Source organism: Cryptomeria japonica, chromosome 4 (genome assembly GCF_030272615.1).
Source record: "Cryptomeria japonica chromosome 4, Sugi_1.0, whole genome shotgun sequence".
Taxonomy (NCBI): domain Eukaryota; kingdom Viridiplantae; phylum Streptophyta; class Pinopsida; order Cupressales; family Cupressaceae; genus Cryptomeria; species Cryptomeria japonica.
The window spans coordinates 254,344,877-254,489,055 of record NC_081408.1 but is presented as its reverse complement, the minus strand read 5'-3'; the positions used below and the strand labels follow the sequence as shown (position 1 = coordinate 254,489,055).

General features: G+C 35.0%; 1 protein-coding gene across 1 annotated transcript; it reads left to right on the top strand.

Moving 5' to 3' along the window:
* The first annotated feature begins 23,367 nt into the window (after nucleotides 1-23,367).
* LOC131065424 (putative leucine-rich repeat receptor-like serine/threonine-protein kinase At2g24130) lies at nucleotides 23,368-140,739 on the top strand. The gene is made up of 4 exons (XM_059219085.1): nucleotides 23,368-24,346; nucleotides 24,762-26,009; nucleotides 133,546-133,869; nucleotides 140,291-140,739. The coding sequence occupies exons 1-4, from the start codon at nucleotides 23,368-23,370 to the stop codon at nucleotides 140,737-140,739; spliced, it is 3,000 nt and encodes a 999-aa protein (XP_059075068.1).
* The last annotated feature ends 3,440 nt before the right edge of the window (nucleotides 140,740-144,179 follow it).

The window sequence follows — 144,179 nt, the reverse complement described above, 5'->3', positions numbered from 1 at the left end:
TACTTCTTTTTGTGGAAGAGAGAGCCACGGGCTACCTATTAGGATTTCTATTCCTTTGTTGTAATTGAAAGATAAAATGATGCAAGTTCAATTCCTAACCCCAAAGTGCAAGTATGAACTAGTAATAAGATTGCAGAATTAAGATTAAACAATGAGAAGTTGTAAACTCAAGGACAAAACAAGAATGCAGATGCGTACTCGGAGTCAAAATTTGAGTGAAAATTTTTGGGATGGGGGTGCGGGCGCCACTGTCCTGATACTGTCCTGGAAACTACTCCTGAAACTGTTGTTTTGCACTCCGGAAAGCTGTCGGAAATGTTAAAATTGCTATCTGTCAGGAGGACCAAGGCGCCTAGCGCCTCTGTCCCAGAGATCAGGGTGCCCAGCGCCACTATCCTGGCAGGACCAGGGTGCCCCACGCCCCTATCTTGGTCTTTTTCTCTACAACTTAGTGTGAAGGTCTGTCTCGGTCTGCTTCCGTCGGATCTGCAACTTGCGGCGTCGTCCGAATCCTGAAATCTGCACTAATATCTGAAAAGGTGTGGTGGGCAGCTATATAGGGCTTTGCCTTAGTCAAACCCCCGCTTCGGTGATTTCCACCTCCACGAATAGCCAAGTTGTATTGTAAAAGTACTGTGTGTGTAGACCTTGTGTGTGTGCAAGATCCTAAAATGCAAGTAAGCAAACTAGAGCAACCTAGAAAGTAAACCCTAATTGCTTGTAAATGATAATGTAAATGCTCCAAATCAAGATGAAAATTGATCTAAAGCATGAATAAATGATATATTGAAGCTTATACAAAGACATGAAAACAACATGAAATCATACCCAACCCCAAGGGAGGGGTACAAGCAAATCTTCAGTCAGTGATCCCTTATTGCTCTTTAATGCCTTCAAAGCCCTAAATGGATGAATGCTTGATGGATGGATGTTGAGTGTTGTTGAAGTCTTCAAAGATCTGCTCTTTCGCTGCATATGAGGTCCTAAAATTAAAAATCCGGATCCTTTCAAATGAAGAAAGAGAGCTCTTATATATGAAACCCTAGGTCGTAATTTCAACTTTTGGCCGACCTAGAGATTGAATCTCCCACCAATTTCTTGGGGTTAAGCTTTATTTTATGATTGGATTGTGCTCCCAAAATTTTGGGAAAAATGTCCGGGACCGTGTGCACTCCGGGCGCCACGGTCCCGACAACTTTTCACCAAATTTTTAGGGCCGTCGGATATGATGATTTTAGAGAGAATCTCGAAGTTACAGGTGACTTCAAGATGTTTTGACCCCTGAAATCAAGCCCCCAAGTTCAAAATAGGACTTAATTAGGGTTTTTGATTGGATGATGTATTGGAGGAATAAAATGAAAAGGGCACGCTTTAATGAAAGGGCCCAACTTTATGATGTGGAAGATGATGAAATAGAACCTTAGACCTAATTAATTTAATTAATTAAGTGCTGAAGGGGAAATGCAATGCAAGATGCAAAATGCACCAAAGCGGGTGCTAAACTAGGTGTGAAATTGTACCACTCTAGCAAGTGCGTATGATTTACGACACTACACAAGAATAGATGGAATGATGTGCACCTCATCTTTAGCCTTGGCTTCATTCATCACCACTTGTTTAGAATAGCTCAGTTTTGTCTTATGCCAATGAAACTTGTTAAGCTAACGAGTATTCTCCCACGCAAAAGAAAATTCTAGTAAGAATAAATGTTACGACTCCAAGAATAGACACAAGGATGTGCACCTCATTTATCACAGTTGGGGAAATTGGGAGGAACATCTGGTCTATGACGCCAAGAATAGACACCAGGATGAAAACTCATTTTCACTAGTTATGGGTTTGAGTGCAATTAAAGAGTATTTGATGTAATTATGCCTTAAAAAAATTATGTCATAGGTGTTCTCTTCTTGATTGAACTTGATATTGTAGCTTGACTATAGTTGTATGCCTAGATAGCTACTAGTTTATTCGCATGATGGAAAGAATGTGTTTGAAACATAGATTGTGGAAAGGCTAATTTTATTTTCATAATTATTTATAAGTAGAATATTCTGAAATTAATTATTTCTTCCAAATTTTAAATGAAAAATAAAATGTAGTAATAGTTTCAAACTAGATTGTTTCATGACTTTCCATAGATCACAATTAGTAGAGATATATTTTTCAATTTTTATTTTATTAAAAAATTTCAAATTAAATTAGAAGAATATTTATCGTTGTGACATTAATTATAGTATTCTAGAGGTATTTTTAAATGTTAATGATAATAAATATTAATAAGGAAAGAAATAAAGCAGAAGAACACATCAAGTTGGGTCGAAAGTAGACATCATAAATAAATCTATGGTTATAGATTAGACACATGTAATTTATCCCAAATAAAGCATCAATTTAACACATGATTTTGGGACTTAAAAAGATGGATATGTGTCATTCTCAAAGAATATATTACTTAGATTTAAAATATTTAAAAATGACAATCATTCTTTAATTATAGAACTAAGTACACGTATCCATTGTATTTAATTTTGTATCCTAGTATTGAATTTTGTAATACATTAGGTCTCACTTGATACACTCATTAGATATTAGTCAATATATATTCATTTCAATGCATTGTAATGGTTTATTTGAAATTATAGTTAACAAAATTTTTATTTCCTTTAGATTTTGGTGAACTTGATTCATCCTACAAAAACTAATTTAATTTCTTGGATTTCATGTCACATTAGGGCTTTTAGATCTATAACTTTTTAGTTTCACATTCTATTTTTAGATTTGAATTTGAATCTTTTTCATCCTTTTGTTTCATTAATTCATCCTTATTTTAAGGTTTAGAGTCCATTTTTTGTATCTTATCTTCCACCCACCCATATTACTCTTAGATTAGCTTATGATGATACATATTTTGTAACCTATTATAGGTATTGAAAGATACCTTATTGATGTATGTGCTTGATAAAACTAGATATCTAGAGCCATATGACATGGTACTTGGAATACATGGTATATGTTCTATTACACCAATGGATCCTAATCATAACTACATGGTGAATCTAGTGATGTAGATATATTTGTAACCAATACATATTCTCTAATACCCAAATATCTAATGGTAAATTTGTTGGTTTGGAAGAACTTATTTATTATGATTATCCAAGTGACAATCCTTTAGATGAATATCTATCCTATATCACTAGTGATTTACCTATTCATAATTCACCTCTTAGAGAGGAAACATATGGAACACAACAAAATTTCTATTGTAGTTGACAAACCACGTGAGGAAGATAATTATGACATAAATAAAACTAGTGAATTCCTTTTATCTATATCTTATGTGATGGAATTAGATATCATCTACCTTTTCTTATTTATAATTTATATAATTAGGTGTCCATGACTTTGAATGAAAATTTAAATTCAAGTAATGTGTCCTTCAAAAGTTAAGTAGCACTTAGTGTCTTAGAATTCATAAATACAACATTAGCACTAGTAAGGTGTAAAGTGATATTACTTTAGGTTGAAAGCATGAATAGTAGTTAGTTTTAGAATGCAGGTTTGAGAAGGGTCTTTGGCTAGTGTATGCAGTCATCTTCAAAAGAGGTGCATTTGTCAAAGATTTGGTGCAAATGCAGATGACAAGTTTTCCCGTGATTTTAGCATGGTATTAGAAACTCTCATTCGTAAATCATTTTTTGGAACTGCTTAAAAAATATTGGATGTAAGTGTTGAGGCTTTGAGTGTGACTTTAGTATTTGATGTGATTACGCTAAATAAATTATACCTCGAGTGTTATCCTTTTCCTTGCACTTGTGATATTGCAGCATGAGTATAGTTGTATAGCAATAGAGATACTTATTTTTCACATGAAAGAGAGAATGTGTTAGAGACATGGATTGTCAAAAGGCTATCTACATGAAGTTGTAGTGGCTCAAAATATCTCTCCTTGTACTATTGATAAATTAAATTATAGTACCATGAATGTATTGTAACTAATTTCATTGAATAATAATAATAAATTAATTTCTCTTTGGAGACTATGAATTCTATATAAGGTTTTTCCAAGATATATAAATCATGCCTTCTGTTATTTCTCCATTATTTAGTATTAGATGTGTAACCTTTTACATTATTTCTTGTATAAATTGTGTCTCCTTTCTCTATGATTATATCTTAGTTTTGGCTCTTTAATATTGGTGACATCATGAAAATATTTCCTTAAATTTAGTAAATTTGAGCTTTGTTTCAAGTTTTTATCCTAGTCACACTACTAGAATACTTCAATTAATATGACTTATATTTTTTAATGATTTTTTAATAAAACAAGATCAATTCTATTCCCACTTTTTAGGCCCTTTTAATATAATCACTCTAAACCTAACAATGCACACATGGGGAGTATTGCACATGATCCTAAAACAATCATAAGAACATCTTAGAGTACATAATATCTCATCTACTCTTTACTCCTAAGGGATTAGCCTTGTTATTATGAATAATAATTCAAGATAAAATTTGAAAATCCTCCTCACTAGAAAAATTTCCACATTTGTATGTGATTCATGAGTAAAGGTCATTATATATTATAGTTAGGTACAAACATATTAGAGATTAATTTCTACTAGCATAAAGTAGATTTGGATTAAATAGATCTAACAAGAAGATTCATGGTAACTATTCTAATATTGTAGAATTTTTAATGTAACCAATAAGGGATTTGGTAGGACTACATGGGAGTCCCTTGGTCATGTTACTTTTCCTATCACCTTAAAGGGAAAATATATTATGATATCATTTTGAGGATATTAGGAGATGGTTTAGTGGGCTGATTTCCTTCATTAAGAATGATTATTATGAGTTTGATATTCTTGGTTATGGGAGGCTTACGTCCATGTTAGCATTACATGATACTTGTGTTGGTTTGATCTAAGAGATCGAACAATGGTTTTGGGTGTTGTTATGTCTTTTCATTTGGGGTATTTTGGAGGAGATCATACTTGACACAAAATTGCTTATTTGAGGTGTTGGTAGAAGTACATGTTATGGTTTACAGGTTGTCTCTCTTCATTCTAGGTATTCTCTCTTATTTTGGAGGATGGTGACATATTGTGGGAGAGTATGCAGTAGCTAGATTGCATGTGTGGATCATTGTGATTGTTCTTCGTAAGTTACATGTTTGAATTACTTATCACACCTTGATGTGAGTGGTTATTGGTAGACTTGATATGCTTTGAGCTTCATTTTAGATTTAGTATTACCCATGCGGTGGGAGTTTCAAGATATGTATGTACTTCATTTATAGGTTTTGACTTAGGGAGATTGATTGTGATTTATAGGTTGATATGATATTGGCATGAGTTTACTAGTGTTCTTTATACCTAGGAGATATGGATGGTTGGATGTCTTGGCATGTGTTGTGAATATCATTTCTGATCATCTGGGTTTTTTATTTATCACAACAGCTTGGAGCCTTTGTTATCACATTGGATTTTGTTCTTGTGTTCATGGTTTGGTGCATCTTCACCTTGGCTTGTTCCTTTTCTTCCAAAGGTGACATGTTGGAGGATGAGAGGAGTTCTCGCTTGATATGGTGGTCACTTGTTTTTATTGTAGGTATCTTGATGGAGAACGAGAGCATGTTAGACATTTATGTGGTTACATGTATGGCTATGATGATGTATCTCATTGATTGACCCTTATGCATTGTATACAACAAGTGGGAGAATGTTGGGAAAATAGGTGTTGTTCACCTTGCATGATAATGTAGTAATTGTAATATTTATTTATTATGTGGTTTCCAATAGACATATAATGTATTATTTATTTATTTGATGTTGCACATGGACGTGTAACATGTAGAGATTCCTTTGAAATATCCTCGGGACCAATTGATGAGTTCTATTGTAACATTGGAATATTATATTGTATTTATTTAATATTTGGCAAAGATATTTAAAAAAAGAATACTTTGTACCCAATATTAAATGTGGGATCAATACGTAGGTAAGCACATGCTTAGTGGTTAAGGTAGGCTAGTGGTTTTGGGTTGTCATTGTATTGAGTCCTTTGGAGGTTTGCATTTGTGAAGCATGGCATGGGATGTGTGGGTTTGAACATGCTTGGACACATGAGAATGCATTGCAGGGATTTATGATTTAGAGGTATTCATTGTAACTCTTGTTTCTTTATGGTTGATTAATACAATGGAGTATGGATGCTTTTGGAGGCTGGGATTTTCCCTTATGAGGGTTTTCCCAGGGTATAACTTGTGTTATCTTGTTGATTTTCTATTTTGATCTTTCCATTATGGTGATTCCATAAGCTTGTATGCTTGATTTTCTCTCATGGGTTATGTAAGAAATGAATTATTTGTATGTGGGTTTACAACACTAGAGGTATTCATTGTAACTCTTGTTTCTTTATGGTTGATTAATACAATGGAGTATGGATGCTTTTGGAGGTTGGGATTTTCCCTCATGAGGGTTTTCCTAGGGTATAACTTGTCTTATCTTGTTGATTGTCTATTTTGATCTTTCCATTATGGTGATTCCATAAGCTTGTATGCATGCTTTTCTCTCATGGGTTATGTAGGAAATGAACTATTTGTATGTGGGTTTAAAGCACTATTTCCTAATAGAAGTATCCAAGGAGTGAGACTTAGAGCTAGAATCATAAAAAATCTCGTTAACCACATTATGTTGCATCTCAGACTGGACACCCACATCTTAATCCTTTTTAGTGGTAGTAATGGCCCGAAACTTGGTCATTCTAGCAACGTTTTCCATAGTGGTCAATTTAGAACCAGAGAGGCATAATTTGTTCCCCACAATTAGAGGGGGTAACAATAAGGTCAACAATCAAATTGGGGTCATAGGTAGACCCAACCACAATAGAGTGGACTCCACCAAAGGGGAATGATGGTAGGTGCAAGCTATATAGTTTTTGGATGAGACCCTAGTGGAGTGAGGGTTTACCAATTTCAATGGCTTTGCAAACATATTGAGACAAAGATCAGACATAATCTAAAAAGGGAAATTCATTTTAACTCCATACCAAGGATGATTTAGGATTAAAAAAATATTTGTATGAAACCTTCTTTTCCTATTGTTCAAGATGAAGTGCTAGATTCACATCCTTCCAAGTTTTGAGGAGATCCTCCTTTGAAACTTGGAGAATCCTTCACCTAGTTGAAGAAACCAATCAATGTCATCCTTGTAATTCCCTTTGGGTTTTTTCAAAAAGGACACGCCATCAAGGGCTAGCCTTGTCACCTTCACAATATCCTCTACTGAAACTGTTAAAGTAGCATTGCAAGTATTCACATTTCTAATGTGCCAAGAATTAAAGAAATCAGCAGAGAGCTTAGTGTCATGGCCAATCATCCCTTCAAAATAATTATCTAGGTTCCCCTTAATCACCTTGCCACATAACTCCCCATTATTCTTAAATTCAAAGAAATTGTTGAGTTTAGTTTGAATCAAATTGCGTCCCATAGTCACAAAATAGAAAATTAGGTTGAGAAAGTCACAAGCCTAGGGAGTCCAATGGTAGGAAGTACCATAAATAATTTTTAAATCTCATCGACTTAACCAACAAGGAGAGGACAAGGAAAGAAAGGCAAGTACAAAAAAGGCAACTTTGGGATTATGCATTATTAACTAACAAGTTCTTCAAAATCATGGCATGAGCCTTCATCAGGATTTCATGCAAGTGGACCCAAATTTTGAAACCATTAACATACGCACCCATCCTTGCTATCTTGTCTGCCACACAGTTGCCTACATGTCTCATGTGGCAGAACCTAACATTTCCCAAAAAGGGAAGGAGATTGTGACACTTGGTGATGAGAGGGTTAATTTTCCAATCCGGTTTTGCCACCCTTTTGAGCATTATAATGGTATTTGTTGAGTCGCCTTCAATAATGATACGCTTGAGTCCCTTTCCCCTAGCTGCGATCAACCCTTGATAAACTACTACGACTTTAGCCATGCTTGAAGTTTTTATTCCAAGATTTGCCACATAGGCAAGGATGAGGATATCATGCGAGTCTCTAAGTGTGTTCCCTACCTTGTGCTAAGTTGATAATTAATTGTCCATTTTCATTGTAGTGTCCATTCCCCACTTGTGACAGGATCTTGGTGGCAATGAGGCATAGACTAATGAGAATGTAAAATGAGAGCATATGTTCTACATCTATTGTCTTTGCTTCCTTCAGGCATTGAAATATAAAGACAATTAACCATGTGGTGAGATATCACTCATTCTAAGATTATCATAGGCTTCAAAGGGTTGACCCACCTCAGTGTTATGATAGTTTGAGAACATGCAACATGTGTCAAGTCTATTGATATGATCAAACAAATGCTTCAAATTGATGTTGACTACAATTATAAATGGAGCTTGGGATTTCTCTACTAAGCTAGTTTTCCCCTAAATAAATTTATTACAATTCTAATATAATTTCAAATTGCTATAGTATGTCGCTAGTTAACATATTGCTTACTAATGATAGCTTGAAGACAACCACAATTGGAAAGGGAAGTAGGAATATAAAGAAGTATATGAAAGAGTGGGAAAGCATAAATAAGGAATACAAAGAATTTAAAATAATTCCTCAAACACATGTGTTCTAATGTATCATAATGATTCTAGCATATGTATAGAATTGATTTCTTGTAAAGTCTTTCAAACATTCAAGTTAGTGCAATTGGAAAATGTAAATTAAGGCTTGACAATATTTGCCTATGGAAAAATAGGAATTTTGGTATCTTTGGAAGTGCTTTGTTATAAACACATGAGAAATATGGAAGTGTAGACAAAGTAGGGAATATTATCTTTGCGAAAAATGAGTAATTTTTGTGTTCTATATTAAGGATGAACGAAATGCATTTGTTAGAAAGACTATAAAATTTGAAGTGGCCCCACCCACACACCCTTAAATACAAGATTTAAAAAGATAAAGATTGATTACAAAAATACCCTAAAGGCCCTATAATTTAAATGCACATAAAATAAGACACATTAAATTATTACAAATTTATTTCTCTAATCTAATTTCCCAAACCTTTGAGAAAAAAAAATAGGCTTAAGAAACTTCTAAATATCCTTAAAAAAAAAAGACGACATGATAGACTTTTTGAAATACTATCATATAAATTCTTTTTGTCTAGATAGTATGTATCAAGATGAAGAAATAGAATGAACAAAAATAAAATAATTTAATTGAAATGATTGTTACATAAGTATTAAATATGATAACATTGTGAGGTTGCTAATACATATAGCTTAAATTGTTATTTTGTCCTATAAGTTGTTGAAGTTTAGATTAATATCTTTAAATCAAATAAACATAACCAATTCCATAAGAATGCCACCTTAAAATCTATTTGAGCCATATTCCACTAGACTTTTGCCGATAGACCGAATTGATTTGGACCTAATTAATCTTCTCGTACGCAAAAGGAAACTTTAGTAGTGACAAATATTACAACACCATGAAAGCGAGCAAATGACTTGACTTGATATAATCTTCTCTTTCCAACCGGTATAGCGTGTTTTTCCTGGCAAGCGTCACGGCTAGGCTGGTAAAGCCTGTATGGTGTGCAGCTCAAGCCTTCATTCATCCCCAGTTGTGGAAATTAGCTCAGTTTTGTCTTATTCCAATGAAACTGCTCAAGTTAACGAGTCTTCTCACACGCAAAGAGAAAATTCCAGTAATGACAAATGTTACGACTCCATGAATAGAGAGAATCATGTGCGCCTCATTTATCACTCCTGGAGATAAATGTACTCCAAACAAAAACGTAAGACATTTAAGTTGTTCTGCCAGATTGCTCAGTCTAGTGCTTTGTTATGGATGCATCTATTCTGATTTCAAAACGGTAGTATGGATTGACTAACACGTATGTTAGTCGCGCATTTTAAACCGTCGATTTTGCAATAAACGATTGCGATTGACTAACCTGTCGCTAACACGCTGTACGAAAGGTCTGCTTTGAAACCAGAATAGCTTCAACCTTTTGTTATGCCCCCATCAACGGAATGTCTTTTCTACTTTGAATGTTCGGCAGACTTTCGTTTCTTATTATTGTTAGACCCACAATAATTCCTAACTGAGGCTCTTTCCTTTGATCTCTCTCTTCTTAACGTATACTGTAATTCTATAGCTATTCAATAGTCAAAAGTACTTTGCTCTTATTTTCGGACTGGCATCTCACTAAACTAGTAGGTATTTTCCTACTAAATATTGATTTTGTTCTTTGGTATTGGAGGCTACTAAGACTATTTGGAATTTTCGTTGAAAGCGTGTTTTTATCTACTAATAATATGCCAAGACTTTTTCTTGGTCTAATCTTATTTTGGATACTTCCCTATAAATAAATTTTTTCTTATATTCCATAAATTATTTTTTCTTATATTCTTGATCCTTCAACATGTGGAAGTTGATCGCATTGACATGGAATATCTCTATAAATAATTGTTAAATAAGAAATAGCGATGTTAACATTGTGAGGTTGATAGTGCTACTTGGTATATCTCTAATTTTTTTCAGATTCTGATTGGAATGTAGAGTTAATTTGTTGGTTAACAAAAGAGGGAAAAAAAAATAGTGAGATTCTATTCATTTGATGTGTAGAGAAGAAGCTTGATATCACTTATCTTTCGTACATTAGATTTAGAAACAAATAGGTATTGATTTTTTATATTCAAACATGATAGAACATCTTTGTGTCCTATTAAACATAGTTATAAGAACTTTTCTTGAATGTCATTATAATTCCTTGTTACCCTAATTTTAAGTTGGATCATTTTGGGTTCAAGGACTATTCCAAAGGTTGATGTTATAGAAAGTAGTGAATGATAGAGAACCCTAAAATTTTTACTCAAGGTCTCATGCTTAGTGTATAGGCATAACTAGTCTTTGATCAATTTATTCACCTCTTCTTCTAACCAATATGCTCTTCTTTGCAAGAATTTTGGCTAGAAGGGATTGGTTGAAAAACTAACTATTTGATTAACCCCTTGTGCACTTCTCCTTTTACTATGTTTTTATAATGTTTTGGGATCTTTTCTACCTTACACAAATTGCACAATCCTTTCTATTATGCATTTCAGTATTTCACCCATTTCTCTTTGCTATATATTCAAGTTGCTTATTACATCAAACATTACTTGATCCTTTTCTTCCTCTTCAAACTACACCTCCTTCTATTCACCATTATATTTACCCCAAATTATATAAACCCTTGATCCACATGTTGGAAGGATCAAGGTTATGATACATTTATTCCTTAGTTTAAAGAGAGAAGTTTGGTCATTCCACAAGGACTTTTCGATTTTCATATGTTCTTGATGACTGTTGAATATTTGTTAACATAAGTCTAAATCTAGATTTTCTAGTTAATGTTTCTATTAATAAAAAAATATCTCCAAAGTCACAATTACTTGATATGTATCTTGAAATATTTCGCCATTATTGTTACCTAATATGAGGTCAATCATAAATTATAGATGTAAAAAGTTATTTGTCATGTAAAGTTGAGTTTCTATATAACCACAATAATTAGTGTGGAGGCTATACTAGCATACAACAATATGTCCTTGGTGAGAGGTAATTAGATAGGATCATCGTTTCATGGATAATTGACCTTCCGCCAAAAAAATGTCATGCGATGGAAATCCCTATTTCAAACTTTTGTTAATATTGATAAACATTGTAGGGCATATAAAATTCATTTTATAAGCGAGAATTTATTGAGTATTCTTTAACTCTTCCTAAAGTATTGTCCAATGATTATACACTTATTACAGGTTGCATATTTTAGTAGGCATCTTTAAGAATACATGAATTATATTTGCATACATGTTAAAAGAAGTAATTCCTATTGGTGAAAGGATTAGTAAGTGAATTTTATAATTGATTTACATTGTATACATCACACACTTAGTACAATTAACAAAGAGGATTAATAAGAGACTTTTATCATTGATTGACTTTGTATACATCAAACACTTCTAGTACAACTAACAAAGAAAGATGTATTTCTATCACCTTAACTCTAAACCTAACCCTTACCCAAACAATGATGTAAACCCTAACCATAATCTAATCCTAACCCTAAACCCTAACCCAAACACTCACCCTCACTACGATGTAAGCATTAACATTAGCCATTATCCTAGCCCTAACCCTAACCCTAAATCTAAACCTAACCATGATGTAAACCCTAAACCTATCGATAATTCACCATAACCATAAAAATAAACCCTAACCTTAATCTTAACCCTTACCCTTTCCTTAAACCCTAACCGTAACCATAACTCTAACCCTATACTTGACCACAAACATTATCCTAACCTAAACCTCGATCATGACCCTGACCATAATAACCTTAACCATAATCATATTCCTACCTTATCACTAACCCTAAAAATAATTGTAACTCTAACCCTAATCACAACCATGATGTAAACCTTCAACAATAACCTTAATCATGATTGAAAATCTAACCCTAACCACAATCCTAACCATAACTATAAACACTAAGCTTATCCATAATCCTAACCTAAACCCCAACCATAATAACCTGGTCAATCTAATCCTGGCCAAATGTCATATTAAAGTCTACGTTGGTCACGAAGGTAATGAGTGTTTTCGCACATGAAAGAAAAGGGAGAAAAATGGGAGGAAAGGCTAAAATTTACAACCTTTCTTTGGGCAGTGCAAATTGAGAGCTCAGTTTTGTTTAATGCCTGAATAAACTAGTCACTAACGTTATCATTGTCTTTGTCTAAAGACGCATTTTTGGTCCAAGTATTCTACACCTCTTCTTCTGTTTAACCATTCTTTTCTTTTAAGTGTTTTTTTTATTTAATTTATATAGTGAAATAGGTTATGGACCCAATTCAATTCGTATTTTCATGGATTTGGTCCATTAGATATTGAATATTATTATTATTTTCCAAATTGGGTGTTGGATTTCCTTGGAAGCTTTTTAGAGCCATTTCCTAGCATGCATTGTATCAATAATTTTAGAAGATATTTTTTAGTGTCATTTTTTTCGAGTGAATGACAGAATTATGTGCAATTAAAATTTTTTTTTTTCCCTCCAATTGAGGTGTGAGTTATTTTGGGCACACATTTTGGATCTCATTTTCTATTTATTCTTGGCTAGAGATCTTTTGACAATCTTATCTCATGTATAGGTTGTTTGAGCACTTGTGTTTAGAAATATTTCTTCTCTGGAAGAAAACCTAAAGAGGAATATGAACTCCTAGAAAAATACTCATGACTTTTGAGGATAATGAGATGAAACAACAATGATGCTTAAGGCAGCTTTACTCAAACATCTGAAGGAACTTCATAGTTTGTAATTTTAATCTATTTTGATTTAAGTTTTTGTGTGCTAAATTTGCAAATATGGGAATTATTTTTCTATTATTTTTTTAATTGCAAATTTATATATATATTAAATTACTTTTAAAATTGTAATTATCTTCCTTTGGTCATTTGCATTCATTGGAATAAATGGGAGAAATTTTTCTATCTTTGGATGTTTTTGTTTTAGAAATTTGCCCAATTTACAATTTAATGTTGTGAAAATCATTCCCATATTTTAATGAAGGGTTTAGGATATTTTTAGGATATAATAACAACACTACACATTGCAAATATTAGATAAAAATTTAATAATATCCATTGTGCTCTCTTTTGGGTCAATTTGGTGAAATCAAGTATATTGAAACTAAATGTTTGATATGTAGAACTATGTTATTAAATAAATATGATGCATTTTTTATATAGTACACCCATGGAAAGTCATTCCATTACCAATATTTCCTTTTTATTTTTATATAATTTTGATTTTGAGGATCTTTCATCATTTTGTGGGGAAATTTAATTAATAAAGACTTCCTAGTAGAAAAGAAAAACAAGTGATTGAAGTTAAATAAAGATTTCATTTTCAGAATTACCCATTGCTACAAATATATATTTGTCATATTACATCATCTTTTGTAAGATGTTATCTTAGTAGTCATCTTAAAGATGAGGACAACTCATGAGTTACAAGAGATTAATAGGATAGATGTGGCAAAGACAAGCATCAAGAGCAAGAATGAGGCCCATGCTTGTGTTAGAAAATTAATGCTTGTAGGACTAAAGAATAGTAATAAAGAAGAGAAAATATACTCATAATATAGGATAAGAATGGAAGGAAGACATGCCAAAAAGAGGAAGGGATGGAGGTGTCAATGTGTGCACCTAAGGTTGGTGAGATTCTTAGAGAAGAATTGTGAGACAATTTATATATAAAGGAGTATGGAAGCAAGAATGTCATTAGAAAATAATGATGGAAGGATGAAAATAAAAAAATTATACCTGGAGATGAGATTCGTGATGTTACAAGAAAGTATAGATAATGAGTGGTCTATATGTATGGCTATAAGGATAATGGGGAAGAACGCCAATGAGTTACAATTTGATGCATATATGATGCTACAAGTAATTCTAATCAAAGATAGTATGGAATATATTGTGGAAATTATGTTGCAAGTAATTGTAGTAAAAAAAGGATGCAAGTTGCATGAATTTGTAAGTGGTATTGGAGAACCTTCAAATAGTCTATGAGTAAGAGTAGTGAAGCATAGTAGAATGATGTTGATATTGTAAAAAATAATACAAAGGCGATAAAAATAATTGCAATGAGATTTATAAATTGGGAGTTACAAAAGAGATTTTGCAATTACATGTAGAAAAGAGGACTAACCATACAATTACATATGTTGAGAGTGAAGTCTTTGTAGTGTTACAAGTAAAGGAATAATATACATGGCCATACAAGTGATATGTTACAACTAATGATAACATGTGATGATAATTGAAAAGTACTAAAAGTAGCCCCTATAAATGATTCTAGAAAATAAACTTTTGATGTGAGGAATTTATTGGAAGAAGAGGATATGAGAAGTACCATGTACTAGAGGAAAATACAAATGTTTATATTGAGAAATGGATGTTAAACTAAGAGAATGTTAAAGTGTGTATAATTGTAATAGAGATTTATATTGAAAGAGGGAGTTAATAGACGAGGTTTACAACTTTATAATGCATTCAAAATTGAACCCTAAAAAGTCATTTAAAACAAAGCATCAAGATTTTTCGTTTAGAGTACTAAATAGAGATTTTGGGGAGAAATAGATACAAATTAAAAAGGTGAATGGAAGTAAGGAGAATAAAACAAATTCCTTTGCAATTCACTATGATGCAAATAGTCATGGTAAAATGCTCCAACAATAGTAAAGGGTGAGTTTTTGTATAGTGTTGATAATAGGAGAAACATTTAAAACATAAAAAGTTAGCTGTGAAGTTATAGCAAGATGGGGAAACAATTAAGAGTAGAGAACTTGTTTAGTAGATAAAAGAGAGTTATTTATTAGGACAAAAGTGTGTTGTATAGGGTTGGAAGGAAGAATCAATGAGAAAGATGAGTTAAATATTTTTGCTAAAGGTGGAGCCATTTGTGATGAGTTATTAATCTTGTACACATCATAAAGGAGAATAGTAAACTTTGTAATAATTAATGATGATAGATATATGAAGGAGATTTGATGTTCTATTATGTAGGTTGATCAAGATAAATATGTGGCTTATATTAAAGGCACAAAGGAGAAAGAAAGTATAACGTGTTTAGATACAAGTTTGATTGCAACAACACATATTAGAGATTGTAGTAATTCAATTTTGGTTATGAGTAGGGGCTCATATTTTTTGTAATTCTAAAAGTATGATATAGGAGAATATTATTGAGCTACATCATCATTAATTTCTACCTTGATTTCCAAAGTTTAAATTTTTTTCAATAGTATATAATGTGAATCTTTTGCTAACTATTGAGGGAGAAGGAACTACTCATCTTGTTTCAAATAAGTATTATACACAACCAAGAGAAGTATTCATAAGAGGTCTATATTTTTAAAGTCAAACAAGGATAACCCCATCGTTGGATATGGCAATTTTAGCATTTAAAGACAAGGTTTGAGTGGGGAGGCAAGAGTTAAAAATTGAAAGTGTAGATGATTCAAAATTTTAGGGCCCATTTTAGGACTTACCAAAAAACAAGTTAATTTTTGAAAGAGCTTTGAGGAGGTAGCGGAATATGAAAAAAATAAAATTTAGGGACTAAGGAGGTGTATGGCATGGCAAAGGTTGCATGAGAAGCTACATGTGAGAAAGAGACTCAATTGTGTGATAGAACAATTTGAACATGATTTTGATAAGTTTTGAGGTGATGTTAACATAGAGGATGGAAGAGGTGAGTTACTTGGAAGCCAAGAAGGCTAGTAGTGAGAGAGAATGTGAAGGAGGTTTCTAGTCCATCATATGTGAATATGTTTGTTATGTGCTATAATGTACCCTACAAGTATGGCATGGGAGAAAGAGAAAAGACAAAGCACATGGTAGGAAGGATAAAGGATGAGTGAGTTACAATAAGGAAGAGAATAATATGAGTAAACAAGTCCATCATTATGAAGGGAGAGTGAGTTACAAGATGAAGGAGTGATTGACTGAAGGAACATAAATATACCACTAAGAGGGGGGTTGAATTAGTGGTAATTATAAAGGAAGTTGAACTTCCCAACTGATGTAAGATTTAATAACATAAATCAAGAAACAATTAGCAGAGATACTTAGCACATCCACACACACACACGAGATATTCACATAACACAAGCTCTATGTGGAAAACCTACGGCGGGGAAAAACCTTGGTGTGAAATGCTGCTAGAGTCTATTGCTCTAATCTAGCCTCACAATGGAAATAGTTTTATTACAATGTTTATCGGCACCAACCCAAAGGAGCACCCACTCAGATGATTACAATAAAGAAAAGTTACAACTACAAGTTGAGTACCTTGTTACAAATGATGTTTTGTAACACACCATGTTTTCTACACTTGGGAATGATTCTTCTCTTTTCTGCTCACAAGCTTTGTTCTATGGTCTCTAGTGTCTTCTTACAATCCCTTATATTTGTCTTCTAATCTCTATCTCTAGACCTAACTCTTTGATCTTTGCTCTGTACAATCTTCTTTCTTTGGATTTCTCTATGTGTTAAGGCCTTTTGTGTTTCCTACCTTGACTCTCAACCCTCCGGTCTTTGCTCTCTACTCTCCACCTCTGTACTCTTTTCTCTTTGCTTTCTAGTCTCAAAGTTCTACTTTGAAATCTTTTATGTGTTGTAGGATCCTTGAGTTGCACACCTACTTGCCATTATGTTTTGCACACTTGCTGAAGCTGGTTTTGTGTGCCCTATTTCTTTTTAGTTCTATATTTTATGTGTTTCTTCCCTTCTCTTCTTCTCTGCCCACATGCAACTCATACTCTCACACACATTCTCATCTTTTTCACCTCTTTTCAGCTTCACCCACTCAACACATCCACTAACTACACTCAATGGTTATCTGTGTACTTGTCCAGATTTTCCCTCAAAAATATATTTTTGAAAAAATCTCTCGAGCCCATTAACCTGCATTTTCTCCACTCCATTTCAATCTAGTAGCTCCCAAATTAAATGTCCCCTTTCTTCTTATTAACAACAACCTCTGCAAACACGTATAGTCTCATACACAAACCCCATATTGGAAATCTTTCAAACTGTCCTATGTTAGCATTGATTGCATTTTTATTTGCTACTCAGACTACAAAGATCTTCTTTGACATGTATTCCCTCTCAAATACATAGATCTGTCATCAAATATTTGTCCACCTAGCCCTCATAACTCATTCAATAGTATAGTGGATGATGGGACCCATCAAGATATCCTTGTGCGCACAAACAGTCCACATGTAGGCAACATCCATGGTGGATTCACAGTCGAGGTGCTGAATTGGCAATAATAGTGGTGGTAAACATATTGTGTTATCAACTTCTCACTTTACCGTACTACCATAGGATACATGGTTGTCATTTGACCATTGATTATGGGATTTCAATAGCTATTTCTCCTTTTACCACACTATCGCAGGATACTTGATATTCTATTGATCGTTGATTGTGGGATTGTGGTAGCCTGTCGTATTACCGCTATACCACAAGTGGTTGGGTTGTCAATAACATATTTCTTGTGGTTTTGTGGTAAAATTTTACGACCATATTACAACTGATGAGGCAGTGGTGGGGTCCATGCTAGTGGGACTGCAGTAACACTATGGCGATAACGAAGTGTATTCTGCAATCACTATTACACTTTTTTTGAGTTGAGCCAATATGTCCAGTGCATACTCCATACTTATCCAACTTGCATTTTTCTCACCATTATTTGATAAACTTGTGCCAGCCAAAGACAACACCAATTCTATCATTTTGACCTTCATCTTGAGCATTCATCATCACACATCTTTGTTCAGTGTTGACATGAATTGTTGACAACACGATGTGGTTATTGTACAACAACGTACAACAAATTCCCTTTTTCCTTTACTTCATTTAAGACTCTCATCATCCTACATCTCTATCCAATGGATGACTCTACACGTCTCTACATCTATGCCTAGCACATCCTCTCAACTATTGACATCAATGACAATCTAATGCCAACAATCGAACCCCCCTTTGGCATTGATGTCGACTATGATCATATTATCCCCCTTTGACAATAATGGAAAAGGGTGGGACAACCAACTGCCAACTTCACTCATCTTCTTCTTCTTTGATCTTCTTTACTCAGCTAGAGACACATGTTAGTTTCCTTGTGACAACTATATTGTATCTGTGGTAGATAACACATCACTTTGTACACTAATTTCCCTTCTCCTCCTGTTCCTATACATATACAACATCTAATATCATTTTGTTGACTTATTTTTGAGCAATAGTCTCCCCCTGAGCACCACACCAATAAATTGTAGATGCAGGCTTTCTTTTCTTCTCTTTGGAGTGCAAAATTTCTTTACCTATGCCGCTAGCATTTTGTTTCTCATTATCTCCTTTTTCTTCATATGGACACTTGGCAAAAAAGTGTCTTATCTTGCCACAATTGAAACATTTGAATGGAAGCTTACATTTGTAATTTCCTATTCCTTTCTTTAACTTTCTAACAAAGTTAGCTTCAGTAGTGTCTAAGTCATATTCTTCTACACTTGTTGCTTCTTCTTTCCCTTTCATAGTTGTATTGAAAGCAACCTCTGTCTTTGAAGTTTCACCACCAACTGTCCTCATTTCATAAGCTGACAAGGACCCAAATAATTCATCCACGGTGAAGGTTTTTAAGTCTTTAGCTTCTTCTATAGAAGAGACCTTAGTGTCACACTTAGTGGTTAGAGACCTTAGAAATTTTTTTACTATAGCCTCATCTGGGATGTCTTCTCCAAGACCTCTTACTATATTTATAGTCTCATCTATCCTTTGCAGATAATTTGCAATCTTCTCTTCCTCTTTCATTTTCAAACCTTCAAATTGAGCTCTAAGATTTTTCATCTTAGCTTCCTTTACCTTAACATCACCTTCATATATTCTTTGCATCTTATCCCATGTTTCTTTGGCTAATGTGCAATGCATAACCTTGACAAATTCAGTGTCTAATAATCCACTGAGGATTGCATTCTTGGCTTTTGTGTTGTATTCATATTCCTTTTTGGCGTTAGGGTCAGTAGGAGGTGTGGTTGTGATAGTGTATCCATTCTTGACTGACATCCAAACATCATATCCAAGACATGACAAGTAGGTTTCAATTCATCTACTCTAGAATGCATATTTGGTGCCATCAAACATAGGTAACTTAGCTGAGGAGGATTCCTTTCTGACCATTATGTTCACTAACCAGGACCTACCCAAGCTAGAGAAATATTATCTAGAAGAGAACCTAGGGCTCTAATACCAATTGAAGGAATACAAATGGACCACTGAGAGGGGGGTGAATCGATGGTAATTAAAAATGAACTTGAACTCCCCAACTGATCTAATATGTAATAACATAAATCATGAAACAATTAACAAAGATATTTAGCACATCCAAACACACACAAGATATTCACACAACACAAGTTATATGAGGAAAACCCACAGTGGGGAAAAAAATCGATGAGAAATACTACTAGACTCTACTGCTCTAATCTAGTCTCATAATAGAAATAGTTTGATTACAATGTTTATGGGCTCCAACCCCTGATTTGAGGACCCACTCAAATGATTACAATAAAGAAAATTTGCAGTTGCAAGTTGAGTACCTTGTTACAAATGATGTTTTGTAACATGTCGTGTTTTCTACACTTGGGAATGATTTTTCTCTTTTCTACTCATAGGCTTTGTTCTCTGGTCTCTAGTCTCTTCTTACAGCCCTTGCTCTCTGTCTTCTGCTCTCTTTTTATCTTTGCACCCAACTCTTTGATCTTTGCTTTGTATAGATTTCTTTCTCTACCTTACTCTATGTGTAATACCTTCTGTGTTTCTTGCCTCAACTCTCAACCCTCTGATCTCTGGTCTCTGCTCTCCACCTTTGTACTCTTCTCTCTCTGCTTTCTAGTCTTAGTTATCTACTTTGAGATCTTTTATGTTCTGTAGGATCCTTGAGTTATGTACCTGCTCACCAGTATATTTTGTGCACTTGCTGAAGCTACTTTTGTGTGCCTTGTTTCTTTTTAGTTATGTATTTTTTATGTTTCTTCCCTTCTCAACTTCTTTGCCCACCTGCAACTCACACTTTCTCAATGTTTTTACCTCTTTTCAACTTCACCCACTCAACACATCCACTAATTACATTTAGTGGTTATTAATGTACTCTTTAGATTTTCCTTCCAAAAGATTTTTGAAAAAATCTCTCAAGCCCATAAACCTGCCTTGTCTCCACTCCATTTCAATATGGTAGCTCCCACATTAAATGTCCCCTTTCTTCTTATTCACAACAACCTATGTGGACTTTTATAGTCTCGTACACAAACCCCATATTAGAAATCTTTCAAACTATCCTCTGTCAGCATTGATTGCATTTTTATTTGTTGTTCACATTGGGAAGATTTTCTTTGACATGTATCACCTCAGAGATACATAGATCTATCATCAAATCTTTGTGCACCTATCCCTCATAATTCACTCATTAGTATAGTGGATGGTGGGACCCATCAAGATATCCTCGTGCTCACAAATAGTCCACATTTAGAAAGCATCCACTATGGACTCGTAGGCGAGGTTGCTGAAATGGCAAAAAATGTGGTGGTAAACACATTATCTTATCAACTTCTCACTTTACTGCACTATCGCAAGATACGTGGTAGTCAGTTGATTGTTGACTACGGGATTGCAGTAGCCATTTCTCATTTTGCTGCACTATTGTAGGATACCTGACAGTCTGTTGGCTGTTGACTATCGGATTGTGGTAGCCTGACCTCTTACTGCTATACTGTAGGTGGTCAGGCTGTCAATAACATGCCTCTTGTGGTGTTGTAATAAACTTTTATTGCCATATAATAGGTGATGAGGCTGTGGTGGGGTCCATGCTAGTAGGACTGTGGTGACACTGTGGCAATAACAAAGTGTGTTCTGCAATCACTGTTACACTTTTTCTGAGCCAAGCCAATTCGCCCAGTGCACACTCCATACTTATCCAAATTGCTTGCATTGTTCTCGCCATTCTTTTCTCAACTTGTGCCAACAACATACAACACCAATTCTGCCATTGTGATCTTTTTTGACCTTCATCTGGAGCATTCATCATCACGCATCTTTGTCTAGTGCTCACATCAATTATTGATAACAAAATGTGGTTACTATACAACAACATACAACAAATTTCCTATGTCCTCTACTTCATTTGACACACTCATCATCCTGCCTCTCTATCCAATGGATGATTTTACATGTCTTTGCATCTCTGCCTAGTGCATCTTCTCAACTCACATGCATTACTTCAATTGTTGACATCAATGACAATCAAATGCCAACAATCTCCCCCTTTGGAATTGATGTCAACTATGCTCATATTTGGTCATCTACGTAACCTTAGGATTTTCCCTCCAAAAACATTATTTCAAAAAAAATTCCAACAACTTAATAATAATTTTTGCCTCATATTTTCTGTTTGCAGCTATCCAGATTAAATGCCACCATTTTCTTCTTTCAACAACCTCTACTTTCTTTTGACTACTCTATGTCTCGAGCACATAACCCCCATTTAAAGAATATATTTTTCAACTACTGCTCTGCTTAGAATTTACTCCAATTCATGCTTGTTGTCCATGATGAAAAGAAAAACTTCTTTGATATGTATCACTTTCAGATACAAAGATCAGTCAATTCATTTGATTGTCATTGATGTCAACATTGACCATTAGCAAGAAATCTAAAGAGAGACATCCCAAATAAAGACAATTATATTGACCTTTACAGAGAATGAGAGATGGTAGTTTTAAGTCACTCTTATTTTATATTACTAGTCAATGTAAATAACAAAGGGGCATTCTAGTTTATGTTAATGAAGTAAATGGTAACTTTATTCTACTATGAGCATTGCATAGAGATTCATTTTTGTACCATAGAGATAGGTAGCACAATGAAAATAACATTAGCAAAATATGCAGAAAAGGTAAAAATTAACATCATGAAAATAAAAGACAATCTTATGACATAAAAGTTCACAGAACAACTAAATAAAATCACAAATAAAGATTTAGATTCAAATTTTTTAATTTATTTAAGAGTTTTAATTATTATTTGTGATTTTAATTAGTTGTTCTCGTGAACTTTTATGTCATTAGATTGTCTATTATTTTCATGATATTAATTTTTACCTTTTTCACAACTTTTGCTAATGTTATTTTGATTGTGCCACCTATCTTTATGATACAATTATAACTCTTAAATAAATTAAAAAATTGAATCTAAATCTTTATTTTTTAATATAATTTCTCAAAAAAATATATTTACACCATTTTCTATTATTAATTTATTTATTTTTAAACTCAAATTTTATATATATTAATGAAATAGAAAATTTATAATTTCTGTGTTTTTTGGAATCCCTCCTTTTAAAACTAATCTTGTGTCGTGAGCCTGTGTTGTATCTTTCGATAAGCGTATCTTATTTTTATGAGCACTTCATATACCTGACACGTACAAGGACATACGAGTCAGCCCACGTGACCGGAGGCTAAATCTCCGACGCCTCCCAACCATTCATTGTTCCCCGTGACAGTCGCACCGCCCTACAGAAACTCACGGACTTCTCGTCATATCAAATCCACGCGCTCCGCGTTATGCGCGTATTCACGCACTACATTTTTATGAGAATTTCTTGTAACTAATTTAAAAGTGAACCCAACCATCCTATCAACTATTTCAATTTTTTTTGTTTTTACGTGGGCAAGCTAAGAATGAAGATGATTCCTCTGCTTCTCTTTTTCTGTCTCTCTGCACTGCCTCCTCGTATGGTAAAGCCTTCTAATTATTCTGATCAACAAGCTCTCTTGGCTTTCAAATCTGCTATCTCTCTCGATCCATATAATTCCTTGTCCGATTGGTCTCCCAATCACACCTTCTGTAATTGGACTGGTGTTACCTGCTCTTCTTGTCGACAGCGTGTGATTTCCTTGAATCTCACGGATATGCCAGGATTAGCTGGCCCTATCTCTCCCTTTCTGGGAAATCTTTCCTTCCTTAGAATACTTAATCTACACAATAACAGCTTCCAGGGCCCTATTCCATATCAGCTTGGAAGGCTATTTCGTTTGAGAATGCTTCGCTTGTCTGATAACAATTTGGAAGGTCCTATTCCATCCTCTCTCGGAGGCTGTCGTTCTTTACAATCTCTCCTACTGCCGTCTAACAATTTAAGTGGAAGCATTCCCTCTGAAATTAGTCTTCTTTCAAATTTAGAAAAGATTTCATTAGGAGGAAACAAATTGACAGGTCTTATCCCGCCTTTCCTCGGAAACATGTCCTCTCTAACTGTCATTGACTTAGCCAAAAATAGACTCCAAGGTGGTATTCCTGCTGAGTTGGGAATGCTTATTCAGCTAGAATGGCTTAATCTTTTCGGCGTCAACTTAATAGGGCCAATCCCGGTTCCTCTTTCAAATTGCACTAGTCTCTATATGTTGCAGCTATGTCAGAACCACTTAAACGGCCCAATTCCATGGGAGTTTGGAAGGCTCTCAGAGTTGCAATATGTGTATTGGTGGGGAAACCAACTCAGTGGAGAAATACCCAGCTCAGTGGGTAATTGGACTAACCTCCAAAAACTGGATTTGAGTGAAAACCAACTGACAGGCACAGTACCCCTAGAATTTGGGAAAATGCAGCACCTGACACGGTTCTTTTTAGGGAAAAATCATTTGGTGAGTGGAAGCAGGGGTTTGTCTATTTTAACAGTGTTAACTAATTGCTCTAGCCTAGAAGAACATAATTTGGGACATAATTATTTCACTGGTGTCTTGCCCACTTCAATTGGTCCTCTTTCAATTCTCAAATGAGGTTGGGGGGAACATACCAGCTGAGATGAGTAACCTCACAAACTTGGCGACAGTAGGCTTAGAAGCAAACCGATTCAATGGGACCATTCCCTATGGACTCAGTAAACATCCAAATCTTGAAAGATTAGATTTGGGCGCAAAGAATTTGCAGGGAAGAATTCCAGAAAGTTTTGGCCAATCGAAAAGGCTTGGATTGTTGGCACTAAATGAGAACATGCTTTCAGGGCAAATTCCAGATAGTCTTGGCGACCTTCCACAATTAAGAGACCTTTATCTTTAGCACAATCTACTATCAGGGAAAATACCTGCCAGTTTGGGAAGGTGCAAAACTTTGCAAACGGTGGACTTGGCGCACAACAAACGAACGGGAAACATTCCTCCTGAATTCGTAGGTCTTCAAAATCTCCGGTTCTATTTTAACGTTTCCAGAAATTTGTTGCAAGGTTCTATTTTGGAAGTGAGCAAAATGGTTATGGTTTTAGCTATAGATGTTTCTCAAAACAATTTCTCAGGTGGTATTCCCAGTGCACTGGCAAGCTGTAAGGGCTTGGAATATCTAAATCTTTCTTGGAATGCATTTGAGGGGCCAATCCCAGCATCACTAGCAGATCTGCAAAATCTACAATACATGGATATTTCTTACAATAATTTGTCCGGTACAATACCGGTGGCTTTCAAAAAGATGAAAATGCTCCAACATCTCAACCTCTCTTCAAACAGGCTGACTGGCGAGGTCCCAAAAGGAGGTGCTTTCGCAACACTTGATGCCTCAGAAATAATGGGAAATCTTGGTCTCTGTGGTGGATGGTTAAACTTGCCGCTATGCTCTCATTCCAATCACAAACAACCATTACTCTCCAAAAAGGTGATTATTCCTGCTGTAGTAGGCATTGCAATTTTGATCATGTCTCTTCTATTGGTAGCCTTTTCCTATAGATACAAACATTTTAGTACCCCTGCTCTCAATGTATGGCCTCGAAAAATTTCATATAAAAAACTTGTAGATGCAACTAGTGGGTTCAGTGTTGAAAATCTTTTAGGAATTGGCAGTTTTGGGTCTGTTTATAAAGGGATTCTAAAGAATGGTCAAAATATTGCTGTTAAAGTTCTCAAGTTGAAAGATGAACATGCTCACAAAAGTTTTAGTAGAGAATGCAATGCATTGAAGAGAGTTCGGCATCGTAATGTAATTAAAATCATTTCAGCATGCTCCAACCTTGATTTTAAAGCCTTAATTCTTCCATACATGTCAAATGGAAGTTTAGAGAGGTGGTTGTATCCTCCAGAAGGGGATAGATGCAGATTAAATTTGAGTAATCGAATAAAGATAGCAATGGAGATAGCAGAAGGAATGGCATACCTTCACCATTATTGCTCTGTTCAAGTGATTCACTGTGATCTCAAGCCTAGCAATGTCCTATTAGGAGATGATATGATTTCATATATAGCAGATTTTGGCCTTTCCAATCTTATTTTTAGAAATTCTATAGATTCTTTGACTTCTATAAATGCACTTAAAGGATCTATTGGCTACATTGCACCAGGTACATATTTCTCATTACTTGCAACATGTATTTTACTAGATTTTTTTTTCATCTTATAAACCATCAAATCCTTCAAATGACTTGAGAGTAATTTATCCTTCTTTATTTGTTATTATAGAGTATGGAATAGGTGGACAACTGACTACAAAAGGAGATGTATACAGTTATGGAATTTTAATTTTGGAGTTGTTGACAAAGAAGAGACCAACAAATGATATGTTCATTGATGGAATGAATCTACGAAAATGGATAGAACTACATTTTCTAAATAGAATCTCAGTTGTACTGGATAATTGCCTACTTCTAGATGTTCATGAATCAGACAAATCAATGATAATGGAATGCCTAACTTAATTATTAGAAATTGGGTTGTTTTGTACAAGGGAGTCACCTTCAGAGCGCCCTAATATGATTGAGATAGGTGATAGATTAAATACAATCCAAGGCACATTTCTTGGTACACCTAAAACTACTCAATTGCCAGTAGATATCTCACCTTTTCTTGACAATACAGGATGTATAAATATGGTTGGTTCAAGAAATAGGGGAAGTTCGTCTACATCTACATCCTAAGCCCAAATAAGTTTTCTTGTTTTCTTTCTTCTCCAATCCAAAACATACGATGTCCTGATGTACTATTTGTGATGGTATAGTCTATTGTGAACAAATTAAATAATCTTCATCTTGTGCTACCTATATGGTATAATATTATGACATGACTTAGGTCCTAACATTTTAAAATTGTGAGAAAGCTGCATTGGCCTCTTCCAAGAAAATCCCGATGCTCAGGGATAATATCAAAGATATGCAGGGGATTAGTGGAAAATTGGCTAATGCCCTTAAAAACATTAAGTAATTTGTTTTGGCTGGATGCTGCTGGTTTTGTTGGGCTTTTATGTTGGCTTTTGCCCAGAACTGTGCTGGTTTTTTTGCAAAATGTCTTTTCTTGTTTCTTAATGCTCTTATCTTTTAAGGATCTCTTGTAAAGGGTTTCGGGGTCCCTTCAAAACCTGTTTTTCCTGTAATTAAAAACATTTAAAATTTTGAGTGGAAAGGAGATGTGGATGTGATGTATCTAGATACATTAGTTATATAGAAAGATAAATCTAATAAAAGATATATATAGCTTTTATTATTATTAAGTATGAAATATATTGTAGTATTATTTTCTATATCTTTGAAGTGATGAATACAATTTAAATTTATTTTATATTATAATAATTTTTCAATGATGAATAGTTGTTAAACTTATTTTATGTTTTGTCACAATTATTATTAAAAAAATAGAAATCAATGATTTCTTCTAAATTTTAAGTGAAGATTTTATATATATATAAAGTATGTAAAAATTTTAAACTAGATTGCTTCATTTCTTTTTATAAATCATAATTATTAGAGATGTTTTAAATTTTTATCATATTAGAATTTTTCAGTTTTTGTTTGAAATTTGTGAGTTGAGCTAGTAGAACATGTCTCATTGTAGCATTAATTATAATATTTTGAAGATATTTTAAATATTTTTTTTATAAAAATTTAAGATAAAAATTACAAAGAACAACCAAACAACAAAAAAATAGTTATGGATGGTCATTTCTTAGAATTAGAATCTACATGAAAATTAGAGATTTAAATAATGACTCTCGTAAGGGTGGTGCTCCTTTCCTAAGATTCTTGATTATAGTGTTTGCTTTTATTTATGAATTATTACTCTTTAAAGGTGAATTTTTTTTGGCTACAATTAATTTATTTTATCATACCTTGGCAAATATTTTATTATATTAGCATGTCATTCTAATTGAAAAAGATAGGAGCTACTTATCAAAGGGCAATGCCATTGATATTCTATGATCTTATATATAAATTAATAGAACAATATGTGGGTGATATGTTTATCAAATATGAGAAATAGTGGAATAACTTAACTAATTGAGGATAATATTTTAAAAATTACAACGATTTCAAATGTAAATAGAAATCGTAAAAATCCTAAAAATCCTAAGAAATTTATATATTGATATTGGACACCTATTTAGGTTTATTGTATACATACTAGAGAGGAATTGAGGTAGATGCTAAGACAATCATTTATTTTGTTAACTTTCCTCCCTAAAAGAATTTGTATGAACTTTATAACATTTAATGAACATTTTTTTTCATTTTTATTACACTAAAAAGTTTTCAAAGGATGCTCGCAAGTTTAGGATGCCCTCCAATGGACCCTTTTTGAAATCTTGGCTTCAGCGAGAGATTTTTCAAGGAGCACACCAGACAAAGATAGGGGGGTACATTTCAATGCAGATTTGACCTTCAAGGAGATATTGAATTAGTGTAGGAATGTTGCAACTTTTCTTAATAATATCCTAATTAATAAAGGATTCTTAGGTAGCCTAAATCATATTCAAGCACAAGATGACTTTTGGTCTAATCATTTTGGCACTTCGCATGGTCGCCATAACAATAACAGAGGTCCCTTCAATCCAAAATACGCAGAATAAAAAAATTCACTTTGTAGCTTGCCTGAGCAAGGGACAAATAAAAAGAGGAAGAAGAAATTAAAAGGAGTCATCTTTAATAAGAACAAAAATCACAAAACACACATTAATAAGAGATGGGTTCGTAAAGTTCATCAGGAAACTATTACTCTGGAAAAACCACTGCCATTAGCCAATGTGGGTAGTACTGATTCTGAAGGAGTCATTCGAGTAGCTTTCCCTAAGGATGCCGTTCGAGGTTAAGTGCAAGATTTGTAGTAGAAAGTGGTGATTGCTAAGGTTTGGAATTTTACCCCATGTAAATTTGAGCTTATTGATTGGGTTCATCATTTTTGGATAGGAGCTCAGCAAGTTTTCTTCATAGACAAGGGGGCAAGTTTTCTTCATAGATAAGGGGGAGGGGTTTTGTGTAGCAATTTGTAAGAATAAGTCCTCGTTCAAATGTAAATCATTGTTTTTTCATGGGTATAGGATATTTACCCAAATCTGGTCTCCAAATTTTAACCCCTCAAAAGCAAGTATAAATTTTGTCCCTTTCAGGATCTAGCTATTTTTATTGCCATTAGAATATAGGAAAATTATCTTGATTGAAACTCTAACGAATTAGATGAGTATTTTCTTGTCTCAAGATTTATCTTTTTTTGAAAATTCAACACCCTATAAGGTTTTTGACCCTTCTTGAAGTTTCTAAACTATTTCTAAATGTAATATCTATCCAGAAAAAGTATGGGGTTTGGAAGAAACAAATTCTTGTTGAGAATCTCAGACATTTTTATTTAGTTTGTCATAGTCAAGGTCATGTCAATACAAAATGTCTGCAATAGAATACAAGTACATTTATCTCTAAGTTTCAAGTATATAATAAAGTTTCATGGGATTAGGAAAGTGTATTAGTCATAGAGATCCTCCCTCAACTTATATTTTGATAGTTGATACTCTTATTGAGGATCAAACACACACAAAGGAATCCTTTGATTCACAATCTCAAGAAAAACATCAAGGTTATTGGTTGAGGAACAAGTAAAATTTCTTAAGACCCCTTCATTGGACATGGATTTTTCTCGCTTACAAGATTTTAATCATATCAATGAAGTTGCTTCAAAATCCCAAGTTTCTCAGCCTCAACATTTTTGAAAGTGACCGTTTCAAGAAAAAAACTGAACAATTACCCAAAATAAAAATAAAAATGGCTCATAAGGGCCTGACCTACATCACCTAACCATAACCCTAGAGGGTACGACTTATCATTTAAAGGGAGGCACAAGGTTCCTTTCTACCAAGATTGCCAACTAGAGCTAGGAATCATGCATTTCGTCCTTTGCCTCCTCTTCTTCCAACACAAAGATAATCCTCATATGTTGTTTGTATAGCTGCTTGTGCATTTCCAAGCCAAGGTAGTCAATCTAGAAAGGATATCCTCATGTGGGTCTTCAACCAATATTGGGTTGGGCTAAAGTATGGGTGCAACACCTTCTCTTGGGAGAACCATTCTATACCATGTTGATTTGGATAAGAATTGGATTAATTTTCCTCAGGTGTGGGATTTCTAGCTGCTTCTTCTTGGTCGAAAAAGGAAGTTATCTTTCTATATTCAACACAATTGTCTTTTTCTCTCCTCTCAATGCTAGGAATCATGCATTTTTTCCTTTGCCTCCTCTTCTTCCAACACAAAGATAATCCTCATATGTAGTTTGTATAGCTCCTTCTGCATTTCCAAGACAGGGTAGTCAATCTAGAAAGGATATCCTCCTGCGGGTCTTCAACCAATATTGGGTTGGGTTAAAGTATGGGTGCAACACCTTCTCTTGGGAGAACCATTCTATACCACGTTGATTTGGATAAGCATTGGATTAATTTTCCTCAGGTGTGGGATTTCTAGCTGCAACAATTTCCCTCTACAAAAGTTGATTATAAACTGCAGTGCATCTTTCTTATTGCTCGAAAAAGGAAGTTATCATTCTATATTCAACATAATTGGCTTTTTCTCTCCACTCAATGCTATTCAATTGAGCAACACTGTCTTCCTTCTTTCTTTGCATCCAATTCAAATCAAGTTTCCCTATGGAAAGATAATCTTCATGAGGAAGTATCATACTATTTTAAGGAAAGAGAGTAACCCATGTTGAATGTTGGTTTGAGGAAACTGAAATGGAAATAATTGAAATTATAGAATTTCCACTTCCCCAACAAAGATGCTAGCTTGTAAACTTATTATAGAATTTGAAAATTTATCACCTTTCACTTATGTATTGGGTTATTAACTCATTTTATTTTGACAACAAGAAATAATATCACCCTTCCTCAAAAATCATGTTAGTAGCTTTACATTCTTTAGCTACCCAATCCGTCATTAAGAAGATGTACTTCCCATATCTTTGAATGTATTGCATCTCAAAAATTAAAAAATTTCATGTAGTTTAGTGGTTGGAAAGGTGCCCGATCTTTTGCATGAGGATAAAAAAATTACCAACAAATACGATATCAACTTGGGTGGCAAGATGGATTTAAAGTGGTCAGGTGATTGAAAAAATTTAGAACCATCTAAAGACAACTATCACAAACAAACAAGGTTTCCAAGGCAATCAACTAGTAGGAGACTTTTAGAAATTTAGAACCCATGCCATGGTTCAAAAATACCCTGACTATCTGAATTTTTATACCTTAAACACTATTTTATGACTGACGATGCTAGATCAATTTAGATATTCAGGGAATCAAGGATTTTCAAAACTTTAGAACCATAATGGCTAGACTTAAACTTCTGACTTAGTCAACAAATGCAAATATTGATAAAAGGTGGGAGACTAAGAGTCAACTTTTGATAAGGGAAAAATAAAAGTTAAAATTAGGGGTAACAATAGGCTCTCAATGGAGACAAGGACTAAGAAAGGATGCAAAGAATCCAAGATCCTTGTCCAAAGACCTTATTACAAAAAGGTAAAAAAGTAACACTAGAAGCCTAAGAACCACAAGAATGCCAAAGCGGGAATCAACTCAAGAAAGAAAGTGTAAATACAAGGGATAGACAAAAAAAATTTTTTAGTCAAGGTGGTAGGAGATTCCTACCTTGGAACAAGTGTTAGATGAATTACATGAATCCATTGATCAACTAAGGAAAATAAATTCCATGATGAAGTAATAGGTCGTAACCATGGGATGAATGTGAGCTAAGTTGCAAAATTTTTCCTATATTTGTAATCTTGGAGTCCTTGACATGTTTAGCTCCCCAGGTCAAGTCAATATATCCAAACAACCATTATTCATAAAATATATATGAATATGAAAATAATTCAACCTCCTTTTTCATGTTATTGATTACTTCTTCTTGAATGAACTAGAGTATTAGAGCTTATAACTTTTTAGTGCATTTATGATTCTTGGGCTCTCCAGTGGGGTTATTAGTGTAAGAAGCATTTTCATCCAATATTTCAGGTATATCAACAAGATCATGAAGCAAGCCTCCCTCCTAGATCTTTCTTGGCCATCCACTATTAAATTTTTTTATCTTACTTTGGTGCTTGATGTTCTTCTTCTCTTGTTTATTTGTGATCATGTATGTGACCTTGGACATCATGTGAATCCTCAAAATTTTTTCCTCTTTTAGTGTGTGCATGCTTTGAAAAATCTCTATGACCAAAGTCATAGCTAGAGGCTTGTATTCAAAAAAGGGAGGGTCTTTTAAGAAATCATTCCTATTATACTTTTCACCCTTAGAAGAATAATTCTTATCTTTTCCACTACCTCTGGATTCAATCTCCCCTAAAGCGTGAAAAGGAAGAGGGTGTACCATGTCAAGAATAACTTGGAAATTATAGGGATTTGTCGAGAAAACATATTGTATAGGTTGGATTTCAGTTACAAATTTATCACTTCCACATGGGTAAGTGATTAGAGGGATCTCTAGATGCGTGGACACATCCTTAGGGTTTAAAAAACACATTATTATATCATGGGATTAAATTTCACTTCAAAAATTTCTTCTTCTTTTGCACAAAGAAAACTATCATAGGAAACATAAGTGAATGGGGAGGATAATTCACTAACAATTTTATTGGGCTTGATAACTAGGTCATGAATCTTTTCAATTTTATTTGTTTCATCTAACGAACCTGAATTATCAGTGACAAGGAACTCTAATGAAGCCTTTTGGACTTGCATACTACTTCATAAATATAATTCTCAAAAGAGGGGTATATTACCCCTTTTGGAAATTCCTTTCCTTCATCACAAAATTTGAAAGACAAATATTCAGGGCACATACAATGCTTAATGTAAAATTTTGATTGTTTAGCCTCTTCTACTCTTATTACATCCCTGATCTCCATTTGAGTCTCATTATTCATTGAACAAATATCATCAAAGATAAAATTTCTATGTCAAGAGAATGATCTAAAAATCTCCTCGACACCTACGGGGATGGAATCCATCTTTTGGTTTCCCAAACATTCTTCATCGATACAAAAGAAAAAGATTCTAGTTCAAAGGAAGACAAGATTTTAGATGTAATACTATTTTTTCTTTCTTTGGTGTCATTAAATTCCTTAGAGATTGTGTCGATTTCCACTTTGGTGATGTGACCATGTTCACCAATAATCCCACATAAAAAGTCACCCAATGACTTCTTCAAGCCCTAATTTTGAATAAGGTACTTGGAGTTTTTGACAGTACCTCTCTTTTAGGGGAAATAAATGACTTCTCAAGTTGTCCTAATTCCATTTGTGTTATGGAAGCTTTTGGTCTATTATTTTTGAACCAACTCAAGATCTTCTTTTGTTGCTAATTGGATGATAAAAACTTGTCAGGTTCAACCATTGTTAATGAAGAACCTTGGTCACCAAGAAAGGTAAAATTATATGAATCTTTTTCTTTTTTTGGTTCCTCCTTTAGTACCTTTAATTTTCTTACTACAGTTTTCAATTATTTAAAATCATTAAGTAAATAATACCCATGATTCAAACTCTCGAGCAATAATGTGGATCTATAATCCTTAGACGAATACAATTTTTATTTTCTAGCTTCTCAAATACTTTCTTTGAGAGCATTCCAATAAAACTGAAGCATTTGGTCATCTTTAGCCAAGATTTCTCTAATTTTTGGCACAAGTTTAATTTTAGGTCAAACTTGAACCCACAATAGTGGGTTACACTTTTTCGGATAAAATAAATTGACTCTTTTATCCAAAAATCAATTTTAGCCATGTTCTATCGAAACCCCCTTTCGATCGAATGCAAAAAACACATTGGATTGAAACCCACTTCCGATCGAAACCAGAAAAGCATAAAATACAAAATTTGCATTAGGGGGTTCGATCAAACCCCTTTTTATAGAACATATGTTCTATTGAAAGTGCTTCCTAGATGCCTCTCCCCAAAACCCCTCGATTTCTACAAAAAATTGGCCTTTGAAGCTTAATTTGGGTGCTCAAATGGATTAATTTTGACAAACCCAAATCCATGTAGGTAGTACTTAAAGCGAGTTTTGTGATGATTATTATTTTATTATGTATTGAGTTTATTAAGATTTTTTTTTAGATTAACTAAACATAGGTTTCACACTAAACATTAGCCTCTGAGTTCAATGCTTATGAAAATAGTAAATGTCACCCAAAAAATTATCTAAAAAATTTATGCACTAGTTATTGAAGTCCTCTTTCCAACAAAAAAATAAAATTCATTTTCCTTACCTATACAACAAGTTATGTAATATCAAATGGACATATGTTAAAATTATAGTTAGCTCGACTTCAAATCTTAATAAAATATGAAATATTGAAGATACTATTACAAAACCAATTGAAAAAACTAGATATCGATGTTACAAAACCAAATTTGAGAATCACATTCATATCTATTATAGAAAAAAAGTTATGCTATATAGAGTGAGTATCACTCTTTTAAAATGTTGTTTTTTGAAAAAAAACTAGTTTTCGAGGGAGATAGAAAAATGGAAGCAAATTGATTCTAAAAATTACCAAAAACTATTTTTAGAATCTACATACAAAATGACACAAATCACTAGTTCACATAATCTACAAATTCCTTATGGTTTAGTAGTAATACATGTCTGAATCTGAAGTTTTTCTTGAAAATGATTATTGCAGTGTCAACATTGGTTAAAAAGTGTAACCCACTATTGTGGGTTCAAATTAAGTTTGTTAAGTCTTGAATTTTTTTTTGAGATCTTTAATCAAATAGAGTCACCAACTAAACTATTTTGGGAAGGCATTAGTATATATAATGGGTGGAATAACAGTAGTGACATGTTCATATTCCCTAGTAGAGTTGCCAAAAATCTATTGGTTGATGGATTTGTCCTTTAAAAACAATTATGAAAATAACTTGCTATGCCAAAAGGAAAGACAAATCAGAAACTAATATTTAGATAAATTTCTATTTAAATTAGCAACCTTCCTTTGAATTTTAGAGGTACAACTCCCTTTTAAGAGATAATTTGATTTTCTTTTTGGATATGCTTGTTACTAGAAAGAAAAGTAGTGCTTTTTAATTAGTAAACTCATAAAAGGAAAAGGAGAAAGATTTTGAAAATAACATAATTGAATATAATACAATGATTCTATCATATTAAGATTTATAGAATGAGGACATTACTATTCCATTCATTCAAAGCTTAATTTCACTGTAATATGCACATGCAAATTCTAGTTTTTATCCAATAGATTATAAGAAAGATAATCCAAATGCATAATATTTCAACATAAGAAGAATAACACAATTCACCAGTTGTTAGTCAAAGTTTATGATCCATGCAATTGCATCCATATTTCCATTTAAAAATCTATTTGAAAACTCTTATGAAGACCATTTTTAAAATCAGTTAAAAGAAAAACTCCTCCCTTCATCCCTACATAAAATCTAACATAAATAGACCACAATTAGCCATCATTTGAAAATAAAAGTCTTTGAAAGTGATCATTTCAAGAAAATAATTGAACAACTACCCAAAATAAAAATAAAAAATGGCTCATAAGGGCGTGACCTATATCACATAACCATAAGTCTAGAGAGCAAGAATTATTAGTTAACGGGAGATGTAGGGTTCCTTTCTACCAAGATTGTCAACTGGAGTTGGGCGTCATGCATTTTGGTCTTGGAATTCTCTTCTTCCAACACAAATATAATCCTTATGTATTCTACATAGATCCTTTTGCATTTCTAAGCTAGGGTAGTCAATTTGGAAAAGATATCTTCCTATGAGTCTTCAACCAATATCGGGTCAAGCAGAAGTATGGGAGCAACACCTTCTCTTGGGAGAGCCCTTCTATAACACATCAACTTGGCTAAGCACTAGGTTAATTGCCGTAGGTGAAGGATTTCTAGTTGCAACAATTTCCCTCTGTGGAAGTTGATTGTGAACTTTGGTTGGTCTTTCTTCTTGCTCCAAAAATGAAGTTATCCTTTTGTATTCAATGTAATTTCATTTTTCTCTCCATGCAACCCTATTCAATTGAAAAAAAATGTCTTCTTTCTCTCTTTGGATCTAGTTCAAATTAGGTTGGGCTATGGAAAGATGATCTTTATAAGAAAGTACCATACAATTTTAATGCAAGAGAGTAATCCATATCAAATGTTGGTCCAAGGAATTCGAAAATACAAATAATTGAATTTCTAGAATTTCATCTTCCCCAACAAACATGCTAGCCTTCCAACTTACCATTTTTCTAGTTAATCCCTTAGAATAAAGAATGAATTTATAAATTTACCACCTTTTACTTATGTATAAGGTTATCAACTCATTAGATTTCCACATCGAGAAATAAATCACCCTTATTCAAAAATCAAGTCAGAAACTTTACATTCTTTATCCACGTAATATGTCTTGGAACACAATGGACCACTGAGAGAGGGGTCAATTAGTGATAATCAATAAATAAATTTACTTTCTAAAGAAATAAGAAACAATCACTTTAATCATAAAACCATTAATAGAGATATTAAACAAATAATCACAAGCACATGAGAGGCAACCCATAACACAATTGCATACGAGGAAATCCCATGGTGGGAAAAAACCTCAATGAGAAATGTTGTTGGAGTCTACTGCTCCAATCCATCCTCACAGGTAAAACTAATTACAAAATTTAGGGCAACAACCCAAGGAGAGCCAACACCTAGCTTTAGGGAACCAACCCAAGGAACACCAACCCCTACAGTTTATGGGGTTTCAACCCAAAGGAGCACCAACCCCTGCTCTGAGCACCCACTCATAGATTACAATGAATATGGATTCAATTACAAGTTAGGAACCTTGCTACAAATGAAGTTTTGTAACACCTTACTGGTTGTCCCCCCTTTTCTTTCTTTCTCCTCTTTGCACCTTGTTCAACTCTAATCTCATTCTGCTGCTCTCTCTGCCTTTACTCAAAAACTTGTTGCCTCTAATTATTTTGGCTTTCTGCACTTTGTTTCTGGTTCTACAACTACTCACTGCTCTCTCTTTGTCATCTCACTCTTCTTCTTCTCCTCTCTTCTTGGGCTTCAATCTCACCTCTCTTCTATTGCTCTATATGCTCTATCTCTGCTTCTTAATATCTAATTATCTCTTCTTCTCTCTACCTCTTAGTAGGGATTCTGTAACTACACACCACTCAGTTTGACTATTTCACCACCTTCTTTAATCACACCTCTTTACTTTAAGTATCACCACTTCCACTGACATGTGCTACACTGCATTTGAAGCAAATCTCAATTCTACTTTATTCTGAACCAAGTAAGTGCACAAAGATGGTGGTCAAAAGGGGGGGTATAAGTGGACACTTTTTTTTTCTAAAATCAGGTCAACCTAAACTTGGAGGCAAAATTTGAAAGTCATCCACTCAAGATATGAAGATAATCAAAGAACAAATATTGTAGTACTCTAAATTTAGTTTCCAAACTACTAAAATTTTTCAAAATTGGATAATATTAAGGGGGTCAAATCTTTCGTGCACGAACCTGACCCTATTTTTTTCTGAAAAACATAACATAGTGTCTGACATATGCATCAAAAAAGTCATAGTTAGATTTAGTATTTTGACAAATCCTTTGGCAAAAAGATAGTTAAGAGTGAGAACTAGAAGATGTGTATTTTTTTGTAATTTTTTGTTGAGTATTTTTTTTTTTAATGATTTTTCCAATCTAGCACATCCTGAAAATTCGGTACCTGTTCGTGTGCAAAGCATAAGTTGCACTAAACAAATTGAAAATATAATTTTTTTTTTAAAATTGTAAATAATCAAGTGCACTACAATAATATATAAAGTTTTTTAAATTTGGATACGTATAGCAAAATTTATTCAAAAAATGGTGCACTTATGTCTGTGAGAACTATGGAGACACTAGTAAAGGAAATTCAATAATAATATGTTATTGTTGTTCAAATTGAAAACAAATTATATGGTTAGAAAGCTCAGAAGATGGGTGAAAATATGGTGGCAATTTTAGAAATACCCACTTTATGAAGTGTAAACCTAATGATGACAAAGTCAATAAACCAAGTTGATAAAATAAAACACGTCAAAAATGAGAGAAATGGAGGGAAATCAAACTTCCAATCCATAGCTTTGTCATCCAGGCCTATTTCCAAGCCTAAACAATCAAAAGCGCATACAGGGTACTTATGGTTTAAAAAGTGCATACGGGGTACTTATAGTGTAAGCAACACGTACATGCTTGTTTCCCTATAAACAACATGTACATGCTATCTTTACTATAAACAGTGCGTACGCGCTATTGTATAATATGACATTCTATGTATAATATTTGTATAATATGACATTGTATATATAATATGTTTATATACATATAATATATGTATATAAATAATATATTAAACATATATATACACATGTAAGTGTATCGTCTCTCCCTCTCAAATGCATACAAGGTCTCTCTCTCTCTCTCTCTCTCTCTCTCTCTCTCTCTCCATACCCCATCCCTCTTTCTCTTCTTCTCTCCCTCCATACCTCACTACAACTATGTCTGCACTTCTATAGAAGTAAGTGAATTTATTTCTTGTCTGCAACTTCCTCTTTGATTTTTATCATGCATCCGCTCCTAAAAAAATTGATTGTTGGATTTTTGTGTGTATATTGAATAAGAGGAATAGGGTTTGAAATTGAACCATAGGTATATTACCGTGACAAACAAGGAAACCTATAGCAATATTCTTCTCAAATGTGTTTTTAATGAGCAGAGCAGATGTGGAAAATAGTGTCAACAAAGCAACATGATGAGTCAGAGTACCTGCAATATGTTTTTCAAAAGAAAACAAAAGGTAGGAAGAGAAAGAAGGAGAGTAACACAAATGATGTCCTGTAGAATGATAGTGGTGGGTATGCGAGAGTTCCCATGTTGTTACACAATGCTTGTCACCTAAAGAAATTAAAGTTTGTTTTATGCATGGCAGTGGTAGTATATGATGATCATCACTTGTCAAATAGCTTGGAATGGTACATACCCATGAAAGAAATCAAGTGTGTAATTCCTATAGTCACAATTGAGATCAGTCTTATAACCTTGCAAATTTAATAGCATCATATGTTTTAGAACTTAGGTAGTACTCTTAGGGTTAGGTCAAGCTCTTACACTTGCTTTTTAGTGAAGCCTTGTTATTTGTTCGCTTGGAGTCTCATTGTATGATGTTCTATTCATAAATTTAAATTTAATATATCATTTTATTAGCCCACCATATGACGCCTTAGGTTTCATTAGAGGTCGTATTGTTTCCTAAGAGGTCATATGGTATCCTATGACCCTTTAAGACCCCTCCTCTTTCCCTTCCCACTACTCTACCCCTCTCCCTCTCTCTCTCCCCCTCTCCCTCCCTCTCCCTCTCTCTCTCTCTCTCTCTCTCTCTCTCTCTCTCTCTCCTTTCCTCCATACCCCTTCTTCTCTCCCACCCCCCTCTTCTCTCTCTCTCTCCCTCCCTCCCTCTACCTCTCTCCCTCTCTCTACCTTCCCTCCCTCGTCTCTCTCTCCCTCTCTCTCTCCCTCTCTCTCTACCTACAATATGTTTTTCAGAAGAAAACAACAAGTAGGAAGAGAAAGAGGGAGAGTAACATAGATGATGTCCTGTAGAATGATAGTGGTGGGTATACGAGAGTTCCATTGTTGTTACACAACGCCTGTCACCTAAAGAAATTAAAGTTTGTTGTATGCATGTCAATGGTAGTATATGATGATCATCACTTGTCAAACAGTTTGGAACGCAAGTGTGTAATTCCTATAGTCACAATTGAGATCAGTCTTAATTATAACCTTGCAAATTTAATAGCATCATATGTTTAGAACTTAGGTAGTACTCTTAGGGTTAGGTCAAGCTCTTACACTTGCTTTTTAGTGAAGCCTCATTGTTTGTTCGCTTGGAGTCTCGTTGTATGATATTCTATTTATAACTTTAAATTTAATATATCATTTATTAGCCCACCATATGACCCCTTAGGTGTCATTAGAGGTCATATTGTTTCCTAAGAGGTCATATGGTATCTTGTGACCCCTTAAGACCCCTCCTCTTTCCCTCCCCCCTACTCTCCCCCTCTCCCTCTCAGTATCTCCCTCTCCCTCCCTCTACCTCTCTCCCTCTCTCTCTCTCTCTCCATACCCCTTCTTCTCTCCCACCCCCCCTCTTCTCTCTCCCTCTACCTCTCTCCCTCTCTCTACCTTCCCTCCCCTATCTCTCTCTATCTCTCTCTCTCTCCATCTCTCTCTACCTGCAATATGTTTTTCAGAAGAAAACAACAGGTAGGAAGAGAAAGAGGGAGAGTAACACAAATGATGTCCTGTAGAATGATAGTGGTGGGTATCCCACCTAATGACCCCTTAGGTGTCATTAGAGGTTGTATTGTTTCCTAAGAGGTCATATGGTATCCTGTGACCCCTTAAGACCCCTCCTCTTTCCCTCCCCCCTACTCTCCCCCTCTCCCTCTCCCTCTCTCCCTCTCCCTCCCTCTACCTCTCTCTCTCTCATTCTCTCTAAGAGGTCGTATTGTTTCCTAAGAGGTCATATGGTATCATGTGACCCCTTAAGACCCCTCCTCTTTCCCTCCCCCCTACTCTCCCCCCCCCCTCTCTCTCTCTCTCTCTCTCTCTCTCTCTCTCTCTCTCTCTCTCTCTCCCTCCATCCTTCCCTCTCTCTACCTTCCCACCCCCCTCTTCTCTCCCTTTGTCCCTCCAATTACCTCTCCCTTCCCCTCATCTTCTCTCCATCTCTCCCTCTCTCTCCCTCTCCCCTCTCCTCTGCCCTCTCCCTCCCTCTCCCTCCCTTCCCCCCTCTTTTCTCCTTCTCTCCCTCTCTCCCTCTCTCCCTCTCCCTCCTTCCCTCTCTTTCTATCCCACCCCCTTCTCTCTCTCTCTCTCTCTCTCTCTCTCTCTCTCTCTCTCTCTCTCCCTCCATACCACTTCTTCTCTCCCACCCCCCCCTCTCTCTCTCTCTCTACCTTCCCTCCCCCCTCTTCTCTCCCTCTCTCCCTCCCTCTCTCTCTCTCCCCTCTCTCTCTCCCTCTCTCTCTCTCCTTCCCTCTCTCTACCTTCCCTCCCCCATCTTCTCTCCCTCTCTCCCTCCGTCTACCTCTCCCTTCCCCCCATCTTCTCTCCCTCTCTCCCTCTCTCCCTCTCCCCTCTCCTCTCCCTCTCTCTCCCTCTCCCCTCTCCCTCCCTCTCCCTCCCTTTCCCCCTCTTCTCTCCTTCTCTCCCTCTCTCCCTCTCTCTCCCTCTCCCTCATTCCCTCTCTCCCTCTCCCACCCTCTCTCTCTCTCTCTCTCTCTCTTTCTCTCTCTCTCTCTACCTTCCTCCCCCCTCTTCTCTCCCTCTCTTCCTCCCTTTACCTCTCTCTTCTCTCCATCTTCTCTCCCTCTCTCCCTCTCTCTGTCTCCTCCCTCTCTCTCCCCCCTCTCCTATCCCTCTCTCCCTCTCTCTCCCTCTCCCCTCTCCTCTCCCTCTCTCTCCCTCTCCCACCCCCCTCTTCTCTCTCTCTCTCTCTCCCCCTCTCTCTCTCCCTCTCCTCTCTCTCCCTCTCCCTTCATTTTGGTGGTTGCATTGATTATAAGATGCCTTGTTTGGAAGGTTCTTGTGCTATATGTGGTGGTTTGCAACATTTACCAAGATGCATACATTTGGAGAGCACACATGAAATTGGTACGAAACTAGTTTCTTTCAGAAAATACAAGATAGACACATATGGAGTTAAAGTTGGAAAATATTTGAAGAGATGTGAGCTAGTGAAAAATGATATATGTGTAGCTCAATTTATGAAAATGTTTCAAGAGAAACTAGTTTATGAGTACATAATGCATACGCATAGAGCTCAATGGTTAGATGAGAAATTAAAGTTGTGTAAGGACACATTTCCTCTTGGCACCATTGTCTCTATCATTGATTTTTCTGAAAATTATACACTACAACCTCAAAATGAAGTGCAATCCTTGTATTATCACTCTACACAAGTTTCTATTTTTGTACACATAGCATTCATGCATGTAGATGATAGCACAGAGGAGGATAGAAAGGTTGTAAGAGAGTATCACTTCTACATAAGTGATGATCGCACTCATTCATCAGAGTTTGTACAAGGATGCTTTAAAGTTTCTATGATAGTTTAAGGGAAAGGAACATACAATACAACTGACACTTAATATAGTTAGATAATTGCACCATACAATTCAAGAATGGAAGGATGTTTTATTGGTTGACAAGGATGCATGTGACAAGCGGTGTACAACATTTTTGGAATTTCACTCAGGTTGGACATGGTAAGGGAGAGCACGATGGTGTAGAAGCACATGTGAAAAGAGCCCTAGCTAGGGAAGAATTGAAGTACGAAGGTGGTGCTGAGTTGGTAGATGCAGAAACAATTGTGCGATGGTGTAAGTCTACGATGGGTCCAAGTAATCTAGGTACGTCATTGGTTTGTAGATATTTTTTGTTGATTATTGAATCTAACATTGAAAACTATCTAGATTGTTGTACAGTTGTATGATTGAGTGATATGCACTCATTTATGAGTTCAAATTCAAGTTCACTAGTAATTTATATGAGACAGATGGTATGTTTTTGCTCTTCATGCGTGTATTGTTTGTGGGAAGAATGTGAATCAGAAGAGTGGGTTGACAAATGGTCTTGTAGACCATTGGTTCCCATTGATTCATATCAAATTCACAAAGCACTACAATTGAGCCAAATGGAGACATCAGTGGATTTTGACCATGTATCTGACCTAGTGGATTTAGGTGATTTTTTGAGTTAATTTTTTTGCAAGTATTCTTTTTGGTTCATTTTGTTGTACATCATACTTTATTTTTGGTATTAATTAACACTTTATAAAATGCAAGTCATGTGTATGCAGTTGTTGTAGAAGAGAACAATGAAGAAGGAACATGCATGACACAACCATGCCTAGCGTAAACCTGCCCACCCAAACGTGCTCGTGACATTGGTTTGTGCACATGATGAACAGAATCAGTTCTAGCGAATCTTGCAACTTTTCCTTGCAAGCAACTGACGATTTTTTGAGTAGGTGAAAAATTGCTACTAATTGAAAATGGCTCCGAGTCGTCGAAAATCAAGATAGGACATTGTAGAGGAGCCTCACACGACCCCACGAGATCAAACAGATCGACAAAATGTGTCATGGATTGGAAGAAACATTGTGTCAAATTTTGATAATTTTTTGGACTCAGGGCACTTGAGAGACCGCACCGGTAGGGTATGACTCTCAACGTTCTGATGCTTTGGGATGCACGATAGAGCCATGCCTAGCATAAACCTACCCACCTAGACGCACTCGTGATGTCGGTTTGTGCACATGACGAACAAAATTTTACCATTGCGAGCATGAGGGTGCTCTTGCACCAAACACATTGTTGTTTATATTCATATTGTCGATTTTTGTTGTTTATATTCATATTGTTAATTACATATGCAAATATTCATTTAAATTTATAAAAGGGCAACCACCAAATACAACGAATACACAATAATGAACTGAATAGAAGGAGTTTTGTAGGGTTAATTCAACATTTTATAAATTTTATCAAATCATATTCCACAATTGCAATGCTTTATATCATATATTTTTGTTGTTTATATTCATATTGTTGATTACATATGCAAATATTCATTTAAATTTATAAAAGGACAACCACAAAATACAACAAATACAAAATAATGAACTCATTACACATTTATTGGATTGAATATGGATATTTATATATATTAAAAAAGGCATGTCTACCAAGTCAATACAAGTATTACAAAAATGTGGCATATGCCATGTCCAAATCAATATACAATAAATATGTAGAATATATCTAAATGTATTGGTCATTCTATGACCAAAACTAACACTATATGATCCTAAACTTGTGGTGGATCATCAAAATCAAGCCTCTTTGGCATAGTACGTGGCTCTGTAGATGGTTGCAAAACCACAATTCAAAAGCCAAGTTAGAATTCTTTTGTAGAAAATAGTTCACAATTAACAACATAACTATGCATTTAACTTTAATTCCTTTGCAATTGAAATGTAGATTACCTCATCGGCTGATCCAGGAGCTAATGTCTTCACTCTCCTCTCCTTGTCACTCGTAGGAGTTTTCTTGAAGACATACTTAAATTGATCAATGTTATGGCCGTACCACAAAGGAGTCTATTTTAGATTAAATGTACAATTAATACAATGTACTAACATAAATATATCAAAAACACTTAAAATCTATAATATAGAGAACAATGACGTACCTGTGCCTGAGATGCTTCTCCAATGGACTGAGGATGGCTCACCATTGATGTAGAAACTGTCGCTATTACCTATACAAAAAATGTAAAAAGATTAAATACAATTAATATAACGATAAGTATTGAAGGTTGAAAACCATTGATTCTACATATCAAACAAAAGTGTACTGGATCTTGAGATGCTTCTCTAGTGCAAGGAGCAGGGTTCACCATTGATGAAATAGGTATGGATATTTCCTATATGAAAAAATTATAAGATTATAATATATCACAAGTTCATATGTACGCATGCATATAATCATGAAATCAAGAAAATAAAGTAGAGATACACACCTCCACCCTCTCTTGATCTGCGGGCGAATCAGGTGCATTCAATATATCCACAAAGCTCAATGGCCGTTGTACATGTAAAATAGACAAAAAACACTAATCAATCTACAAACCCCAACTAATAATTGATTTCAACATTTTAAAACAATTGTACAACTAAAAATGTGTTCAACTACCTTCTTCACACATTTTGGCATCTTCGAGGAATTCTTTTTCTTAGGATGAGCCCTAGACACGGAGGGGGTACCCTAATAATACAAAATTAACATGAGATATTAGTACAGATAATAAATTAAACATAATTTTAAAAATCTAAAATGAAATGACTTCCATATTCCATCAAAACAATACATAAAAGGAGTTGTACAAAATATGATACCGTATAGCCTTGTAGGCCAAAATCAATCACTGAGATTGTGATGTCATCAATCTAGGACATTTCGTCCCTTGTCAACACCTACAAACTAGAAATTGGACCAAGCATTAAAGATAGTATATCTTGTATTTTTTTGAATTCAAAGTGTACTATTCTATTTTAATATGTTACAAAATTTATACCTCAGGCATCGAAGTTGCATCTATGGTAATTAGGGGAGGTGTATGGGATACCGCTACTGCATCCTGAAATGCATATTGTTTGTCTCAATTTAAATCGATGTATAAATGAAAATTCATTTATGTAATTACAAATTTAAAGTGACTGATAAATAAAGTGTTATGAATTAAAATCAACACACCAGTGTTTATGGCTCATTGACAAACACCATGTCCATCAACTCATCTTTCAGTGCAACATCCTCAACCGTGTGAGCCTGACATCTACAACCACAAATCATGCACAAATGATATGAGTATCCATCTGCACTGGTTGCATCATCTATCCCCGAGAAACTGACACACATATGCTCGATGGGCTCTTTGTCGCCCTCTAACGGCTCATCATCCAATACAATAGGGTGTGCTAATGATGTCCCATGCTGAATGATGGCACCAGTCAATGTTGTGCCTGCCTGAAGAGTCTATAGCTCCATTGACTCTTTTAGCTCTAATGGGACAGCCTGATGCACCTTGGGTTTGGGTGCTAGTGGGCAGCGACTCTCTGTGGATAATTGCCTATGGGCTCCAAGTCTATCTTGGGCAGAGCCACCACCTCTACCATGAAACTCTCTCATGTCAAAATAGTTTGGCCGCACATTGAGCACAAACTCACAATATATTTTTCTCAAAAAATATAATGGCACCTCATAATTATTACAAGGTGGATCATCAAAGACCATCCACCACCTTTGCGAAAAAAGATTCTTCATCTGCACATTGGTACACCAATTTATGGGAAACCTCTTTGCATTAAGAGGTAATGACTGAACAGTTTTGGGATCAACAAAAAGGGCACATAATTGTTGTTTAGAAATATTTTTGTTTTTTACTCCATCGTATGATAGCCCATTGGCATAGAATTGACGACACCTATTCCTAAAGCTTCCCCATTTGGTAATTTATGTGGAAACAACTATGGCACCACTAGCTAATGTTTCTAGTCTAGTGGCGAGGTATTGATGATGGTCAAGTTTAGAAGTTTTTAATTTTACAATCAGTCTATTGATTTTAGATGTATTTTGTCCTAGCTGATTAATTAATTCTTCCTGTGTTTTGGCTGTGCTGTCAAAAGGAGGAATTGGGGGTTGTTCTTGTGTGTTTTCAGGAGGTGCATTTGGTTGTTCTTATGGGTTTTCAGGAGGTGCATTTGGTTGTTCTTGTTTTGGATTAGAAGAATCTGGTTTTTGAAACAAAAAATGAAAAAACCTAATCAAAATTAATGAAATTAAATTCAAAATGTAAAACAAATTGCATAAACTGGAAAGAAAGACAAAAATAAACAAAAACTAACCTTGATCCATAGCTTGGAGGACAAATTTAGCACCCTGTTCGCGGTTTAGGTGAGAAAATGGGGAAAAAACAAAGTAAAAAATGTGCTTTATGGGTAAATGAGACCCAGTTTTTTTTTAAAAACTTTTTTTACCAGGCACCGCGTGTGCAGTTTTATTTGGATTATTAGTGCATACACGCTCATTTTCCTATAAGCAGCACGTACGCGCTCATTTTCATAGGTGTATCTTGTACGCACTCATTTTCCTAAAAGCAGTGCGTACGCGCTGCCTTTTCTAGGCTCGGGAAGAACAAACCTAAGCGCGTACGTGGGAATTTTAAATTTTAAAACCGCGTGCCTATTTTTCCAAGTTTTTTTGCGTGGTGTCCACTTTTCTGACCACCATCTTTGTGCACATGCCCAACTGCTACATTTATTCACACAACCCACACAAGGTTAATCTAATCTCAACTCATGACACATCAGAAACATGTAGTTCTTCTTCATTGTCATGCCACATGATCTAGATGATTTCCTAAGAATCATTGAGATCGTTCATTCAATCAGTTGAGTTGGCAATTCGTATTCCCAAGCACACAAGTAGCCAACCTGCATTCTTTGTAGACTTTAAATATGGGCCGTCAATTTGCTGGATTCGACCTACAAACTGTTAGGTCATAGTTGGTATTGTGGTGGTTCCACATGCCACATCATCAACCAACTCAACCATGTACACATTCATACTTTGTCTCAAGAGAAAGCATGCATGCCCACCAAGAGTTGAAGTTCAAATGTACATTTGATAGATCAAGCAGATTTGATCTTCTAAATCTAATCCAGAGATTTTCTCCCCATCATCATTAAATGCAGCAACTTCCTTTTTTAGTTCAAACACTAGGTTTAGATTACAATCTTTAGTAATCTTCACCTGCTTCTATTTTCTTTGCTACCTATTGATAGAACTATCCCATCTGAACTGCCTCAACCATCAATGTCAAATCTCATCAGAATGCTTCTTCATTTGGTCAGCTCTGAATCTGCAAGATCAGTTGCTCTCATTAAATGTGTTCTATCAATCATCAGGATATTCTATACATAGATCACTAAACTTAGTAATCTCAATCTGCTCAACCAATCTAATCCAAAATTTATTGATCACCTCGAGGCCATCAACGAACTGCTACTGATCCACCATTAATCCATTCTTTGTCCTCTATCGACCTCTACATTGATTAGATTGACCAACTGCCAGACTGAAGTACACCATCACTGACTTGTACAAATCTGATTTGTTCTATGACCTTTTGAAGCCACATGTCCTCATTATCATTGTCCAAGTCACTTTGTTAGTCCTAATCAACATCCATGTGGACCTCTAAGTTTATTGGCTTGCAGATATGACCGTTGATTTGATTACAAACTTCAATTTATCAGAAAACTAACCATTCATCATTTTGATAGGTGTCATCTCATTCACTCCATACATGTCACATCATCTGGTCAGATTTGGTCAAGGCTTATGTGGACTATCGGGTTGCACGGTGGCATGCTTTGTAAACACATCGGGATAACTATAAACACCTATGCCAATCTACTCTATCATTTTAAATCCTCTTTCCTCATGTTCATCACATTAGCAATCCCAAAGTTGCATTGCTCACTTTCTATCATAATAGTTTTAACTATCAAGATGACTATTTGTCTCTACTCCGCCTTCACAAGCTATCCGAGTGACCACTTGATGCCTTTGATCCTTCTCATCAATAGAGTTACTCTGATGAAAAAGATCACCTCTAATTTCATTTGTCGCCATAGGCTATCCTGGACAAAGAATCTCCATGTTGACCGACCTCATCGGCATAGATTATCTTGAAGTAAAAAACTTCATGCCAAACAACCACTCATTAGAATAGTTATAACTATCAGCATAGAGAAAACATGCTAGATCGACTGAACAAGTTATTTTGATACCACACTTTCAGCCTCCCTTTATTAGGATAGGGTATTCTTTAAAGCATACTCCATAGTGACAAACTTCATCAACATAAGGTATCCCAAACTGCATATCTGCAGTCTTTCAACATATCATCATGTTATTCTGACAAATTCACCACAGGCTTTTCTCTTCATTTTCCTCTGACATAGTGAGAATTCGTCATTCCGCCTTCAATAGCTACACTGATACACTTCCTCGGTCTCAATGGTTGGCATAGCTATTCTGATACATTGATATTGAGATAGTTAGTTCTATCAGTATGACACAAACCTGGTACTCTACCTTTATCAACTATTCTGATGTGTCGCTCGCTTTGTTATTCAACATAGCTATCTTGATTCGATAATTGAAACTCCACATGGCTCAACATCAACATGACATGCCGATATACATTTCCACCTCATGATTCAGTATCACCCTAGTTATTCTGATATGACCACCTAAGCAAATATTATCTACACAACACAGATCGATATGTTATCTTGATATGTTCACTTGATGCTTATTTATTAGACAATATTAACATGCTCGGTATAACATAGTGGAGTCTATGTCGATATACATGTTTTCAAAATCCCATCTTTAGGACATCCAACAAGAACTTCATAGATACTTCATATGGCATTGTGGAAGTCAACAAGAATACTGTCTTCTTCAACCATTTGAACCATCAATTTGATCACTATGATCTCTTCTACTACATTTGTGACTTGCAAGTTAGCCTACCTAGTTGATGTCAATGGAATCAATGGCACTCTTCTACAACTTCATCAACCCTGCACACACACATGTTGATATCAATGACAACTTCAATGGCAACAATCTCCCCCTTTGGCATTGATGTTAACACTGCACATTCTCTCCCCCTTTGAAAATAATGGCAAAGGGGCCCTTACAACAAATAGAGTTTCATTTAAATTGACATGTGACCACGAACCAGGGATATCTACATCCTCCCCCTTAGGCTATATGTTCTTATTAAAAGAATCTTATCTCCCTTTGATTCATTTGATGTGCCCGAGCATAGCCATTATGATTGTGTGCACCTCTTCTAGTTGCATGCTAGATGAACCATTATTATAATATATGTTGGAGATGATCCAACATCATGAAAATAAACTTTGATCAGGTTAACTTAGCTCCCCCTATGATCTACTTCCATCAAATGCATTTTTTCTACCCCTGAGAACCACAACCAATATGTATTATTTCTTCATTTGTTTTCTTTCATTTTCACTATTGTTGGCCTATCTTGCAATCAATCCATTAGTCTCCCTTTGTGACCAATGCACCGGTATGGTTGTGAACACTTTTGTTACCTATATCATCTAAGAGCTAGATGAACCATCATTACAACATAAAAGTAGGGCCACTAAAACTTATAAAAATCACTTGTCTCCCCTTGAGACCTGCAACTCCCATGTTGAAACATCATGCAGCTTCATCTTATTTGATATCTTTGGTTTTTATTCTTGTTGATCACTCCTCTGGACTACACATTGCACACCTTGTTATGCATACACTCTCACACTACTTCTTTTTCCTTCATGCTTGCTACCATATTCTACCCTCTCGTAGTCTTTGTCCTTGTATTTTCAGTTGCACATTATGATCAATCATCTTTATAGTATGGATTGTCTTCAAAATATCTTCACTACTTGCAGCTATATTCAACCTTATGTATCCAAGTGTGCAATACAATCTAGATCCATTTTACAGTAAACTAAAAATATTAGAGCTTGATATGCATCCAAGGTGTAAACTATTAAATTTGCCATCTCATCTTCTTCCATCATGTCTTATTCTAAAATGATGTTCCTCATATCTGCAACACCATGTCCATACATTAGTCCTTTTCAAAGATTTGAGGATGAATGATGTGATCAGTATGTGTCTCCCCCTAAGGTCTTGTATCTCCTTAATCTTGAGGAGATTTCACTTGTGCATGAAATGCATAGTGCCTATTCATGAACACATTATTGCCATTTTCAATTACTTGGCTGCCCTTTCTCCTCCAGATTTGCTTGATCTCCCTCTATCTTTCATTTGCAACATTTGGAGAAGCATTCATCATCTTCATTTTATTGACTACCCCTGATCTATAAAACTTTGCAGTATGGCCTGAGTTGTTGCAGTTGTAGCACACTGTGTTCATCCCAAATAGAGGAGTAGAGGGATATCTATCAAACTGATTTGTTCTCCTTCTCCAAATCATGTCATTGTGATCAAATATAGATGGAAAAAAGGAACTTCTTGACCTTCTTGGAGTACTTCTGATTTTGTTCATGCAAAATTTTAACTGTGATATGTTCTATGAACTCTTCTATGCTGACCATAATTGTTATACATTGCAATTTTGTTGGAAGAGAGATTGTAAGGGCTTCCATATGACTGAAAATTCTTCTCTCTACATTCATGACTCTTATGACCAATCTTGTTACAGTTGTAACATACAACATTTCTATTTCTTAGAGAATCAAAAAAATTATTTCTCTTATAACTTGAATAGAATCTATGTATGAGTCTACAACTTGAAACTGTATGTCCATATGTATTACATTTTTGACAAACTATATTTTTATTTCCACATAATGTACCTTGATCATTCCTAACCACTTTTCTACACTCACTTCCTCTATGTCCCTATCCTTTTCATGAAAAACAATAACCAAAGAAGGATGGCCTATTACTTACGATTAATTTTGCCAAACATTTGGAGATCTTACAGGTTTGTTTGCATCATTCCTTCTTCCTTTGTTGTTGATCGTGGGATTCTAATTTGTAGCAGACAAATGTCTTGATTTTTTACTATTCTCAGTCATGTGTGCAACAACATTATTTGATCTTCTTCTAATAGGAGGTCTCCTAGATACTCTTCTTGTGACCTTATCTCTGTTGTAGACATCTTCATTCAGTTTGACTTTTTCTTTTGAATCAAAATTGTTCTTTTTTGTACCAGCAACCTTCATCTTCATGTCTTCAGGAGTAGTAGTCAAATATATTTTATTCCTTGGAGCATTCCCGACTATGAAGGTCTGTCCATTACCATTCAAGCTTGAAGGCACAAAATTTATATCACCTTTTGATGATTCTCCACTGGTAGAGCAATTTCCAACCTCAAATCCTAACTGGGTGGTGTCTTTTGAGAGATTTTGTCTACTCAACCTTTCATCTAGTGCTTTGGTGCCATCATCATACTTCTTCCTCAATTTGAGCTCATCTTGGCTCTTCTCAAGCTCTATTGTGACCTTTTCTATTTCATCCTTTAGATTTGACACTCATTTCCTTTAGTCTCAACTTCCAACTCTAGATCTTCACATCTTCTTTGCTTGGCATCAAAATTTGATTTTATGCCTTCACACATCCCTTCAGCTTCTTTCTATTTGAGTTGTCAATGTGTTGATATTCTTATTGGATTCTTCAAGACATTTTCTCAGCTGATCACATTTTTCTTGGACTTAATTTTTGTAGCATTTATAGTCTCTCTTAACATTTTTCAGATCTTCAAGGGCACTCATTAACTCACATTCAAGATCAACTTCAACTTCAATTTATTCTTCCTCTTCATCTCTACCAAAAGGATCTTGGCTGCTAGATTGAGAGAACTATCACAGCTAGATGTTTTCTCCACATTTGAAGTTTCTTGTGCCTTGAGTAGCCAAGCTTCTTTTACATCCTCACTGCTACAATAGTCTGATCTTCTTTTCACATCTGTACTTTTACAATATTTTCTCTTCTTCTTGATTTCACTATCTAACATTGTAGTGCAAGGTTCATCTACATAAAGTTTCTTCAGTCTATCCCATATTCTCTTTGTAGACTTGCATCTCTTGACTTCTGAAGACACTATATCAGATAATCCACTAAGGATAGCCTTCATTTCTTCAACATTGCATTCATATTTTCTTTTTGCTTCAGGATCAGTAGGAGGACTAGTAGGAGCAGAGTAACCATTTACTACAGACATCCAAACATCATAACCTAAGGCAGACAAATATACTTCCATTCTACAAGACCAAATGGAATATTTTGAGCCATCAAACATAGGAGAAGGGATTAATTGAAACTTGACCATTGTGCTCATACACTAGAATCTACCTAAGTTGGAGAAATATTTTCAACAAGGGAACCTAGTGCTCTGATACCAATTGTTGTACTAATACATTTGGCCTAAAATTCCAATGAAGGTTTCCGATAGAGAAGGCATATTGTGACCAAATTTGATTTTTTTTTTGAAAAAATGCCCACATTCGTCGGAATTCTGATGATAATTCAAAATTTTGTTTTGACATAGAAGGAATTGGCAATGAAATTTGTGTTTTTTTTAAAAAGTGTCCTTGTTCGTCGAAATTCTAACGACTGCGGGCATTAATGAAAAAAATAAAAAAAACCAAGTCATTTGATAAACATTAATACCGCCTCTTCATCCCATCGACCTCTGCCATATTCACAAAAAAATTGGGCATTACAAGGAGGGAAACAGTTCTAGATTGCGGTGCCGCCAAGATCCGGTTGAAGAAAAAAGGTAGGTAATCAACCAATTCATTCACATGATGTTTTCTTGAAGAAAAAATCGTTATGTTTGTGACAATGTGTCAAATTTTCTTTATGTAGTGATGAAATTGTTTGAATTGTACATAAAAGGTTGCATTTGTGTTGGTTGATGATCAAGTTTTATTTTTATTATAATGAATTTTCATGCTCATAAATTGTTTTTCCCTATCTCATATTCAGTCTAGTAGAAAAAGAGATAAATAAGAATGATTTGGATGGTTGATCAAATGAAATGATCAATTATCCTCTTTATAGGCATAACCTCTTATGGAAGACCCTAATTAAGGAGTTGGATGACCTAAACCTACGTGATCAAATAGGGAAGAACACAGATTGTGCCACTCTTGTATCCAACATCCATTGGAAGTGGCCTGAACGTAGGCTCTAGTTGAGGATCTTACCTTGGGTATGGATGCTAGTATATATGGTTGTGATAGAAATTCCCTACTACTGGACTGTCAAACCATTGTGTAGTGATCGAGTGCCATTTTTTGTCGGTGTTTTGGAAGGGAGGATAAGTGTACCATGATAGGAAGTTGGTATAAAATGGAAGTTGAGAGGTATAAGGTTATGAGGTGTGGGTTAGGATAAGATAGGGAGGCAAGTGATGAAGGATGTAATGGTGAAAGAGTAAGCTAGGATATGTTAGGGGTTTGGAAGGTAGGAAAGTGAATGGGGGAGATAAAAGGATGTGAATGATGGAATGGGGTTAGGTAGGTGAAGTAAAAGTAAATGTGTATGAGGTTAAGGTTTTGGATAGGATGTAGGAAAGTGAAGGAGGTTAAGAGAGGGGATATGAAAGGTAGATGGAAGGTAATAATGATAGGAAGTGAGGTAAAGGTTATGAAGTGTGGGTTAGAAAATAGGGTGTAGGAAATGGAAGGAAGGGTCATCGATGTCATAGTGTTTCAAGAGGAGCACATTCACATGAGGGACAAGAAGAGTCATTCCATGCCATAGTGTACCTCCTTAAACCTTCCACCAACACCAAACTCAATACCAAACTCTTTCCCAATCTCACTAATGGACTAACGCAACTCACTATCAAATTGTGACAGTCAATGCAAGGCTTAGGACAATAGTAATTAAGATCTTCTAATTATGATGGGGCCTAGCCAAGATAGGGTTATATGAGGCAGGGATAAGTTCAATAGTGATGTGTATTAGATTGTCATCAAAGTTTCATGTTAGTGTTACTTTGTATCAACATTAATCACTTATTGTCATTTCATTATAATCAGTTTGTTATTCCTTATAAGAATTTGCATTTTTACCATAATTTGCATAACCTGAATCTAATTGTATTATGTATTCTTGAGATTATGTGTGTGTGTATATATATATATATTGGCAGTAATGTTATATTATTTTAATACTGTTTGAATAAATAGATAAAATTTACCTTCTTAACTTAATATGATATTAACTGTCATTGACTTGATTAAGAACATCTTAATTTATATTCAATGATGCACAAATCTGAATTTAAATATGTATATCATACTTGTTGATATATACTCTAATTCTAACTCAAGAAATTCATGCTTATACGTACCTGATACAAAACTTACCCCTCTCTTTATCCCTGCTGGTAGACTATCATTATTCATCTTGTATTTTCTCTCTAAACTTGGGTATTAAGGTTGTCCTATGCATTATCACATGACTATTTTTTCTTGTTCTTAGGGTTGCCTATTGCTCTAAACATGATTAGGCTTTTTCACTATGTTGACTACCACCTTTAGTGGACTTCCATCATGAAGAATTATTACTATTGCCCTCTTTGACTGTCACAAGATGACTAAAATGTTTGCATGGATCTAGGACTAGTAGGATCCTTATATAGTTACTAGGAGTCATGTCAGAGACACATAAAAGCATGATACACAAGTTAGTAAGATCCTCTAATACTTAGTCATAGATCACATTCTAACAACAAATAGAAGGTCATATCTTAGTAACCTAACTAGTCCATGAGTAGTAGCTCAAAATGTTATCAAAGCTAGGGTAGGTTAGGAGGCCCAAGAACCTATAATGTGTCTTATAATGAGTGTTGAAAATAATCTACACTCAAGCTAACAATGGAATGGTAAGAAAAGGGGCAGTAGCTCAATGATAGAGAAATTTATTAACAAATAGAATGCCTTAAGTTGGATTCCTAGCTATTTTATGAGTATTAGGTTAACATTTTCATGCGTAAATAACATCTAATCCCACTACCATAGATCCAACTTCCACCATTTCTCCTTCCACAACCTCTAGTCTCCTTCATGTACCAAAGCCACCATTACCACACCTTTAGTACTTACATCCTTCACTTATCATCCACCATATGGCCTATTTATCAAATTTATTTCTTCTACATGCAAAACCCATATGCACAAGATGAATGAAAATTGGTATATTTAAAAGCCATATTCCACAACCTTTGCTAAAATCCTTTTTGACAGTGCCAAAATGTGAGGTTTGTAACAAGATGAGACATCCATCAATGCATAATAGATATGAGATTTCTAACAAGATGGCATATCAAACAATATAGGAAAGCATCGATTAAAAATAAATACAAGATTGCATTTTATAGAGTTAACTTCATTTTATCTTTTTGTGGCATTGAATTTCATAGTGTTTTAAAGAAGATATCATAGGTTTTCCAAAAAATGTCAAAAACCTGCCTAGTGTTTACTGAGAGGAGTAAATAATGTATAGTTTGGTCTCCCATGCATATAAATTCACCCAAATGTGTGGGAAGGCCTTTTTTCATGCTATGTATCATTTTATGTTGTGTGCAGGGCTCCAAATTAGATTTGGTACGTGTTTGGGCATGAGGACAATCTGATATCTCTATGTATCACATAGTAAAAGGCAGTAAGAGTGAAGAATTTTGTGGGAAGACTAAGCGATTGGTATTTGGAAGTGGTTGATGACAGAGAGAGGGGTGAGGAGACCCTATGCAATATTTAGAAGGGTTTGTGGATCAAAACCAAATGAAATAGATTAAATTTCTATGACTATCATAACGGTATTGATTGTCACAATCATAGTTATACTAGTGATATTGTTTTTGTTTTGATAGAGTTGTGTTTGTAAACCCAAGTGTGGACATCTAATGGAGTCATGTGATGTATTAAGACTATGTCAATACTTAGCAACAGCATAGTGTGTAGGCACCTAAAATATGAAAGGACTACATATTGGAAGGCCCGTGTGATGATGCCATGAAAGCTCTGATATCCCTATGTATCAGACTAAGAAAACCAATGAAAGATAAAAAAGAATGCATGGAGAAGGCAAAATGTTGAATTTCCTAATGTTTGTTGTTGAAGTGATGTGTGGGGACCCTGCCAAGTCAAATACCTTGTTGTGGTTTCAAATGGTGGAAAAAGAATAAGCATTTTATTTACCATCCTAATAGACCATCCATCATAACAAGTATTACCAATGATGTGTGCATTGCAAACAAAGTTCTAGAGGAAGGCCCTTTCTATTGTAATACCAAGTGAGTGTTCATAGACCTTGTGTAGGGTCCTCCAAGCCTAGAGTTAGGAGTTCAAAGCCTAGATACATTCATTTGGCCTTATGGCCATCAATGAGTGTTGATCCAATAGGAGAAGTCTTGAGACTAACAATTTTGGAAGTGTGGCATTATTGAGAGCCAACACTTATGTGTGAACCCCGTCTTCACATATTATGATTAGTTGCCATGATACTTGACCCTATCCTCATGGTGTTGGCTCAATTCATATTAGTTTGTTTTGTTGAGGAAACATGATGTCAGAAGTTTGATGCAGAGGCAAGGGTAGAACTCAGTATTTCATATTAGGACAACAACCACATTGATTAGGAAAGTCAGATAAGGTCTCTCCAATGTTTAGGATACACAAGGGCAGCATTAGTCATGTAAGTATGCATGAGCATGCGAGTGGATAGTTGCTTTCCTTTAAGACTGATTTGGATAGTATTCAGAGGATCCTATAAGGAATGACTATCACCATACTCTCGATGACTTCACAACATTGATAATGAATTCACATTAGACACTCATGTATTACCCCAATTAGACATTAGTCAACTTAAGATATGATACAAGGATTGCATACCACAAAGCCATTAGATATGTTTTGAGATGAAAAAGAAGAGTTAAATGGTTTTGGTTCAATGATGATAATTTCTATGTTCAAGTAATTTGATTTGGTATATTATATTGAAACGTGATTTCATAACTAACATTTCAACTTCTATATAACCACTTCTATAGCCCGATTTTCTTGCCTGTGAAGAAAGACCATGTTAGACAATATCAATGAACAACAAAATAAGGAGATAATTGCTAGATTGTGGGCTAACTTGAAAAGAAAAGGTGATGGAAAATGTTATTGTGCCTACAAAATTTTAAGGGGTTAAAGACTAGAAGACTTCTAATCAAAACAACTAAGAAACAATGTAGGTTGCATGGTCACATTGAAGGTGGACATGATTATCATCCATTGGTAAGTTTTTTATTATATTGTTTTAACAATTTATATACATAATAAATCACTTGATGATGAGACCATGATCATGGTTTATTTATGTTTATCAATTTTCTATAGGTAGAGCATCCCGAAGCACATGATATGGATCAACACAACCTAAAGAATATGGTTTTTGAAGTGGATGAACATGGAGGTCTGAATATCGAAGCTGAAGATAATGATCCCATAGAAGATGATGATCATGAGCCACAAAACACAATTGAAGATGATGGTACAAATACATTGATCCATGACACATTTAGTACTCGCGCAGCTGATCATGATGATGAAGATGACCTTGATGTTGTTCATGATGTCCCTTTACTTGAAAAGGCATTTGAGGCCTTTTACGAAGGCTTGTAGACAACTCTTGTCTCTATTGTATTGTTGTTGGTGACCTTGAAGGTTATGAATGGTTTATCCAACATAACAATCTCACGTATGTTAAGGTATGCCATATATGTCATAATAAATGGTGAATCATGTTGTACCATTAATATTCTTTATATTAACAAATTATATTTTTTTGTTGTAGATTGATAGGTGAGTTTTTGTTACCACCATCAAATATTCTACCTCACTCATACCGAGAATTATCTGCCATTATGAAAGATATTGGAATGGAGTATCAAGAAATAGATGCTTGTCCCAATGATCATATTATATATCACAAATAACATGAATTTCAAACTAAATGCCCTGAATGTCATATCTGTAAATATCGAACAAATCAAATAGAAAAAAGGGTTCCTCGCAAGGTTCTTCGCTATATTTCCATTATTCCACGTATGCAACGATTATTCAAGTGCACTAGCTTGGAACAATTTCTGGATTACCATGCACGCAGTAGAAGTCGAGATGACATTATTCGAATGCCTGTGGATGGTTCAACATTTATGGACATAGAGGAAAAGTGGCCACACTTTAAAGAAGAACCCTGTAATCTCAGGCTTTCATTGGCAGCGAACGGTGTCAATCCATTTGGAGAGATGAGATCTTATTACTCAGTGTGGCCTATTTTTGTTATCAACAATAACATTCCTCCATGGATGTCAATAAAGAGGGAGCACATAATTTCAGCAATGATTGTTCCAGGTATTTTATCATTTAAATATAGTCATCTACAATTAATTATAAATATTGCAGTAAAATGGTCATAAATATTGCAGTAATGTTTTTGTTCATTCAATTAGGTAAGTACCAAGTTAAAGATATGAATGTATATATTGAGCCTCTTATCGGTGAGTTGCTGGAATTATGGAATGGTGTCACTATGTATGACATCTCTAGACCAATAGGACAAAGACAATTTCAATTCCATGCGATGCTTCTATGGACAATACACGATGCTCCAGGGCGAACACATTTTTGTGGTATGTTATAGTGTTTAAGTTGTGCATGAACATTATAATTCAAAAAATTGTCATATTTTATCCAATTATACATTATCTTGTAGGTCCTAAAACAAAGGGAAAATTTGCATGTCCAGTTTATGGTCCAAAGATGAAATCATGTCATTCAAAAAGTTTAGCAAAGCAGGTGTTTGATGAGTATAGGCACTTTCTCCACAAAAATCATAGTATCAAAATACTGAAAAATATCTTTTCGATGGGGAAGAAGAGAATACATCAAAGCCAAGAAGAATGACACCTCACTTGTGGAAGTTGGAATATAATAGAATTAATCATCAAGGTAATGCCATTCCTTCTAATGGTTTATGTCATAAAACATCTTTTCTATTTTGTTTTGTTTACTAATGATGTGATTGATGATCATGAAGGTCGTGAAGGCATAAATGACCACCTTCCTAAGGGAATAAAAATTTATCTCCAACAATTTAGTAGGTTTCCCTACTACAAGTAGTTACAAATTGTGCATTTGTTTGATACTATGCATATTAGAAAGAATATAACAGAGACATTATGGAAAATATTGGATGGAAGGCGTGACAAAGAAAAATTGTCAAAATATGTAGTGACATTCAGGATTCCAATCATGCAATGATAAATGTCATTAAATCAAATAGCCATGGAGACCAGATTAATATAAGTGATCTTCCTTGGTTATTAACGGAACAACAAAGCAATGCTATAAAAGAAGTCATACGAAAAAATTCAATTTCCCACAGGATTTGCTGTGAACATAAACAATCTCATATCAAATAAAAGTGAATTTAGGCTAGGGATGAAAACACATGATTGGCATACCTTCATTAAGGTAATTCGTGTTCTTGTGTTTTTACTATGTATTTAAGTAATGTGCATACATGTACTTTTCATTGCATTATGTTAGAAAAAAATGAAAATATAATTTTATAATTGTTGCAGTACACTCGACCTCTATCTCTCCTAGATGACTTCGATAATAATGTCAAGCAAGTCATATATGATCTTGGAAAATACATGAGGTAAGTAGTGATATTTGTTCAGTTCGTTGTATAGATATTATATTTGTGATTTGTTTTACTTGTTATGTAATATACTTTTTTGCGTCTTGAATATCTTGTAGGTGGTTGTCATGTAAAGAAATGCATAAAGAAGATATTAAATATTGGAAGAGAAACATTCCTCATATAATGTGTGAAATGGATACCTCCACCTTTTTCAATGCACAAGAACACTACCTCATACACCAAGTTGAGGAGATTGAATTGTGTGGACCTGTACACACTAGGTCCATGTGGATGGTTGAGAGACACTTGAAATTTTTGAAGGCTTTGGTTTGACAAAGAGCACATCCTGAGGGTTCTATGGTGGAGGTTTATATGGTATACCAGACTATGGTGTACATTTCTGAATATCTTCCTAAGTTTGCAGCAAACATCCATGTGGATCACATTTGGGATTCCAACCCCATTAACAAATTCGAAGGGGAGTACTTGACGGGGAAAGGTAGATTGAGGAAAGTGAGAGGTAATTATAAGATGTTATTGTAGTTAATTAATTCTTAATCTTAAAAATAAATCGGTTATAAGATGTCTATTTTTTTTTTGTATAGTTGGTCGAGAGTGGGATGCACTACATTTGTATATTGTAAACAATCTTGATTGGATGATGGTATGGATTGAACATTGTCAACATTCTAGATGCACATTAACATGGGAAGGTGTGGCTTCATTGGTTAAAGAAGCTCATTGTAATGGAGATTCGAATGTCACGTAAAGGGAAATTGATTTAGCATATGGTTTAAGAGATAAACAAGTACGTATAAATTTATTAATGACCCATATTTTTATCAACTCATAATGCAATAAAATTTACATGTTTGACATATCACAGGTCAAACACCACAACGCTATGTGCTGCAATGGTCATAAATTTTGCATAAAAAAGTTGGATGACACAAAGAAAACTTGTGATTCTAGCATCATTGCAGTCTTTGAGGTGACAAATATTTCATCGAGAAATGACATACATCCTCAATAGTCTCAAAATTGATACTATGGCATTTTGGATGATATACTTGAGTGTGACTTTAATTCCTTCAAATTAGTTTTGTTCATCGTCAAATGGTACAGGCTACGATTGAATAAAAATGATCCTGATAGAACTGTTATTGAACATGATAATTGTTTTAGAATTGTTAATACAAGGTCATTTGAACTAGTTGGGGATGAGCCCTATGTTCTTCCAAGCCAATGTGAGAAAGTATTTTACTCAGAGGTTCCACATAAACCAGGTTGGTCATTTGTTGTTAGACATGATCCAAGAGAAAAGTCGATAAAGTATAATGTGATGGAAGAAGAAGATACCGAAGAAGTAGAAGATGAAGTAGATGATGATCACAATTGATAGTTTCTCGATGATGATGATGAAGAAGAAGAAGAAGAAGAAGAAGATGATGATGATGATGATGATGATGATGATGATGATGATGATGATGATGATGGTGATGGTGATGGTGATGGTGATGGTGATGGTGATGTTGATGGTGATGGTGATGGTGATGATGGTGATGACTATGGCGAAGATGATGATAGTGGTGGTGGTGGTGGTGGTGATGATGATGATGATGATGATGATGGATCATCATCATCATCATCATCATCATGTTCATGATGATGAATGAAATGTATGAGGTATGCAATTAGTATATTATATATTTAATATTGATTTCTTGATAGTATTTTTTTTACATAATTAATTCATTATGTTTTGAATTCTAATGCTGTTACATAATCAATTCATGATGCATATTTTAATATGGAGATGGAAATAGGGAGAGTGACTATTTATGTGACATTTTTTAAACTTTGTGTTTATTTATTGAATTTGGATTGTTTTTTATTAAGGTAAAAACAAGTTTTGAAGGGGCACCGAAACCCTTTACAAGCAGAGCTTAAGAGAAAAAGCAACAAGAGACAAAAAGGAATAGGCCAACGAAAAGCCAATAGAAAACCATATAAAACTGACTAAAGCCCCACAAAGCCAACAAAACCAGCCAGACCCAAGAAGAGAAACTAATTGATTTTTTTTAGGGCATTAGCTAGGGTGTTGCTAATCCCATGCAGATCTTTGATGTTTTCCCTGAGATTTGGGAGATCCCTAGTAGAAGTAGCCACAAATTTCTTGACACTCGCCCTGGTCCTCTGAGTAGCACTACCAACTGGAGTAGCTTCACCACTACGAATTTGGATAGTCTCGTCATCCATGTCAAGTTCCACCACCAGTTTAGGAGAGTTGGTATGATCAAAGACCTTAGCAATATCCTCCAAGTTTTTAGTGACAGCTGACAGGATATTTGGGATAATGCCCAGCAAATTTTTCATGGCCTCTCTCCCTTCTTCCAGTGATTTAACCTTCTCCTCCATATTTTGCTTCCATTTTATCTGCTCCCTGTCATCATTCTCCCTCTTCTCATCCGCATTTTCCCCCTTTTTTTCCAGGTTCTTCAAGAGTTCATAGGTCCATTTGTCATAATCCATTCTCACCTCAATGAGTTTTTTAAGGTTATCTAGGACTAACCCTTTATCCGCACTTTCCTTGTCCTCACTTAAACTATCCTTAGTCATATCCTTCTCAGGTTTCTTATTCTTTTCCCTCTTGAAATTTGCATCTATTTCCTCATTATCCTTGTAATTTACATCCTCCATAGGATGGTTGTTGTCCTTGCCAAGGCAGTCACTGTGGATAGGGCTTTCATTGTCAGACTCATTATCACCACTTTCTTCCTCAACACCCACCTCCACATCTTTCCAGCTGTCTTCACCATCGGAATCATTCGTCTCCATTTCACTACCTTCTTTTTCAATTTCCTTTGTTTCCATCTCATGGGCACTCTTTCTTTTTTTGCTAGAAGACACCTTCTCCTTGATGGAATTGCCTCCCTCCATCTTTCTCTTCCCTAGAGAGGTGGATAACCTCTTGTTTTCCAATAGGGCAAGGGTTTTATAGTGCTCATAAATAAGCAGCAAAAGCCCACAATGGAGAACCAAACTTGAGGGATTCTTACTATGTTTATTGAGGGACCTGGAAAGGGACCTGAAAAGGTAGTAGGGCAGGGATACCTTTTTGTCATTTCTGAAATGGTTTAAAAGAACAAAGTGGTAGGTGTGGGCCCTAGAGAATCAACCCTCAACTATGATATATTACATTATAGCATTCAAAACCCAACCCCATATTTTCTTGATATTAGCAGCTTCATAGTAACCCCCTGTGGCTTTGCCAATTCTATCCCTCTCTTTTTCCTTCCGCAGGAATAGATTAACCGCATTGTTGTAGACTTTAAGGTCTCTAAAAAAATTAAGCCCAGTATGGGGCATGCCAATCACAGTAGCTATGAGGTTCGTGTCCAACTTGAACCTTACCCCATATATTTTAAAGGATCCATTACACCAATTTTTTTAGAATTTTTGGAAACGACTAGATTTACCCTGCCTTTGTCATAATCTGCTACCTTCTCCATAAAGCTTGTGAGGGACCCTTTTTCCAGCTTCGCCCACACTTTCGGCATCACTTTCCATGTTGACGTATTGTCTGGTTCCTCCCTTCTTAAATCTCCTCCCATCTTCGAATTCGGATTATCATCTTTTTTCCTCTGCAAACTCAGCACTTCTTTCCTGTAGTTACTTGAGAATTTGAACTGGGTGACCCACAAAGCATGCGACATATTATAAGAAATGGTTGGGGATCTGTCGCTTTACCAAGTAATAATTACCTTTCCATCAAGGCATAAATTATTCATATTCTCTATCACAATTATGGGGCCCTTCCCTCCCCATATAATTGTCCTTTCTAAGGAGCTCTTTAATGTTTATGTTGACATCTTCCCCATGCCAAATCATTTGGGAATCAAAATTAACACCTAGGTTCGCCAGACAGTCCGCCACCATATTTTTTTCTCTAAAGGCATGTTGAATTATAAGATCATTAAAACTAGCAATAATTACCCTAGCTTTCATGATAATATTTTTAATTGACCATGATGGCTTTGACTCCCCCTTCAAACACTTAATAATATTAAGTGAGTCTCCCTCGGGCCATAATTTATCATGATTAAGATTCTTGGCTATAATTAAGGTGTTCAGGGCAGTAGAGGCTTCGACAAAATGACTTGTTTGACTCCCCAAAGGACCAGCCACCACCACTAAGCAACTTCCGGCAATATTCATGACAATGCCCCCATATCTAGCTTTACCCGGATTCCCCTTAGAGGCCCCATAAAAGTTAGCCTTAATCCACCCCTGAGGAGGAAAACACCAAAAGAGACCTTCTCTTCCCTTCTCCTTGCTAGTAGTAGTAGTAGAGAATTTCCACCTATCTTTGAAGTCTTCTTTAGCAGCTGGTCCATAATCAGTACCATAGATACACTCAAATATACTCCTGTAAATTTTATCCATCACCACTTTAGGAATAACACTTTTATCCCTAAAAATCTTATTGTTGTGCTCTTTCCAAATATTCCAGATAACATTCAGAAGAGTAAGTCTCCAAGTCTCCACAATCTTAGGATTAGAATTGGGGCAGTGCAACTGCTATCAGGAATCCCCTAGGGAGTTTGGAAAAACCCAGCTCAAGTTCCACCCGCTTAAGATGATTTTCTAGATTTCCTAACTAAAAGTACACTGATTAAGAATATGGCAGGTTGTCTCTTCTTCTCTGCAACGAAGAGAACACCTATTAGGAAAAACAAAACCTCTCTTTTGAAGGTTGTCTAGGGTTAAAACCTTGTTTTGGATGAAAATCCGAAAAAAGATAATAACCTTAGGAACTAACTTCTTGTTCCAGAATTTAGCCCAAATAGGAATTTCTTCCACAGATTCATAATGGATAGCTACAGCTGATGAAACAAAGTATTTCACATCCGGTGTTTCTCTCCATGTCAATCTGTCATCTTTGTTGTCTCTAGGAACTTTAGCAGAGAGAGCAATCTAAAGGAACTTAAGCCCCAGACACTGCTGGCTAAAATCAATCCAATTCCCATTTCTCTAGTAGTCTTTGACCAGCTCCCCAAACCTACTTTTGAACCAGTTTTTCCATTCATTAAGGATTGGAACTTCCTCAAGAGGTTTGTCCAATATCTACCTATCTTCCCAAAATCTTATTCTCCTACCATCCCCAAGGCTCCAAATTCGTCCAGTAGCACCCCAACTTTTAGTTGATTGAACAACATTCCATATAGCCAAACCTTCAACAATAAAAGAATCATCTAAGAATTCTTCCTCAGAAGGTTGCATATAAAGATATTTGTTTTTCCAGATAGAGTTCCATTCTCTTTCCTCCCCTTCCATTCTCCAAATTTGTTTGGCTAATAAAGCCTTATTCATAGAACTAATATTCCTTAAACCCAACCCACCTGAGGTCTTAGGAGAACAGATTTCATTCCAGGCAATAAGGGGAATTTTGTTTTTGACTTCCACCCCCGACCAAAGAAACTTTTTTTTTTATTCTTTCAATAGCTTCCCCAATTTTTTTAGGGATTTTGAACAAACTAAGAGCATCAATAGGTAGGTTTTAGAGAGTGGATTTAAGCAGAGTAACTTTGCCCGCTTGACTAAGGGCACGCCCTTTCCAACCAACAAGTTTTGAATAAAATCTATCCACCAGCTTATCCCAGAAAGAATCCTCAGGCTTAATACACGGAGGAAACCCCAAATAAGAAGAGGGAAGCTCAGAAATTTTGCATCCAAGAATTATTTCAATCCTTAGTTGCCTTTGAATAGGGGTGTTGATGAAGAACAAAGAACTTTAATCTCATTTAATTTTTTGACCAGAGGGAGATTCATAAGTATTCAACACCTTCTTCATGTTTTTAGCTTCCAAGATGGAAGCTTCCCCCATAGTAATAGAATCATCAACAAACTGTGCATGAGAACAAGTGACATTGGATGAAGATGGTTTCAGACCCTTAAGATTGCCATCTTCCACATTTTTAAGAATAAATCTACCCAGGCATTCAGCTAAAATAGTAAACAAGATAGGGGATATGGGGTCCCCCTATCTAAGGCCTCTAAAGCTTTTGAAGAAACTAGACAGGGAACCATTGACAATAATAGCAGAAGAGGAAGTTTCCATAAGTTGAGAGTAAAGCTGGATTACTTTTTCACCAAAACCAAATGCTTTCATGATCCTTAGGAGAAACTGCCAGTTCACTCTATCAAAAGCTTTAGCCATGTCTAACTTCAAGAAGAAACCCTGATTATTCGCCACTTTTAGGGAGTGGATATTTTCATGAATAGATATGACGGAATTCAAAATCTGTCTACCAGGGACAAAGCAATTCTGCTGGATGGAGATAATTCTTGGAAGAATTTCCAGCAATTTTGAAGTCAAAACCTTGGATAAAATCTTGTACACATAGTTGCATAGACTAATGGGTCTAAACTTATTGAGAGAGTTAGCACCTGAGATCTTAAGAATAAGGACAATGAACGTAGCATTCAGTTCCTTTAGGAGCCTTCTAGAGCCAAAGAATTATTTAACACCATTGCAGATGTCAGCCTCCACGATGTGCCAAAAATTTTGGAAGAAAAACATTGGAAAACCGTCTGGTCTAGGGGATTTATCTCCCTAAAAAGAAAACACCGCCTTTTTGATTTCCTGATTAGAGGGAATGTAGGATAAAAATTTATTATCTTCAATAGTCAGGGTAGAAGGAATAGCTTGCAAGATGATATTTTGATTACTGATATCCAGGTTATCCACTTCTCCCAACAGGGTGCCAAAATACTCCATAGCTTTCTTTCTAATATCATTATCCTCCATTAAGATCCCTTTATTACAAGATAATCTGGATATCCTATTAGCTGCCCTATACTTGAGAGCAGCTAAGTGAAAAAACTGGGTATTTTTATCACCTTCCTTCAAGAACAAGGCTCTAGATCTTTGTCTCCACAACGTCTCTTCATTAGAAATAATGGTGTGGTATTTAGACAAAAGAACATTTTCTGCCACCTTAAGTTCTTTAGATAGCCCAAACTCTTGGATTCTATCCTAAACATCTTTAATTTCAGTTTTAATTTGAATTTTACTCTTGAAAATGTCCCCAAAAATCTCTTTGTTCTAGATTTTGATTTTAGCCTTTAAAATATTGAGCTTTTTAGCTATTCTAAAGAGAGTTGTACCCTCAACCTCAGAATTCCACCAATCAATGACACAAGCTTCCAAAGAGGGGTGGGATAACCACACTTTTTCAAATCTAAAAGGGAAGTTTCTCTTAGCCAAAAAAGAGTTTGCAGTAAAAGAGATAGCATAATGGTCTGACCCAATTTTGATAACACAAGCAAGGGAGCAGCTATACTTGGTTAACCACTCAAGAGAAATTAAAGTTCTATCTAACTTTACTTGGATCAGGTCAGCTCCGGTTCTTCTATTAGTCGAGGTGTAGTTAATGCCCTGAAGATCCACATCCATAAGAGCTTGATCATTGATGAACTCCATAAGGTCTTGTTTCCCATCAAGCTGCAAGGGGATACCTCCCATCTTCTCTTCCTCTTTTAGTGGAGTATTGAAATCTCCCATTATAATCTAGCTTTGATCAGCGAACTTAAGTCTATCATTGGTAAGGCTTCTCCAATATTTAACTCTCCTAGTTTTGGTATTAGGTGCGTAGATATTAGTTAACACCCAAACAAAGTTATCCTTAATATGCTCAAGCTACACTGAGTTCCTATTAAAAGCAGAGATAATTTCCTTACCTTTGATGGTTTTTTGGTTCCAAAAAATCGCAGTTCCTTCAGAAGCTCCCTCCAAGCTAGATCCTATGACACCATTATTCTTAAAAATTCTAATCTTTTCCACTTTTTCCTTAGACATCTTGGTTTCCTAAACAAGGACCACATCCGGTTTATGATCTCTTATGATGTTTCGTAACACATCCTTCTTATGAGGGGCATTCAACCCTCTCATATTCTAGGATATTATCTTCATACTTTAACCGGAGATAGGACTGACTCGATGGAACACTGTGTTCCATCAGCACGGTTCTTCCAACTTTCCTATTCCCTTTGATGTTTTAGAGATGGTCTTCCTTGCTTTTTGTTCTGGTTTCCAACATCTGCCTTTTTCTTATTCCTGTCTTCTAGTTGAGATCCCTCCATTGAGTTCCTCCTTATTCATTTTTCCTTTTTTCGAGCCGAGAATCCGAAGATTCCCTTCCAGGATATCCATAACCATACTATGTGATGGGGTTTTACATAGAGGAGGCTTTGGGCTTCCATTAGTTAAAAGCAATAAAGGTTCAATATCAGAAGGGTCTTGAGCTTCATTAAAGTTTTCCTCGATTGATTTGGAGAAAGAAGAAATAGGTACAACCTCATTGGGACTTGCCTCTTCCTTCTCCTGACTGATGGATCCAACCTCCTGGTCCTCTGGGTTATTTTTGTTGTTCAACTCAGTACCTTGCTCCCTTTCTTTCGAACTCTTTGTTTGGTTATTAGAGTAGACACAATCTTGTTTTTTATTATTACCGTTCTCAGCCTTCTTGACTTCATTTACTAGTTCCGTTACATCCTTATTTTGAAGACACTCAGCTTATGAGTCTCCTTTTTTAACAATCGTTTGCCAGATCTTTTTATACTTGACATTGCTGTCAGTCTTGCCAAATTTTTATCAAACATTTGTTAGTCTTGGATTGTTTATTAGCTATGTGATGGATGTTGATTTAAAATACATATGTGATGGATTACATGTGACATTTTTTGAACTTTGTGTTTATTTATAAAATGTGGATTGTTTATTACCTATGTGATGGATGGTGATTTATGATACATATGTGATGAATTACATGTTTATGATGACACATATTTGATGCTAATTATGATGCTCAATTACATATATGATGATACATCATGTGATGCTTATGATACGTATGTATTTATTGTTTATCAACCTACAAATGTAGTAATGCTTATGATGCTCAATTGATGATGTTGATTTCATGAATAGTCCCTGTGTGATGTTGTCACCCTTTGTGGGAATAAGTCGTTGACTACATACGTCATCAACCATTTAGTTGAGGGTCCTACATAGTCTACATAAAGTAAAGGTAAGGAATTAAAAAATTTACAATGATTTTGATGACAACATTTTTTTATTATTTGATACTCTTTTTGTCTACAAAGTTCATGTTGTTCATGTTGTGTACTATGTAATTTTTAGCTAACATAAGATAATTGAATTACATGTGCAGGAACCTGAACCCCTTTGACGAGGATCCTACACAGTCTCATGGATGGACAAGTATAACTAGTCAATACACCCTATAGAAACAATTTATTTATTTTAAATTACTTGGAAAATAAACTTCCTCAGTTTTTCAAACCTTGACATTAGCAACAAATCTAATAAAGTTTTCAACACTTGAGGCCCTAGTTGGACTTATTCAAATTTTAATCCCAAAATCAACTTTAGGGCAGACTTCTTCATCAAAATTACCCTCATTTGTAAAATTTCTCTCTCATTACAAATTAACTCTGTCATTTGATGGAGTGCAGGTACCCCCAAATAGGTATTTGTCAGATCTATCTTCCTCGACGGAGGGAAATGTAGGAATAGAAAGCGAAAGTGAGACATATAGCAGGTCTACAATAGAGAGATCAACAAGAGGTCAAAATATTAGAAGAAAATTCAATAAATGCATGAAATTTTTCCTTGGTCAAGGGGGGTCATGTTCTTATGATGATGAGACAAAAGGCGACATTGATGTGCCATTGAGGTAGAAACATCTATAGAAACAATGGGTTCACAAGGAACATCCTCCAATAAACACCAATTTTTGTGTTAACGATAGGACATATCGCATAGCACCTTTGTCGTTACATGGTTTCGGCTTATTTTCCATGGATGATATAAAGGTTTGTTACAAAAAAGTTGTTGAATTGATGGATTTTGTTGGACTTTGTTACAATTACAATAGTTGGATGTAGATTGTTCAATATAAAAAAAAGTATGCGTAGGTATGCACTGTCAACAAATTATATACAACAAAAAGATAATGATCAAACTAAATGAGTGGCTATATACATTGATGGTCGGCTAAAAGCAACAAGGAATACTGCAAGTTTTATAAATAGTACGTGACCTAGGTCAACTAATAAACAACCCAATTGCATATTTGAGGCACGTGAGGGAAATCATGTATTCATATGTGTGATAAAATCAATAAGTGCAAGCGAAGAGCTTCTAATCGATTACAATTTGAATCGTATAGATAGAAATAAAGTTAATATCATGGAAGTGGTACGTACTATATACCATTTAAATTAACCAACCTCCAATTAATGAATCTAATATATCATTTTATTATGAATTTTTTTGCTAAGTCTATTGGTTTAATTTCGCTAACATTTTTTTATCTTTTTTCTTTGTCACAGGGCAACATGGATCCATCACATATTGTAGACAAGGATGTAGGTCGTGACACCTCTATCGAGTAGGTAAACCTCATTGTAATTGTACAAATTAGATAGAAGCAAACTGTTACATTATTATGTTCTTTTTTTTAGTGATTTAGACTAATTTTGTATTTGTTAATGATATTCTTGACACAAACGGATGTTCGGGGAAAGGGAAAGGGAGTTGTAGTACCTGATAACCTCTCTAGGGATGTGGACTCATTAGATTAAGTGATGATGACCCTAAAAATTCCACACACCATATGGAATTCATAGAAAAGCCTCTTAGAAAAATTACTAAAGAGATTATTGCTTTGGCAGTCGTGCATCCTATGACTGATGAGATATAAGAGAGGGTGCAAGTATTGATTCAGACAGTAGAAAAATTGCAAGTAGTAATGAAAACTTTAATTATAACAAAAGTTTAATAATGGTTTATATTTTATTCCATATGTACGTGTTGTTTTTACAACAATTTATGCGCCCTCATGAAAGTCATAGCCATGATCAGGGTGTTGCACGTACTTTAGGTGATGATGATTTTCTTGGATTATCGCTTTCTTGGCTTATCACTTTGAGTACACAAAACACATCATACTTGATACTGTCAATATTCAAAATAATGGTTCATCCTTGTTTACAATTCTTGCACTTTTCATATATTTAATGTTTCATATATTTAATGTATTATTCTTTAGGTGTTGTCAATGTTCCTCTGCAAATGTCGATGTCACCTCATCAGAGGTTATCCCCACTTGTATTGCTGACTACAATGTCGACAACATGTAGCATGCAAAAATCCTCTATTGCACGTCATATTGGCCCACCCATTGTTGGTAGATCCCTCTTTTGTTCTATCTTCTGTTATGTGTTTATTTCCCTTCAAGCGTTCTTTCTTGGGGGCATTTCATAGTGGATTCATTTTCTTCAAGAGGAGATGCACATGAGGATGCACTAAAGGTGACTACTACTGATAACATACCATCATTTCCTGGATCTTCTCATATTGCTAGTATGGGAACGTTGTAGGCCACATTGGTGGTGAGTGATGAAGAAATGATTCCTTTAAAGATACAAAAGGTTCCAGGTACTTTAAAATTATTATTATTATATATAGTCTGATTGTAATTTACATTATGACCACTCATTTTGGACTAATGATCCCATGAATTTTTTTTCAGGAAATGGTATTTTCTATAAACATCTTAGTGACATTGCATTGCAGATATTTGGGCCCACCATACGTAAAAGGTGGTACATCATATATGAACTAAACCTAACCCACTATTTTGATTTCATATCATTGGTAGAATAGTTTTCCTTTGATCCATTTCTTGAACCGTAATAAATGTAGTTTCAGTTCATTTCTGAATCTAATAGGTTTGTTTTTGCTTTATAAGGTGGAATGCGCAAGAAAAAAGGTTAAAAGATGAATTGACAAACTAAATGGTTGAGTGGTTTAGAAATGACACCTTTGACAAAACCAGGCTCCTTGAAAAAGCTAGCACATATCTAAAGTATTTGAGAGACCAATACATGACCCATTTAGAGAGGAACCTAAATTACAAGCGTCCCCCCATGATTCTAGAGAGGGAGTGGGAGGACCTGATTTTGGATGCCAAGGAGAGAATTAAAAGGGAAAAAGGAAATACACCACCAGATGCCAAAAGAAGGTACGTGATATTATTAAGAATGTAATCATGTACTAATTAATTACTCTTTATATTTATATAATCTAACATATTACAAACTTTTTATTGATTGAGTGCCATGTCAAAGGCAACCAAGGAAAGACAAGAAAAGCACGGGCAAACTCGGCTCTGGTGGTTATATGAAACTTGCTGCATGAATTGTAAGTATCTCATGTAAATGAAATATTGCATCAAAATATTAATAAATTGCAAACAATTTTTTTTTTATATCAAACAATACAAGCAAAATTCACAATACCAAGCAAAAATCTAGGGCTCTAAACTCAATAGAGTGCCCATAGAAGATGACAAGAGAACTACCTACTAGAAAGGCTATATAGCCCTGGCTGATTGGCTATGAGAATTGAGTGAGCATACACAATATTTGAGTGCATCTGTCACACAGGTAAATATGCTAAATGGAAATTGTTTCAAATTTAATACTTTACCAATAATCTAATTGATGTTGATTTCCAACATAAAGTGACTATATTTGTTTTAAATAAGCAAGCAATGATAACAATATGCATGACATTGGAATACAGCCTGCTAATCATGAAGCACCACCCGCACATGAGGGTCTGGATGTGCATCCCACTAGTGGAGGTATTCATTTGCTATTCAAATTTATTTATGTAGTTATTAATACAATTAAACATCTTAATTGTAATTAGAGTAGTAATTAATGTAACCTTTTTTGTTAATATTTAAGAGCATGTAGTTGGTGGCGACCAAGTGGAGCATGATCTAGGTACACAACATCAGGAATGTGATGTTTCCCACTTAGGTAAAGAGGACCACTGCTATTCCTTTAAACAAATATAATTGCAATTGGTGTTCAACATTAATGTAACCTTTAGTATTTCAACTCCGGATGATCTAGAGGGTGTTCAACATGTTGAGGTTGAGGCTAGACAAAATGACGTGTCCCCATTAGGTAAGAGCACAATAGTTATGTTCTCTAAATTAATGAAATACTTGTAACAATAATAAAAAATATTTTTAATTTAACCATTTCTTTTTTATTTAAGAGGACCCCCCTTCGCTTCAGTGTCCTCGTCCTCAGTATAGGATGAGGCATACATCGAGATCACGAGCAGAGGGCGAAACAACTATAGAGGGGGGAAATGATGAAAAAATTGATGTTCCACTTAGTCTCTTCATAGCTTCATGAAATTATTGTAATCTACCTTATTTGAGAATGACTGATTTTTATGTGTTAGTGAATGTAATTGTGTGCTAATTAATGGTTATGGATGATATATGTTAATTAATATTGATGAATGTTGCATGTTAATTAATGTTAATTAATGTTATCTATTAATGAACGTTATGTGATATTAATGAATGAATGTTATATTTTATTAATGGTAGAAAGATTGAATGAATGAATGTTATAAGATGTTAACGGGGAATTTAGAGTGATGTTAGGGGGGGAGGAAAATGAGCTTCCACCTTCACATGGTTGGCCCTATTAAGTAGAGAATATTAAACTATTCTTGTAACCAAGCGAAGCTCAACAAGATAACACACTTTTCAATATTTCATTATGTTGCATAGTTAATCTTATGGAATAATGTATATTGAATCTTAATTGCAGGGTCCAACAGAGCCAACACAAACAACAACACCACAAGTTGCTGGGTATAATGAACTCCCATATTGTCTTGTATGCACACTAACAATATGAGTTTCTTCTAGTGTTGATATCCATGGCAGGACTACAATTATGAATCTGCCTCATCCTTCTATATTTTTTTATTACTTGTCATTTTCTTTAGCATTTTGTTACTTCATGAATGAGATGTTTTCAGATGTCTATTCCATGAATAACTCTCTATTGTATGCTTCATGATTGATGTGTCTTCAACATGTCCACTCCATGAGAACCTTTCTCATATATTCTTGTACCTTATGTGTATTTATGTATTACTTCATGGTTTACATGTATGATTCATGCCTTGCATGTATTCATATGTATGGTTTGTGCTTTACATAGCTCCTTCATGCCTTATGAGCATTACTTCATGCCTTGCAGTCTTCTCAAAATATTGCAAAATCATTCAACAAGAAAAAGAGTAGTAGAGTCTACATACCAAAATAAATTAGATCTCCCTCTTTATTTCTTCACTTTTGTCCCTATTTTATTCCTCCCTTCTTTATCACTTCCCTTTTTCTTTATTTTTCCTTGATATAACTAATCTTTTCTCCTTAATGTTATTCATGAATCCAAAGACTCCTTTACACTCCCAACTTTACATCCATGGCAACTACCTCCATAACTTCACTTCGTGTGAAGTAATTATTCTCCCCTACCATGGCCTTCATATATATTTCATATATCCTTTCATATATTACCATCCATATATATATCGACCTCATTCTAAGACTTTGAATCTGCCTCTTCTACCTCATTATGTGACAACAAAATGTGAGGATTTAAGAGAAGCTTCAAATCATAATAGCCCTTATCATTGGTTCAAAAAGAGTCTCATATTATGCCTCCTAGATTGGATGGCTATGATCCTCGTCACACTATTCATCTTTGTCCTCCTCATTGGATTGTTTGCACTCATGATGATGGAATTGTGAAGATTATATTTCAACAATTTTTCATTTTTTTTTCTTGCTTCTGATTCAACTCTTTATATGACCTAAAATTGTATGAGCCTAATAGCTTCTACTCTTGTTGATAGTTTGGTGGCTCTAAACAATGTCTCCTTTGAAGAAATGTGATCCTTGTAATTTTTGCCTTCCATGATGTGAAAAAGAGGCTATGTTATGAATAATTGTCTAGATGATTTAGTTATTTATTATTATGTTGAGTAAGAGTAAATTTGGGCTTCCTTGGCTATGGTCACTATTTTGTACTAACTATTGTCATTTAATGTGATTTGAGCATGGACTTCAAGTAATCATGAGGGTGGAAACAATATTCAAGTGTTAGGGGGTACATGGCCTTGACCAAGGGATGAAAGTATCAGGAAAGTAAAAGTGATTCATGTGTAGATCAATGTATCATTCACCTATTAATTCCTAGCAACAATCTCAAATAAACAAGCAAAGAGGTATGTTGAGTGCATATATACATTTTATGTTGCCATGATATAAGTAAGATATCAAACATGTAACTTAGATTGATTTGCAATTTCATTCATTAATATTAGATCTTCCTTGTGGATTTTTGAATGCATAATGTCTCGCTGATTTCAATATTTTATTGCAAGTACTCTTTTCAGCATGAAACTCCACTCATTGAGGTCTCTTACTAAATGCAAGTCAGTTATCCTATCAATGATGATACATTTTGCATGCATTTTATGGGGAAATATTATTAATAGCTATGATTGGGTTCTTAATATTTTTGTGAAAATATATACAAGTAGATTGGGACATTAGAGTTATAAACACCATAAATTGTGTTTGAGATCATTGTCCTAATTGTAACAGTCAACCACCATTGGCCCAAGGCCACACTAACACTATTGTGACACCAAGGTTTGTGCGTACTTGTGTAAGGGCTACTCTTAAGACATTTCATTATCATTACATATACACACCTAGTGGGGTTTCCAAACACAACTTGTTTAAGTAGGCAGTATCACTGGTAAACTTGTGATTGTCACAATTGGTACCCTTAGGGCAGTCATTAATATTTGGTCTATTGAACATTTTTATGTCTTATAAATGCTTCAATGGGGTGTGCAGGGGTCCCACACATCTCTTCCAATATTCCATTCAAGGCACTTCACTCTCACCTATCTTATATTCCACTTTATCTATGTTGCTATCCCAGATGTCTGATACGTGCTATTAACATTGCTTTGATAACTCCAAATTCATATCTAAGATCATCCTAAGGTAACATGTTCATAGTCAATCAATAAGCTTTCTCCATGTGATTTCAAGTAAGATATTAATCTATATAGTTAATTTTGTGATTGATTTGAGGGATACATCCATTGTCAAACCTTAAGAAAATTTTGTTCCATATCCCAGATTTATTTTGTTTTAATTCTCAGTGAGTAATTTTCAATAGTAATAAAGTGGTATATATCCTTATATTTCAATGACAAAAGATTAGTTATTTGAATAAATACATATAAACATAAAACGTATTTTTCAAATCTTATCAATTACAATTAAATATATATAATGATACCATATTATACATATCCCCATGTATATAATGAACAATAAAGACTTCTTTACAGTATTATATATTCATTATAGTTGATAATGCTTACCAAAAAAATGAAAGATAAGAGTTTATATGTTGACCCATTCTTAAATAGATATGGTTGCAAATTGCTTTGATATATTATGTATAGTGGATTTTTATAATCGAATTTTTGTGCTATACTCTTGGATCCAATACTCATGATTTTGGATTTTAGATAGCATGCCTCGCTAGATTACTTTGGACTATAGGTGTAGATTCATTGTGGTTTATGTTAAAATAATTCAAACAATTGTACATACTTTATGGGTAACTTCACTTAAGAAACTCATGTCTCATCTCAATTATGTTCAATTACATTGTCAATTTGAAGATTTGGTCAAGTTTGAGGTAGGAACTCAAATTCCTCCTTTTTTTTCAAATGAATTGATTTTAGTTTGTTGCAAATGAATTGTTGAGTGAATTAAAGTATTCTTCCAATTTAAATCTCTCCATTTGGATGATTATATTATTTGTATGAACCAAATTTGGAAATTACAAGTATATATGAGGTTATGTTGTTCAATTCTATTTGGGATGTTGAAATGACAAATCGAGGGAGTATTGTATTATTGAGTTGATTATAATTAAAAGGCTAATCTTGCATTTTCATTTTATGCACTTTGAAATTTCAGGGTTTTTGAGGTCCATCAGTTAAGGGTATTTGTCTTGGTCCCATAGACTATTTAGTCTCATGGACATCATTAAAATCTTTCATTCATTCATTTAGCAATGGTAATTGGCCTCATTACTGGTTTTTGGTCCAAACTTGGGAATTATTGAAAAGTATTATTTGATGATTTTGGGATGATATTCTATTATGGTATCATGATAACATATATGTGAATTTTGATAAGGGATCAATTGGGATCGGTTCTCTTGGTGTTGTGCCCAATTGAGTATGTCTTACTTATGTATGAAAATGGCATTTTGCAATTGACAGAATTTGATGTATTTGAGATGTCTTGCATTTAGATATGGCATGAGCTTAGTCCTAGAGTGAGACTAGAGAATGGCTCTCACTCGTGTCCCTTTTCTAAAAGTGGTACGCTTGGCATTCATGTTTGAGGATTTTTGTAATCAAGTAGCCCATAGTCCCAAGATCAATTTCATAACTAGAAAATAAGATATCTAAATGAGTTGAAATTTTTTAGGAGTAAACATGTGGGCATGTTGAACTATACAGGGGGAGAGATGACCTTTAAATTTTTCATTTTTTTATACCAAAATTTAAATTCAAATACCCTAGTTACTTAAACAAAAGAAAGGTTGGAACTATTTTATATGACGTGTTTTGTGGGTGGTCATAATTCATTTATGTTTTCTTTTAAGATGTTATTAACATTATTTTTAGTACTATCTCTACCTATTGTACTTTTCTATTGGACTCAACCAGCCCAATAATCATGTACATGCGATTTATTTTATTAAAGAGCATATTCATGTAGTCTGGAATGCATGATTATTGCCTTTGAATATATGTTGAATATATAATAATGAGTGACTACTTAGTATGAGACATATACATGTCATTCAATAGGTATATGTCATGTATTTACATAGGATGATACTTTATATGAGATTGTCAATTTGGGATATACTTATAAGAAATATGTGTATATATAGTAGATAAATTCATTTCATGTATATATATATAGTAGATAAGTTTTGGTATCTCCCAAGAACAACTAACTTAGATAAGGTAGATAAAGTCATTTCATCTCCTTGATTGGCTTTAAAGGCTCTTGTATTTGGGTTAGCTAATTCCCTATCAACACCATTTTTAATAGGTTTACCAATAATCAGTGGTTCATATAGTCCTCTTAGGAGTTGGACCATCTCAACCATGGTATGCCTGATCATATTAGCTTGAAACCAATGCACCTCATATTAGCTTGAAACCTATGCCCCCTATTGGTAGCTGATGGGGATAGAATATCATTTGGTGTACATTTCAATGAGGTGTGCTTTACGTCTAGATAATAATAATTTTTTTTTTAAATAAATTTTTGTCGGAATTACGATGGAGACTTAACTTTCAACCGACAATGGAATCGTCAGACCAATAGTGTTCTCGTCGGTGCAAAGTTTCTAGAATCCATCAAAATTTTGACTCAAACTACACAAACATCCGATGAGGATGCTGTATGTCTGACGGTACTTCCTTGTCAGATGGTCGTTGATGAATATTAATGGACCGACGACAAAACCATCGGACAAACAACATTCCTGTCGATTCAAAGTTTCAAACTTTTGTCAACATTTTGATGCAATCTAAACAAACATCCAATGAGTATGTTGTATGTCCGATGACTTTTTTGACTGAAAGAGTGATCATGCCTGCCATCGGCAGAGTCCATGGGGTCGTCGTAATACCGACGGTCAGAGGAATCGTTGAAAAGTCTGACGATGTGTTTTCAATGGCTACTTTTGTCGGTAGTCCAACAAAAAGTAGTTGCAATTTCGATAATCGACTGTCAGAAATTGGCCTCGAATGTACTAGTGTTGGAATACAATGGACCACTAAGAGGGGGTGAATAAGTGGTAATCAATAAAAACTTTTAGTGTCTAAATATCTAAGAAGAAATCACTTTAATCACAAAACCATTAGTAGAGATATTAAACAAATAAGCCCACACACATGAGAGGCAACCCATAACACAAGTGCATATGAGGAAAACCCATGATGGGGAAAAAACTTGCTAAGAAATGTTTTTGGAGTCTACTACTCCAATCCAACCTCATAGATAAAACTAATTAGAACATTTAGGGCACCAACCCAAGGAGCACCAACCTCTAGCTTTAGGGCACCAACTTCTACAGTTTATGGGCATCAACCCAAAGAAGCACCAACCCCTACTCTGAGAACCCACTTAGAGATTACAATGAATATGGATTCAATTACAAGTTAGACCCCTTTGCTACAAATTAAGTTTTTAAGCACCTTACTGGTTGTCCCCCCTTTTCTTTTTTTTCTTCTCTTTGCGCCTTGTTCAACTCTACTCTCCTTTTGCTTCTCTCTCGGCCTTTACTCAACAACTTGCTTCCTCTAATCATCTTGGCTATCTACACTATGTTTCTAGTTGTACAACTACTCACTTCTCTCTCTTCTTTCCTCTCACTCTCCTTTTGTTGCCTTCTCTTCTTGGGCTTCAATCTCAGCTCTCTATTGTTGCTCTATCTACTTCATCTCTATTGCTTACTACTTGTTTGTCTCTTTTTCTCTCTACCTCTTTGCGGGGATTTTGCAACTATAGACCACTCTATTTAGATTCTTCACCACCTTCTCTATTTTACACCTCTCTACCTTCAGCAACACTACTTACACTGACATGCACTACACTACATTGGTTGCATATCTCAATTCTACTCTATTCTCAACTGCTACATTTATTCACACAACCCGCACAAGGTCATTCTAAACTCAAGTCATCACACGTCAGACACACATAATTCTTCTTTGTTGTCATGCCATATGAGCTAGACAATTTCCTATGCACCATGCAGATTGTTGATTCAATCAGTCTAGTTGGCAATCTGTTTTCCCAAACACACAAGTATCCAACTTATATTCTTTATAGACTTTAAATCTGGACCATCAATCTGTTAGATTTGACCTACAAATTGTCAGGTCACAGTTGGTCTTATGGCAATTCCACACTCCACATCATGGACCACCTCAGCTATGTACATATTCATACTTTGTCTTGAGAGCACGCATGCATTCCCACTAAGAGTTGAAGTTCAAATGTAAATCTGATAGTTCAGGTAGATTTGATCTTCGAAATCTACTCTAGAGATTTTCTCCCCGTCATCATTAAATGTAGTAGCTTCCTTTTTTAGTTAAAACACTGGGTTTAGAATAGTAACTTTAGTAATCTTCACCTTCTTTTTTCTGCTTTGCTACCTATCCACACTGCTCTCCCATCTCAACAACCTCAACCACCATTGTCAAATCTCATCAAAATGCTTCTTCATTCGGTCAACTCTGAATATGCAAGATCAATTGCTCTCATTAAATGTGTTCTATCTATCTTCAGGATATTCTATACATAGACTACGAAAATTAGTAATCTTAATCTTCTCAACCAATCTGATCCAACCTTTGTCGATCACCTTGATCCCATCAACCAACTGCTACTGATCCACCATTTATCCATTCTTTGTCCTTTGTCGTCCCCTGCATTGATTGGATCGACCAACTACCAAATTGAAATCCACCATCACTGACTTCTACAAATCTAATTTGTTCTATGACCTCTGGAAGCCTCATGTCCTCATTATCATCGGCCAAGTCACTTTGTCGGTCCTAATAAACATCCATCTAGACCTTTTAGTCTATTAGCTTGCAAACATAGCTGCATAGTCTATTAGAAGCTTCAATTTTTTTGACAAACTAACCATTCATTATTTTAATAGGTGTCATCTGATTCGCTCCGTACATGCCATGTCGTCTGGTCAGATTTGGTCAAGTTTTATTTGGACTATTGGGTTGCACGGTGGTATGCTCTGTAAACACATCAGGTTCACTATAAACACCTATGTTGATCTACTCTGTCATTTCAAATCCTCTTGGCTCATTTTCATTGCCTTAGAAATCTCAAAGTTGCATTGCTTACTTGCTATCAGAATAGTTTTAACTATTAGGATGACTATTTGCCTCTACTTCACCTTCACTAGCTATCTCAATGACCACTTGATGCCTTTGATCCTTCTCATCGACGGAGTTACTCTGATTGAAAAACTTACCTCTCATTTTACTTGTCACCATAGGCTATCTCAAACAAATAATCTTCATGTTGACTAACCTTATCGACATAGATTATCCTGAATTGAAAAAATTCACGCCAAAAAACCACTCATCGGAATAGTCATAACTATCAACATAGAGAAAACATGGTAGATCAACTGAACAAGTTATTCTGATGCCACACTGTCAGCCTCCCTTTATTGGCATAGGGTATTCCAAAAAACATACTCTGTAGTGATAGACTTCATCGACATAAGGTATCCCAAACTACATATCCACAATCCTTCAACATATCGGCATATGTTATTCCGACAAACTCATCATGGGCTCTTCTCTTTATTTTCCTTTTTTAGAATAGCTCACACTGTTGACATAGTGAGAATTGTTCATTCCGTCTTCAATAGCTACTCCGATACACTTCCTCAGTCTCAATGGTTGGCATAGCTATTTTGATACCTTGATATCGAGATAGTTAGTTCTATCAGTATGACACAAACCTATTACTACACCTTTATCATCTATTTCAATGTCTAGCTTGCTTTGTTATTCGGCATAGCTATCCCAATCTGACAGAACCGTAAGTCCACATGACCCAACATTGGTATGACATATGCCAATAGCAATTTTCACCTCATGATTCAATATCGCCCTAGCTATTCTGATATGACCACCTGAGTAGATATTATCTACACAACACAAATCGGTATAAGTTATCCCAATATGATCACTTGATGCTTATTTATCAAACCATAATATGATTGGTATAACATAGTGGATTCTAGGTTGATATACATGTTTTCACAATCCCATCTTTAGGACATCCAACAAGAATTTCATAGATACTTCATATAGCATTGTGGGAGTTTGCAACAACACTGTATTCTTCAACCATTTGATCTATCATCCTAATCACTATGATCTCTTCTACTACATTTGTAGCCTGCAAGTTGACCTTCTTGGTTAACATCAATGGCATCAATGGCATCAATGGCAACAATGGAACTCTTCTGCAACTTCATCGTCCACACACACATATATGTTGATATCAATCACAACTTCAATACCAACAATTTGTCATAAAGGAGATGTACTTTCCATATCTTCAAATTGATTGCGTCTCAAAAAATTTAAAATTTCATGTAAGTGAGTAGCTGCAAAGGTGCTTGATCTTTTACATGAGTATCAAAGAATTACCAACCAATGCGATGTCAACTTGGGTGGCAAGATACATTTAATGTGGTTGGGTGATCAGACATACTTTGAAACCATCTCAAGACAAATGACACAAATAAAAAATATTTTGAGGGTTATCGACTTGTTGAGGAATATTAGAAATTTAGAACCAATGTCATGGTTTAAAAATGCCTCAACTATCCAACTTTATAGACCTTAAATTCTATTTCATGACCAATGATACTAGTTCCACTCAGACATTCAGGAAATTGGTGATTTTTAGAACTTTAGAATCATGATTGCTTGACTTGAAAATTCATGACATAGTTGACAAATGTAAAAATTCATAAAATGGGAGAGAATGTCAAATTTTGATGGGGGAAAAAATGAAGTTAAAATTAGGGGTAACAAGCTTGTAACTACAAAGTTAAGTTCCTAGTTCAGTGTTGGGAAATTTTGATTTCTAGAGCCTTTTCCTCATCCTAGCTTTCAAATATTTTCAATTTCAAGAACTCATTCATGAAAGATGCAATCTGAGAGTTGATAGGTGAATAAATCCTTTCTCCAAATTCTCCTCAAGTACTTTTTCCCTCTCAGTTAATTTCTATCTTTGTTTGAAATTCCTTTTTACTTTGTCAAGATTATGAAACTCTATCACACAGTTTAGGAATTCTTAAATAGAGAATATACTATATAATAAACTATTCTTTTGAGATGCTAGTTCAAGAGGTTATTATTTTCATAAGGCAGAGGTAGATATTAGAGGATTATTTCTTAGGGATGGCCTTCAAAGAAAACCTTTAATTCCTAGAACTTTGTATGATGCTTTCAAAACAACAATAGAGGACAATAATGAGGATAGTTTGGGTAGAGCTTTATTTACATGTGCAAATAATATTGAACCAGTGCAATTAGAAGTTATTTAGAACATAATCAAGGCTCTTACCATCCTCATCAATTATGAAGTTTTTTCTTCTTCTTCTTCAAAGCCAAACTAAAATATCCTCTTCAACCACATAGCCTATCCAAGGATCCATCACTATCATACTAGACTTCGTCATTACCAAGGGTAGTTAAATGAGCAAGTTCTAAATGATAATTATATTCAAGCATAGAAGTTTGATATTGTAGATGATGTTGTGTCAAAAAGAATCAAGGAGGGGCAAGAAAAAAGGGTTTAAGTTGTTTCATTTAGGCCAATAAAGTTATATTTTTGTATCATGGGGTGTTTTTCTTACAAGGCCCCATTAAATGGTTACTCATATATTATGTAAAATCTCATTGCCAGAGAAGATAGGGGTTTCATCAGTAGGTTGAGTGAATAATACATCACTATTCACAAAAGCCTTAATGAAATAATATATTTTGAAAGTAATAAGGAATCACAAAAAGTATTTTAGTACATGTAAATATTTCACCCCTTATTCTTTTTATCCATGAAAAACTTTTTTATTTTATAAGTATGAGCCATGAAATTTCCTATTAGAGGTTTATTAGCTTAAAATAATAAACATGGAAAATAACACATTGTGGGCTATAGTAGCCATACTTGGTTGGATTATCATATATTAGATATATATAAAAATTATGTTTTGATACAATTTTCTCGTCACAGGAGTTAATATATTATAATTATCCACGTAGAATAATTTACTAATTTATTAAAAATATATTTACAATTATCAAATATGATATAAAATAATATATTCCAACCCCTTATTAGATAAATTTTGTAAATATCTTAAAATGTAATTTTATCAATTTTACATTGAACAATTATAAACTTATTTTACTTTAAAAATCTTATTTTTTTACATGAATATGTTTCTACAAAAGAAAATATAATACTAGAATATAGTAATAATGAAAAAAAAAGAAAATGAAGTTTTGGAATCACTTGCTAAAAAATTATAAAAAGCTTCATAACAATAACATTAAATTTTCTCTATTTGTAGAGACACTCAAATCTGATATTGTAATGAATAAATAAATAAATAAATTGTCATTATAAATTTGTTCTCCGTGTGCTTTCGAGGATGATGCTTTCACCTTGGTTTCTCTCAGCCCCACAAGCCTGTCATATGCCCCCTCCCCACACACTTGCTTGGGCAGTTCTATAACGTAAATCCTCTACACCAAAGATGGCAGGAAACCTCGCTCGCGTGCCACGTGTCACTGTTGCGGGGTTTTCAAAGGGAAGTAAAGTAAAGGGTAATAAGAATCTCCTCCTTCATGCCATGCGTCCTACCTGGGACTAGAAAGTAAGTCGCCATGTGCTAGCTAAACAAGATAGCTCATGATATAATCAGTGGTGCGATCTGCTGCCAAGCATCCCCTTAAGGAATTGTGAGGGTCGATGTAGGGAATTAGTTTGTTGAAGCAGTAAGGGTAAAATGATGATTATGGGTGATGGAGACAATTCTCGTGAACCAAAAGAAGGTAGTATCTCTGAATGTGAATGTCCATCAACCATTTTTCATGAATAATTTATGTTTCCTTGGGTGTCTCAACCGGTTGCAAAGGTCTTTAAGAAGGAAGAAGCTATTGATTGTGGGGGGTTCATTTAGAGAGATAATCTTAGCAATTACTCTCGGTCTTAGCATTGTTTTCTTTTTCCTATGCAAATAGGCACTCAAACTCAATTGTTGGCCTTTATGTTCGTTTATTTCATCTAATGAAAGGATTGTGTTCTGTGTCATTTGGGTGAATGTTGAATATCTATAATCTGGTTAAAGCTTTTGTGGTTTTAATATAAGTTCTACTGGTTTACCCATGTCCAATACTCTTTCAATTCAGTAATTGTGTTTTAAAATTATATTATGCTATTTGAATGGATCTGTGAGAGATATATGTGTTTTAAAATTGATGCATCCTCATTAAGCATTTAGTTATGCTTTTATGTCTAGCTTTCTATGCTCTGTGAAGTTTTAAATATCAAATTCTTGGCGTCTCGACATAGTCTAGGTTATTTTTAGTTTTCAATTTTCCTTTTCCCTTAATATGAAAAGCCAGCTTCTATAATCCCAAAGTTCGTCCAATGAAGTGCAATAGGTACCCCACTCACTAGACTTCCCATAAGATTGTTTCACTAGAAGTATTTTTAGGCCTCAATAGTTCTTTTCTTGGCATGCCTGATGGGACCAAAAATGAATTTCAGTTATAAGCAAGTATATGAGCCATAGGCCCACTACTAGATCCCAAACCCTATTAAATCCTAGCTTGCAAGTGCCGCCTCTAGTCACAGTAGCTCGAGTAGGAGTCCTGTGAGGAGGTACACAAGCCCAGGCACAAGTTCAAGTGCAAATAGAGACTCCTCAGAATTTTGTAACATGGAATAGAATAATTCCTTTATTTCTACCTTCTCCTCTAGTGGCATGGGATCCCATTCCTGCATCTGGTTTGAAGGCTCTACCAACACTAGAGATGATTCGAAAATGTTTGCAGAGCACTTGCAAGATGTAGCAGATGTGTGTATAGTGCATAATGTTACTCAACAAAATATGGCACTAATGTTGCTTGCATCCTCTTTGAAAGGTAAGGCACAAGATTGCTATCAGTCTCTACAACCTAATTCTATTAGAGACTAGGATCAACTTGGAGATCATTTTTTAAGTACTTAATGGAGAAAGGAGACCAATCCTCCTTGTTGCAATAGTTAATAACCATGAAAGAGGCTCCTCAAGAAGGTGTAATAGATTTCAACACTAGGTTTCATAAAAATTAGCAAAGGATCCCGACCAGTGCTTGTCTTCCTCTTGACATGGTGTTTTTTTAATACATTAAAGCCTTGAATTCACATATATCCATCATGATTCAATCATTTGGAGAGAACACACTTCCAAATGCCTACAGAATTGTAGTAAGAGATGAAAAAAATTTAATTGATGTTGGAAATCTCCCACCCAAACCTCTTCTACTTGTGTTTCTAGACTTATCAGCTCCTACATGGGAGGAAGTTTCTTCGACTAAATCTACACCTCTCCAATCTATGTACGTATATCCTAGCACATAACAGAGTAGTTCCTATGTCTCAATTTCTCTGGTGGATGAAGTAAATGACATGAAGAACTTGTTGTGAACCTTCTAAAATGAAATCATTAAAATTAAGTGACATCAAGTAATGCCTGTGAGGCCGCCCTTTCAAAATTATCAAGGTAGAAGGTCTCCATACCAACAAAATTATTTTCAAGTAGGCACAAAAACAACTCAAGCTCAACCAAATAATTAGATTGTTCTTATTTCTACTCCATTCCAAACTATTCCTCCTAATCAAGAAAGAGAGCTGGTAGTAGGGTAGAATATCCTTGCTAATGACACTAATGCTTGGTGTTTTCCCTATAATGAAGAACATATGTCTCAGAACTGTCAGTGTGGTAATTTTCAACAATAGGTAGTTGAGCAACGTAGTCAAGGTATCACGCCACATTCATTAGTTTATTCTTTTTCATCTCAAGGAATGGATAATGATGCACTTACCACTCAAATACAAGGTATGTCATTGGAGCAAGAAACTAAAATTTCTCCTAACCATGCACTCTTTTCATGGATGGAAGGAGAGGAAGCAGTATTTTCTATTGTAGCCTCCTCATCAATGACTCCCCAAGTGCAATCTGATTATAATAGTCTTTTGAAGCAGAGTCTCATCGAAGGACTAATGGCTCTACAATCAAAATTTGATTTTGATAAAACCTTGAATCATCCTATAGTAGCACAACCTATTCAAAATCCCAAGGAAATGACCCCATCAAAGCCTAAAGAAAATAATTCATTGCCTCCTACATCTTTTAATATAGTTGAGCAACTTAAAAGGGCTCCAACTAATTCATCTTTCGGGATATTTTGGCTACTCTAGAATAGAAGTCCCAATTGCAAGAAGCTTTAGAAGAACATGAAAAGTCAGTGTTGGTGGAGTTAGCTACAAAATATCCTTAGACAAAAGATAAAGGGACTGCTATCGAACATTGATCACATTAAGTTGCAGTACTCACAAATGATGGGGGTGGAGATTTGAAAGAAAAGGTTGATAAACCAAAGCCCATCCATTTCCTTTTAACTCTCATTATAGGAGATAAGTTGCTTCACAACTCTACGATTGAACCTAAAGCTAGTACTAAAGTCATGTCCAAACAAATAGCTAAAGCTTTAAAACTTGAATATGAACCCTTAGGCAAAGGAGTCAAGCAGTTAGATGGAAATAGGTGGTTATTGTTGAATATATAGAAAACTGAGAGGGGGGGGGGGGGGAAGAATCAGTTGACAATAAAATATTACTTAATTCTATCAAAGATCTGGAATTACCAACAAAAGTAATTAGAACAAATCTAACATAAAAAGAACACATACAAATTAGATCAAACAATGAACACTAGATATGATGTGGAAAACCCAAGAAGGGAAAGATCGCAGAGAATGTTAGTTATCAATATATAACACCAATTAAGGAGACACTGGTTAAAGTGATTTTTATAAAAGGGTGGCTCACTGCCAGAATACTCACTTCAGAAGGGCTCATTGCCTAGAAAGGGTCATTGCCAAAGGAAGAAGAAAAAAACAAAAAGGATCCACCACTAAGACATAATCTATAATTCGATAAATGCTTCTGGTGCCTCTCATGATAAAAAAATTTCACACATTAACATCAGTTGGATTTTTTCTTTTTAGTCTCACACACCTTCCATACATCTCTTTCTTCTATGTTCTTTCAAATCATCTTTTTATTTATACTGATTTCCAAACAACATAATCTTCTAAGTTGGCCAAACAAATATTTGAAATAGGTAAGCACTAAACATTCCCATGGTGGAATGGAAAGAGAAGTAGACCATACCACAATACACTTCATCGGATGGATCAACACATTACATCCATTACAAATACTAGACCCAAACATGACTCATTTACTACACTAATACCGTTACTCATTCTCCAATTCTAGATCAGTTCGGACCCAAAATAACATCACTCACCTCAGCAAAAATATGAATGGAATCAAGATACTCATGAATACAATCAATCAATACCATATCTGGTAAATAGAGATCCAAATCACTATCATCATGATCAATCAAAACTAAATATCAACTATAGCACATCTGCTAGATCAACAAACATCACTAAATATCAATTGTAGCACATCTTCTGAATCACCAACTTAAGGAACCAATCCCAAAAAAATATTTTGACATCAATGACAACCATTAATGGTAACCATCAACATCACATTTGCAACAATCTCCCCCTTTGTCATTGATGGCAATATCCATTAATAAAAAATACACAACTTACTTTGAAACATTAGATCAAAGTGCCATCACATCTTACATCTCTCCCTCTTTGATATGAAAGAAAAGGTGGGCATAACTCCCCCTATGAGATTTAATCAACTCCCCCTAAAAGGAAACCTCTAGGCACTAGTCTAGAAAAGAATGTTCATGCAATTTACTCGACCAATGCATGTCTAAATGTACATTAGTTCAAATTAGGAAGAGGTAATACCCCTAACTTTTGCCAAAGATACTCAAAAGTATTCTTACACAATTCCTTTGTGAAGATATATGAAATCTTCTCTTTTGTAGGTACATACTCAATCTTTACTTCATTGTCCAACACCTTTTCTCTCAAGAATTGATAGTGAATAGATATATGCTTTGTTTTGGAATGTTGTACTATATTTTTAGAGATGTTTATTGCACTACTGTTATCACAAATGATTGAGATGTGTTCATTAAACAATACACCAATATCCTTTAAAGTCTTCATCATCCATAGTATTTGAGTGCAACGTGAAGATGCCACAATATATTTTTCTTCAGTTGTAGATATTGATATAAAATCATGCTCCTTACTTGACCAAACAACAAAACGAGAGTCAAGAAAGAATGCTCCACCACTTGTACTTTTCTTGTCATCAATAATTTCGACCCAATATACATTTGTATAAGCTGTCAGGATGAAATCTAAATTTCTAGGATACCATAGTCCAAACTCTTATGTTCCTTTCAAATATCTAAACAATTTTTTTTACCACCACAACATGTGATTCTTTGGTTCTTGCTAAAACCTAGCCGCAAAACAAACTGCATATAGGATACTCGGTTTGGTAGGAATCAAATATTCGGCTTTAGGGGATTTACCATCTTTTGTTAACTTACATCCAGTGGTCATAGGTGTACACACCAATTTAGAATTCTCCAACCCAAACTTTTTTAATAATTTTTTAAAGTATTTAGACCAAGAAATGAAAATTCATTTTCTATTCTGATTTATTTGCATACCAAGAAAGAAATTTAACATGCCAATCATGGACATCTTAAATTCCTTTTGCATTTCACCAGCAAAAGTTCTATACAAGCCATCATTCCCTCAAAATATTATGTCATCAACATAAACTTTAACAATTAATATTTTTCCTAAGCAGAGAGAAAAATGCTAGATGGGGGCTACAATAGGAAGGATCTCTTGAAGATTTGGGCATACACGATAGAATTTATAATGAGGTACATAACTCTGAATGGCTTCTATGATAGCATTTTTTCTTATCATTTCATATATTAAATCATTTTAGGCACGATAGAAAATTTTTGCTGCCTTTCTATTTAGTGTCTTCTCTTGAGCATAGCATTCAAAATCATGTTAAAAACAATGAAAATCTAGTTTTGCATGAAGGATTAATTATTCTCATTATGGAGTATGCTAAAACACACAAGGTTAAACCCTCTTGTGTTTTGAGAAACCCCAAACCCTTGTCTAGCTAGGATGTGCATGTGGTTTCAGATACTAAATTTAATGAGAAGGAGGAGGGAAAAATGGCCATGGATTGGAATGACATCCATATGTTGGATGATTTAGAATATTGGCCTTTGGAGGATGAGGGCCCCCCTCAAAAGTCCACTCCCAGCACTACCTAGAAAGAAAAGCAAAACTCGGCATAGATGGGCAACCAAAAAGTTGAAAATCCCCATTCCTCAACCCCAAAACTTGGGCTCTCAAATTTTAAAAAGAATAAAACGAGGAAAAAGGTGGAGACACAAAGTAAAGGATATGACAAAATCAAACTAGATATTCCCCTTAATGTGGACCCAGAGGAGTTTAAAAAGGATGAGATGGATATTGACATGCTCCCAGAGAATTCGACCTCCAACTTGGAGAAATATTTCTGCTGGGTGATTAGTAAAATTGACCTTCTTAAACAAGGTATCAAGGATATCATTGACACTTTTACTGACAATTGAGCGCTAGAAAAAGATGACAAGCTCCTGAAGATGACTCAGAAAATAATGAAAGGTATCAAGGTTATGAAAACCAAACACAAGTCAAGAATGCCTATCTGAAATAAAGTATAGAGGAATTAAAGGGAAACCTCAAGGGACTAGTGGATATTAGCAAACAAGCGATGTATAATAGTGTGGAAGGCCTTAAAAGGGTTAATGAAAAAATTTCCATACAGAAAGCCCATCATGTCAGTTTTTAATCCATCTTTAGCTATTAAATTAAACAAGAAAATCTTGGAGATTAATACATAGGAAATGTAGGCCTTTGTAGGTCCCTCTACTAGAACTAGAAGGAAAAAATAGGAAAGAGGCAACTCGACATTTATTTTGGAGGAGCTCAAAGATATCAACAACAAAGTGATTCAGAAGAATAATGAGCTCATGAAATCTCTAAGTTATTTTTTTTATTTATGGAATATACTTTTGTGCTTTGGTTTCGTATCTTTGTATTAGGTGTTGTAGGGTGTATCCCCTGTTTATGTACCTGTTTGGCAAATTTTTTGACTCTAGTATGCTACTACCTTTCTTTTTATTGGATCTGGGTTTCGGGTCCCTATAAAACCTATTTATCTTAATAAAAAACAATTAAGATTTTTCTTAAGTCAATTTTGAAATAAAGATTACTATCAATAGATCCCTTTTGAAAACCTTGAACAACCAAATACTTGTCTATTCTTCCCTACTAATCTCTAAGATCTTGTTTCAATCCATATAAAGCCTTCTTAAATTTGTAAAAAATGTTTAGATTATTTTTCAACTTAAATCCTTCTAGTTGTTCAATGTAAACTTCTTCTTTGAGTTCTCCATTCAAAACTCTTGATTTTAAATCCATCTAATAAACCTTGAAGTTCTTGGAAGTTCCTAAAGCAATAAATATCCTATTAGCCTCCATTCGGGAAATGAGGGCATATGTTTCCTCAAATCCAATGCCTTCAACTTGTGTGTAACCCTTGCACACCAACCTTTCTTTATTTCTTAAAAAAAATCCTTCTTCATCTAACTTGTTCGTAAATACCCATTTTGTTCCAATTACATTCTTGTCTATCGATAAGTGAACTAGTTCTCATGTCTAATTTTTCTCAATCTGATCTAGCTCTTCTCTCATTTCCTTTATCTAGTTTTGATCATTGCAAGCTTCTATTGATTTTGGTTTAGCTTTGGATAATAAACATAACAAAACTTGTTCTTGAACTACTTTTCTTCTTGTGATAATTCCTTTGTTCTTATCCTGTTCAGTCTTTTGTTGTAACACTGATACACCTTGCTCCTTGTAGAATATCCTAGGAAAACGCCTTCATCTACTCAGTTGTCAAATATTCAATGATTATCCTCATCTCTTTAGATACAACACTTGCTCCTAAATACCTAGAAATATTTCATTGTTCGAGTTCCATTATGCCATAGTTCATATATTATCTTCCTATATATTTTTTGATATAGAATTCTATTGAGTGTAGACTACTACGTGAATTGTTTCTCTCTAGTAAAATTCTGGTAGACTTTCTTATTTAATCATTGTTCTTGTTGTCTCTTGTATATTTCGATTCATCCTTTCCACTACACTATTTTATTGTGGTGTCCTAGGGGTTAACAATTGGCTTGTAATACCATGTTTCTCACATAACTTTTTAAATTCATTATAAATAAGTTCTCATGCTCTGTCAAACCTTAAACACTTAAAATATTTTTATGAACTTTATTTGAAACTCTTACTTTGAATATCTTAAAATTTTTTAATGATTTTGATTTCTCTTAAAAATGCAACACATGACATTCTAGAATGATCATCAATTTACAACATGAAATACTTCTCACCTTGTATGCTCCTCCTTCTAGTAGGACCACATAAGTCTGTGTGCACCAAGTCCAATAGTCTAGTGGAAAATTGTTCATTTCCTTTAAATGCTCCTTTTGTATGGTTTCCTACTTGACATTCTTTGCAAATATTATTTTTTGGTTTTCTCAACCTTGGCAAAACTCTCACTGCACTTGATGAATTGACGTTTACCAAATTATCAAAGTTGATATGACACATTCTCTGATTCTAGAGCCAACTATCATTAAACTCAGATTACAAAAGGTGTCTCGTAGCTCCTTCTAGCAAATACATGTTTCCACCAATAATTTTTTTTTGCTGCCATTACAGTTTTGGATCTCTTTCGGCTCTCATAAGCATCATACTAAAAGGTAACATTATAATCATTTTGGCACATTTCCCAACACTCAATAAATTATGATACAAACCCTTCACATAATAAACATTATCAGTGTTATGTTTTCCATCAAAAGTAATAAAACCAATTCCTATAATTTGTGTCATCTGATCATCTTCAAATGCAATAGAACCTCCCTCATATTTCTCAAGTTTTATGAAATTACTCTTATCACCTGTCATATGATTTGAAAATCCACTATCAATCACTTATTCATTTCTATCTCTCCTATCATGCAAGGTAGTAGCAACAGTCTTAGAAATATCAATCTTAGTTATATCCTTTTCTGCCAAAAACAAACGGTTGCCATCTTCATAGTCTAATTCAACATCTGAGATACAAGCATTATATTTAACATAATAATATTTCTTATTAAACTTCCCTTTATTTTCCCTTAATTTTTGTCTTGATCCTTTTTTCAAAATTCTATTAGTTATATGACCAATCTTTCCATGTCTAAAGAATTTAAGAGGTGACATACCTTTATATTTGTAGACACATAAAAATTTCCATTAATTTGTTTGCATTTAATTTTAAATTTCTCCGAACATCGAGCGAGTACTTATTATTACATTATTATTTCTCAATAATTCATTATTCATAATTCCCATCTTTCATTATATTATTATTAATATCATACCATTTATCCATTAAATTTATTAAATAAAACATTATATCATGCATACACCTTCATGCATACACCTTCATACATTCACATTATACACATTTCTCTATTTATTTAATAAAACCCTTAAATATCCCCTCCTACCACTTACCATTTCCCATTTACCACTCATCTTCCCTATACCACTCATCTTGTATTATCCCACATTCATCCCACAACATGAACTCACCCGGAGAAATTCTATTTAAACAAAGCCCCCTCTCTTATTTGATCAGATCTCATCTTTATGCGTCGAACTTATGTCAGTTTGTATTCTTCAACATCTTGGCACTTCATTTTCTTTAGCTTCCTTTGCATCAATCATCTTGAATCTCCAAAAAAAACCATAGCTTCTTGTGTGTGCTTCTGAGAGCAATATTATCTACATAAGATCTTGGTTTAAGGAGTGCAATGGAGTGGATTATGTAACATGCATGTGTGTTTCTTTGTTTATTTTGGCTTTGCATGTGTGTGTTTTGCAGGTACTTCATTGTTGGATGTTGGAAGAAGCTAGATCCATGATTTAGTTCCCCATTTCCTCCATCTACAATTGGCACGCCCGGTGGGACAGCCTCTTGTCCTTTTTGTTAGTTTGATTTTCGCTTGGTAGGAGGCATTTGGATGATATTGGCAGCTTGTGAGAGCACATTTCGTTGATCATTCAATCTCACAATTCATATATCTTTCTCATGCTTGTAGTGTGACTTGTTTGTTTGCTGCAGGGATTGCATCTAACATATCTTCTTTTGTTGAATATTTAATGTGTCTTGCAGGAAATTCATTTGTATGCATTTTAGCCTGCCTTGAATACCACTTTGACATTGTCGTTGCCTACCATTTATCCTTTTTTCTATAACGCTAATCATCCGGATATTTTTCTTGTCGGTTACATTTGCTTGAAAGTTTCATTTGATGTTGGTTTTTTGCTGCATCGCTCTATCACGTTCTATAATTTCTTAGCCTCAATCTATACATGCACCATTGATAAGATGCAAGGCTATGAACGAGCCTCATCACTGGCATGAAAATTTTAATTTTCAAAGTTTAACTTTGAATCATTATTATCCTGGCACGATTCTTTCTGTTTTCTGGCGTGAGTGATTGCATTTGGCATAATCATTATTATTTTTCGGGGGCAAATCAGAATTGATCTGACATGAGTTTTACTATTTCCTGACATAGGTATGATATTTTTTAGCATTTATAGATGCGTGAATATCATTAAAATCTACATTTAGCATCAACATTTACATCTGTCCGTCTGTTGCTGTATTCTGCATTAATGTTTCTTGTCTCTATGTGTGGTTTTGCAACCCACGTGAGTTGTTATACAACCCACATATCTGTTCTTCCCCACATTTGGTAGATTTTTCAGCTTGCATGCCTCTTTGAAGCATTTTACTTAAGGCATTTATTGGAACTACCTCATCTTTGGCTTGCAGATTTTTTTGGTTTATTGTAGCTTGTGTTACCCCTTTTGGTTTTACGTGAGATCTTAAATTTTCTTTGTTTCATGTTAGTGTTTTTGGTTTTTTTTTTTTCAAGTTTTAGATTTACTTTCTTAGGTATCTCACTTTTTCTTTAGCTTTACTTTTAGTTATGGGTTAGTATGTAGTTTTAGCTTTTATATAAGACTCTAGTTTTAGTTTTTAATCATTTTTTTAGTTTAGAATTTTGTTTTGGTTTTTAATTATTTTTGTTAATTAAGTTTTAAATTAGTATTTAGTTTTAATTTTTAGTTGTTAATTAGTTTTTGTTTTCTAAATTAATTTTTAGTTTAGTTTAGATTAATTTTTATTTTTGTTAGTTTAGCTTTTAATTAGATTAAATTTGCTTTTGTTATTTAGTTATAGATTTAAAATTAGTCTTTTTTTTTATTAGATTTAAATTTTATTTTGGAACTAATCTTTTGGTTTGCATCTTGTGTAGGGCATCCAATCTCGTGTGACAAAGATCATAATTTTGAAACTACTAATGTCATTTGGTGCAGGACGCATGTCGAAGAAATGGTGATTTGAAACCAATTGTCTAATTTTTAGATTAGATCACATTTCGAATTGGTGCTTTAAAATTAACCAGTGTCTTTCGTGTTTTGAGCATTAGGCTCTTTCGTGTTTACCTTTTTAGAGGGCCTGCCTCCCGAGAAGCCCTTAAGGCTTGGTGAGAGGGAACGACACAAGTGGTAACGGGCTAAAGCCAAGCTCTTCCGAACCACTATAAATAAATGTGTTTGTGATGAAAGTTGCAAGCAACGAGTGCTGATTAGTTCATACCGACGGCATGTCTCCCCATAAACCCTATAGAGCGCAACCTCTATAGGCTGGGAGCCTTCCTTAATGGAGCGTACACTGCCGCATGTATGGCCACTTGAACGGATGCCCTTACTAGACACCATTTGTGTTAGAACCCAAAAACCTTCTAGTTGTTGATGCAGGAGGTCGGACCTCTGAAGTAGCTCACATTCTTATAGTTCTTAGTAGAGATACAAAGTTCGCCATAGGGAGTTTTCGTGGGGACTGATGCTTGGCTGCCCCGAAGAAGTGAGTGCCGAGGGTGGAGCCAGTGGGGTCAAGCATCTAAGTATCCACTCTGAATTGCGTAGCTCGGGGTAACCCCCCAAGTGAGATTCAACAACTATTGTCGTGGCCAGCCTTAGGATTGTGCTTGAATGTGTTTTTATTGCAAAATCAAACAAACATTCTGTCCGCCATGTTTTATAAATGTGTGCACAAACAAACAAGAACATTTCATAATCAACACCACACTTGACATTGAAACACTTTACAAAAACCTTGGTCTAAGCTTTGAAGTATCCATCCACATTGTAAAACAACATTGTCCTTGAAACATTGAACTTGTGTTCTCAAAACAATCATTTCAAATCTCTTGAGACATCACTTTTGGAGTTTTGATCTTTTAGGTCCTCATATAGTCACATCATTCTAGCTTTCCATACCTTTTAGGTCCTTGCATAGTCTTCACCTAGTTGCACCTTTCATCCTTGCATATCTTATTTAATCATACCTAGTCTTTGCATATACCCCCTAGATCAAACCCATGCATAATCCCCTTAGATAATACCCATAATCTTTGCATAGCCTTCCATCATTCCTTTAAGACATAACCTTAAATCCTACTCAAGTTCCTTAGGTCATTTCATCATTGGTCCTAACATTTCATTATTATTTGCATACCAAAATCCAAAAAAAATCAAAAATCCGAAAAAACCAAAAACATTGCTTGCACTTAGGATTTCTCATCTTAGGTTTGACATCAAATTTTTATCATCAATCCCCCTTATCAATTGAGGTGCATATCATAGCGCAACTCAAACCTCACATTGCAAATATTTTAAGGCCTAGAGTATCCTTAGTCCTTGAATCAAACATCCTCATATCTCATTTAGGGTTTAGTTGCACATCACTTTCCTATCATATAGATCGCATTTTGCATCAATCCTTTAGCACATTCCCATCTCAATCATGTCACATAGATTACATTTTTACATTGATCCTTATCACATCCCAATCTCACTCATATCATATAGTTTCCCCCTTTGCACTTTAGGGTTCGCATCATATCTAGAGTCTCATACATTGTCCTAGGTCAAAGATCAGAACTATCATAAATATCCATGGCTACCTTGGCTCAAAAAATTCAAGATCTCAAGAGAGAAATATATGACATTCAAGTTCAAAAAAATGAATCAATGACCCCTTTTGAGAAACAAATTCATGATATCAACAGTGACAAACTTCAAGGAATGCTAAAATGACTATATAAGGTGGAACAACAAATAATTGAAAATCAAAAGACAAATCTCAAGAAAGATCACATGAGTCCTTCACCAAGAAAACAAGACATTTCTTCCAAATATCCCTTAGATAGACAGTTTACACCTTTGGGGCAATCTATTGAGTCAGCTTTGAAAGAGCTTCTTGAGCACAATCTTATCATATTGCCTAACAAGACTACATGGGGATGTGAATTTTTGAGCAATTATTGTGAATATCATAGACATAACAAACATAAGACTTCAGATTGCATGGAACTAAAACATAAGATTCAAGACCTCCTTGATAATGATATCATTGAAATTGAAGATCCTAATGACTCATCTATAGAGAAACAAGGCAGTACTCCTAAGAATTATCAAAATAATACACCTATTTCTAGCAAGGCTCCACATGTGGCCTCCATCTCTTCCACGATGCCTTCAACTCCTAAAACTTCTCAACAACAATCCATACCGTCTCCTTCAAACAATGAACCTAACGGTGAAACTTCTCACGTTGAACCTCCAAGGCTATCAATAGCACAAATCCAAGCTAACCCATTATTTTATACATATCCTTTATACGATTCAGATATCTTAGATCCTATGCCATCATGCACTCCAATTCCAATCATACCCACTCTAGAAGGCCCCATCCAAAATGCTTCACCATCATGCAAAAACAAGAACACCTTCCAAGAATCCCTGACGCATATAGCAAACACTACCCCTTCCTTAGAAGTGGCTCCATGTCAAGAGGATAATCTGAAAAATGAAGAAATGAGTTCTATCATAAATCAAGATCAAGACACCAAAACTCTCCAATCCCATCCAATGGTTGAAAAAGATCCTACCTCCCTAGAATCCCATGATGATCCCCTTGTACCTTTCTATTTCTTCCAAGATGATCCCCTTCCATCTCAAGAGAGAAGCATCCTTCCAAATCCTATTCCTAATCCACTTCCTAAGCAAGATCATGATGCCTCTTCCACCTTTGCAAATGGTCCTACTCAAAATGAAGTGTCGAACACCCTTCCTACTCTATCCAATGGTCCTCTTCCAAGTCAAGATCAAAGTATTCCTTTATTCCCTTGTCATAATTCTCCATGTTTGCCTCAAGAGTCCATCATGCCCATAAAGCCCTCTCATGATCCTATCATTCCCTACATTCCACCACCACCTCAAAATGGACTTGCCTCTAGCATCAAAAGTAAGAAGAAACTCTTTGTTACAAATATCTTCCAAAGCATACATTATCAAAGAAAAGGGTTAGACATTCAGGAACATGGTATATTAGAACCCCCTGGCTACATTGCTCACTCCCAAGATGTCGGCATCCTTCATAAATCCTATATTTCTCCCATTAAATACAAATACAGACCTTCCCCTTCACCCCTTCCATCTATTTTAGGTCCCTATATCCCTCCATCCCTTATGCGGGATCAACAAAGGCACACATCTTCGAGCATCTTCCATCCATCCAAAATACCTTCATATCATTCCTATCCATCTACACATTTTTTTCCTTCTCCAAGCAATTTTAATGCCAAGCATACAAGTCACAAGTCAAACAATCCACATGCATTTAAGGATCAACATGTCCCATCTAATCGACATGTAAAAACAAATAAAAATGCAATCCAAAAAGAAAAAGAGATATACAAAAGGCCACAAAGGCCCATTGAGAAAAAGAAAGAAATTTCAAAAACCATATGGGTTCCTAAGGTGCTTGTAGAAGCAATGCATTCCAAGGGACTACAAAAGAAAGAAATTTCTAAAAGGCCACAAAGGCCCATAAAGAACGAAGAAAATTCAAAATGTGTATGGCTTCCCAAGTCTTATATCAAGGAAATGCATTCTAAAGTACCACAAAAAAATTAAAAATCAAGAACCATGTGGATTCCCAAGTCGCTCGTACAGGACTTGCACACTAAAGAAAAATCAAAATTGGCATTCAAGTTTGCTACCCCAGCTTCTCCCACATCCACTATCCTAAAACCTATTTCGCCTCCTACATCCATTTTGGCTCCTTGTGTCCTAAAATTCACCTCAACCTTTCCATCAAAATCACAAACTCCAAAATCCACTACTCCTCCACTAGCCCACCACCCCTCAAGGTGCATGCCAATGTTGATCTTGCCAGCATTTCCGTCCAGCCATGTACAATTCTTCCAACATCCCATCAATTATCCAAAAATTATGTTCTATCCTTCCATCCCTCTTATCCAATCCTTTGCATAAATCCTTATGACCTTTTTGTCTTATCATCCATTTCATCTCCCTTTACCATCACCCTATCGACATCTTTGAGCATACCCTCAATAGCCATGGATCATTATAGAACATCTTTCAGGGATATTATTTAGAGAATAACTTGATTCCTGAGTCATATCTCCTATCAAGTATCCATCATCTTCCAATAGTTTGAAAAAAGTCAAAAACATGAAAGAAAGAAGTCAAAATCAGAAAAAAAAAAAAAAAAAAAAAAAAAAAAAAAGAAAAGAAAAGAAAAAAAGTGAAAAATAAAAAAAAAAGTAAAGAGAAAAAAAAAAATTGTCCATTGGTGAAAACCTGGCAAATAGGCACCTTAGGCAAGTACCATGATGAAAACCTGACAAACAGGCGTCATGTGTAATTCATTATTTTCTTGCACTAATTCACTGGGGGCAAGTTCCATTCGTGTGTGTCCATTTATTATCCCCCATCCTCCATTATCCCTCATTCACTCTATATCCATCCATATCCCTTTTTCCACCTTTGATCTTGACAAGGTTAAGGATCTTTACAAGCTTCTGTGTGTCCTATCTATTGCACTTGATCCATAGCCTTAAGCTCCTATCCATTATTTTGTCAATTGCTTACTTCCATCCATCATTACCCCCTTTTGATCTTGCTTATCATATCTGCCTCCTAGCCAAATCTATCCCTTGATCTTGATCTGAACTAAGGACATAAAATGTAACAAACCTCTTGGCATGGTCATTTCTTTGGACCATATGACATTAGTTACACCATACCCTTTCTTTATATTGCTATATCTGGTCCTTAAGCTTGGATTAACATGCTACCTTATTCTGAGATAGTCCTTGACAATCACATAAGCTTTCTCCATCATTTGCTTATCCATTCATGTCCTATTCATTCATTCATCCACTCAAAATCCCTTTTACCTTGCTAGACACAAGGGGCAAACATGAAAAAATCTTAAACATCATAAAATGTCCTGAAAAAATCTTAAACATCATAAAATGTCCTGAAAAAATCTTAAACATCATAAAATGTCCTGAAAAAATCTTAAAAATCATAAAATGTCCTGAAAAAATCATTAAAAATCGTAAAATCTCCTGAAAAATCATTAAAAATCATAAAATGTCCTGAAAAAATCATTAAAAATCATAAAATCTCCTGAAAAAACCCTAAAAATTAAAACATTCATAAAACCCTAAAAATCATAAAACTTCAAAAACATGCAATAAACATTGCGATGACACAAACACTTCGGACAAGCATGGAACTTTGGAACTTCAACGGACTCATGATAAGACGAGACTTAAATTGAGCAAACAAGACAACATTTGATCAACTTATACACCCGAACCCATCAACTGTGAACAAAAAAATCATTCAACGTGAAACATATTGTTTGCTTATTTTTTCTTTTGTGTGTGTGTTTTTTTTAATTTTTTTTATTTTTTATTTTTAATTTTCCTTTTTGGTGACATGTCTTTTAGCTTTTCTGGGATGTCTCTGACTAGAGATTTTATCTCCAGGATGTCTTTGACTAGAAAGGCGAGGATGAGGCATGTTCACTTGTTTGCTGCTTGTGGGATGTTCCTTAGGAATATGACGACACGTCTTAGGACATGATCACTTAAGATCATTGAGGACATATTGGTCTGATACACACTAAGGCATTCCTTTACTGTTTGCTATGTTTTCTTTCTCGCAATTGGTGTGATTGATTCATTTGGATCTAATTGATATCCAAATATTTTTTGCCTTTTGCTATAATAAGCTCAATGATGATGCAAGCACTTAAAAAGCACAAGAATTCTCATCACCTTTTATATCCTCTTTCTCATCATTCTTCATAATCATCACTTTTCTCTTCTTATTCTCCTTCTCATCTATCTTTTTCATCATTTCTTTTATCATCTTCTTCCTTCTTCTTATTGCAGCAAGATCAATTAAACACTTTATCCAACTGATGCATGTCTTTGAATCTTTCATCTCTTTTTCAACCAACGTGCTTCGTGCAATCTCAATGCCCTTGGAGTCAATCAATCAATCAATCAATCATTGGATCACCTTATCTTGCGCTAGCATCAATCCCTATCAGCTTAATAAGTTCAATCAGCTTAATCAGCTTATCAACCTGGCTATACTATTCATTTCCATCAATTGTTCAGTTACACCTCATCAACTGTGCATTTCCATCAAATGTACATCTCAATCTAATTACTTGCGCAATATCAATCATCCAATCTTCTCTCCCGTGATCTATCAAGAGATCAATCCCCATCATTCTGTTTGATCAATCTCTCGAGGGGGCATAACCAATCAATCATCATTCTTACCAAGACACCTCTGGGGCATATATCAGTTGATCATTTTCTTTGAAACAACGCGACACGCTGCATTGTCTCAAAGAGGGGCAAAATGTAGACACATAAAAATTTCCATTAATTTGTTTGCATTTAATTTTAAATTTCTCCGAACATCGAGCGAGTACTTATTATTACATTATTATTTCTCAATAATTCATTATTCATAATTCCCATCTTTCATTATATTATTATTAATATCATACCATTTATCCATTAAATTTATTAAATAAAACATTATATCATGCATACACCTTCATGCATACACCTTCATACATTCACATTATACACATTTCTCTATTTATTTAATAAAACCCTTAAATATCCCCTCCTACCACTTACCATTTCCCATTTACCACTCATCTTCCCTATACCACTCATCTTGTATTATCCCACATTCATCCCACAACATGAACTCACCCGGAGAAATTCTATTTAAACAAAGCCCCCTCTCTTATTTGATCAGATCTCATCTTTATGCGTCGAACTTATGTCAGTTTGTATTCTTCAACATCTTGGCACTTCATTTTCTTTAGCTTCCTTTGCATCAATCATCTTGAATCTCCAAAAAAAACCATAGCTTCTTGTGTGTGCTTCTGAGAGCAATATTATCTACATAAGATCTTGGTTTAAGGAGTGCAATGGAGTGGATTATGTAACATGCATGTGTGTTTCTTTGTTTATTTTGGCTTTGCATGTGTGTGTTTTGCAGGTACTTCATTGTTGGATGTTGGAAGAAGCTAGATCCATGATTTAGTTCCCCATTTCCTCCACCTACAATATTTATCAGTGTATTTCTTCAATTTCCTTACAAATTTCACTTCCATATCATCCGACCTTGCATCATCTAGGTCTTCCTTAGAATCTTTAATAGTTGTTTCAAATTTAGCTTTGTCTTTTCCAAATTTATTTATCTCAAATGTAGACAAAGTTCCATATAGTTTTACCCTAGTAAACTTTTTCAGATCATAAGTTTTTTTAATAGCATAGATCTTACCATTGTAGCTTTTCGGTAGAGACATTAGAATCTTCTCAATTATGTCTTCATCTATTAAGGTGTTTCCAAGTTCTTTTATTTCATTTACTAGACTGTCAACCTTCTAAAAATAGCTTGTTATATCTTATCCTTCTTTTTTCAAGTTCTCATATCTACATTAGCTGTCAGCTTCTTTGATAATTTAACTCTGTCATTTCCCTCATAGATATCCCTTAACTTTTTCCAAACTTCATAAGAAATATTTAGTGAAATAACCTTTGTTAATTCAATCTTTGATAAAGCACTAAAGATAACATACCTTTCTTTTTAATTGTATTCATAGGTTTGAATCTAATTCAAAGTGGTAAGATCATTTTCCAGTTAAATATACTTAGTTTATGCTTCTTTCAAAGTGTTGTAGCCCAAGGAGATAAAAAAACCTCTCATCTTTACTTTTGAGAAGCTATAATAAGATCTCTCAAAGATATGAATAGATAATTTATCTGCCATCGGATCAAGATCTACCTTAAGAAGTTAAGATCTTGTTCAAGGAACGAAAGCTCTGATACTAATTATTAAATATTCTGGCAACTAAGAGAGGGGGTGAATTAGTTGACAATAAAACTTTTTCTTAATTTTTTCACAGATCCTTAATTACCAATAGAAGTAATTTGAACAAATGTAACATGAAAGAACACATACAAATTAGATCAAACAGTGAACTCTAGATATGACATGGAAAACCTAAGAAGAGAAAAACCACAGTGAATGTTAGTTCTCAATATACAACACTGATTAAGATGATTTTTAAAAAAGGGTTTCTCACTACTATAATGCTTGTTGTAGGAGGGCTCGCTTCCCAGAAAGGTTCACTACCAAAGGAAGGAAAAAGAAACGAAGAATCCACCACTGAGACATAATCTGCAATACTGAAACTAATTTTGATGCCTCTCAGCAACAACATATTTCACACAACATTAGTTGGTTTTTTTATTTTTAGTCTTGGAAACCTTTCATACATCTATTTCTTCTATATTCATTCACATCATCCTTTTATTTATATTGATCACCGAAAAACATAACCTTCTAAGTAGACCAAAAACAAATTTGAAATAGGTCAACACTAAACATTCCTATAGTGGAATGGAATGAGAAGTAGATTGTGCGACAATACAATTCACTAAACATATCAATACATTACATCCATTACAAATATCAGACCCAAACATGACTCGTATTCTACAAAAAATTTGTTACTCATTCTCTAATTATGGATCGAACAGGACCCCAAATAGCACTACTCACGTTAGCAAAAATAGGAATGAAATCAAGATACTCAGGAATACAATCGATTAATACCATATCCAGTAAATAGAGAAATCCAAATCATTATCATGATGATCAATCAACGCTGGATATCAACTATATCACATCTTCCAACTCACACCAGATATCACTTAATATAACCCGTAGCACATCTTTTGGATCACCAACTTAAGGAACCAATCCCAAAACAATATGTTGAGATGAGCAAAAACCATTAATGATAACCACCACTATCACATTTACAATAGTTACCTCTCTCTACATTGGTTATGTTTTATACTTAGAACTAAACATGGGTCCAAAATAAAGATATTCTCTAAACCCTTACATTTGAAGCACATAGCAAATGAAGCTATGATAAATTTTGAGGCCCCTCATACCTCAATCAATAAGAATGAAATGTATTGTGTTGAATTACTTAAAGATGAAGATTTATAAATATTGGCCACTTAGCTAATTATCGTGCTACTGGTATTGGGACTTATGTAATTTATGATGAAGATCAAGGGGAAGAAATAACAAGGCTATCATTTGAGCTTTCATTATCTGGGTCTTCCTTAGAGGCTTTAAAAGTTGTCTCAAATTTAGCTTTGTCTTTTCCAAATTTATTTATTTGAAATATAGAAAAAGTTCCATAGACTTGTTCCCTAGCAAATGTTTTTAGATCATAAGTTTCTTCAATAGTTATGTAGGAGAATCCCCGGTTCATGACAATCTTGCATCAACTAAAAATATTTTCCTTTCTGTTTTTTCTTTCTATTTGCAGTTTCAACATTTCTTTCTGTGTGTCCTAGATTTAGCTCACCGGATCTTGTGGAGTTGGATTTTACTTGAAGACTTCATCATCTTCCTTATTTTCAAACCTTGGAGCATTTGGATCATTTTTTGGCAAGTTATTGCTACCAGTTTCCATGACAGTTTCTTGTTACCAATTTGCATTGGTGATCTATAGAGTCCCTTATGTAGCTTGCAGAGCCTTGAGCATTGATCCTGTTGATCCTTAGTGCATGGTTGACCTTTTCTCGTGATCTACACTTCATCCTTTGTTTTTTTCAAATGAATTTCTTTGGCGGAGGCCGACCTTGTTGGTTTTGCACATTAGGTCTTGTTCTTCGGGTTTTGATCCCTTTTTGAGCCAACTGGATCCCCTTGGATCGTATAAATCATTGTAATTGAGAATTAGAATATAAAGAAGAAGTTAGACTAAGAATAGAATATAGATCTTGAGAGTTGAGGTCCTGGTTGTGACCTATTCTATACTTTGAGCATGTTCTAGCAGGCCTGTGAGCCGGTTTCTATAACCTAGTTGTTACCGATTGATTGTAATCAGTTTTCATGTTATAATTCAATTTGTTTTGCATTGCCTCCATCATGTTCTTGTGTTTTCATTGTGTTTACTCTTGCTTCCCAGTCTGAATTGATCTCTTTGAGGTCCCTCCTAATTGGTGACTGCTCCAAGTGGTATCAGAGCAAGTTTTCATTTTGGAGGTTGCGTTGTCCTAAGAATTTTGTTGTGGGGTGGTATACTGTGGATCTGACCTGTAGCTGAAGAGGATTGACATAAAGATGGCGCAAAGAGGAACTAGGAATGGTGGAGCATGTGGGACTATAGACCCTATTATGATGGAAATGTCGCAAGGAATTGTAGCCTAGTTGGAAGCCGTTGAGAGAGCCCAGAGAAGAGGCTGAGACATTGAAGATGTAAGTGAAGATGAAGGAGAAGAAGCCCCGACAAAATAACTAAATTCATCGACGGTTGATCCAAATGAGGAAAGGTTTCTGAGGGTTTTGAGTAGGGTGAATACTAAACCTCATTTTACCCCACCACAATATGATGGAAAGTTGGACTCAGATGAATTGATGGATTGGATCTTGGACATGGAGAAATATTTTGATTTTGAAAACACTGCAAAAGAAAGGAAGGTGAAATATGCATATACTCGGTTGAAAGGTCATGCATCTCTTTGGTGGAAACATTTGGATGTTGATAGACAGAGAAGAGGTAAAGAAAAGATCAAGACATGGGATTAGATGGTATCTAAGTTGAAGTCAAAATTTATACCAGTTGATTATCAAGTGAATTTGTTCTAGAAGTTGCAGAATTTGAGATAGAAGGAATCTAGTGTGAGGGAGTACACAAAAGTATTTTATAAGTTGAATATCAGATCTAGACATTTTGATGATAAAGTTGAAGAAGTTGCAATATATTTGAATGGATTGAGGGTGTCTATACAAGATGAACTCAGTTTGATCAATTACAGAGTGTTGAAGAGGCTTACCAGTATGCCCTAAAGGCTGAAGAAAAGCTAAAAAAAAGACATGAGTAGAGGCAGAGAGGCAGAGGTGGAAGGTTTACTAGAGGTAGATTTCAAGGAGGAAGAGGATATACCAAAGGTAGAGGAACCTATATAGATCAGAAAAAGGACAAGGAAGTAAGAAAAAAGGTAATTCATATCGGAAAGAGGATAGAAATTTATACAAGAGGAGAGAACCGGATGGCTACCGGAATGAGAATTTCGGAAGACAGGACAAGAGGACATTTAGAGGAACTTTATTTAAGTATGGAGGAGAATGACATCGTGCTTTTGAGTGTAAGAAGATAAAGAATATCGAAACAGAAGAAATGGTGGAAGAAAATCCCACTGAATCAGATAATAAACTAGAAGATGGAGAATTGTTGATGATGAGGAGATCTTTGTGTCATACCAAGAGAGATGAAGATCCCTTGCAGGGGAAGAATTTGTTCAAGACCAGATGTAAGGTATTCGGTAAGTGCTGTAAAGTTGTTATTGATAGTGGTAGTTCAAATAATCTTGTTTTAGAAGAGATTGTGAATAAGTTGAATTTGGAAAGATTGAAGCATCCTAAGCCTTATCAGATAGCATGGATTCAAGATGAACATAAGTGGTTAGTAAGTGAGAAATGTTTGGTGAAATTAAAAATTGGGAATTAGCATGATGAAGTCTCGTGTGATATTATGCCTATGGATGTTTGTCATCTTTTGTTGGGTAGACCTTGTCAGTTTGATAGACAGGCTATACATGATGGGAGGAAGAATACATACACTATTGTGGTCAATGGGATGAAGCAAACCTTTTTCTCTTGGAGGAACCTCTGAAGAGTGAAGTCTGTACAAATGCTAGAATCTATTTGGTGGATGGAAGGAAATTCCTAGATGGATTGAGACATGAGAATGTGCATTTTCCCTTAATTCCTAAGAAATAAAATATCTGTTGACAAAATATGAAGACATCATTTTAGATAATGTTCCTGATGGATTGCCACCTATGAGAAGTATCAATCATTGCATGCACCTGGCTCCCAAAGCTAGTTTGCCTAACAAAGTTGCACACCCGATGACACCTGTAGAGAATGAAGAACTGAATAGGCAAGTACAGGAGCTGTTGAAGAAAGGTTTGATCAGAGAAAGTCTAAGCCCTTGTGCAGTATCAACAATATTAGCACCTAAGAAGAATAAAGAATGAAGAATGTGTACCGATTCTAGAGCAATAAACAAGATCACAGTGAAATATCGGTTTCCTTTGCCTAGGATGGATGACATAATGGACCATTTGAGTGGAGCTAAATAATTTACAAAGATAAACTTGAAGAGTGGATATCATCAAATTGGGATTAGAGAAAGAGATGAGTGGAAGACAACATTCAAGACAAATGAAGGACTGTATGAATGGTTGGTGATGCCTTTTAGGTTAACTAATGCACCGAGTACTTTCATGAAGCTGATGAATGAGGTATTAAAGAAAATATTGTGTAAGTTTGTTATTGTGTATTTAGATGACATTCTAATTTTTAGTAAGACAAAAGAGGAGCATTTGTTGCATTTGAGACAAGTTTTGCAGAGGTTGAGAGAAGAAAAGTTGCTGATAAATCTTAAGAAGTGTACTTTCATGAAAGATGAGTTAGTTTATTTGGTATTTCTGATATTTGAGGATGGTTTGAAGATGGACCCTGAGAAAGTAAAAGAATTTGTTGAATGGTCTACACAAAACGCATTGGAGAGGGAAGATCATTTCATTTCCTAGCTAGTTTTTACCAAAAGTTCATCAGAAATTTTAGTTCAGTTTGTAACCCTATGATTGAGAAAATGAGATGGGATAATAAGGAATTCAAGTGGACCACTGGAGAAAACAAAATTTTTGAGTTGTTGAAATAGAGAGTGACTGAGCATCCTGTGTTGGCTTTACCAAATTTCAATAAAGTGTTTCAAGTTGATTGTGGTGCAAGTGGAACAACAATAGGAGCAGTCTTGAGTCAAGAAGGGAGAGCAGTAGCTTATTTTAGTGATAAATTGAATGATGCTCAGAGGAGATTTTCAATAAATGATCAAGAATTTTATGCCATATTTCAAGCCTTGAAGAAGTGGAGAAATTACCTATTGCCTAAGGAGTTTGTGTTGTATATAGATCATCAAGATTTGTAGTATTTGAATAGTCAAAGTAAATTAAATCAGAGACATATGAGGTGGATAGAATTTTTGCAGAGTTACACCTTTGTGTTGAAGCATAGAAGTGGGAAATCTAACAAATTTGTTGATGCATTGAGTAGGAGAAGGAATTTTCTGACAAAGATGAGAGTGACAGTATTAGGCTTTGAGGAATTGAAGACCTTGTATGATGATGACCCAGATTTTGTAGAACCTTGGAGAGCACGTAGAGAACTGGTTACGGTAGATAGAAGCAAGTGGTTGGATTACTTCATTCAATATGGGATGCTATTTAGAGGAGTTCAGTTGTGCATACCTAAGAGTTCTATGAGGGAAAATCTGATAAAGGAGAAACACAGTGGAGGATTAGCTAGACACTTTAGTATTGACAAAATAGTAGCATTGGTGAATGAGAATTAATTTTGGCCCTAGATTCATAAGGATGTTAGGAAGTATGTGCAAGGTTGTAGAGTTTGTCAAGTTGCAAAGGGTAGTAGTCAGAATGTAGGATTGTATAAATCTTTGACAGTACCGATAAGACCTTGGGAGGATATAAGCATGGATTTCATACTTGGATTGCCTAAAACATCGAGAGGGAATGATTCTATATTTGTGGTAGTGGATAGATTCTTGAAATGGCTCATTTCATACCTTGTAAGAAGACATCAGATGCATTACATGTAGTAGACCTATTTTTGAAGGAAGTGGTGAGATTGCATTGATTACCTAAGAGCATAGTTTGAAACAAAGACACTAAGTTTGTTGGCTATTTTCAGAGAACACTTTGGAAGAAGATGAAAATAGATTTGAAGTTCAGTTCTACTTTTCATCATTAGACTGATGGATAGATAGAAGTAGTTAACCAGAGCTTGGGAAATTTGTTGAGATGTTTAGTTGGAGATAAAACCGGAATTTGGGATTTGATTCTTGCACAAGTAGAGTTTGCCTACAATAATTCAGTAAATAGGAGTATTAGAAGAAAACCTTTTGAGATTTTTACTAGAGTGCATCCTAGTGGTATATCAAAATTAAGAGATATTAGCAGCGAAGATTGGGGAAGTTTAGAAGTGGAAGAATTTGCAGATCACATGAAGGACTTACATACTCAAGTTAAGAAGCATTTGGAGGATATGAACAAGAAGTATAAGGAGAGGGCAGATGAGAAGAGGAGACAAGGAATTTGAAGTTGGAGATGAAGTGATGGTATATCTGAGAAAAGAAAGATTTCCAGTTGAAATTTATAACAAATTGCAAATGAGAAAGTTTGGACCTTGCAAGATTTTGAGCAAGTTCAATTCTGGGAATGCATATGAGGTCGAGTTACCCAATAGTTTGATTATTTCACTTGAGTTTAACATAGCATACCTTCATGAGTATCATGAACTAGAATTCAGTGAGGATAGTATTGCAGACTTAGAGAAATAGTTGCCCCAGACTAAACTAGATCAGATTGAAGAAATTTTGGATAGTAGAATTGCGCGTAATACTCAAAGCAGTCAGCATAAGGAATATCTTGTGAAGTGGAAGGACAGACAAGTTGAAGATTCATCTTGGATTTCTCAAGAAGAGGTGGGCTACCTTGGTTTTCCTCTAATCCCATCAAAGTGAGAGACTCACTTTTTAAACAAACTCGGATGTTTGATGCAAGAGCATCCCTAGTTCATGGAAATCTTGCATCAACCAAAAATATTTTCCTTTATGTTTTTGCTTTTTGTTTTCCATTTAAGCGTTTCTTTCTATGTGTCCCAGATTTGGCTCACCGGATCCTATGGAATTGGATTTTACTTGAAGACTTGTTCATCTTCCTTATTTCAAACCTTGGAGAATTTGGATCATTTTTTGGCAAGTTATCGCTACCGATTTCCATGACATTTTCCTGTTACCGATTGACAATCTCCTATTACCGATTGCCTAGACCTATTTGCATTGGTGATCTACCAAATCACTTCTATAGCTTGTAGAGCCCTGAGCATTGATCCTGATGATCCTTAGTGCATGGCCAACCTTTTCTTGTTATCTACACTTCATCCTTTGGATTTTCCAAAAGAATTTCTTGGGCAGAGGCCGACCTTGTTGGTTTTGCACGTTAGGTCTTGTTCTTCGGGTTTTGATCCCTTTATGGGCTGACCGGATCCCCTTGGATCGCATAAATCATTTTAATTGAGTATTATAATGTAACGAAGAAGTTAGACTAAGCATAGAAGATAGATCTTGAGATTTGAGGTCCCAGTTGTGACTTATTATGTACTTTGAGCATGTTCTAGCAGGCTTATGAGTCGGTTTCTATAACCCATTTATTACCAGTTGATTGTAATCAATTTTCATGTTATAATTCAAATTGTTTTGCATTGCCTCCATCACATCCTTATGTTTCTATTGTGTTTACTCTTGTTGACCAATCTGGATTGATCTCTTTGAGGTCCCTCCTAACCGGTGATTGCTTCAAATAGAAGAGATCTTACCACTGTAGCTTTTCGATAGAGACATCATAATCTTCACAATTACATCTCCATCTATTAAGGTGTTACCAAGTTCTTTGATTTTATTTACTCCATTGTCAACCTTTTGAAAATAGCTTGTTAGGTCTTCTCCTTCTATTTTCAAATTCTCATATCTGCACTTAGCTGTCAGGTTCTTTGATAAAGCACTAAAGATAGCATACATTTCTTTTAAATTTTCTTCATAGGTTTGAAACTCATTTAAAATGGCAAGACCATTTTCCAGTTACATATACTTAGTTTGTGCTTCTTTCCAAGTGTTGTAGCCCAAGGAGATTAAAAAACCTCTCATCTTTGCTTTCCAGAAACTATAGTTAGATCCCTCAAACATATGAATAGACAATTTATGTGTCATTGGATCAAGATCTACCTTAAGAAGTTAGGATCTTTTTCAAGGAATGAAAGCTCTGATATCAATTGTTAAATAGTCGGGAAACTAAGAGAGGGGTGAATTAGTTGACAATAAATTTTTTTCTTAATTCTTTCCCAGATCCAGAATTACTAACAAAAGTAATTTGAACAAATGTAGCATAAAAGAACACATACAAATTAGATCAAATAGTGAACTCCAAATATGACGTGGAAAACCAAAGAAGAGAAAAACCATAGTGAATGTTAGTTCTCAATATACAACACTGATTAAGGGGATTTTTACAAAAGGGTGGCTCACTACCAGAAAGCTTGTTGTAGGAGGGTTCACTTCCCAGAAAGGCTCACTAGTGAAGGAAGAAAAAATAAACAAAGATTCCACCACTGAGACATAATCTGCAATACTGAAACTGCTTCCAATGCCTCTCAGCAACAACATATTTCACACAACATTAGTTGGTTTTTTTAATTTTCAATCTTGCACACCTTTCATACATCTATTTCTTGTATATTCATTCATATCATCCTTTTATTTATACTGATCACTTAAAAACATAACCTTATAAGTTAGGCAAACAAACATTTGAAATATCTCAACATTGAACATTCCTATAGTGGAATGGAATGAGAATTAGATTGTACCACAATACACTTCACTAAACATATCAATACATTACATCCATTACAAATATGAGACCCTAAATTGTTGGTATTATGGATGTGTTGCATTGGTTTTTTCATTGATGTCAACACTTGTCAACTCTTATCAGCACTGAAGATCTTCGGTTATGTTCACCAGCATGTTTAGTGACTTATGCACAGTCATCGGTATTTGGTTCACTAGCAAGTTATATTATTAACCGACACAAAGGATGACTCGTTATCATCTGGAGATCACTTGGTTATGTTCAAGACATGGTTTGGACACTTGGTTTTGATGATTTGGTTATTGGTCTAATTGAATTTGCATATTTGTTGTTACCGACAGATTGGTCTAGGTTATGGACCGACAAGCGTTACCTAATCCAGATCAGCATGACACGTTATGGAGATGATTTGTTTATTGGTTATTATTGTAAATGCATTAAGCTGACATGATACATCACATATTGATTCATTTGTAATTGATTTAATTGTAATATTCTTAGTGAGCCGACCTACACATTTGGTCTTAGGTTTTGGTATATATGTAAGATCTCATTTGAGAGATTGATATAGGTAATGTAATAAGGTATTACAAGGTTGTGATATTCGGTATATGTGAATATAAGAAGAGCTATACACACAAACATTATTTGAAGATTCAAGGAAGGTATGAAGAAGACAATCAGAGCTTAATCGGTACTGAATCCAGCATATGAAGATGCTATTCTAAGCAGTACATTATCATTGGATTTAACCATGCAATTTTAGTCAGTGTGACTCCCATTTTTTGATTGAGTAGTGAGCTCTAGGCAATTGGCCTTTCTGCATGTGCAGACCCCATTTGCACACACATACTATCTGTAGTAGTATCATCTGATTGTGGGTAAGGTTTCCCACCATGGTTTTTCCCCTTACAGGGTTTCCACGTACAAATATCCATGTTATGTGTTGTGGATGTTATTTGTCTTTTTGTTTCATGCATTAAACTTTACTAGTACTGTTATTAACTATTAAGCTGTTAACCGACATTAAGTTTGGTTTACCGATATTATGCATCAAGTTTGATTAAGTTTTATTTGGGTTGAAATGAATAGACAACTGATTCACCCCCCTCGCTCTCAATTGCCTCCGGGTCTTAAAAAAAATATGACTCATATGCTACGCAATTTTGTTACTCATTCTCTAATTGGATCGAACCGGACTCGAAATAGCACTACTCACCTCAGAAAAAATAGGAATGAAATCAAGATACTCACGAATACAATCAATTAATACCATATCCAATAAATAGAAAAAATATAGATCATTATCATCACGATCAATCAACACTAAATATAGACTATAGTACATCTTCCAAATCACACCAAACATCACTTAATATAACCCATAGCACATCTTTTGGCTCACCAACTTAAGGAAGCAATCCCAAAACAATATGCTGACATGAGTGACAACCATTAATGATTACCATCAACATCACATTTGCAACAATTACCTCTCTCTAGATTGGTCACATTTGATACTTAGGACTAAACATGGGTCCAAAATGAAGATATTCCCTAAATCCTTACATCTAAATCACATAGCAACTGAAGATATGATGAATTTTGAGGCCACTCATACCTCAATCAATAAGAATGAAATGTATTGTGTTGAATTACTTGAAGACGAATATTCATAAATATTGAACCCTTTGCTAATTATCATGCTACTGATATTGGGACATATGTAATTTATGATGAAGATCAAGAGGAAGACATAACAAGGCTATCATCTAAGTTTTCAACATCTGAGTCTTCCTTAGAAGCTTTAAAAGTTGTCTCGGATTTAGCTTTGTCTTTTCCAAATTTATTTATCTCAAATGTAGACAAAGTTCCATAGAGTTGTTCCCTAGTAAATTTTTTATGATCATAAGTTTCTTCAATATCAGAGATCTTACCACTTTAACTTTTGGGTAGAGACATCAGAATCTTCTCAATTATGTCTTCATCTATTACAGTGTTGTCAAGTTCTTTGATTTCATTTACTGGACTGTCAACCTTCTAAAAATAGCTTGTTATATATTATCCTTCTTTTATTTTCAAGTTTTCATATCTGCACTTAGTTGTCAGGTTCTTTGATAATTTAACTCTGTCATTTTCCTCATAGATATGCCTTAACTTTTTCCAAACTTCATGATAAATATTTAGTGAAATAATATTTGTTAATTCAATCTTTGATAAAGAACTTAAGATAACATACCTTTCTTTTTAGTTTTCTTCATAGGTTTGAATCTCATTCAAAGTGGTAAGACCATTTTCCAGTTAAATATACTTCGTTTATGCTTCTTTCCAAGGGTTGTAGCCCAAAGAGATAAAAAAAAATATCATCTTTACTTTCCATAAGGTATAGTCAGATCCCTCAAAGATATGAATAGATAATCTATGTGCCATCAGATCAAGATCTACCTTAAGAAGTTAAGATCTTGTTCAAGGAATGAAAGCTTTGATACCAATATTTAAATATTCGGGTAACCAAGAGCGGGGGTGAATTTGTTGACAATAAAACTTTTTCTTAATTCTTTTAGAAATCGAGAATTACCAAAATAAGTAATTTGAACAAATGTAACATCAAAGAACAAATACAAATTAGATCAAACAGTGAACTCCAGATATGACGTGGAAAATCGAAGAAGAGAAAAACCATAGTGAATGTTAGTTCTCAATATACAATACTGATTAAGGCGATTCTTACAAAAGGGTGGCTCAGTACTAGAATGCTTGTTGTAGGAGGGCTCACTTCCTAGAAAGTCTCACTACCGAAGGAAGGAAAAAGAAACAAAGAATCCACCACTGAGACATAATCTGCAATACTGCAGCTGCTTTCGATGCCTCTCAACAACAACATATTTCGCACAACATTAGTTGGTTTTTTTATTTTCAGTTTTACACACCTTCCATACATCTATTTCTTCTATATTCATTCAGATCATCCTTTTATTTATACTAATCACTGAAAAACATAGCCTTCTAAGTCGACCAAACAAAGATTTGAAATAGGTCAACACTAAACATTCCTATGGTAGAATGGAATGAGAAGTAGACTATACCACAATACACTTCACCAAACACATCAATACATTACATCCATTACGAATATCAGACCCAAAACATGAATTGTATGCTAGAAAAATTTTTGTTGCTCATTCTTTAATTATGGATCGAACCAAAACCCAAATAGCACTGCTCACCTCAGCAAGAATAGGAATGAAATCAAAATACTCATGAATACAATCGATTAATACCATATCTAGTAAATAGAGAAATCTGGATCATTATCATCATGAACAATCAACACTGAATATCAACTATAGAACATCTTCCAAATCAAACCAAACATCACTTAATATAAACTATAGCACATCTTCTGAATCATCAACTTAAGGAACCAATCCCAGAATAATATGTTGACATGAGTGATATCCGTTAATGATAACCATCAATACCACATTTGCAACAATTAACTCTCTCTAGATTGGTCATGTTTGATACTTGGGACTAAACATGGGTCCAAATTAAAGATATTCACTACACCCTTACATCTGAAGCACATAGCAAATGAAGCTATGATGAATTTTGAGGCCTCTCATACCTCAATCAATAAGAATGAAATATATTGTGTTGAATTAATTAAAGATGAAGATTCATAAATATTGACCCCTTTGCTAATTATCATGCTACTGGTATTGGGACTTATGTAATTTATGATGAAGATCAAGTGGGTCCCAAGGTGATTAAATATTGGCAAGATGTTTAAGATTGTTATAATAACCATACTTTTTAGTCTATGGACTCTGCATTTTGGTGAAGCAATGTGTAAATTAGCTTCCGACATGGGCATATGTTTGACATACCCATTTGGAGAACAAACTCTTAGAGATTTCAACTTTTAGTTTTCATGTTCAGACAATGAGGCTGAGTATGAAGGCTTAGTCTGAGGACTAAGCCTTGTAGAATGTATGGTTGTTAAATAGCTTAAGGTTCTAGGAGATTCTGAATTGGTAGTCAAGTGAGTTCGAGGTACTTCTATGGTTAAAAATGTTTGCATTCATTCCTATAGAAACAAGTTCTAGGATTTAATTGAGAGTTTTGAATCTTTTAATATTAAAGGGATTCTTAGGAATCAAAATACAACTGCAGATTGTCTAGTCACAATAGGATGTCATTTTGATCTTATTTCTAACTTGATAGAAAATAAATACTTTGTTAGAATGATTATCAAACTAGCTATCTAGGATAATGATAAGAATTGGCAAGTGTTTGAAAGTGATGCTAAAATTGCAATGTTCATCCAACAATCATGTGAATTTGTTGAGCAACTCCAACCTGAAATTGCATAGGCCTATGAAGATCAGATCATCCAACTCAAATCTATTAATCTTCCAAAAGGCATAATCACATTAGAAAATATATTTGGCCATGATAATGTGATAAATGATAGAAGGAAGTTTGCAGCAGACAAGGGAGATTACATTGATCTTCATGTCGGAGATGGCAGGAAGTTGAAGGGTTGCAAAGATGTTCCCCAATGAGTTAGGGAAAGATTAATATCCTTATGTGAAAAGTATGAAGGAGTGGTTGCTTTGTCTTATGAAGACATAAAAGGTTATGATCCCAAGATCATCCAGTACACCATTGAGCTTGTGGAAGGATAAAAGCCTATATAATAGAAACAAAGGCCAATTAATCCTAAAATTGAATCTTTGATGGTTTAAGAGTTAAGAAAATTAATTGATTCCTAGGTATTATATCTGATTAAGCATAGCACTTGGTTATCTAACCTGGTTTCAATCCACAAGAAGAATGGAGGCATCCATCTATGTGTAGATTTTCAAGATTTGAACATAGCATCTCTGGAAGATCATTATTTACTTGCCTCCATGGAGCAAATTTTGCAAACAGTTGTTGGTTTCAAGATGTTCTCCCTACTAGATGGCTAGATATGACTAGATTCAAATTAAAGAAGAAGACCAACATAAAACTACTATCAACACCAAGTGTAGAACATTTTCATGTGCCAAAATGTCATCCAATCTCTCTAATGTTGGGGCAACTTTTTAGCGAGCAATGGATCTCTTTCAAAGAACTAATAAATATAATCATATTGATCTACCTTGATAATCTCATTGTGTTCTCTATGTCCAAAGAGGATCTTTTTGATCATTTAGAATTGGTTTTCCAAAAGTTCCAAGAGTTTGGGGTATCCCTAAATTCTAAGAAGTGTGTGTTCGGGGTCCCACAAGGAAAGTTATGTGGGCACATAGTGTCTAATGATGGGGTTGCAATTGATCCTGTCTAGGTGAAGGGTATCAAGGAATTACCCCAACTAGTCAATAAGAAAGGATCACCAATTCAAATGGACAAATCAAGTAGGAGAATATTTTGAAAAAGTCAAGGAGGCCATTCCTACCACCCTAGTAGGCCTGTCTAAAGATTTCATCATGTATGTCTACAAAAGTGAATTCAACATCATTATGGTCTTGACTGAGAAAGATGATGAGGGGAAAGGTGAGCATCTTGTGGATTTTCATTCAATGACCTTGAAGAATTATGAGGTCAGCTATATTTTTGTTGAGAGATAGGCTTTTTCCAATGCTAAGGTGCTTAAGAATTTACAACATTTGATTGCCTATAATAAAAGATTAGTATATGTGACACATTCTAGTGTGCATGAGTGTATCATGAAAGGGGAGATTATTGAAAAAAAGACCCAATTAGATCACTAAGATCATAGAGTATGATACTAAAGTTTTTACAACCAAATTTGTCCATGGAAAGGGGCTATGCGATTATTTGGCACAATAAGGTGAGATCCCAACTGAAAAAGAATACCCAGAGTTATTCTTGATCAACCAATTTGAATCTGAGGGATGTTGGATGGATTACAGAGTGAACTTTATGCAAATGGGTAGGTATCCACTAAACCTCCTCATAGAAAAATATTTTATAGATTACGGAATGCTAGTTATTTTCTTATTGAGGGGGTGACTTTCAAAAGAAACTTTAATGGTGTTCTCTTGTTGTGTGTGAACAAAGAGAAACCAAAGAAAGTTCTCAATGACTTTTAGAGTAGTCACATGGGTAGACATTTGTCATCTAAAACTATCACCATTAAAATTATATGTGCTAGCTATTTTTAACGCACTATGTTCAATGATTCTCATGTATTAGTCAAATCTTGCAAAGATGTCAATTTTTTGTAGGAAAATGAAAAAATACTGACATGCCTCTGAACCCTAGAGTAGTTCAAGAATAGTTTGCATAATGGTGTTTGGATTTCATTAGGATGATTAACCATTTTCAAATGCTAGACATAGATGTATACATACAACAATTGGTTATTTACTAGATGGGGTGAGGTTGTCCCTCTAGGAAAAGCAATAGAAATGGAGAATATTTGTTTCCTGCAAAAGTCAATAACAATATTCGTCCCACCAAAAACCATTATCTCATATAATGCAAGAGTCCTCCTAGGTTTCAAGCTATACCAATTGGTATTAGACCATGGGATTTTCATCAAGACGTCTTCAAATTATTACCCACAGGGAAAGGGTATAGCAAAATCAACAAATAAAAATATGACCAGGCTCATCAAAAAGAGAATTGAAGCACAAAAGGGAGTGCAGAAGCACCTGGAAATGACACTTTAGGTAGATAGAATTACCCCAAAGCAAGTGTTGAAAACCTTACCAAATAAATTAGTCTATGGTAAGGATGTTTTACTAACCATTTCCATGGAAATTCCTACTTTACAGTTAGTAAAATCTCTAGAAGTTGAAGAAAATGTAGCCATGGAAGTCAAATTAGCTGAGTTACTTGAGGTGCAAGAATCAAGGGAGAAAGTGTATAGTGCAATGAACAACCAACAACAAATATCTAAAAGGTGGTTTGACAAAAAGAGCTCTAACCTAGGTTTTAAATAAGGTGATCTAGTTTTGAAATATAATGAACAATCTGCTAAACCTAGTCAACATGCCAAATTTGACACCCTTTGGGAGGGATCTTTCCACATTTCAAATTTTAAGGAGCACAACACATTTGAACTAGAAAATTTAAAGGATTAATCATTTGGGGTTCTTGTTAATGGAATGCACCTTAATAATTTTAATTAGTGTTGCATTATCTGCTTAAGTTATGTAAATACTATAAATATGTTAATTTTGTATAAAGAAAGCCATTTTTCTAAAGTCTTTGCCATTAAATGTCAAATGAAAAGAAATCATATAGTGCAACATACAAGAGCCATATAGTGCAAATTGAAGAATTATATTCATTATAGATTGAAATATTTACAATATATGTATCATATCAAAATAGATCTTAGAACTATGAATGAGAGTAGAAAAAGAGAGACATCTAGAAAAAAGTTATGTTATCATCATTTTCTTCATCATCTGATATTAGAGGGGCTAGAAGTGTAGCAGGTAGAATCATGAGGTCACAAAAACTAGTATACCACTCCATGTCGTAGATGGGCACAATATTCATGCACCTCATAAGAAAGTCATAGGTGTGAGATAACTTTTCTCGATGGTGCTCCACCATTGTTGTTTGAAATCCACTAAGAAAGGGAAGCAAAGAAACTAATTCACCATGATCATTGTAGTGTTAGAGGTCAGAGGCCAGAAGAAGTTGGTATGCCTAAACCCAATACCACCATGTGTACAACTTCTTCAAGAATGAGAAAGGGTAGAAAACAAACTACTTCACCATGATCATTGTAGTGTAAGAGGTCAGAAGCAGTTGGTATGCCTAAACCCAATACCACCATGTGTACGACTTCTTCAAGACCGCCTGGATACTGCTTTAGAAATAATTCGTAAAGAAGGCCAAAAACTAAGAGACAATGCTAGTATAAAATTTGTATCTATTTATTCCAGTGAAAAATTTCTCACCCAACGTCGACTTAATGTCTATGATAGCTACATTATGCTTAATCTCTGTCATACGGATGAGGTGGTTATCAGTAATCTCTCCTAAAAAGGCTAATTGTGGCTTCTTACTCACTAACAGAATAGGGGTATCCATTATCACTCTCTCGTGATGAGAATATTTTTTTTTATTAGCTACGTAATCTCAACCTATGGCTAATTTATAGACCTAGCCAGGTGTGTAAGATGGCAGAAGGCACATATTACTTGTCGAAATAAGAGCTTGAAAACTCTACTCAAATCAAGTATTGGTGGCAACAGACTTTGGAAAATGCAAAATATCCAGTCGAGTGCCAAGTGTCCTACCATGAAATACATTGAATTCATGAAAATCAAGTAATGAATCCTCTCATTAAATTATCTCACAAGTAGCTTTAATACAAGGCAGATGAAAAAGCCCGTACCTCGCATTTGCAACTCAAGTTCCTAAAAGGTGGCTTGATGAGGTGTAGTGGTCATTCGCCACGGTGAGGTGGTGTCCTCTCCATAGCAGGAAATTAATTTCACATGAATATATTAATTAGTGGAATGCATATAATGAAGTTCTTAAACCATCTAATCTAACTTAGAGTAAGGTAAAAGGCAAAAGAAATGTTAGGTATGAAAAGACTAAGTGCCAAGTGCTAAGATTCAAACACGACATTGTGAAATTCCAAGTTTTAGCAAGGAAGAAATCAAGTGAAGCTAAATTCAATTTATTAGAAAAAGGATCTTTACCTAGTAGTAATCTTGTAGAGCCATCCACTTCATTTCCTCTCGTTGATATCTTTGGGGAAATATCTTACGCCTCTGCCAAAATGCTGGTAAAACTAGCATGGCTGAATACAATAACTATTTCAAGGGGAATGCAAGGGGAATGCACAAGAATGTGAATCTGAAAATATTCACGATCTCAAGTTGCATTCAAATTCAGAAACCCTCCAAGAAGGAGCTCCAAGAAGGAGCTTGTGCAAGGATGCAAAAGAAGATGGGAGAAAAGGATCCTGAATCTCTAGGAGTTTGACTTTGGCATTGTGGCCTTCCACAATATATGGTTCTATTGGTGTACCCTTTCCTGGAACTTATAGATTCATGTGCCATGAATTTTGAAGCAGACTTGGGAATAATCAAGGGAGAATACCTCAAGTGGGTTATCAACCTAGATGTCGTAGGGGACATATTGGGTATCCCTTTTCTTTCACCAAAGGTATAAATGTTTAACAAAACTAGATTGGAGAACTATTGGTGCAACATAAATGACGATGTTAGCTTTTGTAATCTTGAGATGAAGAGAAGTAGGAATGAGATGCAACTTCTCAAGTTCCCCATAGCTCTAAATAACTTTAATCAAGATTTGCAAGATGTATTTTCCATGCTGCCAGTTGTTGTTGGTTTCGATTATGATTTAGAGGTGCATGAATTTCAAATGGGTTAATCTTTTAAACTCAAGAAGTAGAAAGGTGTCTTCTGGTATGACTTCGTAAAAATCATCACAAAATGGATAATCAAATAGCTAAACAACTATGACAAGGACTATAAATTTAGGTACTCTTCCCTTTTAGCTCACATATTTTTACATCAAAATTTGGACTTTTTTAGTCAATGCATGGCCTTGTCCCTAATTGATGAAAAGGGTAGTAGAAATCCTATGTCTACATGGACTCACATCCTCTCTGCAATTCATGAATATTATGCTTTCTTTGACCAATTCCTAATGCCAATCCTAGAAGATTTGAGTAGGTGGGGTCAGGAGCTTCATACAAGAATTTTTAAGGATAAAATTAAATGGATGATGAGTAACTAGCTTCCATGTGATTGGTTTTTAGGGGGGTGACTTGACACTTATCAAAATACACGCGGCTCCTTTCAGGAGCCTTTCTGACTCCAAATTTTATTAACAAATAGAGTCTTTGCAATAGAAATGTTTAGACAACTTTCAGTTATAGATAAGCTACATAGAGCCAAAAGACATTAAACTTGTGTTTACAAATACCCTCTTATGTTGGGTTCAATCACTTTGGAAAAAAGGGTTGTAGAGAATTTCTTGGTAGCTAAATTAGCCCATCTAGGCCTTGTTGTTATATGTGACACATGCATTTATGACCCAGATGGTTTCATGCCTTCTTATAAAGTTAATATGACTCATTTTCCCTTACCCTATTGGGAAGCTCGACATAATCCCCTTGAAGAAGATTCCAACATATATGCAGATTTCACTCTCATATCCTTTGCAGAGAGGTTGATTTGGCTATCCTTTTATTGGGTTTTAGCATGAGCCAACCCAGTGCGAAAAATAGGCACAACTCTAAAGAAAAAGCTAATTGGATGCGGTTGGACTGAAGAGAAAGTCACCACTTTTTGGACCTTCCGATAGGAGGTTCAAGATTTTAATTCAGATTTCTAGGGTCATCCTTTGGATGATAAATTTAATTACATATGGAATAGGGAACATGACAATGATCTAGATGAAGAAAAGGAATCCCAAGATCTAAGGCAGAAAGGTAAAAAATATGAGGTAGGGCTTGGTATAAGACCATTATCAGTTGCAACATATACAGCAATCTGGCAGCCATATACCTAGAATTCAAGGAAGAGGCTTCAATATACATAGTAACCTCAAAGATCACTAGATGTTAGCATCCCACCAGCTGGAAAGAAGCGAAAAACAAGTAGCATGCAAAAGGAAGTCGTGAAGCAAATAGTTACTTTAGTGTCATCTTCTACTACTCCTATAGTCTAGGTATGTTTTTCTCCCCCTCCTATTTCTTCTCAATCTTTGGTCAATCCCATTGCATCCCTACCTCCTGCTCCTTCGGTTGGTGCTAATGTCCTAGCTTTCCTTTCTATTCTCATGGTAAGTTTTGTTCAACTTCCTTTGCCACCCCTTGTGTTTGACTTATCCTTTACACACTCGTGAGTGACCCCATCATTTGTTGCTACATCTGCTACATCCGCTATTGCAATAATTGTTGTTGTAGAATTATCAACCCCTATATCATAGATTATGACATCTTTTTATGTCCCACTATCATCTTCATCTATTTTGAGAACTTCGCTTCTACTTGCATCCACGAGAGCTTTGCAAAATATTCTTCCTTTATCCCCTTCAGTGCCTAGTTTAAAAAAAAATGCATTATAAATCTTCTTTGATTCTAATTTCGTTTGGCGTTCCTACTAGATTTTCTTTTGTTGGCCAGTATATCTAGCCTCCATCCAATTTTTGGAATTAGGTTGATATAACAAAAATGGTAAAAGCTAAGAGAATGCAAAAGAGGAAATAAAATGATGCTACTAAACCCGCTATGTTGTGCATGGAAACCATTTTCAATGAAAATAATCATTCCATAATGTTTGCATCCAATATTTCTAATGTCATATAATCTAAAGTTCAGATGTAGTCTGAGGGTTACACAGTTCATGTAGTAGGAATTAACTTGAACCAGGCTCCACTACAAGATAAAGTAGAGCTTATGGAGGAAACACAAAAAGTGGTGGCCACATATTTTCTCAAGCTCAACTATCACTTGGATAAAATGGAGAATGAATTCAAAAATATGAAATACACAATTGATCATTCAAAGACTCTTTCTATTCACCTTGAAGGATAGACGAAAAGGAATAAACTTCAGGAGTTAAATAAGCTTATAGACCAAGCCCAAAATGATGAACAAGAGAAATAAGATTTAACCAAAAGGTTCTAGGCAAGAGATCAAGAGTCAAGGGAGGTACAAATGAGCCTTTCAGATGTTGACTGTGTTTAAACAAAATTATTAAATGTTATAATGGAGAGAAATTTCATTATAAGAAATGAAGAGGTTATAGATATAGCTAGTCAAAGAGAAGCAAGAAAAGGAATTGGTGGATAGCTAATTACTTGATAATCTTACTGAGCTTACCTAGGTAAATAAAGAACATGCAACATCTATGAATATACATGTACAAATGCAATAGGATCTTCAAGACAACCAAACATGGCTTGACAGAGAGCTCCATGAAGCATGGGCCTCCTTTGAAAAAGACCATGAGGCCAAAGTAGAAGTAGAAAGAGCCTTACAAGTGAAGACCTCGAAGCTTGAGTCCTTGTGCCAATGAATTTATGGTTTTGAAAAGAAGATTAAGAAATTAATGGAGGAGATAGGGGCAAAAGAAGTGCAAATACAACTGTATTAGGAGCTCACAACAACCACCACTCCTCAGGTTGATTTCATCCTTATATTACAAGAACTCTATATTTCATATTAGGAGAAAAATAAAAATGGTCATTGCCTCCCTTCAACTAGGCTTGAAATTTATTATAGATGCCTACAAGATGAGTGCAAAGGTAGGGAGTCCAATTGATCAAAATCCGCAAGCTATTGCACCAAAATGTTTGAGTTTGAGTTGCTAATCAAGAAGTTGTATATAGTCATAGATCATATTCTAGTAGTAACAGGCATAGGAGATCGTAGATCATTTACTTGGAAGGCTAATGAATTTATTAACTGCAATAAAGTAGCCCTGAAAGAAAAAAAAAAGTGTTTGAATGCATTAATGACCACCTCAGCTCATATGAGGAGACAATTTGAGCATTTTGTAGAGCTATGTCCTCTATCTTCTTTCCTCCTAGATGACTCAGCAGTGATAGAAGAATAAATTATGCATCTTCTAGGATAGTGCCAACAAGATTAGTCGCTCTTTTAGTCACTTGGTCATATTCTTGATGCCTCTTACATCAAGAATATTATATGTTAGACAATTCAAATACTCAGAAGACAACTAAGAGGAGAGAGGAGTGAATCAGTTGTCACAGATTACCAAAACATTTAGCAATTAAAACTTTAATACCTGAACCCAAAGCATTAACACTGGAATGCTTAAACCAAATACCAGAATAGAAGTTAAACCAATTAAGCATAAACAATAATAAGAGAATAAATACCATCCACATGACACCAAGATTTATACGTCGAAAACCTAGTAAAGGGAAAAACCACGGTGAGAAGTCTACCCACAGTCAGATAATACTTCTACAGTAAGTATGTGAATTACAATTGAGCGGCATGCACTTGCAGGAAGACCAACAGCCTAGAGCGCAATGCTCATCACAAAAGGAGTCTCACTGACTACATATAAATCTAGATTACAATCTGGAAGAATGAATGAACTACAAAGATAGCATCTCCTATGCGTGAGTACAGTTCTAGTTAAGCTCAATGCCAGAAGACTAAATCCTCTTACATAAAACCAATTCAATCTCCAATTATCATCCAAATCCTTTGCTTGAATAATATTAAATTATTCACACATTACATATCCATATCCCATTTCTTGACCATATCCCTGAATTCTACAATGAGATCTTACATCATATATATACAAACCCTTGACCATAAACAATCAAGTCGGCCACCAAACAATAAACCAATTACATAATTACAAAACATGTCAACCTTAGATCAAACAAATAATATCCAACTCATAAGACATCTTGGAAACGTAGAGAGGTCCAATCCACACATTACATTAAGCCAATCCATAACCTAGATCAACTGAGACCCAACATAGGTCCACACGCTAAAGAAATGATCCCAATTGGCCAAGTCTTGAACATGATCACCATCAGAATCCCGAATCTCCATCAGAAGTTGCACCAACACCACTTATGCATTTCATCAAAGATCTTCATCAAAATCTCTACCGATGAAACCCTCGTCGGAACCACAAACCAAGATTCCAAGAAAACGAGATAGCATCCAATCACCAGACCAAAATGAACTGATTGAATATGAGCATGAGTAAGTCAATTCCATAACCAAATCATACCGGATCATGTCGGATCCAGAGCAACCAGAAACCACTCAACCTACCGAGACCAGAAGGGTGCTAATAAAACATCCAAAATAGCTAGTGCTGATATCAATGACAAAAACTCAATGCAACACATAATCAATTCCTCCAAATGGCCAACAATCTCCCCCTTTGGCATTGATGACAGCACTAGATGTGAAAATCATCTACGTACCAAGAAATGTCAAACAAGTCTCTCCCAATTGAAGACAACCAACAATCTCCCACTCAAAGATTTAGCAATAAAGTTCTGAAACAAAGACAAAACTCCCCTTGTGAATGATATCTTTGTAAAGCTCTGAATTACACATATATATATCTCCCCCTAATGTATACAACTCCTTAAGTTTTTCACATCAATATGTCTCCCCCTTTGATGTCAATGCCAACAATCTGACAAAAATATCAAAATAAAAACATAAACCACTAAATCAGAAAGCTGACTACTCCCCCTAAGGAGTAGCATCCCCACATCAGTGCTGGAATGAATAATATCTCTGATAATACATACTAGATTGATGCAAAAAAGCATCAATCAGTTCTCTCTCAGAGGGACGGAAACACCTAACCTGTCTCAAATGGTTCTTTAGGCAAAGGTTTCACGAAAATATTTGCAAACTTCTCTTTAGTGTTCACATAAACCACTCTAACTTCATTCTCTTCCACCTTCTCCTTCAAAAAGTTATAATTGATAGATATGTGCTTTGTCTTAGATTGAAATACCAGATTCTTTGATATGTCAATAGCAACAGAGTTATCACAGTAAATAACTACTGGTCCAGTGTAATGCACTTTTATATCCTTCAACATTTGCTTCATCCGTAAAACCTATATACAGTTAGTAGGAACAACAACATACTCAGCTTCAGCAGTAGATAAAGAAGTACATGACTATTTCTTGTTGATCCATGAAACCAACTTCTTTCCAAGAAAGAAAGCTCCATTGGAAGTACTTTTCCAGTCATCAACATCTCCAACCCAATCAACATCAGTATATGCACATAAATCAAAGTCATCATCCTTAGGGTACTACAAACCATATTCATATGTACCTTACAAGTATCTAAAAATTATTTTCACCACACTCTCATGATTTTCTCTAGGATCACTCTAAAATATAGATGCAATACAAACAACATTCATTATGTCAAGCCTAGTCTGAGTCAAATAAAGCAGACTTCCAATCATAGATTTGTATCTTGTAGGATTTATTGGTGCAGAAACATCTTTCCTTGTCAATTTCTCACTTGTAATCATAGGAGTACTTACTGGTTTAGAATCTCCCATACAAAATTTCTTCAATAATTCCCTATCATACTTAGTTTGACAGATGAAAATACCTTTATCAGTATGAGTAATCTGCAAACCTAAGAAAAATTTCATTTCCCCAATCATAGACATTTCAAATTCTTTCTCCATATTCTTAGAAAATTCCATGCACAGCTTATCTTCACCTCAAAAAATGATGTCATCAACAAATACTTCAATAATCAGTATATCATCATCAGTGATTATATAATATAAATTACTATCACCATTACCCTTAGTAAAACCAAGCTTCAAAAGATATTTATCCAACCTTGCATACCAAGCTCTAGGTGTCTGTTTCAATCCATATAAAACTTTCCTTAACTTGCAAAACATGTTTATATCTTTGAAAGTGAAAAACCATTAGGTTGCTCAATATAAACTTCCTCATCAAGATCCCCATTCAAAAATGCACACTTAACATCCATCTAATAAACCTTGTAGTTTTTATGGGTAGTATAGGCAAGAAATAATCTTACAACTTCAATCCTAGCTACAGGTGCAAAAGTCTCACCATAATCAATTCCTTTATTTTGAGAATATCCTTTACAAACCAATCTACCCTTATTCCTTACAACTTGACCATCCTCATTCAATTTATTCCTAAAAAACCATTTAGTTCCAATAACATTCTTATTTTTAGGCCGGGGAACTAAAGTCCATGTTTTATTCTTCTCAATTTGATCTAATTCTTCTTCCATAGCTTTCAACCAACATTTATCTTTACATGCTTCAATTATTGATACTGGTTCAACTTGAGAAATTAAACATACCTCATTAGTTGCGAGTCTTCTTCTTGTCATCACTCCATTGTTCTTATCTCCAATGATCTAATCTTCTGAATGATTCAATCTCACATACCTAGGAGTCTTCTGACTCTTTGTTCCTCTTCTCGGATCTTCAGTTACTGTTGAATTTTTTGATATTGCTAGAGTAACTGGTTCAACACTTTGTTCCAGTAAAGATGCTACCGGTTCATATATAGTCATTTCCACCATTGGTTCTTGCTCATAAATTATGATTTGACTTCTATTCAACTCATCCACCTTGACATTAGCACTCTCCACAATTCTCTACAATCTCTTGTTATAACATCTATATTCCTTTCTTTCAATAGAATAACCAATAAATATGCCTTCATCACATCTAGGAACAAATTTGCCAATGATAATTCGTAAGGTGTCTTATCGGTTTCTCCTTTGATATGTACTCTATTGAATGTATAAACCGTTGTGCTCACTGCTTCTCTCCAGTAGATATGAGGTAGACTAGCTTACATCATCATTGTTCTAGCAGCATCCAAGATAGTTTTGTTCTTCCTCTCCACAACTCCATTCCGCTAAGGTGTTCAGGGATCATAAAATTGTCTCCTTATACCATGCTTCTCACAAAAGTTATTAAACTCATCGGATGTGAATTCTCCACCATGGTCTGACCTCAAACATTTAATCTTTAATCCTATCTTAGTTTCCAATTTAGCCTTAAAGATTTAAACTTTTCAAATGCTTCAGATTTCTCCCATAGAAAAGTAACCCACCACATTCTAGAATAATCATCAATGATTAGCATAAAATATCTATCATCTTGAAAACTTTTAACTCTAGTAGGGCCACACAAATCAGTATGAATAAGATCAAGAACATCATTAGATTTATCTTGTATACTCCTAAAAGAGGTTGTGACCTATTTACCCATTTGACATTCTTTACATACCAGATTATAGAGGTTCACAATCTTAGGTATATCTCTAATTGCCTTAGTTGAACTAATCTTCACAATACAATCAAAATTCACATGACACAACCTTTTATGCCATAACCAACTCTCATCAATTTGTGCAATCAAAAATGTCTTCTCACCGGAATTCAAATGAAATATATTACCTTTTGTCTGTGTACCGGTTGCAATATCCAAACCCGATCTGTTAATAATTTTGCATTTTCCATCCTTGAACTGTAATTGAAATCCCTTATCAACCAATTGTCCTACACTCAAAATATTATGCCTCAAGAATTCAACATAATAAACATTATCAATATGTTTCTTACCGTCCAATGATATAGTTCCTTTTCCTTTGATCATAAATTCTTTGTCATCTCCAAATCTAACCATACCGCCATCAAATTATTGCAAATATAGAAACTTCCCTTTATCTCCAGTCATATGATGTGAACAACCACTATCAATTACCCATTCATCCCTATCTTCAATTTTAGCAACAAGTGCCTTCTCTTCAGGTACATTCTCTTCCAGTTTCAGAACATCTTCCTTGATAGCCAGGAACACCCATTCTTTCCCATTGTCAGAACCACTAGCAAAGTCTTCTATCAGTTCATCATCAAAATCAGTAACACCTTCCTCATCCACTATATAGCATGATTTGTCTCTATTTTTCCTATACTTATACTTGTTTTGATATCCAGGGTTAGGCTTAAATGATCTTCTCACTCTTTCTTCAAATCTTGAATTCCTTTCAGGACATCTAGATGCAAAACATTTAAAAGGTGATTTTCCTTCATACTTACTTCCTACTAGTCCTTTACATACTCTTCTAGCAAATAGTGCTTCAAGTTGCTCAAACTCATCATCTTCTCTCTTCATATCATCCAATTTCTTTGCATATAGAGCTTTCCAATCTTGGTTATTGGTTGCTAATGCAGATGCATGAAAATCAAGTTCAGACTTCACAACTCCAGAAGGTCCAAATTCTTCAAGCTCAAAAGCGGATAATTTCCCAACCAAGGTATCTCTATTGACAAGAGTATTAGCCATTGTTCTCAATTCATTAATTGTAGTAGCCTTCATTTTGTAAGCCAGTGGTAGGGCTCTCAAAACTTTAGAAACTATTTCATCTTCACTCAAAGTTCCACCACAACATTGAATTCTCATTACAATCTCATTTACTCTTTCCATGAATGCAGTAATCCTTTCATATCTCACCCGGTAACCATCAAGTTTAGCAATCTTCATTGTAGGTTCACCTTCATTAAGAGTCTCCAACTTATCCCATATAGCCTTTCTAGATGATTTGTCGGTTAATCCCATTATTTGCTGATCAGAAAGTGCACACAAGAGGGTTTCTCTTTCTCTACAATCATTCTTAAGCTCCTTATCCAAGTTTTCTAGAGGAGGGTTGCTAGATGTCAAATTATGAGGTGTAACACCATTCTATGTGATCTCCTAAATCTCCTTTCCAAGATATCTCAGATGAGTCTCCATCAGAATCTTCCATACTGTGTAATTTAATCCATCAAGCCTAGGAATATCTCTCTGAAAGATAGCTCTAGATGAACTGGATGAACTGGAATTGTTATGCACCATAGGATCTTCCTCAAGTAGTTAAGCTTTCTGGAGAGAGGACCAGAGCTCTGATACCAATTTTTAGACAGCTCAAATAACCGGAAGACAACTAAGAGGGGGGTGGGTGAATCAGTTGTCACAGATTACCAGAACATTTAGCAATTAAAACTTTAATACCAGAACCCAAAACATTAACACCATGCTTAAACCAAATACCGGAATAGCAGTTAACCCAATTAACCATAGACAATAATTAGAGAATAAATACCATCCACATGACACCAAGATTTATACATGGAAAACCTGGTAAAGGGAAAAACCACAATGGGAAGCCTACCCATAGTCAGATAATACTTCTGCAGTAAGTATGTGAATTACAATTGAGGGGCTTGCACTTGTAAGAAGGCCAACAACCTAGAGCGCACTGCTCATCACAAAAGGAGTCTCATTGACTACATATAAATCTAGACTACAATCCAGAAGAATGGATGAACTGGAAAGATAGCATCTCCTATGCCTGAGTACAGTTCTGGTTAATCTCAATACTAGAGGATTAAATCCTCTTACATAAACCCAATTCAATCTCTAATGATCAACCAAATCCTTTGCTTGAATGATATTATGTTATTTGCACATTACATATCCATATCCCATTCCTTGACCATATCCCTAAATTCTACAATGAGATCTTACATCATATATATACAAACCCTTGACTATAAACAATCAGGTCGGCCACCAGACAATAAACCAATTACATAATTACAAAACATGTCAGCCTTAGACCAAAAATATAATATCCAACTCATAAGAAATCCTAGAAACACATTGAGAGGTCCAATCCACATGTTACATTAAGCTAGTCCATAACCTAGATCATCAGGGACCCAACATAGGTCCATAGGATAAAGCAATGATCCCAATCTGCCAAGTCTCAAACATGATCACCATCAGCATCTTGAATCTCTACCAGAAGCTACACCAACACCACCTATGCAATTCATCAAAAGCTCTTCCTGTGAAACCCTCGTCGGAACCACAAACCAAGGTTCCAAGCAAACAGGATAGCATCCGATCACTAGACCAAAACCAACTGACTGAATACGAGCATGAGTAAGCCAATTCCATAACCAAATCATACTGGAACATATCGGATCATGCCAGATCCAAACCAATCAGAATCCACTAAACTTATCGGGACCAGAAGGGTGCTAGTAAAGCATCCAAAACAAGTAGTGTTGACATCAATGACCAAACATCAATGTAACACATAATCAGTTCCTCCAAATGGCCAACAATTATACACCCTCGAGCTCAACTCAAATTTTATCTTGAGCTAGCATTTATAATGTTAAATGACTTGTCCTTCAAGGAAATGATTGTGTTGGATCAGACGTATGATTATTTACAAGCTCAGATGCAACCCTTTGAGGTAGAATGGGTGCCTCTACAGGAAACACTCTCCCAACTCTAATGTTTTACTTTCAAATATTGAGTTTGGTCTATGATACCAAATAATTTTGGGGTTCTCATATCTACAAGTGTACTTTCAAGTTAAGTCGTCAAAATTTGTGGATTAAAATCCTGAGCTGCTCTTTGTGCTTTTCTTTGTTTGCAAGGTTCTATCCTTCGCATCCCAAAAATCATTATAAATTTGTTGTCCACTGAAGCCACATGTTATCTTAGTGTGTGTTTGAGGATTATGCTTTCACCTTAGTTTCTTTGGGACCCACAAGGTTGCCACATGCCCCTTCTCTGGGAACTTTCTTGGGTAATTCTATAAAGTAAGTCCTATGTGTCAGAAGCACCACATGTCACCTTCATGGGACTTCTTAAGACAAGAAAATAAGAGATGGCAGGAATCCCCACCCAATCACCACATGTCATTGTTGTTGGGTTTTCAAAGGGGAAGAAAGGAAAGGATGCTAAGAATCTTTTTCTACATGCCACACATCCTACCCGAGCTAAGAAAGTAGGCCACCACGTGCTAGAAAATAAGGACAACTCATGATATGATCACTGGAATGATTTGGTACCAAGTGTCCCCCTAAGTAATTGTGAGGGTCGATGCAGGGGATCAATTTGTTGAAGCAGTTAGGAGAAAAAGATGATTGCGGGTGATGGAGACAATTCTCGTGAATCAAAAGAAGGTAGTATCTTTGAATGTGAATGGCCATGTGACCATTTTTCACAATTAATTTTCTATTTCCTTGGGTGTCTCGACCAGTTACAAAGTTCTTTAAAAGCAAAGAAGCCATTAATTGTGGGGGATTCATTCAGAGAGATAATATTAGCAATTACTCCTAGCCTTAGCAATGTGTTTTTTTCTATGGAAATAGGCACTCAAACTATACCAATTGTTGTCCTTTATATTTATTTGTTTCATCTAATGAAAGGATTGTGTTCTATGTGATTTGGGTGAATGCTAAAGATCTATAATCTTGTTAAAGATTTTGTGGTTCTAATATAGCTTTTGTTTGGTTGAGCCATGCCCGATACTCTTTCAATTTACTAATTGTGTTTTAAAATTGCATTATGTTATTTGAATGTATATGTGAGAGATATATGTTTTATAATTGATGCATCCTTGCCAAACCTTTAGTTATGCTTTTATGCATGAATTTTTGTGCTTTGTGAAGTTTTAAATATCATATTCTTGACATGTCACCACTGTCTAGGTTATTTTTTTGTTTTCTCTTTCTCTTTTGCCTTAGTATGAAGAACCAACTTCTAAAATTTCAGAGTTTGTCCAGTAAAGTGAAATAGGTTCCCCATTCAACAGACTTCCCATAAGGTTTTTTCCCTAGAAGTAATTTTAGGCCTCAACATAAATAAATATGCAATATAATATAAAAAGACCCACAAAAAACACTCCAAACTAAAATCAATTAATCATGCTATCACAAGAGAGAATAAATATAAATTAAAAGTGACCAAATAATTAGCAAAAACCAAAATAAAAGGAAAATTAGATGCAATGTATAGTTGAGAGGTAGGTAAAGATGATGCCATTAGGCATCAAGTTTTCAAAGATGCTTTTATGATAATGCAAATATGGACAACTCTAAATGCTCAATAAGGGTAACACATTGAACCCCCAACAACATCTTGAAGATTCTATGCTCTAAAGCGAATGGAGGGAATAGTGTAGCTGGAGGGAAATTTGAATTCTGCGAATGGAGGGAACAACACAACTATTTCTTCTGGTTCTGATTCCTCTGCAGCACAAGGACAACTTGATTCTTTGGGTTCTATGGTGGATGATGAGGATGGTCAAAAGGATGGGGACCTATGGCATCGGGACCCTCCTCAAAATAATGAAGATTCTTCAAAGTTGGCTCCTAAGATATTGAGTGCCGATTTGAAAAAGATGACAGAGAATAAAGCTCTCAAACCTTGGAATCGTCTTTTTGCAAACAAACCCACTGGTAAATCATCCTTTCCTTCCGTGGAAGATATTTCTGATAGGAAAATAGGCAAACTAGCTATTGCAGTTCTAGACGTGGTAATAGACCATAGTATATCTCTGATGGCATTTTCTCTAGTGGGTAAATTTGTTGGACCCAAACCTAATATTGAAGTTGTTAGATCTTTTGTTAAGAGAAAATGGAGGCTGAAAGGACAAGTTGATGTTTCAGCCCTGCAAGGGGTTTCTTTGTTCTTTCCTTCTCTTGTGGGGAAGATTTGGAAATGGCCCTGAGTGGAGGACCTTGGATGTTTGGGAAATCCTCATTATCCTTAAGGAAATGGTCTCCAAATATGGAGCTCAATGACTCCTTTTTTGAATCTGCCCCAGTATGGGTGCGATTGCCTAGTTTGCCACTTGAATTCTGGTTGGAGGATGTTTTCTCATGTATTGCCAACTCCTTCAGGGAGCTTGTGGCTATAGATTCTATGACAACAACATGAAAGAGGCTGGTAAATGCGATAATATGTGTCAATATCTCACAGAATATGGATCTACCTAGCTCTATTGAAGTAAATTCCAAACTAGTGAAGTGGGAACAAGCCATAGAGTTTGAGTCCCTCCCCTTTGTATGTTTCTCTTGTAAGAAAGTTGGATACTAGGCAAAGGCTTGCCCCAGTAACCCCAAGAATGTTCAGAAGCATAACAATCATGTTAAATAGATTTGGAAAGAGAAGAGTAACAAAAATGAGGAGGGTAAAGAGGAAGGAAGAAGTAGATTTCCTAGTAACTCAAATGATATGAAAAAAGATTATAGTAGAGCTAGTCCTTCCAAGGATTCTAGTTAGAAGGAAGATAGACATAATAAAGATAAAGGGTTTGAGATCAAAATAGCTAATGGATTTGAAGTATTACAGAGCTAGGAGGTAGAGAATATAAGCATAGAAGAAAATCTTGAAGAGGGTGAGAATGATGATACAAATGAATCACAACATGAGGCTCTAAAAGAAACAGATATGAAAAATAATAAAGTTTTCCTTGAGTTCTTTGAAGGTCAAGAAGTTATTGTTGGAAAAAAGATCAATTTTGGTTCGCCTTAGGTTTTCCTTAATTCTCTATTTCAGAATTTTTTTACTGAATCGCCCACCTCTTCTTAGAAAATAGGAGAACCATGGAATAATAAGCAACCTGTAGATAAAGATGAAGAAGATGAAGAGATAATAGGAGTGGGAAAAAATAAAAATAAGGAGACAGGTTGCTCTAATGGGGTTAAAACTAGAACTAGATCTAAGGCGGATATTGGTCTTTCCAAATCCCCGCAGGGACGTAAAACCATGAAGTGGCATAGGGACCAGTAGAGTAAACAGAACATAGCTGATGGAAGGCAGTGAACTATCCAGGAATCCTACTCTCAAGTTTCCAAATGAAGGTAGTTTCATGGAATATTCAAGGCCTAAATGGTCTCCACAAACAAGATGTATTAAGGAAATTTATCAGAGATCATAAGCCGGATATCATCCTGGTTCAAGAAACTAAAATGAGAAAGGAAAAAGTTGAAACATTAAAATTCTTCAAACATGGAGGAGTTTGTGGTAGGAGTTCAAATGGGGTGTCAAGTGGGGTGGCTTTTTTTTGGAATAAGAAAACTATTGATGGAGATCTGATTGATGAAGATGGTAATATTATTTTTATGAGAGTTAAATGTATTGCTGAAGATCAGGACTGGGTGGTTACCAACATTTATGCCCCAAATTCTAAATTGGCTAGGAGTAAATTTTGGGACAAAAGTCAGTAGAAAAGGGGGTTTTCTTCTCAGGATAGGTGGCTGTTGATGGGGGATTTCAACACCTCGCTGCAAGAAAGTGACAAATATGGAGAAACTCAAGCTCAACTAGATAGCAGGATTGACCTTATGGACTTTATCAATGCCAATGCTCTGATTGATGTTGATCTTACTGGAGCTTCCTACACTTGGTCTAATTGAAGGGATGGAGGAGATCTTATTCAGGTAAGGCTTGATAGATCCCTTATTACTCCTAACTGGGTCTTTAAGTATAGACGTTCTTTGTCTATTATTAACAGAATAGGCTTGGATCATTATCCCATTTCTTTTGTTGCTGAGTCTGTTAAAAGCTATCGATGTTTTCCTTTCCAGTTTGAAAAAATGTAGATTTCACACCCTTCTTTGGAAAATTCCATTGCCAAATGGTGGAATATTAATGTGGATGGATCTTCCATGTTCAAAGTTGCTAAAAAACTAAGAAATACCAAAGATAACATCAAGATCTGGAACAAGAAGGTTTTTGGAGATATTTTTGAATCCAAAAGGAAGCTGAAGGAGGAATTAGAATAGATTAAAAACTCTATTCAAAAAGATGGATATAATATGTTTCCCAAGGTTAAGGAAGATGAGATTCTAGCCAAACTTTACAACACTATTTCTAGGGAAGAAATCTACTAGAGGCAAAGATCTAGGGCTATTTGGTTGGAAGTTGTAGATAGAAACACTAAGTTCTTTCACATGACATTTTGGAAGCATAAAGCTGCTAGCAGAATATCTAGATTAATTGTTGATGACAAAATCCTTCTAAAAGATGATGACATTGGGGATGAAGCTGTTAGGTTCTTCTCTAACCTCCTTACTGATAGTAAGGATATTGACATTGTTAAGCAACAAGACCTGGTTGATAACATTCCTAAGATTATTGAACCTCACCAGAATAAGACTTTATCTTCTATCCCTACAACTGATGAAATTAAAAAAGTTGTTTTTTCTTTTCAAGGGGATAAGGCTTCGGGCCCAGATGGTTTTCCCATGTTTTTCTTTCAAGAATATTGGCATATTATTGGGAAAGATACGGTCAATGTTGTCAAAGAATATTTTTGTTCCAGAAGAATCCTTAAGAAAATCAATTCCACTTTTATTGCTCTAATTCCTAAGGTGGTTGAAGCTAACTCTATGGGAAAGTTTAGGCCAATAAGTCTTTGTAATTCCTTTTACAAGATCATATCTAAAGTTATGACTTCCATACTCTTGGTTGTTCTCCCCTTTTGTTATCTTCGAGGAGCAAAAAAGATTTGTCCCAGGTAGGCAGATTTTGGATTCTATTATTCTTGTGCATGAGAATATCCATTCTCTTAATGTTGCAAACAAAGAGGGTTTCCTGATAAAATAGGATCTGGCTAAAGCCTATGATAGAGTGGAATGGTAGGTTCTTTTCAGGGTTATGGAGGCCTTTGGATTTGATGAGAAGGTAATTAAAGTTACAAGAGAATTGATATCTACCCCAAATTTTACTATTCTTATTAATGGTTCTTCGTCTAGATTTTTTAAATCTTCCAGGGGACGCAAACAAGGAGATCTGATTTCTCCTATTCTTTTCGCAATCTTGGCAGAGAGTATGAGCAGATTGATTCAGAAAATGAAAATGAATAAAACCATCAAAGGATTGCAACCCTCCTCTACTAATGTGTTCTGTACTCACCAACAGTTTGTTGATGATACAATTTTGATGGGATATTCTTCTGTTGGTGAGGTCGTTTCCTTGAAAGGTGCTCTCAGCTCTTATCCTTTGGCTACTGGTCAGCAAGTTAATTGGGAGAAGTCTACTATTAATTTCATAAATACCCCAATTTTGAGGCAGCAGTGAATTGCTAACATTATTGGTTGTAAGGTGGAGTTGCTCCCATCAACTTATTTGGGTCTCCCTCTTGGTTTGGCTCCTCCAAACTATTTTTGGAACTCTTTAATTGACAAAATCAACAAGAAATTGGCAAGCTGGAAAGGATCTATGCTATCTCAGGCTAGTAAGCTTCAACTTCTTCAAGATACTCTTTAGAATCTTCTTGTCTATGCTTTGAGCTTGTTTAGTATACCAGTTAAATTTGTTGAAGCTTTAGAAAGGATTCAGAAAAGATTTCTTTGGTGAGGGGTTGAAGACAAGAAAATGATAGCCTTGGTTCCCTGGGACAAAGTTTGTAATCCTAAGTGCAAGGTGGGATTAGGTATTAAAGTTCTTAATTTTTTTAACAAAGCCTTGCTTGCTAAATAGATCTGGAGGGATTTTGGTATTAAGAAAGATTGGAGTAGGGTGTGGTTTGATAAATATATTCATAACCAGCCAATTCATTATCTTCTCTACTTTGAAGATATCCCTACTGGATCTTTTATATGGAATAGTATGATCAAATCCATAAAAGTTGCTAAAGCTAGAGCTGGATGGGTCCTTGGCAAAGGTGATAAAATCAGGTTCTGGGAGGAGGTATGGTTCTATGGTTTGTAATTACTGGAAGGAGAATAAATGGGTTAGACTTGATGTTATTTATGTTTGTTTTTTGTTGCTCCAGCAGGATCTATTGTTCTTTTCTATTATTAAACATTTTGATGATGTTTTTCTATGGAAGAGAAATCCTAGGGGTAACTTCACTGTTGCCTCAACTTATAAAGAAACTATTACTCAGGACTCCAACCCAATATAGACTAAAATTTGGAATAGATTCCTCATTCCTAAAGTTAAAAAGTTTTTTTTGGCTTGCTGCTCACAACAAGATTCTTACCATTGATAACTTGGCTCGTAGAGGTTTCATGTTTCTTAATAGGTGTGAGTTATGTCAGAAAGAGGTAAAATATATGGATCATTTGTTTATCCATTTTTCTTTTACTTGGCAAATTTGGAGTAAAATTTGGATGCAATGGAAAGATGACTAGGTTATGCATAATAGTCTTCAGGAAGTCATCCTCCAATGGATCTTTCCTACCAAATTTCCTCTCATTAAGACCCTCTAGTCCTTTGTCCTTCCTATGACCTGTTGGTACATCTGGAAGGAGAGAAATAATAGAATTTTCAAGGAAGCTAAGTGTATGTCTTAGGTGGCTTTTGAAAAGATTTATAGGGCAATTAGAGAAAATATAAATACTTTTCATAAAAGCAACAAGTAGTGGAGCTATCTTAATATGTTTGATTATGAGAAAAGCATCCTCACATAATGGAATTTGATTCACAAGGTCTGCAAATTTGATACAAAGAGCAGGAGAGAAAATGTTGTTTGGAGATTTCCTTGTCATAATTGGGTTAAGGTGAATTTTGATGGTGCTACTAAAGGCAATCCTGGGAAGTTTGGAGGGGGAGGAGTCATCAAAAATTCTTATGGTTACTGTGTTGCTGCAATTGCCTCTCCCTTTGGAGTCCAAAACAATCATGTTGCAAAAGCTCAGGCAATGTTAAAGTGCCTCCAACTTGCTCAGAGTTTTAATTTAAAAAAAGTATGGATGGAAGGGGATTCTCTCAATATTATTCAGGCTATCAAAGGAACTAGTTCCCCCTCTTGGAACATTTATAATATCATTGAGAGTGCTAAAAAATTATTAGAAGCCTATGATAGTGTTTTCATTTCCCATACTCTAAGGGAAGGTAACAAGGTTGTTGACTTGCTAGCTAATGAGGGGGTTTATTTAGAGGAGGACACTAAATATATCAGAGAAGTTGCTTGTAAGAAGGTAGTTTGTGAGCAATTATTATCTAACCAAATCCATGGTACAAGTTAAGTTCATTATTACCTTTCTGAGTTTGGATATCAAAGACAGATATTGGAGTTATGTAAAGTGTCAGTTAATGATCTATTTCAGGCATTATGATTATGATAATTGGTGTGATGGGGCTAATCATATTAAGTGTTGGTTCATGTTGAATGTCTTTAAAGACTATTTGAATAATAAGGATTTTACCCTATTTTTCGAATCCAATGTTTTGTTCCAAAGTCTGAGCTTAAGTCCACATATCCGGTTTTTTTAGCATTTGAGTATCTCGTACTCTATTGAGGGTTTCGACCTGAATTACAATATGGGGGGTAATCTGAATTGAAATGAGCCTTCTAGCTGTGACAACTAGAAAAGCGAACGCAAAATTTGGCAGAGGCTACATAGATATGGTTTCATTGACTACATGGAAAAATTGCATGCGAGTAAAAAGTTGGTGTCTCATGGTTTCTCCAAGGGATGGAGCGATAACAAAGTCACTCGGTTTGGGTAGACTTGGATGCTACATAAAGACTTGGTGGCAGAGGTTATAGGTTTACAGAAGGATGGTACCAAATTTTATAGAGACTGCAAGTTTTGGGTGGAAGCCACCAAGAACTTCCCTAAAAGTGATGAAGAGAGGGTTCGGCTTGCCAAGAAGGACAATGTGTCCTACTATCTTTCTCAATAGGCAAAATCTTTCTAGCAGAAGATGTTAAGAGTTTTAATGGAATACCTAACGATTGATGGTAGGTTTTGTAAGGTTTACAATTATCATTTTATTATCCTAAACCATTTTTGCCATGTATTGAAGATCTCTTTGCCTTTCTATTTAGCTTCTTCTCTTAATGAAAGCTTGGTCAATCATGCTAGAAAACATAAATCCTATCCCATTTCTCACCAAGGGCTTATACTGCTAATTTATGAGCATTTGAAGGGTAAAGCTAGGGATAATAGGGAACATCCTTTGGTGGAAAATGCCCATATTTTTGAGGGTCATGAGGGCTCTGAGTCTGATGATGATGTGTCTAACATTCTTTTACATAAGGTAGGGTTGCTAATGAAGCTAAAGATGAGATAGAAGAGAAAGTTGGTTCAAAGGAGGAACAAGGGAAGGCAGTTGATGTTGAGGCAGAGAGTGAGAAGAAAGAGGTTGAGGGAGAGGAAGAGAAGGTGCAAAGAAAAGAGTACTTTGAAGAGCCAAAAGTCTCGGATAGCAGGAATGAAGCTCAACACACTACGAAGGAGGTAAACCCTAGGTCTGTGAGCTCTACCCCGAGTATGGAGACTACGGACTTCATTTTGAAAGCTACCAGAAATAGCACTCTAGAAATTTTTAACTTCCAGAAATGGGTGATTGAAAATATCTCCAGTATTCAGAATAAACAAAGAGATTTGGATCATAAAATTCAGAATTTGATTAAGGATACTAATACTGTAGGTAAAGAGGATGCAACGATGGATACTAGTGAGGCTGAGGATGAAGAAGAAATGTAGGATGGTCGGAAAAAGAAATGATTAAGGGTGATCTGAAGCATCTTGAAAAAGTGATTAGAATCATCAAAGAAAAGGGAGAGGCTGATAATGAAATTATTATCAATCGGATTACTAAAATCGAGAAGGCCTTGAAGAAATTTATGGAGCATAGCCTTGAGGTTTTGAAGGTTTCATCTCAAAACATGAATGGTCTGGTTGCTTGTTTGGAGAAGAACAAGCAAAACAAAGAGATGGTGATCATTGATGATGTGCCGACCACCAGTTCTACTGCTCACTCTTCCAGACGAAGAACAAGGCAAACTACCAGTGATCTGGAGATGAAGACTAAAGACACCCATCAGATGCAGGATAACAAAGATTTGAAAGAAGTTGCTAATAACATGATGATGCTCGTTAAGGACACATAAGAGTCTATAAAGTTTTTTATTTTACATGTAATTAGGTCTTTGGTTGCCAGTCTCTTGTTGGCTTTTTGCTGTTCTTTTTCTTAGCTATTGTTTTCTCTGTTGGTCTTTTGCAACTCTTCTTGCTATGTCCTTTCCTCTCTAGTTTCTTTTATGCTTATCTTCTAGTTATGTAAGCAGGTTTCAGGTCCCTTAAAACCTGATTTTCCTTAATAAAAAACACATTGAACCCCCAACAATTCTAATATAAAAAGGAAAGTTAAAATTTTAGAGATTCCTTTACTGCCATCCAAGGATGAACAACTTTGAAAGTTTGACAAAAGGAAAAATACCTAAAATGAAAGCATGAAAAATCCAAGGGTAAAAGCACAAAATTGTGTCACGTTTCAGGCCAACTTATCAACACAAGTGAATTTAAGTAATCCTAACTAAAAATTAATTTTAGTCTAACATATGGTCTATAGAGATTCATTATAGCTATCTTATATATGGGCCACAACTTTTCCAATTGGAATTGTCCACTAAATGTATATTTTATACCACTTTGGGTTTAATTACCAAAAAAATATTTTTTTTGAAAAACTCGATGTTTCAACAACTCCTACTCTTATAAATAATATTTTTTTGAAATGTGAAAATATCCTTTTAGATCTATAAATGAATTTTTTAAAATATATATCTTTTAATATTTTAATTAGTTTTTATATTTTATATTTTATATTTTTTATTTTATTTTTTATGAAAGTAGGTCATCAACACTAAAATATAAGGTTGATTATCTTGTAAAGGAAAAATACTAAAATTTATCTCAAAATTTTTTTAAAAATAAATGCACTAGAGAAAAGAGTCTTTGTCAATATGATATAATTTTTTTCTATTTTGGAAAAATAATTAAGAAAAAAGGTGACGCTAAATGGAAAGAGTTATATTTTAGTACACACAAGTTTTCAAATTTATTGAAAAATATATATACATAAAAAAAAGTTAAAAATATATTTTTGCACTAAAGTTTAAAGTTATCAATATACACAAAAAAAATTGAAGAAGAAAAGGTAAAATTTACTATATAAACAATGATGCCTTGTGTAACTTCAATTTTAGCTTTTTATCAGCAACTAAATGGTAGTGTTTACTTTATAAGAAAGTATATTCACATAATTTTTTAAATTTTAAAAAAAAATTGCAAACATAAAATACACAAAAAAAATTACATTTTATATGTTTCAAAATTCGAAACATATATATCACTTTCTATTGATTCAATTTAAAAAGTTGAATCAGCATTGGCGATTTCCTTTATAAAAGTGTGACACAACTTTGTGCTTTTACCCCTGAAATAAAGGAAAGAAAACAATTAGTAAGGCAAAGAAAAAGAAGCAAAAGGTTACCTATTTATCCAAGGAAATATGAGGCATGTGTTTCTATACAAGGTGTAACAAGTGTATGTGTATGTATATACATGTATACCAATGCATTATTACGTTGTCTACAAAAATAAGATAGGGTGTGCAAGCTATGTGAATTTAGTTCAAAAATAAATTCACTAGGGTCTAATACATCAACATGGTATTAGAGAAGGCTATAACCCTAGGAAAAATAATTTTAAAAAAAGGTGTAATATTTCTTCTATGAGAGTTGTTTGAGGTGAGAAAAGGGTGATTTCAGATAGTAAGATATTGTTGAGAAGAAGGAGAAGATAAATAAAGATTGCTACAATAGCAAAGTATGATGAAGGAAAATACAATGGACAAATGAAAGATATAAAAGGAGTACAAAAGAGGATGGATGTCTTCAAAGGTGGAAAATAAGTTCATGCTTATGCAAGGGTAGAGAGTGATAGTGATGATAAAAGGACAAAATGAAGTTTCAATAGTGAATTTTTTGTAGAATTTTGAGGCTATGGTTATGTCTTTATGGGAGATTGGGGAAACTTGTTAGCATTGCATTATGTGTTTTCATTAATGTCAAATCCTTTGGGTCTGGAATAAGTCTGGATGTGGTATGATGAGAAAAACTGTTCAATTTAGGCATGTTGTGCGGTTGAAGGTTTCTCAATTTCACCACATGCGTTTGGTAACTCAGAAGATGTTTTTATGTATTATTTTTGGGTTCGGCTTGATCTAGATCTCTAGGCCTTAGACCAGATATTGAGATTGCATAGTGTGTGGATGCATTTTAGGTCCAACCTTGGTGATGTATGTAGCGTGTTGATATGTTTGAGAAGGAATGGTGTGATATGGTTCACTTTTCATTCCTTAGCACCACTGAAACGTTTAGTGGAGACCTATTTTAGATCCCTATCGCAAGTGATATTGAAAATTATAATTTCCAGAGATAGTATATATCGAAGCTTGATTTGATAATTCGATATATGTCTTTTTGTGTTGAAGACATGCGAGATTGAAGAGATCCAATGATTGTATTAGATATTTACTGGAAGTAGTTTCGGTAGTACAAACTATGTTTTTCTTGTGGTCGAATCTCTTTGTCTTTCTTTCTTCTTCGACAGTGAGCCTTTCAGGGCAGTGAGCCCATTTGTAGTTGCCATATTGGCAATGAGCCTTTTAGGGCAGTGAGCGCACCTACAGTGAGCATATTGGCAATACGCCACCCATTATAAAAATCACCTTAATCGGTGTCACCTTAACCGATGTTTATATATTGATAATTAGCATTCTTCATGGTTTTTCCCTTCTTGGGTTTTCCACGTAAATTTTTGTGTTTCTTGTGTCTAATTTGAATTTTTCACGTGTTTCTTAATTATATTAATTTTTCTTAATATTCTGGATCTATGCATTAAGGTTAAAATTGCTAGATTTGTTGTCAATTGATTCACCCCCCTCTCAATTGCCTGGATATTCAACAATTCATATTAAAGTTGTGGTTCCTTGACATAAAGATTAATCGCTTGAGGTAGATACTGATTTGATGGAATACAAGTTATCCATTCCTATCTTTGAAGGATCTGATTATAGTTTCTAAAAAGTGAAAATGAGAGGTTACTTGGTTTCTCTGGGTTACAATACTTGGAAGGCT

Bases quoted from the DNA above. Each gene is read 5' to 3' on its own strand.
- LOC131065424 (XM_059219085.1), top strand. From the start codon at position 23,368: ATGAAGATGATTCCTCTGCTTCTCTTTTTCTGTCTCTCTGCACTGCCT. The intron at 24,347-24,761 runs GTTTGTCTATTT...ATCTACTATCAG, and splicing joins TTTGGTGAGTGGAAGCAGGG to GGAAAATACCTGCCAGTTTG. The intron at 26,010-133,545 runs GTACATATTTCT...ATTCCTCTGCAG, and splicing joins TATTGGCTACATTGCACCAG to CACAAGGACAACTTGATTCT.